At 41.5% G+C, this 144,179-nt stretch overlaps 1 protein-coding gene across 1 annotated transcript; it reads right to left on the bottom strand.

The window, feature by feature from the left end:
* Positions 1-64,956: 64,956 nt before the first annotated feature.
* On the bottom strand, positions 64,957-138,094 carry DOCK8 (dedicator of cytokinesis 8). The gene is made up of 47 exons (XM_080362900.1): positions 137,996-138,094; positions 133,589-133,764; positions 129,807-129,878; positions 126,405-126,528; positions 126,057-126,269; positions 125,453-125,538; positions 124,811-124,877; positions 124,417-124,566; positions 123,710-123,790; positions 122,732-122,891; positions 121,997-122,136; positions 121,652-121,745; positions 119,542-119,704; positions 109,750-109,867; positions 107,989-108,059; positions 107,142-107,280; positions 106,016-106,117; positions 105,232-105,327; positions 103,920-104,154; positions 102,817-102,981; positions 102,027-102,202; positions 100,359-100,454; positions 98,945-99,040; positions 98,004-98,150; positions 94,399-94,512; positions 93,208-93,363; positions 90,075-90,214; positions 89,316-89,485; positions 87,574-87,719; positions 86,676-86,858; positions 85,903-86,038; positions 85,236-85,323; positions 82,530-82,626; positions 82,034-82,168; positions 80,072-80,224; positions 78,879-79,037; positions 77,997-78,097; positions 77,355-77,547; positions 72,585-72,728; positions 71,133-71,264; positions 70,253-70,387; positions 69,647-69,736; positions 69,006-69,242; positions 68,248-68,391; positions 67,160-67,266; positions 65,836-66,003; positions 64,957-65,192 (listed from the first exon to the last, which is right to left on the bottom strand). Exons 2-47 carry the CDS (start codon positions 133,714-133,716, stop codon positions 65,102-65,104), a joined length of 6,138 nt encoding a protein of 2,045 aa, XP_080219026.1. The 5' UTR covers positions 133,717-133,764; positions 137,996-138,094; the 3' UTR covers positions 64,957-65,101.
* Between the last annotated feature and the right edge of the window lie 6,085 nt (positions 138,095-144,179).

Below are 144,179 nucleotides of genomic sequence, written 5' to 3'. Positions count from 1 at the left end.
CGCACCCCAGCTGGTCTCACCACTGGCTGATAAAAGGAGAAATGGTTCCAACCCCACCACCCTGCCCAGGCCTGCCTGTTCCCTGGGTGCCTCACTGTAAGCTCATGAGACACACAAACAGCTAGAAGATGTTGAGGGTTTTTTTCCTCCAGGGCTGGTTTTATGCCCATGTAGTCCCCCAGTCCAGCCCACGCACAGGCACACAGATGGGTCGGTGTGTTCATGCAGGGAGGTCACTGAGCTGCACTCCCTGGAGATGGTTTAATCCAACCAAATCCAAGAGGCACAAACAGGGTGCCCCTCTCTGATGGCCAGATCTCCCGCCCACTCTTCCTTGTGCCTGTTCTCAAGATGACCGTGAGGAACCAGCAGAAAAACAGTGTCCTTCCTCTCTCCACTGTCCCCCAAAAAGGTTGGTTTGTCCTGCTTGCAAAGCACAGTCAAGGCAAGTCAATGCTTCCAAGGCTTCTCCCCAGGCTCTCACAGATATCCAGGCTGTGAAGGGATCTGCAAGACGCAGAAAGCAAGCCTGTGGCTCTGCCATATTGCTGCAGCTTCAGGGGGCAGGAGACTATCACATAGAGCTGTTATTATTCCCCTCTCCCACAAATCTCCAGAGCAGCCCCTGTGGCAGTACCCATTGCATCGTGACAGGCAGACTCGGCAGTGCTTGCTTTGCATGGAGGACAGCATCTGAAAATCAGCCTAGCCATCCTGGCCAAAGCACATAACCATGCAAGTGGCAGTTATCACGTATCTGAATTGTAATCATTATTCTCCAGGATTAATTGCCCAAGGAACAGAAAGGGACAGATTAGTGAGTCTGCCTATTCAAAGGCATGAGTATCACCCGCTGCTTTGAACAGCACCACCTCATCTTTCTACCAGATTTTAATTTAAAGAGCAAACAAGAAAGCAGCTTCAATTTTGCAGTAGCCTTGCTCCACACTGGAAGGAATCATAACTCCCATTAGCGCTTTCGTCACGTTTTCAACCTCTTCTGAAAAGGATGTTTTTCATAATGAAACAGCATAATTACTTTCCAGTGTCTTGTAACAGACTGCAGCGCTGTCTCAATTTTTTAATCTCACTTGTAGAGCGTGCAACAGAGAACAGTTTATAAATAACAGAAGCAAGCAGAGATAGGGCAATATTTGCAGAGCTCTTCAGGATACCAAAGGCTGCCAGCTTCTGAGACTCTGAGTTTATGGCCTCTTGATTTGTTCTAACTGTGTGAGAGGACACAAAGACAGCTAATGTCCTTTAAAGTTAGCCTGCATATAGTTTAAAATATATGTACCATAAACGAGAGCCACCTAATGGACACTGACAGACGCATCCACCTCCAGCACAACTCCTACCCTCCAAATGATCATCTTCACACAGTAGACATAGGACAAAGCCCTGCTCCTGCAGAGCTGTCATCGGGTTCCGGACTCTGGGAACCGTGACCCCCAAATCACCTGAATTCCATAACAATTTACCACTTTGGAAAACAGACTCATGCAGACTCTATTGGCATTGGTTTATTTTGTTAAAGCAACAACAGCATACTAATAGTTTGCTGGTTAAAAGTTGTTTTTCATTCTAATCATGCTCATTTTTATACGTGCAGTGTTAAAGTCAAAAACAAAATAGCACCTGGCTTCCCAAGAGAGGATGGAAAGCAATCAGAATATCATAATAGCTATTAGTACCCCAGACAGAAATGCCCAAAAAAACTCTGCAGGGATTCTAACATTTTCTGATCACAGGAGGAAAGAAAGTCACACATGCCCATGAATAACAGTAGTCAGACGAAAACAGCTTTTATTGGTTACAACAAATGAACAAAAGAATGAACCCATGATCTTGGACATGCCTAAAAGTCTTCTCTCTTAGAGACTATGTTTACAGACTGAAGCATGAACAGCTACTGCCTCCTAAAATGAAACAGAATAATTTTACATTTCACTCTCCATTGCCTAAGAATTAAATTGGCTTTCGCAACCGCACACTGAAACCCAGCATGCAGCATTTCCCTGAATTCCTCACTGTGAAGAACAACACAGTGAATGTCAAAACAGAAAACAATTAAGATAAATTACCATTCCCGTGCAGTTCTGTCCGATTTCTTATGCAGGCTCGCACTCTGAGTCTTACTCAATTGATTCATTTCACTAACACAGTAGAAATCTTTATTTTGTCAGGTTAGTTTTCTGCTGGCTGGCACGTTGAATTAGCATTGCTTGCTTTCTGAACCATGCGTTCCTCCTCCCTTCCTTGTCTCTCCAGAGCGCAGCTGTCCAGCCTTGACCCAAACTGGGAAGCTTGGGTCCTTCAGCTGAAGGGGAGCCCTCTGCATGCAGAAATCACACACACCTGCTTTCTCCATTTTTCCTAAATAATGATTTTTTTTTTTCTAGTATTCCCCTCTTTCTGTGATCCCCCACCCCAATTTCTTCTTCCAAAACCACAGAGCAACGTGAACATGTGTTTCCTGCACCAAAATCCGTCACTCGGTAACAGCAATACCTACTCTGTCCAAAAACATGACTCTAAACATACGTTAAATATTTGCAGGGAAAGCAAGCCCCACTTTAGTTTTTAAAGCCAGTGCTAAAGAAAGGTGCGTGTTTTATAACCTCGGTAACTACAAGGTTGTCAGTAGGGTTGGATATACAGCTGTTAGGCCTCATTAATAAGTTCAAGAATGCGAAACAGCCTTGCAGGGATCATGAATCACTGGCCATCTGCTAAGGTACCATCACTCGAGGTCACCCAGCCCCTTCCCAGCGAGAAGCTCACAGCCAAGGCCGACCTCCGAAATCAGTCTCTGCAGTGTGCTCGGTAAACACCCTGACGGAGCCATGAGGAGACAATTCCACACAGGACCAACGCAGCAAAACTTTTGTTATAGGCTAATGCCAAGCAATTGCTTTCCTGCAGCTGTTTCATGATACCATGCACTAAGAGACATAGGGTACTAACACAATTTTCTGCATGACAACTACTTTAACTTGTTAATCCACTTTATGGCCACCCCTTCTCACTGCTCTACAGGGAACACTGGCAAAATATCGTGCTGTAGCAATGTTCTTGCTTTAAGAATTGAATCAGAAGGCCTTTCCAGAGCACTCAGTGGAGAAAACACAGAGAAAACATATTACAGAATACACAGAAAACAAACAAAAAACACAGAAGAAATATTTAAGGAACATAAATATTTTACTCTTTTTTTAACCTAAATTATCCCATCTGCGGCAAAATGACAAATAAAACCCACTGCAAAGTTCTGATGTTCTCAATGAAGCATTCTGTTTCTGCAAAGTGATTCATCCCTCCAGCCCAACCATTGTATTCATTGAGGTTTACAAATACAATACCAGCTGTAGGCTGCACAGATTAACTGAATATCAACACATTCCCTACTACAAACTATTTTCAACCACATCATTACTACAAAGAAACTATCATAACTTACACTTGGGATTTACAAACTAGTGACAAACTGAATAACTTTCATTATTTTGCACACTTTTTCCCCATTCCTCCCTTGCCTGATTAGGGACAGCCGTTCCCTGTCTGAGGAGGTATCTTCCCCACTACCAGTAACTCATGCGAAACATCATGTCACTCTGCTTCCTTGTTCCTTTTTATTTTTTTTCCCCTAAAACTTATGATGACCTGCATACCTAGCCAGTAAAAAATTAACCTGTTTCTCCCGCTTTGTCTGAGGACTGTTCTGTAGAGCAAAGGGCAGGGAAAAAAACCCCATTAAATAAACCTTTAACAGAAACATGGGGGGAAGTCACCCCCTATGCACAGAGTGATACTGCAACACTGGAAACTACTTTTGACCTTTTTTCCCCCAAAAAAATCACCAGAATGGGAGATTAATGGACTATGACCTGTTCCACGTTCATTCGGCTTAATATGCTACACGGACTTTTAATTTTTAGATCCTTAATCTCTTTCTTCTCAGCCTCTTTACAAGCTAGTTTCTGCTGAAATAGTCAGTATGTTCAAGCTTCTATTTCTGTAAAGAAAAATAGAAAACTACCCCCACACTTCCCACAAGGCTGGTTTTCCATGATGATCCATACACCATCATCAGCCTTGCACCGCATCAGAGAAGTCTTCACAAGTGGAACAGTACTGTGGCTCGCCATCTCCTATGAAGTCCTGTTATCCCCTGCATACCCTTCCTCCACACCTGTCCTCTCTTTTTACAGGCTCTGAAACTACCTTTTTATGTGGTCCTGCCTGTATATTCATTATTGCTATATGAAGGGCATATGCATTCGGAGATGAAGTTTCAAAGTCCAGAATTCTCTGGATAACAACTGCTATCATCAGCTCGTAACAGACGTAAATGAATTATCTGTACCATCGCTCCCAGAGAGCCTTTTCAGAAGTGCCCTACCCAGGCATAGAAGGTGTTGTAGTACTACATTAGGCAACCCTTAATTACCTACACAAGAGGGAGCATGAAAGTCACCCTCTGAAGTTTTTTATATCTGAAATAATGCGTATTATATTCCTTTCAAATCTGGGCCTTATAGCTTTTGTTGCTTAATACATTAGCAACCTGAAAATTTAAAAAACAAAATAAAGCAAACCACAAACAAACAGAAACAAAACAAAAAACAAAAAAAAAAGACAAAATAAAAAAAAAAATCAACCAACCAACCAAAAATACCCAATCACCCATCTCTAAAGTACATGCATAAATCTCTACATAATTAATATTTAAGTCACTTTATGTGTTCAAAAAACACCGAGGAGGCAGGTTAGCACCACAGCTAATGCTGGGCTAGCATGAGTTAAGCAGATACTGTTCTTATGAGGGGAAACCTGATACAGAGAAGATGTTCAAGGCTGTAGAGTGAACCAGCAGCAGAAAGCTGCTTTTTTATCTCTCAACTCCTTTAGACCACAGTTCATTGCCCATGCATGCCCCAAAGTTCTCCTGCATTTGTACGACTCCTTTGCCTTCAAAATTCCTTGAACTTCTGAACACTTTTTTCCTTAGGTATCTGAAGAGAAAACCTATTTCCAGCACAGTCCAATTACTCAGTGACCACTAATCATGAATTGTTTAAGATACTTAGCAAAGGACAAAACATCTCAGTAACACCCTCTTCTTTTTAACATGATTAAAAATTGCTTGTGCTCTCCAAAAGGAGATAAGTTTTAAGTAAATTACCAATACTTATTTCTATGCATTTTCAATTAAAAGCCAAGCCAAATTAACCAACCTCAGCCAAGCCACACTATTATGCATTTAAAACTATGCTTACCTGCTTAGCCTGATCTCAGCCACGACCAAAAGGAATTTTACAGGCACCTTAAAACGCACAGCCAAAAGTTAAATAAATATAGACACATAAAATAATGAGATGCATATTTCTGCTGCAAAGTTACACTAAACAAGCCAAACTCCTCCCTGAACAGAAATCACATCAATTACTGACTTTGAAAGGCAGTCTCCTCGCTTGCCTGTTTCTCTTTAAAACATGAAGAATCCTGGCACAAAGACATAATGTTTTTCCTTTTAAAGCAGAGGGATGTTGGTACTTAATTTTATACTGCAGAATTTGGAGCAAAACAAAGTGAGCAGCTAAATAGAAGTGGTGTGACCGAGAAACAAGTTTGGGATGCTAGCATTACTCACAAGTGAAGCACAACCTTGCAGAAAACATTTTACTACTTTCCTACAATTTTTAATTTGGCCAAAACAAGCAATAATCCATCCTTTGCTGAGGACAGATCCTGCCACTCTTTTGAATTTAACATAGGAACTATTTTACCCTTTGAGAATCGTGGACACATTCCAGCAACTCTGAAAATGGCTTTTCCACTGACTCTTTTAACGTTATGCTGAAGTTTAAAAATCAGTGCAGAAAATTTTTTAAAAAAAGAATAAAAATGCAACATTACCTTTTTACTTTCCAGACAATTAACTTTGAGGCTTTTGAGGAGTATTTCAAGCACGGTAGCTATTAGCCTTTCAGCAAAGTCAATGACAAATTTTCCTTTTACACCCTAAAGACTGACAGCTACATTCAGCCGTAACAACTCCTGTGCCTAAATCTGTCTTGCATGCTCGTGATTTCACTAGCAGCATCTGAACCTTCACACTGATCTTTGGGCATCAATAGCATGCATCTCTCCCTTGCATCCTTCTTTTTTCAGGGAAGGCAACTTATCTTTGCTGATGCATCTCCACAGAGGCAGCTGTTGTCCCCCATCAGATGCCGCTGTGTGGAAGCAAGGCAGCAAAAGATGTCAAAACACTTTAGGCCAAGGCAAAGAAAGCAGAGAAAGCTGGAACAAAACCTGCTAAAGTCACTTGTGATTTCACTCCAAAGCAAACAACAGGCTCCACGTTAAGGTGGTGACTGCCTGCAAGTTGTACTTACCTCTAAACTATCGCAGGAGGGGGTTTAAGACACATCAAACCCTATCATTCATGATGGCCCCTTAAAATGGAGTTCTCCAGCCTATTCTGTATTTTTTAACCTCACCTTCCAGCACTGCCTTTTCTATAGGCACACTGCAGAAAGCTTTCAGGAATATAACTTGTCTAGCATAAAATACACAAAACAATACAAACAAAACAATATAAACATTATAAACAAAATTCTGCATTTTTATAGCACAGTATTCCAGGTGCGCAATAATATCCTTCATTAAACGAGATAGAAGGGTGAGGAACCTTGAAAAACAGCTTAGGATCACGCTGGATCCAAACCTTATATACTCAATTTTCCATTTCAAAGCAAACTTCAGCACTAAAAACTAGATCATGTTTCAGATACTTAAAGCTTGCAGTGAGGCAACACATAACTGCCTGTCCGATTATTTTGTAATTAGTTGGAGGTGCAACCATTTTCCCAAGCAACATAGCTCAGTTTCTCCCTACCCAGCAATTCTTCTGACATTTCTAACAACATTCATTTATATTGCATACAGCTTAGCCATGTTTGCTTTGATGCATACTGGGAAAATCTGTGCACCCATCCCTGAGCATCATTAAGAGCAGCATGGAAGGGAGGAGGAGAACAGGAAAGCACCCTGAGGCTCTATGTGCTATAGATAGGAGATGGGTGATGCACCTTGGCACATCACATTTCATAGAAACTGCAAGAGAGTTGCCAGCGAAATGGTTGTTGGGAGAAGAGGGTTAAAGTGTTCTGCCTTTTGCAGAAAAGGACTTACCAACTGAATTATGGAAAGATAATCAATAGAAGCCTCTAGAAGGACAAGGCATGATTAGTTATCATGGTTACTGACACTGGGCAAGGACATAGCTCTACTTAAAGCAAGTTTTTCAGAAAATTCATTACTTTTGCAGGTCAAAGTTAGTTTGGGCTGGGTATCCAGTGAATCCATTAGATGGTGTCATTAAGAATCAGTTTCTGTCACTGCAGAACCCCTCAGAACAGGTAACAGCATTATTATCAAAGGTAATTTGCTAAAATCAGCACGTAATTCATTATTCTCTCCATCTCTTTCAAATTAGTGGAAGGCAATATTGTGTAACAACAAAAAGGAGAAGAAAAAAAAAAAATTGGCCATGATGATGATGTCTTTGTTTTGCACAGGACGAGCATGTCCTGCAGCCCAGCTGGCAGAACCGATGTTGGTACTGCAGCTGGGCTGAGCCACGTTCTGCAATAAGCACTAATCCCACCCAAGGCTTTGCCTAGCTATGTGGCAACGGGCTGCAGATTTCAAAGGTGAGGTAATCCAAGCAACAAGGCATCTGTGTTATAACCAAGACAGGTTTTGCAGCACCGATCAAAAAGTTTGTCCCACCCAAACAAGTTTTATACATCTTTTTGCACCAAGACAAGGGAGAATGGAAAGAGGAGTTTTCTTATAACAGGACATGCTGCAGCTTGTTCTAGACCAAGCACTTGGTGTTACACCTGGGTGGGGATGGATGCGACCACACACGTTTTACCCTCCTGCCCCATGCTTTCAAAATGAGAATATTTTAGGCAGTACCTTTCAAAAATAATTGAAGGGTGTCTCTCGCACACACACACACCCCTTAATTCCAATACTGGAAGAAAAACAAATTTAACATCACATATTTTGATGCAATTGAGAGGAACTGGAAAGTAATGGAAAGCTGTCAGATAACTTTTGTTCGCAAGCTAAGACCACTTGCCTCACTGTTCCCTACCACTCTGCATTTATACTGACTGCAAGGAACTGCCTCTGTGCTTTCCCTTGGTGAAACTTTCTTTTTAAAATCAATTACTTTCAAGTCCTTTTGCATTATGCCCTTCCTGCAACACCTGGGCCAGCTGTATGTATCAAACACTAATTTTGTACCATTTATTTTCCTCATATTTTTAAGAGTCATACTTACAGTGGATAGGAGGAAGATTTTGCTGCAGCTATCTCTGTATTTTGAACATGGCCTGCAGAGATCAGTCATGTGAAGCTGGTCTCTTACCATCTCATCCATCCCACTCTCAGGGCCTCCTCCACAATTGCTTTCCCAAGGGTAATGAATTTGGGATGGTAGCAAGCAATATTCAGGTCACTTGCATCGTAGATTTCTAGTCTAGATAACTTTCTGAAAGTCATTTGACCTTTCTGGACTAAGGCATATTTTGTTAGTTTGAGAAAATTAAGAAATGCCCAATTGTGTTTGTTGGACTACTTCTGATTGACTTCCAGGGGAGTAAATGAAGAGGTCAGAGTAACTTCATCCATGCACTGCCTGCAGAGTTCCCAGGTGCAGAGAGTCCATCCCCTTTTTATTTTGTGGTGTTTCCTTATCCTACAGTTTCTCATTACAGTAGCTGCTAACAATACCAGTGAAAGAGGCTCTTTTGGACAAAGAGCAAATTTTCAGAATTATATTTCATACTTGTTTCAGAAAAGAACCCCAACAAACTACACACACACTCTCACACTCCCAAACCATCTGAACAGAAGGCTGTAACAAAGCCAGAACTGTAGTAACGTGGCCGAACTCTGTCCTTCTGTACAAAACCACAAACAGCTGCACACTTGATCCAAAACCAGAATCAGTCATGTCAATGTCCATTTGTTTGTATCTTCTGTAAGATCAAATCAAAGGTATCCTCTTCAAACAGTGGAGAATTTTTAGCCACCTGTATTAGGTCAGAATTGCATAAATATTTGGACTAATGGAAAACCTGCCACTTGAGTCAATCCAGTGAATTATCACAGACTATCAGATGACCTATGGAAAACCTCCTGTTCCCCTTCCACCACAGCTTTTTATGCATCAAGCAAGCCACAAAATTCATGATCTTGAATATCACAATAGTCATCTTTGAGATGTTGAAGTTTTCATTTAAATCCTCACAGCCTCAAGACCCCTCTAAGATAAGTGATTTTATATTAGTAGTGAAGGAGTTAGAGATTTACAAAGTCAGTACGAATTAATAACTTTCACATTTTAATCATTCATAGCCATTGTATATGATTTACTCCACAATTTCCATCAGAAAATGAAAAAGTTTTCAAGAACGAGTTATTCTTCATGTAAATCTCCAGCAAGCCTCTGTCAATCATGTTAGTTCTTTCCTTATTCATTTTTTTCTGCCTCCTGACTGAAACTACACAACAAGTTTAATCACCTCACTTCGTAACTTAAAAGGCTATAAATATACGGGAAACTGAACTAATACACAGCAATTCTCCGTGGAATAGAGGAAACCATTATAAACATCAGTATGGCTCATGAAGATTAACTGTATTTATACTTTTCACTACCCTAACACTGTAGAGGTTTGCGTGACTTCTACCAAAGGACACACATAAAAGAGGGAAATAAACAATTCCATACTCAAATACAATACTTGCTTGCCACAAATTGTGTATTTCATCTGCTGTATTAGAATAACAACCTGTAGGAAGTTACCAGCCCAGAAATTATAGTTTTAAAATAAGCTTCAGTGTCGGACATTTGTTGGGAAGCCTAAGCCTTTGATAGTTCTGCTGGCAAGTTTTATTTTTTACTTATCTATTTATTAATTTCCAGTGTGTTGAGCAGCTCATTGTACCTTTGTTCAAATACAGGGAAAGAACTGTTTAGTTTACAGCACAGTTTTATATGTAAATTATATTCAGTAGACTCCCTACTCATCTATGTGTCAACAGGAAAAAAAAAAAGCATGACAAATTTAAGACTCTCGAGATTTTTCATAAACTTTGAGGGAACACTGAAATTACAAAGCACACCTAACTCACTGTAAAGCATTTTCTCTAAGCATGTGCCAAATCACGTATATTATGGGAATTTTTCCCTAAATCTACTATGACACTTTACGCTTCATATTCCATTTCTAAATATTTGTGATGATTTAAAAAGTTCTACCTTTTGCATACAGTTAAACTTACTGTTTGTTTAAGTGTCCCAGAAATGAAGCTTGTTTCTACTCTGTGGAAACATTTTCACTAGCTTTAGTAGCACTGGAGAAAAAGCAAGCTTTCACCCCCACACAAATCAAAATTCAGGAGGAAATTCAGAGTTCAAGATGAAGAGATATTTTACTGCCAATAGGGGAAAAAAATCTTAACAAATCAGCCAGCTGTTGCACTAACAACATCAAATAAAGAAATTGTGGAGCTTATTCTACCCTTTATCAATAATGCATGGCTGCGCACAGACAATTTATAGCTGTTTTCCATCACTGGGTATTGTGTAGTACTAAATTAAGTCTACAAAACTCAAGGACAGTCCACCCACACAGCTACTGTAAGCCAGCCAGGCCACTTTGAATAAACATTTTAAAGGCATAAAGTGAGTTTTATTAGCATGCTGAGCCACAGTTCCTAGTGGACAAAGCAGCTCCTTTGAAAAAGTAAAAGTACGTTTAGCAGAAGGAGAGATGAGTTATTATTTTGCCTTACATGTAGAGAAATGGCAAAAAGGATAAAAAATATATACATGCAACAACTCAAACTCCTGAATTTATTAAGATTAAAACATGAAGCAAGAAAATTTATTTTCTATACTAGAAACTGACTGTCGTTCTTTGAAAAACCTGAAAGGTGCTGAACGGGTCAGGTTCTGACAACAAAAGAGCTAAAACCCAAAGATTGTTTTGACAGGTTTTGTTTACATTTGAGTAGCTCCAAAGATTAATAGACTTATTTTTTAATCCTTCACAAGTCATACAAATCAGAAGAGCACAAGAAAGTCTTTCATGAAGATAAAGAACTAGTTATCGCACTGAAATCTCCTCAGCAACATTTATGGCACCAGTAAACAAGTGAGAGGTGGGGTCCCTTCCACAAGCCAAATTAACCACAAGATGGTATGGCACGAGTCAGTTGTTTTCAGACAGTCCCACCTCTTCCTACCACAACAGTCCCAGCACTTAAATGCCTGAAACATAGGAAAGCATCAAGAACTTGGAGCACAGAGCTGGTCAACAGCAGCAAAAAGGTGCAGACTCCAGGTCTGTGCATCCAGCAGTTCCAGGTGTGGAGTCAGGGGTAACCAGCCACAAGGTGGATGGCAGCACCACCAGGAGGTGGGTTGTGTCTTCTACGGTTGCACTGCTCAGCTTCCCTCTAAACAATATTCTGTGACAGCCTTTTACAACCAGAGCACCACTCCAGGCAGGACCTTCTGGGTCTCTCTGGTTATTGGCACGACACGATGACATCCCTGCCTGGAAAAATCTACCTAAGTACAATGTGGAGGATGTAACACAGCATGGCTGGGCAGCTTGATGGATTTGTGGAGGATTTAAGTACAACCACAACTAAAATAAAGAAGGACTTAAACAGGACTTAAACTTTAAACAGGACTTAAGCCACATCTGTCCTAATTTGGTCAAGTGGAAATATTCGGACAAATAAAAACGACTGCAGTGTGCAGATGTGGAAAGGAAAAATAAAAATCAACTCTGAGCAGTGGTATTTGGATTTGTACACACCTTTAATTTTCTAGTTAGGGTGTATGCTACTGTACAGCATAATTTAACTTCACCTGCAACATCTGCTTTCTCAAAAATCAGATCCCCTTTGCAGATGCAAGTAGCTCGTGAACCTCTGAAGCCAGCTAGTGTAATACTCTAATTTAAGTGCTTCAGTGAGTTCAGAAAATTAAGAAGGTGAAGAGTCAGACTTGGTTAAATCTTCTCACTACATTCCTGTCCCAGGGCAACCAAGCTCCAGCCTGTGGTGAAAATGCTTCACTGCTGTGAAAGCAGAATCTGCCCGCTCTGTCCTAAAGGCAGAAACAATTACAGATGAAGTTATACTGAGATATAGTAGTGTATTTTATAAAATATTTTTAAGATAAGCATACGGCTAAAAATCTACAGCTGAAGACTTAGCTAAGGAAAGCAACTCCTGGCTATTTGTATTTTAACCTGTCAGAAACACAAGGTTTCTTCAGAGGGCTGGCTGGAGTTTTTTTCCATTTATTAGGCTGAGTTCCTACTCTGAAAAGTGAAACTGCTGTTTTGAAGTCTGATGAGACTGCAGTAAAACCCTTGGCTAAATCAAGGCTACAGGACACACAGCCTTGAGAAACCCCAGACAATCCGCACTGAAGTAACCTCAGCTTTGTAAGTGGAAATTAATTTTCGTAAGTCGGTTGCTCATCTTACATTGTCAGTGATCCAATTAGAAGCGCACTGTGCTAATGACCTGCACAGGCATCACATTTGGTGAAGTTCAGAGACACACAAAATGCCCTCAGGCCCCCTCCATGGAGGGTGTTGATCCAGTGGGATGCTGGAGCAGGCAAAAAGCACTGCAGCGGTCACACTAGTATTTCAAAGTAGCAGTTATCTGCACCAATGCAGAACAACGTGTTATTGTGTTACACGCAATCATGGGCAGACAATCTTCAAACAGTGTATTTTAGGATGAGAAACTGAGCCCACTCCTCTGAACACTTGCTAGTAGCCATAGTGTACTGATGTTTAACTTGTAGTGCTTCTCTACAGTGATGGCTATTGCCATTAATGCCTGTACTATGGTCTCCTCTGTAACACCGAGTTACAGCCCAGCACTGCTCAAGTGTACTGCAGGACAGTGTGCTAATGCCACTTGGTGTAAGGATATGCAAAGAAGATGTGTATATAACACGAGGGATACTCAAATCCAGAACACCTGAGAAGCCCATCTCTTCACCCTGCTCCTCTCCATAGCTACAACCTTGTGAGGAGAGCTGACACGGGAGCTGCCTTTACTGTCCATTTCTTCACAACTGTACATGGTGCTCCCATGCTTTCTGAGGAGCCGCCAGGCAGTCAGCAATCACTGCTACTTTGGCTCTTTAACAGCAGATACAAGTCTGCTCTGGGTTTTGCGGCCTTTCTGCAACCATTCTCTTCCTCTCTGTCTGCATGTGTTTCCTTACAGCCTCGTCCCCTCTTCTCCCAGCCCGTACCTTGCATGGCCACCCACACGGCCTGCTGGCCACCCGGGCTGTCACTGTGCTAGTGCAGTGGCACCTGCTGCAGTGCACCAGGATGCCAAGGCTGGGGACCTGCAAGGGCAACCTCAGAGTATCTCTATGCACATATCCACATTCCCTTCACTTCGCAGACCATGCTTGTCTGAGGCTGCACACCTTCATAGCCAGGACATGGCTGTGGCACACAGCCATGCAGCCACTGGGACGAACCTGGTCACAGTGCTAATAAAGTTTCCTTATTTAGCCTTTTCTAAGCGTTTCTCCTCCCTGTCTGCTACAGCCTTGCCTGAGGGCCCAGGAACAGTCATGGCTGCTTCCCCCCACCTCCTGTGCAAAGCAGTTCTCTGCAATCAGAAAAGACAAAATTCACCTACAAATGCTTTTCCTGATGAAAAGAAGGAGCTCCAGAAGAGTGAAAGCCTTGGCACAGCCAAGCGAAGAACAGCATCCTGCAAGGAAGGACATGCACCACTCTACAAGCAAGAGCCCAGGGTTGACTGGAACCGTGCTGCTCACGGCAGCTTGCCACAGGTGCACGGCAGCACCCTCTGCCCCCTCTCTGAACTGAGTTTTACGCAAGAGAGACAGAGGGAGAGCCAGTGGAGTCTGGGTACACGCACGTACACACAGGCACGCAGCCCTTCTAAATGGCAAGTTCAGAAAGTAATGAAGAAAGGCAGGAGATCTATTCTTCCACACTGAGTTTCGCAGTTTGGGAAAAACAGCTGGCAGCCCTGCATCTTTGGGACCACTAGATTCAACAGCCCTTCACCTGTCCCAACAGCTCTCAGCAATTCAAGCCCACATCTCTAAGCACAAGATTTACTCCATATTCAAAAGCCAAACAAGTTGTCCCCCACTGCTTGGTTTCACTCTGATTAAAGCAGTGAAAGCAGCATGAGACAAGAATAAATCTGCAGTGAGCTATCCTAAATAATCAGAACAGCGAAGAGACCAAATCTTTGCTCTTTCAAGAGATGAGTTCCCTTTTTTGGTGTGTCTTATCTCTCATCTGAACCTGCAGCACATTGCCATGCACAAAACAAGGTGGGCAGTGGCAGTCAAATAGTAAATAAAAATAGGATTCTGCTGCCACTTCAAGCAGCAGCTGAGGGAATAGCAAAGAGAGCCCTTATACGGGTATTGCCCATTAGATTTCTTTTATTACAGTTTTAATTCAGGCCTTCCCTTTGCTTTTGCTCTTAACTCAATTTGTATCTTTGCACAGCAACATTTCTAGATATCCTTGTCCCACTGAGGTGCTTACACTCAGTCTCTGGTCACCAAAACGACTCTGCAAGAGGAGACCATGCTGAGCACTGGGCATTGCACAAACATATCCTTGGTCTTGTCTGTGGCTGGTTTACTGGGCTGCTGAGAAGCATAGAATCATAGAATAAGGACTGCAGAGCAGCAGACAATTCAGCTACGAATCCAAAATATAAGTACAAAATATGCGTAATTAATTAATGAAAACAATGGCAGCAGCAGCTCTAGTCAAAGCAGAATGGCCACTTCTCCAGCTACCCTCCTCAGTTCTTCTTAACCCATATTTTTCCTGGTGAAGAATTTGTCTCAGTCTGACATCTGTTAGGGACTGAAGACTAAGTTGTTTTACTACTAAGACATTATTAATACATAGATGAAGGATTAAGGCATTCTAATGGAAACATATATCAGTATTTAAAATTGGTGATTTAGGAAAAGAAACCACATTGTTTCTCTGCTGCATCAATTTTTACCTTACTGAAGTCAGTGAATTTAGTCATAACCAACAAATACTGATGGGTGGCTCCAGTCTAAGACTTCACATTGGTGTGGCTGATTACAGAGCAAGAGCTGGGGCTGGGACAGTCTGTGGTACCATGTCTATCCTACTCCCTGTGTTCCCAGCAAAAGAAGTCATATCTTACCTTAAAATGTTGTAACCAAGGTGCCAGTCCTCTACTTTCCTTTAGGCCTTTTTAAATGTCAGAAATAATTCAGAGGATTCAGTTAGCTCAATGCTTCATCATTTGACAACACATTAAGGAACCCAAGAGTCATCCTACAAGAAGAGAAATGAAAAGCACCAATTAGTCATTGTACATGTTGGGCAACAGATCATATGTTTAAAATTGCTTATGCCTAGGAAACCTATGCTGCTAAAGAATAATTAAATTAGCAACAATCACACATATGAAAGGCTAAGTAATTTTTTGCTTCCAAGGTGAAATGCACAAGCAATACTTTGGTAACAGCACCTTGGAAAGAAAGCACACATCTTGCAATACGTATGGCACCCTGCACTGCCTTCCCAACTTAAATCCTCTTTGTTCAAACAGTCCATGTGCATGCACAGAAACCAAGCTTCGGACATGTCAGGATACACCAGCCATGCCAGTTACAAAAACACAACAGCAAGTGCTTAAGGAAAGGTAACCTGGTTCTAGTTTGAGCTGGGAAATGCAGCAGAAGCCTGTGTGATCTAAGCAGTAGGATTATATAAACTGGGATGTTGGTATACATGAGAGACACATGGAAATATTTCATAGACTGCAGTTAAAAGAGAAATGTCTACAGACAGGTTTGTCTCATTTCCTTCAATAGGCTTTTTAAAAATTTATCATCTTGCAAGGACTTGCACATACTCTCAACCCTTACTGAATGAAGACACTCCAGCTGCAGTGAAGTTCCTGCCTAGACCACTATGGCACATGGAACAGCTCTTTTCCTCCACAGTGATTCAGCTGAAGATGTTCTGTCACCAAGGTTTAGCCACTTTTTTTTTTCAGTTCCAACTCACCTGGCATGTTTAACCCCTCAAATGAGCAAACCTCCCAAAACCACAGGTGCACACATACAGACACCTCCTTGCACCTCACCATCCCGCCTCACAGGCACTGACACATAACAGTCCGAGTCAGCCGCATCCTGAGGCTATTCTCATGGTGAAGAGTTATAAAGGATGCTGCTGGGACATCTGACGGCTATGGAGGGAGGGGATGGCAGAACAACTTATATCTAGCACGGTTACTCTCCAGAGAGTTTTGAAAATTATTTTCACGGAAAAGACACTTCTTGTCATTCAGGTTTTAATTAAGTACTTCCCTAAAGCTTTGGCATGAAAACACACAGTGATCGTTGTCTCAGTCTGTAAAACTACAGAGGTACGGACTTAATGGAGTAAAAGGAAATCATATCAGGTAAGAATTAAAGAGTTTTTATTATAAAATAAATAAACTGGCACTGAAAGCACATTGCAGATCAATATCCCTATGTATATATATTGTTCTAATCCTACACTGTTTACAAATCCCTAAACCAGCATCCTAATGGTTAATTGTGTTCATAAACTAAAACAAATAGCATTTGAAGGGAAACTACAAGTGTGTGTCTGTGGGAAGAGGGGAAAGGAGATTAAGTGGGAGACATTACACTCCAGAAAGAAAAACCATAAACGTAACATCTGTTACAAAACCAGAAATGCAAAAGCCCCAAACTGAGGTGGGCTTTAAAGTAGTATTTAGTGCTCTTAAATTACCCCAAGGAAATGGTAGTCAATTTCTTCCCCCTTTGTGTACAGAATGAACTCGTTTACACTTCCTGTTAGCTATTAACTCACAATACCCTAAAAATGCTTTTCTTACGTTTCAATGGGAGTGCATTCAGACATGATCACGAGTATATCAATTTACGTAATACAAACTGTAATGCATTAGGAAACTGGAGAGGACAGAACACAACTTATGTCCTTGGAGCTACATATTCACAGATAACAGAAGTGCCATGGTCATTATATTTCTGTGTACCTCCCCCTGTACTACACTTCTGCATAAAGCGTTACACAGTTTCCTGAAAATGTCCTGAATAATCCAAGACTTCAGCCCTTACCTTCCAGATATTCAGTCAATAATTACATATCTTGGACCACTGTTCCAGGACACAACAAAACTGACTCTCAAACACCTACTACCATGCCCAGCGTGCCACAGCCACATGACATGGTGTCAAGATCATTCAGCTATTTCTCATGGGTTAATTTTGCTCCATGAGATTTCACCTTTGCGTGTTGTCCCATGGCTAGCATGAACTCTATACCAAGTACTTGGAATTCACTGAAGGCAGTGTTTATGCTCACACCTGATCCAGATCAGTTTGGAAGCACAGTAGCTCTGCAACACCAAGGGCCAGGAGTAGGATGTGTCCTAAGCTCCAAGATAAACTATGACAGCTCTGTGGAAGTTGCTCCTCTTTCTCAAAGAGCACTGAACAAAAGTCAGTAATCCTCCAGGAGCCAAGATTTATCACATACCTTAACAGTTTCCACACCAGATTGAAAGAATACTTCAATTTTGCTTTTTACTCCAAACAAATCACAGCATACGTGCATACACAACCATCTGACAGCCATCTCCTACACATCCAAGCCCAACCAAAGCAAAAAACCATTACACCACACCCCTACTTCTTTAAGGAGAGAACAAACCATACCTAACAGGTATTAACAAAAACACCAAACATCAGAAAACATGGAAGTTTAAAAAAATATATCACAGAATCACAGAATGTCAGGGACTGGAAAGGACCTCAAAAGATCATCCAGTCCAATCCCCCTGCCGGAGCAGGAACACCCAGATGAGGTTACACAGGAAGGTGTCCAGGCGGGTTTGAATGTCTCCAGAGTAGGAGACTCCACAACCTCCCTGGGCAGCCTGTTTTGGTGCTCCATCACCTTCACTGAGAAGAAGTTTCTTCTCAAATTTAAATGAAACCTCCTGTGTTCGTTTATACTCATTGCCCCTTGATCTACCATTGTTTGTCACCGAGAAGAGCCTGGCTCCATCCTCGTGACACTCACCCGTTACATATTTATAAACATTAATGAGCTCACCCCTCAGTCTCCTCTTCTCCAAGCTAAAGAGACCCAGCTCCCTCAGCCTTTCCTCATAAGGGAGATGCTCCACTCCCTTCATCATCTTTGTTGCCCTACGCTGGACTCTCTCCAGCAGTTCCCTGTCCTTCTGGAACTGAGGGGCCCAATATGTAATACTGTAAGCAAAATTTGATTCTATATGAAACAGATATATGTATCTCGTATCAAAAAGTAATTGTCTAAACTGCCTCACAAATGGCAATCTAAATTCATTCCCAGGCAGAAAACTCAGTGATTAGCACAAAGGGCTACGCAGAAGCAAAGAAAAGCAGAAACAAAAATAAACATAGTAAGAGAGTTAAGCAGAGATATTACATATACAAAGGGAGCACATTTGCTGGTAAAGCTGTCGTTTTCACAGGAAGCTTTAACCTTGATAACATTTTATATTTAAGCAAAGCTGTGCAACAGATATTCCTTAAATTCCCAGATACATGGTTTCACCAACTTTTCATGTAAAATCTATGTACTTCACAGCATACTCTAGCTTGACAAGTTTTCCACAGGTGGGTAACACACATATTCCATCTTTTCCCATTTTCCATTTTAATATTGTTCAACACCTCCTCCCACACATTCCTCCAACACACGCACATCCCTCCAGCAGCCAGATTCACTTATCTAAAGAGGAATTTATTCTGGTCTGAAAAAACACCAGCTCCCTTGACTGCAAGGACATGCCTGGATAACTTATTGAGATATGCCTCAGATGTTGCTTCAAACACTTCAAAGTCAGTTAAAGGCGCACTGCATAGCACCAGAAGTGTAGTTACATTCTTGCTGGGAAGGGATATTTATTTTAAATATAAATTTGAAGGTAACATTTCTAATGGTAAAGACACTGTTTCCTGGTGAATACATTCCAAATCTTTGGACAGAAAGCCTTTAAGTCGTCAAAAGCAATATGCAATCTCAGTATATCTCACTGGCATAAGTTCTTATAATTGCTAAAGGAAATAAATATGGCTGTGTCTGCACGGCACAAAGCACCATGCTAATTAACCCTGCAGAGAGACTAATTAATCTGGGCAGGGCGCCACAGTAACATGACTACCCTGCTGCCTCGGGAATCTCCCCATGCCGATATATGGTGCCATTCGATAACTCGCACAGCCCCCCACGCGGTCTCTTTCACGTGAAAGACTCTTACAGCAAAGATGAAGACCCAATGGAGAGATGCTTCCTCTCAGAATCTGTCCTAGAGCTCTTTTTGCTGTGGCCTACAGCAGACAATACCAAGTTGGACATTGCACTAATTCTTAACAGTAAATAATTGACTGGTGTCACTGAGGATCCTAAGCTGCTCAGAGAAGGAACATGAGGGTGTACCTATGGACAGTCTCCTTGGCCCCAGCAGAGAAGGTCCGGAAGTGTAATGATAATGGTGATTGTCTGCCAATCACCTGCAGCAATTCACCTCAAAGCATTTTACTTTCTCAGCAAGTCTCAGAGCAAGGACAGACCCTGTAGTGTTAATGTAAATGTTCGCTAGTTAGTAGGTTCTAAATAGCAGATAATAGTGTGGTTGTTAGCGCGCACACACACACACAAAAATTAAATTGTTGCCAAAGTAACTTTCCTTTCAATATTCTGGTGATAAAACAAGTCTTGGGCTAAAGCCAGAACACCTTATCTGCTGTACCTGATGCTACCCCTTGGTACAGAGACCACTTCTTCACGTACGGCAAATGGACTTTGAGCTTCTTGTGACTTGTTAAAACACGTGCTATAAGGAATAATGCACTCAGCAGTAGCCTAAAGTGCATGTCCTAATGGGACCTGAGTTTTTAGCAGCCAGAGAGCAAGCAGGACAGGGAACATCTGACATAGAATACAATCTGCAAAAGAACACAGCCTCGTAGCCTGCCCAACAATGTCGGATGGAAGGGTCATTCACTGTGACTCAAACAAGCCAAAAATCAGGGAAAAGTGTTTTACCACCAAGCAGAACAGACAATTGCAGAGTCTGAACAGTCCCTTCCAGTCACCTCTTCCTCCTCCCCATCAATCCACAACTAAAAATGAGGTTATTTCCAAGACAATCCTATTCATATGACTTCTCTCAAGATATGCAGACCTTCTGCAAAGCACAGCCCCATGAATTTATGCATGAGTTACTCTAGTGAGGGGACTCACATTGCTGGTAAATGGGATACACCAGCTCAGCTAGAACCTGGCAAGCAAGGCTGGCTTCTCACATTTCAGTGAGTTTGCATAGGCAGAGGTCGCAGCACGAGAAAGGGCACTTCACCTTGGTCCAGGGTTTGCACGAAAGCGGTCAGAAACCAGTAACTGGTTTCAACACGTAAGCTGTTTATTGTGGAAAAAGCACAGGGACAACTGTTAGTCTAAGTACAATGTGTGCTGTGTTGAGACTGGGAGAAACCACATCAAATAAACAGCATTAAAGTCCTCCTTGAGCCTTTTGTCCTCTCACAGTGGACAAATACTCAAATAAGTCTGCCAGGTCCAGCATGGATTAATACAAATCCTACAGCACTGCAAAAACATAATCATTATTTTATTATAAATTAAATTGCATTTGATATGTAGATGTTAAAGTAGCAGTTCTCACACTTAGACCCAAAGTACATCATCTCATGAAAATGGAAAAGTGTCATAAAAGACATATCTGCCATCCAGTCACTTTCAAAACCAGAAATACTTTCTCACAGGCATCTGGTGCACATGCAAGTTTCAGACTAATAAAAGGCTGTCTCCTTCAAAACACTTGCTATTATTTTCTTGACCCAAAGGGCAAATGTGAATTGTACACACTAAAAGTGACAGTCTAAATAAACACTTCAGTCTCCAACCAACAAAAACTGCTCAAGATTGTGACAAAACAGTAAAACACAGCAAGCCACACACACAGGTGTTCTGAATCTTAACACCTTTAGCTGTTAAGTCAGGTGAGACTGGCTGACCCGTTCACTGCACCTTCAGAGGCCACATACATGTCCCACTCCCTCCTGTAGCACCTTTCTTACACAAACTGTGGAGATCGCCATGGGCTTTCTGAATGGAGATCTTTGCTTAGGAGGAAGAAGTCTCATGACACAACCACCACTGCAACGGCGATCTTCAATTGGCAGACAGCAATCTGACCTTTGAACAGAAACGGGCACTCTTCTGAAAAGAAATGGCACAAATATCCACTCTAAGAACTGAGGCTGCTGTCAAAGATGAAGCTTCACTGACAGTCCTTTCTTTTATCCCATCTGCAGGGAAATCACTGCTCAGGGCCTTCATCACCCATATATAGGTCCAGACAGTAAGGGCAGGTAAAGTCATTAGCACATCCAAGTTTTGTTTGTAGGGATTTTTTCCCTTCTTTTTCACATCTCATTCTGCAAGCAGATCTAATTTTGTTCTGTGTCTGCAAAACTAAGCTACCAGGACTCAGCCCAGTTTAAAACCTTGATGTATTTCCTAGGGCTCTAAAGCAGGAGGTGCTTTACAAGGACACTTGAGTTGATATATTTGATGTTAGGCAAGAAATGGAGGGAGAAGTGGGTGTCACAATCGAAGCACTGATGTGAAGTTACCTAAAAGTGGTTCAAGAAAGAAGGAAAACTAGGAAGACCCTTAGCTACAGATCATCATAATCGTTTAACCTTTCTCAGTACACTAGTCATATCCTGTCCTACATCCCTTATCCAGTTATATCCTTTGCTTGTTAACATTACCCTATCATGAAACACTTCTGACAAGCACCGCCACACATGATAAATCTGTGCTTGCTTCCCTAAAGAGAGCAGAGATTAGGAAAGGGCACACAGGTCATCCTTTTGTCTCACAATGAAAAGGAACTGGGAAGGTGGAGAATGAAACTGAAAGGGACCATAAAACACTATCTTGCTTGCCTGGCTCGCACTTCAGATGGCCTCTCACCTGCCCGTGGTACATGGGCACCAGGTCACAGGCTGCTCCTGATGAAAGCCACCTGCTTAGTCCTCCGGTCCCATCCAACCTGGGCAAGCAGAGGAAGGGAGGGAAAGGGGCCTGCCAGCCTTTAAAAGGCAGAAGACAAAAAAAATTAATTTAAAGTTACAGAGCTGATTGCCGTTATCTTCAGAAACAGCAGCTCAGAAACACTAGTAACCTTGATAGACCCCCAAAATCCTTAATTGCTAGATCTCAAATGACAAAAGCAAACCTCCATAAAAAACTCTTCTTGCTCTTCATGCTAGTTCCCCATCCTCATAAAAAACGAAAACACTCCCCAGCTGTCAAGCATCACTATGTATCTTCATGGGTGTAATACAGCTATAGCTTACAACAATGAATAGGCAGCTGATCTCATTTAGAACCACGCTAAGAACCTGCATCTTAGGGAATCCATATCCCTCACGTACCCACCCCTGTATCTAGGCCTGGACGCTGAACCTCCCCTTTCTTTGGGACAGGCCACATCCTGAGACTTCAAGTTGGCAGGAAAAAAGACATCAGGGCTCACGTTCTCCTCTGGCACCAAGCCAAACCTTGGACCAGGTCACTTGGCTTTGCAGATCAGTTTTTTCCATATGTGGGTTGCCCAGCTGCCTTTGCGATTTTCAGCACACCCCTAGTGATACCCCAGAGCTTATGTTCCTAGGGACACAATTTCTAGAAGACCTATAGTAGACCAGCCTCCAAAATCCAGCACTGTTTGGGAATGACTTTCAATGCCTACCACACACTCCTATAACAGCTCTGAAGAATTTCCAGTACTGAACTGAGATGGGAATAAGCCTCTGTCATATTTTCAGCCTAAAGCTTTGAAAATGCAATGAAGAGGTGAACCCCAAGATGCACTGAACTATTGGGTGTTATGCTCCTCACTACAGCTGACTATACAACAAGAGGGATGCTCAGAAGTGTAAACAGTCACATATCACTGAGGGGTACTGTCATGGCAACGCTGTTTCCCTTCTGCAAAAGGAAAATAAAAAGTACAACAGCCGTCTCATCAAAATATATAAATCAATTACTTGAACAATAAAATGTAAAAAAAAAAAAAAGTCATTCTGAATTTACCTCCTGTGAAGTAGACTAATCCAGAATAAGCACCATATGTCCTTATACCTTCAGAAGCACCATCTTAGAGACTTCGCGATCCATTTTGGACAAAGGAGTGGTACACAAAAAAATGAGCATTTCCAGCTATTCAGTGACCAGGAGAATTAAGTAAACAAGCATGTGGCCTCCAACAAAAAGGACAGATTATTCTGCAGCGTCCCAGCACTAGCTCTTAGGAGAACAGCCTTCCCCAATTGCATTTCAAGCCCTATCACTGTGTAAGACATTTCTCTGTGTCCCTTAGAAACAAAGCAGGAGAGTAGGTGGTCGTAGCATAAGTAAGAAAGGCTAGCAAAAGAAGGACAACCATGAGACATGTGGTGCCAGTCAGCATGTTCTTCTCTCTTGAAATTGTTATCACAGCTAATATATTCAGCAATGGCACAGATTAGAAACTCCACAAAAGAAGGCATATGCAAATGGCAGTATTCCTGTCCCTTCTGACAAAAAATAAGTGGCGAGACTGTCATTACAATAATAGTACTCTATATATATACACATCATACAGGAAAAGAAAAATACACCAAACATTGGATTTGAATAATACACCAAACACTGGATCTTTAGTCTCCAGCTCATTAAGGTTGTAACCTAACAACATAATCTCTCAAACTAGACTGGGGGAAAACACACATGTGAACTGTGGGATCTTCAACATATTGTTCCCTGCAAATAGCCAAAAGAATAATTTAAAATCACAAAAATCCCCTCTACCCACACAGTCCATAAAACATGAAGGTCACAGAGCAAAGTGACCTCAAACAATTCCGCCTGAGAAGCTGCAGACTCTCACATGCGAGCGCCGCCAGAAGACAGGGAAGGCAGAGGGCAGAGTCAAAGCAGACCAAAAATCGAGCGCAAGCTTTGCCACGCTGCCTCACCGCGCCAGTGCGAGGGCGCAGCGCGCTGGGGGGTAACCCGGGGTCACCAACCCGATCGCCATCCTGCCACGGCTTCTGCCGAGCGTACTCTGACTTCTGTGGGACTACCCGCGCTGTTGGAGCAGTTTGCAAACGGTTTGTCCAGCCGAAAGAGATACCGACAGAGGGGTTTCACACTCACACACATGCTCTGCTCTACTTCCTCCACATTAAGCACTACCATTCAAAAACAAATCACCACTTCCAGCCACAAGTACCGTCTCATTTAGATATATTTTAAACAGTCCATTAGACTGCAACACGGAAACCTACTCGGTGACGCAAACCAGATCAGTTTTCGCTATTTCATGAAAAAGAAAACAAAAACCAAAACTAAACTTACAGGTCTGTTAGTCCATCGTGCCTCGCTAGCACTCCGTACATCATTGAACTGCAATGCCTGAAAAAGTAACTTGACCTCTCTGGGAAGGTGGGCGGTATTATACAAGCTGAAACATTAGAAACATGCATAATTACTCTGGGTCTTTGCCACACATTCTTTCATCCGTGAACAAATATGAATGGAAAAGTCACACTGACACTCCAGGCTTAGATTATGTCCAAACCATCAATTAAGAAGATTTTTCAAGAGGCCCTGAGAGAGCAAAATTTTTTAAGGCAGGATAAATTTTCTTCAGACTTAAGCTGTGCATATGTTGCAAAGACAAAATGACAGCATGGCCAGCTCACAGCCCAGACAACAGTGGGCTACAATCAGGGATTTTCAGCTTTCATGGCCCGCCCCCCCCCCGAAACAACTTATCCAGTCAGTTTGTTCTCCTCCAGCCCCACACACCCATTATGCTCACTCATGCAGCCCAGCCAGGGCACCAGCCGCATCCCATCACTCATCATCCACCCCCTTCTGCACAGTGACACCTCTTACACACCTGTGCGGCGCTTGCCTCCTTCTCAGCACAACCATGTGCCTCTGTCAGACCAAGGGACCTTTAGCAGAAGCAGCTTGTCCATAGGGCTTGTTGGGATGAAAACACTATACTGAGACAACAAATGGTACAGATGAATGAAGAGAAGTCACCACGCTTGCTCCTACCTGCACCAGCAACAGCAGCTTACGCCTATGGCAACATCCCCCTCAGACCAAGTATGCAGACAACCCTCTGCATGTGGCCTTCTCTTCCCTTCAAGGAAAGCCACATTCACCTCTTGAGTTCTGCATGGCAGAACCAGAAGACAATGAAATATCACAAGCCAATATTCACAGCCAGAGCTTAACAAAATACACAACACTTTCAGACCTTTCAAGGCTGGAAGACAACACAAAATACATTTTTTTTCTTAATTGGGAGAAAATGTGGTTCCCAAAGACAGAAGAACTGTGCACAAATGTCCAACTACAGTCCCGTTCTGTTAGATTAAGTTCTTCTAGTTCTGAAACTCAAGACCTAGCCACACTCCTGGCCAAGTGAGATGCAGCAACATCTGTAGTTACTGTGATCCCAGTTGCCCCTCCATTTATTTGGATACCAACATCCACATGTTTCTGTTCTGAGCAACTGACTTGCCCATGCGCTTTACACAACAAAACACTTCCCATGTTCTTGATCAACCCATTTCATTCCTGGTGCTTGCCACAAATAGATACGGAATACACAGTGTTATATCAGCTAATTCCCCATACACTAGGGGCAATGCATGCATCTGGAACACTGTTAGAGCAGAAAGACATGAATTATTCTGGAATAATTATTCTGCTTTATACCTCAAGCAGCTCAGCTCCCTCTGTGTCTTCCCCTTCTTTACAAACTCCAAAAACCTTTGCAAATTGTAGCAGGACATATAGTAAAGTACTTCTCAATATATCCAAGTCAGACTTTGCAGTTTCCAAGATCTATGTTTCCCCTTCATGCAGGATAATCCTGTATGTCAGGGAACATGAGTTGCCACAATGACCATGTAGAAATACAGTAAAACCTTAAGAGTAAAGTTTTTCCACATTTATATGAAATTTCAGGATACAAAAATTGGTCAGTGTCAAGTTACAAGACAATATAAGCAGAACTTACTGGAGGGGTTTTTTTCTTAGCTAGAAACCTGCTTTTGCAAGTAGGGATTTATTCAGAGGTTAAATCCTCCATACTTTCTTACACACTTCTCAAAACGGCAGGCAGCTTTGTTTAAAGTTTCTTTCCCTCTTCCATGTAACTTAAAGATCAATTAAAAGACAGAGCAATCCTCTTAAACCTTCCCTAAAACATCTATTCAAAATGTCTGAGCTATGTGATGAAAATGCTTTAAGTCAAAAGTGGTTTGTGGACAAAAGAAAGGAAAACCTATGTGCATTTCAGCACAGAAACTGCTGCAGAGCAAGGATCTAAGTTTGCATAAAATCCTGGTTGGAATAATTTAATTGCCACTATGTAAGAGCAGGAATTTCTCAAGTATTTTTCAGTATTTGATTTTCCAGTAAATATGAGAAGGGGAAAGTCAACACTATAGTTTTAAAATTCCAATGTAGACGTGGTTTGATAACAGCCTTCCCCAAGTCATTTTCTTGGGAAAGTGTCGTTAGAGCACAGTGCTAATTAGGGCTTGTCAGTTAAGCTCCTTCTGCTTTGTTCAGAAAACCCAGACAAAATAGCTTATCCATGGATAGACCTGGGGGCCTCTCACAAATATTTCGTATTCCACTGCAAGCTTGGGCACATTACATAAGCACCTGGACTACCCACTAAAAATGTGAACGCCTCCCCCTCTGCCCTGCAGTGAGTGTCTTCATGACACTTTCATTAACAGTGACTGAAAGAAAACAATCTTATAGAGGGCTTCCATCCAAAAAATATGGTAATCTATAGCTTGTCTATACATAAATGGCGGTTTGGGGGGAAAGCGAGGAGAGGAAATTCAAGCACATAAACAAGTTTTCCAATCCTCCTCCTTCCTCCTCAGAAGTTAAGCACTGAAAAAGTGCCTTGTATCATTAATAATATTAGACTGTGTCCACAGACTAGGTTGTTCTGGGGAGGAAAGAGCAGTGAGAATCAAGTCTGTTCAGCTTTTCTCCGGAGGTACAGTCCAGTTCGGAAGTGCTTTGAGCATCCAGAACTGAAGACAAACATCAACTTATTCTCATGTGTTCTGACACCACCGCAGGCTGATAGCATATAGAAAACCACAGACACCGTACAAAGTGTGGGCATCTACAGAACCTCCCAGCTGTGTTGACAGTGACAGGGTCCATGGTTAATAAACCAGTTGCTCACAATACAGCAGATACTTTGGTACCACATTTCACAGCATAGCTGGGCTGGAGCCAAGTAGCTGCTTGCTGTGTAAGCCAAGCTGTAAAGAGGGAAAGGCTCACAGTCCTCTCTGGGACATTTCCCCCAGTGTCCTAAAACATCAACATCAGCACCTTCGGCTTAGGCTGCAGAGATGCCTGCGGAATTTAAGCTATCAAGCCCAACCACTGGGAAATTTTTTAGGTATTTATTTTTTGAACCTGTAAAGAAACTGTACATTTCAGCAACTGCATAATAGGTGTAGCTTAATCACCTCAAAACATTCCCTTCACAAAAACAGGGAAACAAAGTCTTCCTCCTCATTGCTGCTCCACAGGAGAGCACTGAAAGCTTCTGGTGAGACAAAGGCAGTAGCAGACAACCAGTGTGATAAACTATCATTCACCTTTTACTCCAATGAGTACTCATTAAGTAGTTTAAAAATACACAAAATCCATGCAAATGTTAAACATGAAAGAAACTGTCCTCAAGAGATAGATGCTCTGAGATCACATTTCAAAGCAATGCGGTATCATTCTCTTAATCTTTTGGGAAAACCAGCATGGATACTCTGCTTCAGAGTGATTAACGCAGGAATTCAAGCCTCTCCATGGCGACCTTCCACAGAAACCTCAGGGGTCAAGAGTAGCAGCTTGTATGTGTCATGCTACAATGCTAATATATCTGTTCTATCAACAAAAGCCTTCTGTAACAATAGGACCAACAAGTTTCAGGGGGAGAGGGGTAGAAGTGGGGAGTGTATATACACTCTAAGACTGCCACAGTACATCTTCTACAGAAGCATAAGTGAAAAGTTCTGCTTCCAAGGGTAGTTTTAGAAATTTCATCTTTTGCTATGCAGCTGGAAAAAAAGTTCACACATTTACTTCCATGTTTTATTCTCAACAAATACTCACAGCCTGTCAAAACAGTAACAAATAAAAGACAGCATTCTTAGATTAATGGTTAATGAACAAAATGAAGATGAGAGAAAGGCTACTTCTTGCTCTGACAGTGAAGTGCTAGGCAGGGAGGGAGAGCTTGGGGGAAAAGCGTTGGGCTTTTTTTAACTTTGCAGTCACATCACCACAAATCCTTGGTGAAGCCTGAGGAGCACAAGCAAACCTGCAGCGACAGTGGTGGTTCTTGCCCTCCATACCAAGGTGGCCGTGCCCTCCCACCCTAGCACCTCTCATCAGAGTGACGGACAGGGACTGCTCCAGGGGAAGGGAGCAAGGGGACAGGTTAGGAGGCAACTGCCCGGCCCTGCGAAGGCCCAGGGATCCATCAGAACAGCCGGTGAAAATTGGCACCTAATCCTACTCAGCATGCTTGGTATAAATAGCCTCAGGGTGGCTAGCATCAAGCTGAGAAAAGAGATCATCAGATGTGTTTTTTCTCCTCATTCTTACCCTTTGCAATCTGAGAAGAGTGAAAGAGGACACCAGCTCGAAAGAAGGCTGCTAATTAATTCCCCCATCACCCAGGCACTGCAAAGCTTCTGGCTGCAAAGTACCTGCTTATCTAGGAACAGGGACTTGATAGCAGTTGAAAAAAAGAGGCTTGATTTGTTCTGAAAATGCCATTAAGAGACACAATCATCTCATGAGATCAGTTTGTAACATCTTGCCTATCAACAGCAAGAAAACACGAAAGAAAAGCAGCATCATTCTCGCCTATGTTATTTAAAGCCTGCTTAAATTTTCAGAGGACCAACTTACACTGCACAGTGATTTTTATGGGAGGTCGGCATGCCACAGGCAAACATGCTTTCAAAGTGATGACTTTACATGGGGTAGAGTCCTTGCATCAACTCTGAGGTGAAGTTTCTCTGAAATAAATGATCTCTGAATAAGCTGCCACAGGGTAGAAATGTCTTCCTGTAAAGGCAGGACTAGAATGCCGATTGCAGGTGACACGCCATTTTAAGACAAGGGCAGGTAAACACTTTAAAGAAGCAGGACTCCGTTGTCTTAGATTCTCAGTTACCCTGGATAAAAGGCTATAAAAAGCTCATTGGAAACGCGACTAAGACAAGAGATGAGTTAGACAGAAGGAACAATGGAAAAACACTAATGGATCCCACACAATTAACACGATTAGCACAATTTAACACTGAAGATCTCAACTTTCTGTGACCAACAACAGTCTGCCTAGCAAGGCTGCTCTGTTAGTACTACCACAATACAAACAGGAGAAGACCTGACAGCAAGAATTAAAAGTCCTGGCTGTCAGTAGACAGATACTGCCATAATCAAGCATCATCTGAAACACCTGCAGCTCATCTGTAGCCTTTTGGAGTGCCAGAGGGACATCACAATCATTAAAACTTCGAAGAACAAACTCACCTGCAAGCACAGACTCAACAATCCAAGCAACTTTCATCCTTCTCACTCTATGACTTTGATATCCCTCATTTTAGCTAGGACACCAAGCATGGAGGTTTTGCTTTGTCTTTTTTGTTTGGTTTTGTTTTAGGTTTTTGTTGTGATTTTTTTTGTTGTTTTTGTTTGTTTGTTTTATGATGAGGCAGGACAACCTATAAACTTGTGCAACACCCAAAGCAGCTCTAATAACATCATCCTTTTCCACTTATGTTTAAATGCTCCCAGCACTATTTCTCTTCACTACTTGCTTGATCCAGGGCAAAGGGGGAGCACCAAGGCCACTTCTTCACACTGCCTGGGTCTAAGTGGGCAACAGGCCAACTGGGTAAGCACAGGCAATGAAAAGGACTTTTTTGCTGTTATCAGCTCCTGGGCACCCAGAGTGCATGTTGAATGCACAGCAGATGTGCAGCCTAGCCAGCTGTGTATTCTCACTTCAACTTTTTTGTCCCTTTGTCCCCACCCTGAAACTGCTTTTCTTTCTACTCACCCAGCAACCTCAGCTACATTTTTTCCCCTGAAAAAAAGGATTATAGTTTCTGGCCTTACCACAGCACACAAACTTAATTGAAATCCGAGAAGCAAGAATGTTTTACTTTGTTTGAAACTGAAGACACCTGCAGTTCAATCTCAGGTGTGCAATTCAGAGCCAACAGCAAAAGAACTGAAATGTCAAGGACCAGACACTTTCTTAAACATACCAGATTTTGCTCTGGGGAAACAAGGGGAGCACTGTTTTATTTTAAATTTTTAAAGCATAAATCCTGCATTATAGGACACACCACTGTAGGATAATCAGTTGCTGTGTACACTGCCCTCTCTGATGAACTGACTGGCTTTGAGTCCTTCTTTGGACAGGTAACCTGAAAGAGGCTGGCCAGAGAACCATGAAGATACAGACAGGCTTGATCAGGAATGCCAGTGGCCAGAACCCAGCCTGGGTAATCAGGAATTATGCAGCTATCCTCTGGGCGATTACTAAGCATTTCACACCAACACTATCAGATCTGAAGAACCTGACATAGAACAAAATGTGTAGGGACACATTTCCTACTAGACCTTGTTGCTCCTTCTCAAAAGCAATAAGAAGTCCTTTTTCTGAGTGTAAAAATGAGGGTGAGTCCTTCCCTACTTAGAATAAACACACTTGTGCACATTCCTTCTTTTTATACTGCGTACATCTCTACTTGGCATCACAAGCTGCTGTGGGATGACTCAGTTTGTTACTGATTAACAGCTCAGGTCAAGTCTTTTCTGTGTGCCTCAACTCAACTTTGCTCGTATCAGTCAGGCATCCTTACAACTTTGTGTCAGACAAATACTAACGCCATAGCTCAAGAGTTCCCCATGTACCAGCAAGCCTCCTCCCCACTCTCCAAAGCACAAACCCCACCTGCTTGGGACTAAGCAGTCCTGCAGCACATGCCTTTTCACATCCCTGCTGCAGGCACCATGGCTAGGCTGTGGTCTTGCTGCCATCCCAAATCTCCATGTGTGAAAAGACTAAGCTGTGAGTCAAATAGAGGTGTCCTGCCAAAGAAAGATTCTGTACCAGCAGCTGCATAGTAGATGGCTGGACCACCATGCAGTGTGTTCCCCAGTAGCTCCTGGAGGGCAGGGCCTGGCCCTCCTGCCCAAAAAAGAGGGAAGCGTGTGTACAGGGAAGGGAGTTACTGTAGCGTGACTGGCAAACATGGTGCTTCAAAGCAGAGACCAGGGGGAAAAAAAGGGTACTTGAGGTTTGGGCGTGTTTCACTTTAAAAGTGATTAACAAAAACATAACACTTTTCCTACATATTGAAGACAAGGTGTCAGTCCTTCATTAAGACTGGGACTGCTGTCTTGAATAGTCATGCAAAGTCATGTCCTCGATCAGACTAAAGGCAGCGGCCGCAGCGAGCTTTGCTGTAACAGTAGCTGAAAGGTGATGTTACCCAGCTGGCACCTCACTGCCTTCCAACCCTGACCTCCCACATCTTCCCTGCAGGCACCAACCAACCTGAGCCTCAAAGGCAGCTGAACCCCAGACCTCAGCCAGCCTTGTTTACTCCCAACACACGGTCTGTAACAGAGGAGCATCTCCATCTGTGCCTCCAGCTCACACTTCTCCCATGGCCCTGCTGCCCGCGCACACCTGCCCCTACAGCAATGCTCTGCCTGACACTGCAAAGAGGGAATCCCAAGCACAGGATCGCACTCTTCTCGCTCCTCTTCCACAGTGTGGTATTTCCAATAGAACAGTCACACACACAGAGGCTGCGCACACTGCGAAGTCCTGTCCCGTGGTCTGACCCTACTGCATGTTTGCATTGAGCAGTGCGTGCTCCCAGGCCCTGCCGCTGGCACAAGCCCCAAGGGCAGTGCGGGGCTGAAGTCACATCTCCGTAGCCTCGAAAGGCTGAGGCAGTGCCAAGTGACATGGAACAGTAGCAGAAGAGGAGGCAAAGACACAAGCCACTGCCAACACTGGAAGCTTCTTAGCTAGTTTAGGAGTTACATCAGGAGACAAGCTGAAACACCTCCTCCTGTCCATCTGCATGCAACTGCTGGCACATCTGGCCGTATTTCTAAACATGAGCTTTAACAGTCCATGCAGGCTGCTCTGTGAAGATAGTCATGACAACTCCACTATGATCTGAGTGAAAGACACAAATCACTCCAGTGTCAGGAGCACTGGTAGCCCGTACAAGTATCAGACAATATCTACGTCTGCATGGTTTGGCAAAAAAAGAAGTTAATTCACCCAGGAGTGCTTTGATCCTCTGACAAATCATTTCCTGATTCAAGTTGAAACAACACAAAGGACTTTGGACACCAACCAGCTGTCGCCCTTGTGAGCTGGCTCTAAATCCCCCACAGTCAGAGAGGAAAGATTTAGGTGGTGGGAGTGGAGCAAATGGTCCATTCACATTCACAGTGTGTGAAAAGTTTCTTCTGGAGAATCAATTCCTTCTCTTGCTACCTATCTGGTGCAAGCTGACAGAACAGGGATCCACCAAAACTCACAAACAGGAAAGGAGCTGTGGGAGACATCGCAGCGCTGTATACCTCAGCAAAACCTGCCAAATGCACTACAACTTGGGGCGGTGGGAGAGAGGTTTTTGCTTCGCTTTGCTCTCCACAGATGTCCATATGCAATGACCCCATTGCGACCTTTGGGCCTGAGCTGAGTGAGAGAAGCAAGAAACGAGCTTAAAGATCTGACACAGCAGCTGGGAAAAGTGAAGGCAGAGCTGAGGTTTAACAGCCATCTCCTTTTGTCCCATTTAACATGAAGCATTCACACATACTCACAATCTTAAAACAAAAATGAAACAAAAAACCGAACCAAACAAACAAACACCCAAACCAACCAAACAAACTAAAAACAAATGACAACACCAAAATGACACTAGCAGACTGCTTTCAACATCCTCCCTCAGATATACTCTCCGTACTGATCTATTCATATTTTCCTGTGCTTCTTATAGCAAATAGAGCACTTGGCAGTTAAAAAGAATTGCAGCTTGATGGGAAGTAGATTAGAAGCCTAGCTTGCAACACAGTTCTGGTATGACAAACTCTTAATTAAAAAAAGTTTTTAATTCAAGGTGTTGAAAGAAACAGCCCATAGAGCTAACTAGTTTCTTCCAGTCTCCATCCTCATTTTAACTGATATATTTTATCACCAGACTTTGAGAAATTGATTCTACAATCTTTTTGAACGGAACTGGCCATAATACACATGGCCAAAAAAAAAGTGACTCACTAACCCTTAGAGATGCTCTTGATGTTTATTAACTTATTTTTACTGCAGGTTGCATAAAACTAAACTGCCAAAACTCCTCCTGGTGACACAATTGTTAGTCTTCTCTTTTTTCTCCTTAAAACAAGTTTTGGTAGCTAGGCAACTCTCAGATGTGCCGCTTGACCTGCCACCTGCCTAGGTCCAACTGGATCAGCATCTTCAAACTTAGCAGCACAAAGGGATAAAGTCGATAAAATTCCTGCCTGGTGCTTTGAACTGCCTAATGCCAGATCCAGAGCTGTCATTACTCCAAGTCTCTCATGGGGCTCTGTTGTGATGCAAATAACGTACAATCCCCACATACAAAAAGGTCGTTAAACTGGAATTAGGAATTATAAATACACAGGCAACTTTGAAGGGAAAATCAGGGTTAAAATGAACACCCCAAAAAGATGTACACAGAAAAAAAAATAGGAAAAATCTGCTTACGATTCAGCAAACATATGGCAACACCGGTACAAGGACTGCAGGCTCTGTGGCTCACCCTGCTTTGCTTCACGGGTGCCAGGCGTGCACCCACATTACGCTTCTCCCCATAAGCCTGACGGACTTCGCCATCCAGCCCTGTCCGTGGGCTGAAAGCACCGACAGCATTTTAACTCCGCAGCCTCCTGCTCAGCCTGCCAGCGACATCAGCAGCCAGACAAGGCTCATAAACCATCAACGAGCCAGCTCTGCATGCAACTGGGAGCCAAGGCCAGCCCATCTCCAGCCAAGCTCCCAGCAGCTGACCAAACAGGGAATTGAGCAAACCAGGCAAGAGCAGAGGAAATGCTCACATGGTATTAGGTCAGGAGTTAAAATATCTCAATGACCTGCAACTTCCATCATGAACGGGACTGATGAAAGCCAGAGTCACACAGAAGAGAAACTCACCTGCAAAAAAAGTGTTCAGCCTCTGACACAATCTCGGTCACTCCAGCAAGGCAAAAGTAAGAAGTGTTTCCTCCCCTCAGGCAGAAATTAAGCTGTGACTTAAACTCAGGTTTTCAAGAAACAGTCGATGAAATGGATGGAGCTAGTGGAGATTTCCTAGATCAGAGAGAAGCTCAGCATCTCAGTCTAGCAAGATAAATATTATCTTTTTTTCATGAAAAGAAAAATAACTACACTACTACAGTATGCCTGTAACTCCATTTGCAGCTTCAACATCAGTGCTGAGAGTACCATGACCAGCATTCCCCTCACCTGACTTCAGTCTCAGTCAGGCCATCCAAGATAATTATAAGCCAGTCACAGAGCACAACTTCCTTTTTTCCACAGGAACAAAACATGATTCAGTCAGGAATGTACAACACAAATTGTGGCTATTCCTCACCCAGAATGTAAGCAGCCTTGTAACAACCAGCTCTCAATTAACAGGTTAACAGTGAAAGGAAATCAGAAGGTCACTTGAAAAAAACAATTCATAAATCAGGCTAGAAGAGCATTCACAGCTAAGAAAACACCAGATTCCTGCAGAAAGCAGGAAGAGCTTAACAGAGCAGCTGGCAGAGCAAGTACATGCTTTGTGCTGCATGCTCAGCTGGTCAGAGCCTGTGGCGAGAGGAAAGGACAGCGATGGGACCAGTCCGCAGCCCACACTACCCAGCCACAAACACCCAGGACCAGACAGCACTCACAAAAACACTCCTGGCACCTCAAAACATTTGCATGTTGTGACCCTTGGCCACCATGTGGTTTATCACAGGTTGGATTCTGCTCTATTTCTGAGAAGATGGGAAAAATGCAAGTTCTCAGACACACACACACAGACAAGACAAAATTTGGGTCAATGCTCCTTGCCAGGAAAAGTTTCCTCTCTGCAAACTGCCATGAAGTAGCATGTGCATCTCTTATTAGATACACAAAAATTTTCTTTGCAATGCTGAGGCTTGAACTTAGTACTTAGAATAGCCCAGTATATCTTCGTTTTCCATTTCCAGAGTAGAACATCTTGTAAGACTGCAGCAGCCTGAGAAGTCACGGTAGTTTCCCACTGCTGCTGTGTTACAGTGAGGCAGTGATGTTTTGGGGTTCTCTCCCCCGCCACTTGCAAAGAAGAGAAAATGAATTGCACAGCTGGCTCATCACTTCTTCTCCTGCAATAGCCCCTTGAGACAAAGTTCAAAATTAGTAAAGAACTTACGACAAGCTGAAAACATGAAGGAAAGGGCAGTTTCCCAAGACAAAAAGTTTTACTTGTCAGATTAGAGGAGCCTGAATTCTGCCAGGGACAGCTTTTTCACTTCTCCTTTTTATTTCTCCCATTTTCTTGTTACCTCCCTTTTCTGTCTTGTCTTAGAGACTTTGAATAAACAGAGTGAGCATTCAGAAGCAGGGCAAAAGAGGAGGAGAAGGCACAACTTGAAAGGCAGCAAACAAAGAGTGTGCTAGAAAGAAAAGTTACAGGAAATAAAAGAAGTCCAGAGAACCGAGACAGAGGAATAGCAAAAGCATGAGAACGGCCAAGATGTGAGATCCTTCACAGACACATCTGGGAAAACGTTCAAGGCCACAAGGTAAAACTACCAGAAGCCAGAAATTACATCGTGCTTCTTCAGACAGCAATAAAAACTATTCTGAACGTCTCCCAGGAGGGACGCACAGGCAAGGCCACAACTTCCATTCCAGGGACTTGTTCAGAGCTGGGAGAAACCAGCTGTGTTTCATCCAGGCTACCCCTAATCCCTCTTAATCAATAGGCAGCTGATAATCAACCTGGCTTAAGTGGTCAAGATGAGGCGATGGGCACAGATGGGATGATGAACTCACAAGCTTAGTCAGGAAGGTGGTCGGCCAGCATGCACCAGTTAGAGCTGAACCTTGAGCATGTTTAACCTCCAGCATCAAAACCAATATTTCCAGCAGTGATATTTTAAAGAAGCCTCAGATCTGCAGAGTACAGTCAGAAGCTTCCTGATAACTCTCCAGAATTATCCTCCTAATTCTCAGAACCAGCAGGAAGTCGATTTCAATTTTTCTCAGGACACTATGCTAACCCACAACTCCATGAGCTGTTCAGCCATTCTGCTGTGGGCAGATGCCTCTCCCTGCATGGCAGGCTAAGCAGCAAGGGGGGAAGCAGCATTTCAGCTATCTTACTTTAATTTAGCTCTGCATGTAAGTCAAAACCATCTCAGCTAAGGCCAATCTCTTTCTAGCAAAAGCTAGGATAATATGTCACAGTTGAATCCTCACCTGCAAGCGACCATTGCTTTAATTAGATTCAGGCAAATCCAGGTCTTTGCAGTCTAGACATGGTTTAGCAAGTGCTTTTATGTAATTCATGGTGAGAGAACACAATTCTTAAACGAATTAGAAAGATAACTCATCATGTGTGAAGTTTTATCTGCAGCTTACCTCAGTTTTGGCAAAGAAAACCTCACTGGATTTTGATGGGCAAAGACAACCTAACCTAAGTATTCAAGCAATAGTCCAAGTGAATATTTTACTTGGGGAAGCAAGGAAAAGAAAATCTTCCTCTTTGAGCCTAACACTCTTCCAAAGTTTAACAAGTCACAAATGGCTTTTGTTCAGAGCAACAGCATTAACATTACAATTTTGCAACACAGCACAGACACATAAATCTTGAGGTGGTACTGAATACAGACTTCCATCCTTTACTCTGGCCCCTTCTGTAGCCTTGGTATTACTCTGTGTTTTAGACAAACATACAAAGATTTATACAAATAAGAGAGAAAAGGCACATAAAGGATACCTACTGCTTCTAACTTACAGCACTGATACACTAGTCACATTTTCAAGGACCTATAGGTGTTTACACACCTATTTATAAAACCTTCAGGCAGTAATACAGGGCAGCTTTGTAGCTTTACAATTTCTGTGTTGAAATCAAGGTGATGAGATGCTCCAGCTCTGTGAAAGTCATTTTGATTAAGTTTTAATATATATACAAAGTAGCTACTGGATGACAGAAAATGCAAAGTGCCAGCACTATCGTGCTCCTAGCTGTGCATAAATACATTATTTTATTGCTATTTTTGATTTGCTCAAAGAATGTTGGACGGAGTGTTAGTAGCACAATGCGGAACATCAGCCCTGTGACTCTGAAGACTGGATGTGCTGGGAAAAAGGCTTTACATACCCAGCTAGTTCTTCTACAGGGCAACACCAGTATCGCAGGCCAGTCCACCTCCTTGTAATGGGACTCTCAGCGCTAATACAAGAATGGCTGTAACTGGATGTTGCAGTAATACAGAATTAACCGGTTCAATTAACAGCTGTACCTGAATGCACCAGTAAGCATAAAGCAACTCATAAATTACCTTATTTTTACTCAAACAGTTGAAAATACCTTATTTTCTGCAACTTACTAATAGAGACAACCTTGTCTCACTTCTGTGATGGAAATTAGAAAGTTGCTTGGAGAAGGAGGGGAAAAAAGGTCTTCTAACCGAAATTAAAATGAAACTTCCACCCCACACAATAGTCACAGAGACACCAGCACCCACTGAACCTCCTCCAGGACTCCATGGCTCTCCTTCAGATCCTGCACAGCCAAACCTCTGGCCCCCTGCTTGCACACTCTCCTTACTCAGCTGTAGTCACCAAAAAAGACCTGGAACCACCTGGAAATGGCACCAACAGTGTTAAACTGTGCTTAAATCTGGGGGATACAAATCACTGCTCTTCCATCAAGATATAGCTATGAGGAAACTCCTTCACCAAGCAGTAACAGGCTCCAAAGCAAAACATCCTCCCGAATGAAATGTGGCTGAGGAATGTGAGCTATGCCAGAAGGGGGGCTCTGATGGATATTGAGGGAGGACAGGAGCAGGCAGGCTGCTCGTGGAGCTGGCGGTGGTTTCGGAGCAGGGGCAGAGGACCAGCCAGGCAGAGGCACGCCGGCACACGCAGTGCTCAGGAATGTCAGCAATGCCGACCTGGGGCTGAGGGGTTCACTGCCCAGTAGGGAGGGATGGGAGAGGTTGCAAGGGTAACAATGCAAGACCAAGAGGCAGCTGGGGCTGCTGTAGAGCTGCAGGATTCCCCTTAACGGGGGGTCTGTGGCAGGGTCACAAGGCTCAACTGCAGGCTGCAAACCAGCAAAGGGTCCTGTCTTGTCCCACTCAGCCCATGCTTGTAGAAACAAAACTTTACATGCAACTTCGCAGTAAACTCGTCTGTCATTAATTTCTACCAGCTGAAACGAACTGCAGGTCCCCTTTTGGCTAGTTGCTGACATGAAAAATATACCAACATTAAGAGTAATGAACACATGCACTTAACACTTCCTGAGCTAGAGATCTGATTTTAAGCTGTACAACAACAAGCCTTTTCTCCCCCAGGCTAACAAAAGATGGAATTGCTACAGATAAAACAGACCTGAAACCCTCCCAACTCTACCTTAGCCAAAACCAACAATTCCTTACAGTGTGAAGAACATATTCAGTCACCTGCTATTTTTAAGGTTCTTGAACAACTCCATTTTATTTCTACCATATTTTCTTAGTCCACACGTCTCGGTCCAGCCAGAGGGTCAGTGAACCAGCACTGTCTGTCTGGCGCTGCAGAGGGAGTCACACTGGTGGCCAACGGGCACCTCCCAGCGCTGGGTCTCACTGGAGTAAACACCGACAGCATCTCCTTAGCACGCCTACCGCACAACTCGTGACAATCATGATGTGTGCATGGACACAAAGAAGGGTTTGTTTTCCTTAAATTTCTCCAGCTGAGAAGGCTCCCGGCAGCCACTAGTATTTTCGTTGATGTGACCGATCTCGCACATTGCTTAAAAAGATGATGTCACAAGCAGCGGCAGGGATGGGGTGAGAAACTACAAGAAAAACACAAAAGGTAGATAAAGACTGAGTGATAAATCACAGAAGGGATCAGGATTGAGACTAACGTGCCTCCCACTCCAGACACAGCCCTTATCTACTTGATAAAGAGTAAAACTGCCCGCAACATTGCAAGGGCAATGTAAAAAGCACGCACAAAGTTTGTCAGCCCGGTTAAATGATGCTGACAAGACGCATCAACTGCAGCTACTCATGCCTACATCATTTTCAGCACCTCCTGGGTTCAGGCAGATTCAATCCAGGGTCTTCCTGCAGGTGATTTTATCTCATCTGTCTAAGTTACCGACCTGCCATTCACAGAACAGAGCCCAAGCAGACTGCTAGTAAAGAACATGTGGAGAAAACAGTCAGCAATTGCCAGAATTAGACTAAGATTCATCTGAGGAAAGAAAACTCCTTAAGAGCTTAACATTAAAAAGAAAAAAGAAAAAGCAGTTTAAAAAGAAAGGCAATTTAAAAGTTTAAGAACAAGTTCAACACCACATGTCAGGAAGGAATGGAACTTAAACAAAAAATATTTCCTTGTATTGCTTTTCATAAGTCTTAAGATTAGCCTTAGGATAAAGACAGTTGTTTTAAAAGCAAAGCTGTTTACTGAAAAAATGTGAAGTGTGGTTTTAAAAAAATTCCACGAAGCAGCTTAATTCTAATCCCGCTCATGTAAATCCAAAAGGAGCACCTGAAAAGAGCCAGATGACCTTTATTGCCTTTAAAAAGGAAACCAAAAAAATAATTCCCCTGCTCAAGAACCATCACATTTTACAGTTAGTTTGTCAGTGTTTGTTTTTTTTTAATGCTGGAACTGGCTTTTCTGCAAAACTGTCCAAGGGCTAAAACTGTGAGAAATTACAGTAAAAATGGAAATTTCATGCTTTTCAGTTTGTTTGTGGAAAACTGGAGATTATGAATGGAGTTTAGATCAACTTTAAGGCTTACATTTCTATTAACATCTTAATTGAGAAGTGGTTTCAGAACTGACAACTGCTCTTCACTCAGCAAGCCCATTTTTGGTTGCCAGTCTCTACAAGACAAGGTGTTACTGCCAGATGGGCAGAAAGCTGGAGAACACAGAGCAGGTTTAAGAGAGCAAGAGAAGGGCTCTGAAAAGCACAGGACCTATAGAAATTCTACTTTGATATAGCTGTAAAGTCCCACCTTGGTATAGCTGCATGATATTCCATAATGTCCATATGCAGTTTTCACAACTGTCCTCCACTTCGTTAGGATTTCTTCAGCCATTCTGCACCCATCTTTTACTTCTGCTCTCCTGTGCGCTGCCACCACACCAAACAAAAAAGCTAAGCCTAGCGTGCCCAATTACTTCTGCTTCCTGTCCCCATCTGCCCCAGAAACCCAATTACAAAGTTAACTCATGCTAAAGGAGCCTGAAGGGATGTGCACTCATACTTAGCTACATGACAAGTCGCAATGAATGGACAGCCTGATTTTCACCCTGGTTTGGTATCTGAAATGCACAATGAAGTTGGTGAACAATGCACATTGGTAAACAATGAACACTGAAGTTATTTATCGCAGAATTGCAGGTACATTTTGGTCTATCAGTAGGTAATTGGAGTGAAAAGTCAAATTCCAAACCAAAACCAAACCACAGTAGGATTGACCCCAGCATCAGTTCCTACTCTGAAGAAAGATTTAGCTAAATTCAACATCTTCTCTCAGCAGATATTTTGCTGTGTCTATTGAGGTACATCCAGCCAGGAAAAAAAGCAAAGCTCAGCTCTAGTGCAGCCTTCCAAAAGCTGGATTGCAGTGGGAAGTGGATTGTATCTTAGTATTAATCTACTGACATTGCAAGGATACTAAAGAGAAGTTCAAACAGTACAACCTGTCTACTGGCAGTTGGGTTAATAACAAAACATTGGGGAGAAAAAACCCAAAGGCTTAAATTGCCTTTGCCAAGCTGCAAAACACACAACCCTTTTGTTCTAATTTCTCTTATGTCAGAAGTCTGGAAATCAGAGACAAACTCTGCAATATTGTTTCATTTTAAAATTATGCATGGGTCATGTCCCCATTCTTTTGTCTCATACTCAGCATCTTGACTGCCCTTTGTTACTTGTTATACTCAAATTTTAAAACACTGAAAAGCCACTTCTTGGCATATTCTCTTTGGAGAAATACTGAAAGGCCACATAAAACGCTCATGTATCTTTTTTCTGTCGAAACCAGATTAGTCCGGAGCAACTTTTAGAGATCCTCTGCATCACCATATGCTGAGACAGGGATGAAAAGAGCAACATTTGCAGAGCGTTCACTATTGTGTGAGGTCCTTGGGGGTTTTTTGACACAGCTGTTCCAAAATAGCTCAGGAATGAGGCCCATCCTTTTCTCATTTAACAGCTCATGAAGTGAATGAAAACACTGTGACAGAAGCCCCACCATGCACAGCCATGTTTATGCACCTAAACAAACACATTCAACCTCTGACATTGTCTCACTCCAGGGGAGACTCCCAGCCGCTAAACTGGGAAAACACTTGCAGTTAAAAACTAAAGGGAAGGGGGGGGGAAAAGTCAGAATAACTCAGGGGAAAACATTGTTTTAAACTATGCTCTTCCACCTTTGAGACGCACAAGCTGCAGGCCAGTGGTATGCATCAATATGAAGCGCCCGGCAAGGAGCTTTCCCAATCCCACCCACAGACCAGGATGCTTCTGATCACCATCTGCCAAGACGGTCATTAATGGACCAAAATTTAGAACAAGTCACTTTGGTTTCCAGCACTTTACGGGCTCGAGACGGAATCATAGTACCATGATTTCATGCCTATTAATTTCTGACACAAGCCTATGTTGCTGCTGAGAGGTCTTCCACCCTCTCCAGCTACGCTGGCACAGTGCGTGGGACGCTGTGCACACAAAGAATAGCCTGGGGGGGTGTATTTTAGCAGGTTCGTTTCCAGCCAGATCAGTGCTCCAATCTGTTTCGTCCCACAGCCACATAAATATTAGCACCATCACAAAGGAGCTGGCAGCAAAAGTACAAGAGGAGAGCTGGCTGCTTTCAGCTAGGCGCTGATTTACTGCCTACCTGCAGCCCCTGTACCACGGGCAGATTAATCAACGGAAAAGAGCCAGAAGGTGCAGGAGTTCGTATGGATGCCAAATAAAAGGGAAACAATTCTGATGCCACTTTAGGAATTTACAGTGCAAAATCATCTGGGTCTATCTGGGCACCACACACCTCCCCCCCGCCCCCGCAATGAACAACACTGCAGAACTGGGAAGGGATCAGAAATATGTAGAAATTATGAAAAAGGCTTTGAAAAAACACTTCTGTTTTTAACAAATCATGCAAACATTGTCTGAAAGGGACTGGAGAATTATGTAAAATAGGAAAAGGCACATAAAAGCTAAATCAGTGTTTCTTATTTCAAGAACGAGGAATGGTCAAGCTATGTAGTTGCGAGGCTGAAATGTGCACACACTCACACTACAGACATCATTATCACTGCACAGCAGCCATGAATCCTACCAGCTCAATGTGATCAAGAGAAAGGACTGGACACTTGTATGGGTAGGAGCCCTATCTGGTGCTACACTTAGGAATACTAATTAAAGGCTTCAGGAAGGAAAAAAAAAAATATTAAGTCCAGGGACTTAGGGCTTAAAAGTCAACGTCCACTAATTACCAACCCATACAAGACATAAGGTAAAGGACAGATTAGGCCTCATCAGTCTTAGGTGTATGGATACTGTACATTGCTCGAAGTCTCTGGTACAAAGCCCCTCAGTACAAAGCAGCCTTACCAGGGCTTGCGTTTCATCCAATAACCAACATTTTGACTGTCTTTGCCTCCTCAGAAAACACAGCACCAGCACAATCCACCCCTGCCACAGCACTACTGCTTCATGTAACTACACTGATCATCACACTTTACGCAGAGAAGACAGTAGATTCCCCAAGGTCCTTGGGAAAAGGCATGAGCATGTTTGTGCAGTGAAGGACTCGCCAATAACGCCTGCACTTGAGCTCTGCAAAAGCTGCTGCACTGAGACCATTTTGTATTTCTGCAGCATCCCCCACCAGCAGCTCATGGCACACACAGCCAGGAGGGGGATCCTTTACTTCAGAGCACTGGCACACAAGAAGTAGATGTGAAAGACCACCAAGCCAGAGCAGACCAGTGACCCACCCTGGAAGCATGGTGCTAGGAACATTTGCCCAAGAGACCCAAGGAGGTATGCCCACTGCCCACCTGGACATCAACCACCACCAAGCACCAAGAAGTCAGAGATGCCTATAGCTCACGGAATGAACAGCTGCAGAGAAGATGGAGAAACAGCCCATATTTCGCATGGAAGAGACTCTTCTGTCACTGTCACTCCTTCCTCCTGGGGTCTGCGTGCCATGCAGCAACACCGCAGTGCTTCAGGATGGCACAGACACTTCCCTCTGTGTGAGGAACAGGTGGGAAGCACCATTCCTGCACCCAGAAACAGGCTGGGACAGCCCCACCACCATCACCTTCACAAGGCCGTTTTCTGGAGACACCTCATTTCAGGGAAATGCAGTTACAACCTTCAACCCAGAGCAGATATCGGGTCTATTTCTGGCTCCTGTTGCAATAGAGCCTGTACATCCTACAAGTACATGAACAGCAGTTTGGTTTTTAAAAAAGCCAGACTCAATTTCACAGATTTGCTTACCCACAATTAAGCTCCAACCATTCTTGTCCAACTCCTCTGTCTCCAGTCAACTCACATCTCCAAAGAATTAAAGGGACATTCAAAACACGCATTCATGACTCATGTTTAATTGTCAGCTGTCCTTCCCCAGTACAGCTCTAATTAGAAATCAGAAACATTTTTGAGCACAGAAAGAGACAAAAAATTGGTATGAACTGCAAGAGAAGCCTGTGGCATCCTAACAGGATGCCTTTTTCTAAGTTGTGCTTTAGCCAAACTAGTCATTGGGCTTAATACAGGGGTAAGAACCCAGGGCCTGCGACAGCCTGGAAGTGAGATCAAATGCTCTTGCCATTCATTCTGTATGACAGAAGCATTTTCATTACTAGCAAACCTCAGAAAGCTTTTTCACCATTCACAACAGCGCCGTTTTCCTCATCACAGACAAGTAAATCTTTAACAGTGAGGAAGTGACTCCCATCATATACACCTTTCTGCTATTTTGCAGAGTTTGCCAGGGAACCTTTGGCAGAGTAAAAATATAAATATGCCCCAAAGTAGTATTCAGATTTAACTACAAGTCTCAACACTGCTGCTACGACTGCAGACACAGTTTCCCAAAGTCAAATACGCAGGCAGCATTCATAGTTAGAGAATGAGCTAGATGTTGGAGTATGATTCACAGTATAACACTGCTAGGAGTAATCTGCATAAAATGTATAAACTGCTAAAAAATAATCGATTATGCTGTTTTTTCCTTCTTGATGTGTATTATTACTCCCCTTCGGATCCCAGTCTTCTGACAGCTGGTAACAGCCATATAATTTGCATGCTATTTCCCCTCAATATGCAGTACCTATAATGGCAGCAAGAACTAACTGTAGAGTGTCAGAGTTGACAAGCCTAAGTGGTTTCCCAGATTTCTCCATGAGATGCCTAAATGCCTTTTTACAGCACCACCAATTATTCAACCACACAAACAGGTGCTATTAAGATACTTCGAAATGAATCATTTCCCACTAGAACGGAAGATTTTATAAGTTTGACCATAAAACTGGATCTCCAGTCAAGACAAACTTATTTTAGAGCTTACATAAGATTTATAAAAAGATATTGTGTCTTTTTATGTTTTTATATAGCTCAAACAAAAAAACTTTTCAAGTAAATCCCGTAAAAAAAATAGAGCTGGCATGTCAAGCCATCTGTAAACCACATTTACTGCATCTTTAAGAAGTTAAGTGGAATCAAAACTTTTGGCAAGTTGTTCATCGCTACTTCATGTTGTAATTCCATATGAATTTCTCCTCATCATTATGACACAATAACCTACTGATCAGCTTAACATTTGTCATCTTGCCACAACTGACGAAAAGTTAGGTAAAATTCATACCCATGCATGCGTATACACACAAGCTCTCAAGCCACTTAGCAAGTTCTGTTTCTTACCTTTCCAAAGCACATAGCCAAATGGAGATGGATCGGACAATCCAAGCAGCGATGCCTGAAACTTTCACTTTGGTCCATTAGTCAATTCCATTAGCTAAATTACTAGGAAAAAAACCCTCCTTCTCTGTGACCTGCCACTACAATAGGTGCTGACACCACAAGAAAATTTGCAACTGTCCTCAATTAACAACTAATGCTTTAGTAAGTAAAAGCAGGATCAGCTGCCTGTTTCTGACAGCTCTTCGTGGTGGCTCTGCATCATTTGCAAAAGAGATTCTTCATTTAGACATTTCCATTTCACTTACAGCATCTATTATTTAGACATACAGGGCACTGCAGAAACTGAGACGGCAAGCTGTACCAGAGGCTTACAAACCAAGAGAACTGCCACTGTGGGAAAAGACAAACAGATACTGAGGGAGAGCAACTAAACAGACTCAACTCATACAAAAGTAATTTGTGGTATGAGAAATGCATGTATTGCCAGTTCTCCCAAGGAGGCAGGATTTGTTTAGATACCCACTAAACCACCCTAGTGGTGGTTTAGATACCCACTAAACCACCCAATCCACACTAGTTTTCAACCTAAGGACCCACTTTTATTCTCATTTTCTCCAGTGCAATTTTAAAGTAAAGCCCAAATCTCCAAAGAAAGCAGGTATGTACAAATTTAAAAACTAATACATATAGTTTGGAGTATTGCAGAAGGCGTCACCAAATTACCCAGAGTGGTCATCAGTAATTTATTTAATGGCAGGATCATGTTTGTCACTAGAGAACCATCCACGCCAGTTCATGAATTTCCATCTAGTTAGTGTTCTGGCAATAAAAATGGAAAAATCTCACTGTGACGTCAGCCAAAGGGAACAAAGAGAGTTTAGCATAACATTAAATCCCACCAAGTACATGGTCGGCAAAGCCAAAGATTCTGGGGCATACAAGAGCCTATAACCACCTACGCTTCTGCCCAGGCCACTCTGTGGCAGCTGGAGTTGTATTTGTGCTGCTGGGGGGTGCTGCCCCCAGCAGTGGTGTGACCACGTTTCTCCACACCCAGCACTGCATGGGACCTCCCACACCCAAGCCCTCCTGTGCCTCATAGACCAGAGAGAGCTGAAACCTCTTCTGCTCAAAACAGAAGAAGGACCTGGGTCTCCCTGCCCCAGGACACCTCCTCTTCTCTCCAACAGGCAGTTTTGAGGGAAGATCCCACTTTACGTAGTCACTAATACAAGGCAGGTGTTCCCAGCCAGAAAATAGACAGGATTTCAGAGATGCCACTTGCAACATAGATGAGGGGCAGCCCCACTCCTGCCATTCAGCCCCACTGTGCCACACTGGCACTTGCTCCCTTTGGAAATCTAACTCCAGACCTGAAGACCCAAGCAGCACTCCCTAGGGTTTGAAACCCCAACTAAACAAAAACTGCAAAAATTTGCACACTTTGGGCACTTATTAAATTAACTCAGCCTTTTCAAAACTCGCACTAACCTGATTAGCCTCCTCCCACTTATCTCATCTTTTCCTTCAAAACATGCACCCACACAACCTTTAATCAGATCCAGTTGCCCTGCCAGAAGGGGTGAAATAAAAGATTAAGATATATCCAATATTTTTAATCAGCAAATTGTCATGGTCACCCCTCTTGGCTAGCAGAGATACAAGGTTGACAACTAAGGCAGGGAACTAACAGATGGGCTCTGCTGCTAATGAAATGTTTGAGAGCTTTGATTTAACAATAAGCCCACTACACCTGAACTTAACATTATTACAAGAAAGTTAAACTAAGACTGGTCTTATGAGAAGCCCAGGGCCAAAGAAGTCACAAAAAAGTTGCTGTCATTACTGAGGCATGTAATTATGCTTGAAAGTGTTCTTACACAAAACTGTGTACCAAGCTACAAGGCCTCACAATGTTGTTTCAGAAAGAATAAGACAGTTTTCAAACACTTCAGGATGTCTTTAAGAGATTTTTGAGATCCATTAAGAGCAGCCAAAGTTAAAGCATATTCATAAACTGATCAAAGCCAGAAACCTCCCCCCTATTCCCACCTCCCCCCCCCCCCCCCCAATAAAATTCTCTACTGTCTATTTATAAGTGCCGGCTCCCACGTTAGACTCTATCCAAGACAGCCCATGTAAAGGAATCACCGATGCACAGAGCTCCTGCTGTGGGTGTGACCCGTTCCACACACGCTGGTACCCGGTCCCGCTCCTCTCCCCTGAACAGGCGCTCCCCGCCCGCACCTCCATCCCCGGGCGCGCAGGAGGCGGCAGCCGGCGCTCAGGGCCGGGGCAGCCGCCGATGCCCGCGCTGGGCGCTCCGCGGCTGCTCCGAGGCGCTCACCGGTCAGACGAGCACCCTGAGAAGGGCTGGGATGCACCTCGGCTGCTCCGAAGTAGGGACGAGATGCAGCGATGCACAAAAGGCGCCCGTCCGTGCTTTCCTAGGCAAAACCACGCATTTTCACTCAAACCGGGCAGCGCCTACCGGTACCAACAACTCTCCGCGACGCGCTCGCACACCGGTGCAGCGGGACTGCCGCCCCCCTGCCAGCGGGACACGGCCGCGACAAAGCTGCCCGCTCCCCTCGCCGGAGGGACCCGTGGCTGCCCCCGGGGCGGGCCGCTCCGTTCAGGCAGAGGGGCAGCGGCAGCACCGCCCCCCCGAACGCCCCCCGCCCACCCCATCTCCCGCCGCTCACCTCCGGGCTCCGCCGCGGCCGCCGGCGGGGGGGTGGGAGGGGGTGGTGGTGGTGATGGGGCGCTCGGGAGCCCCGCAAAACTCCAGCCCCCCCGCCAGCCCGCACCGCCGGGAGCCCGCAAACTCCTCTCGCAGCCGCTTTGTACCCGCCGGCGGTCCGCACTGCGGCTGCGCGCTGCCCAAAATCAACAAGGCGCGCTTCCAGCCCCCCGCCGGCACCCCCGGCCCTCCCGTCCTCTCACCCCTAGCAGGGCCGTCCCTCTGGCCAGGGCCAAACCTCCACACCCCCACCCCCAGCAGTGCAGTCCTCATCCCCCCCTCCAAATCCTCCACCCCACTCCGACAGTGAGAACTCCGCAGACCCCTGACCATGGCCCCTCGGACAGTGCAAACCCTCCCGCACCCCGAGCAGTGCAACCCCCAACAATACAGCCCCTCCCCACCTCAGTGCGTTCCCCGGTGCAACCCCTCTGCCGCACTACGGAGCGGTGATGGTTTTGGGCTGGGCTGGGGGCGCGGCGCGTCTTCCCCACGCAGCTCCCGGGTGCACAAGGGAGTTTTTTTGCCTCCATCTAACAGCGCGGGTTAGCGAGTCCCTGGGATGCGGGAGTTCCTGCCAGGGAGAGCAAGGCCGCCATCGGGACTCCGAATAAAATACAGCATCCTTGTGAAAACCTGGCTGGGGCTAGCCTAGTTGAAGTAGTTGAAGTCTCTTCCCTGTGTTTGGGCTGGAGAGGCCGTTTTGAAACCCAGGAAAGGAGCACTGGCCTGGGCAGGGCTTGGGTCAGATCCCATACTTGGCCAGGGCTGGTGCTTCTGGGCGCTGAGGGACTGGGGGTGTCGTGTGAAATACTTTTTTGGGTTTCAGAGCCTCAGCAGAATGTGCCCACCCACTGCCAGCTACTCTGTCGCATGGGGCTGGACGGGGTCCTCGGCCAAGGCTTTCAAAGGAGAGCAAAATGTGCATCAGCTCCCACCACATTGCTTTGTGAATCTCAGTTTAGTAGCAGTGTTTATAAACTTGTGCCTTGATCTTTACTGGCTAGAACAGGCTGTCTCTAAAGCCTTTGCAGCTGTGAAAGTATACAGCAGTCCCTGTTCTGTGAGCCCGGAGCTTTCTGCTTAACAGTTTGAATATTCACTATGGATCCAGGCATGGTTTCTTTCACTCTTCCCGTTCTTATCTCAGGTGTTATCTTCGCTGCTCCAGGGCTCCCACATCTTTAGAGGCTTTGTGGTGATGCCATGAAGGGTTTCGCAGGTTGGAGTTGGACAGTCCCTACCAAACACACAGAGACCAGCAGGTGAATCCACAGGCCAGGAGCAAGTAACATCAGGAGTGTGACAACGCTTGGTCTTCTCAGATTGGGATGTGGGACCCTACAAGGTGACTATTGTGAGTTACTTCACAGCATAAAAGGATATATCGGTGGCGCATCTCTCCTTGATTTTTTTTGGTTTTCTATGTAGTGTGCTGTCAAATGCTGGCACCTGCTGACCCTCCCTCCTCATTTCCTTCTTTCTGCATCATTCCTCTGGTTTTCTTCTGCCTTCATCTAGGTAATACTCCCGAAACTCTGCTTATTTCCAGATATCTTTTTCTTTTTTTTTGCAGACACAATACCTGAAGCTCGCGAATGGAGAACAGCAGATATTGTCTCAATTAATATTGATCCCAGAATAGACCAAGGAGGATATTAAGGAAATTTGAAAATCTCTGTTTTTCCCAGCAGACCACACTCAAGTAATGGTAGACAACAAATGGCAGGGTTTTCTTGTTCTATAAAAAGCTAAAAGGCTTCATGATACTTCCATCTAAATAATTACCGGTACTTCTTCTGAAATCTTGCTAGCCATTAAAACATTTTAGAGATTAAATCACATCAAGTACTTCTGTAAGTAAAGCTGCTATGAGATTGGCATAAAACATCTCTCAGATCATGAAGATTTTTTTAAAGATGCTTTTATACATTTTAATTTAAGAGCATGGTTTTTTTAGAAATATTTACAGTCCAAATCTGTGACCAGACCCTGCAGCTCTTTAAGATGCTAATTATTATTAATCCTGAGTGTGCTAACTTTCCATTCAGAGGCTATTTTTTTATGGCTGAGTTACCAACCCTAACGAAAATGAAGGCCTGATGAAAGAAATAGTTGAGACAACAGTGAGCACCACTTACCATTGTTTATATTAACAACCAAAAAGAAAGTATACTCAGGCCAGCAAACAACTCCTTAGCATCAGATTATTCATCTGAATAGTTGGGTCAGGACCATGTTGTACCAGAAACTGTACAAACACGGAAAGAAAGCACTCCAGACTACAGCAATGAACAGAGCAAGCAGATAGGGCTCCTTCCACTTCTCTCACTTAATCCTTTCTTTCAGGGGCTGCCAGCTCTTGACAGTTTAAACAAGTGAAATTAAATAAAGGAGTCAATTGTTGCGTTACCTGCGTAAGAGTGACAGGAAAGAACCTCCAGCACAGTCATACAGTAGATGTTTTTTTTTCCTTTGATGGTGCAATTAAAGCCACCAGGTCCTGGTTCACCCTTCAGCTCCTTGGGGCTTGTCTGTTACTGCAGAGAGCTTGGAAATAACACTAACCGGGAGCCTGAGCGTCTGCCAAATGGGGCAGAGGGAGGATATAAGGAAGCAGAAAGTGAGGAGGGCCAGTAAAGCATCTGCGACACTGCTCTGTCTGCCCAGGCTTCCCCAGCACATGCATACAATGGGACGTTGGGAGACGGGACGGAGACCCTCCATAGAGTCCCTGTAAAGCACCAAAGGGATAAACTGGCTTCAGGCTAAACTAACCTGGGCACAGCCTGGAGGAGAGATGGGGATGAGGCCGTCAGTGTGTTCCTACCCCTCTGCAGGTGGGCGCAGTGGTGAATGGGGTGCTGCTCGCCAGCTGGGCACCGCCACTGTCTGTGTGCCCCTCAGAGAAAACCACGCAGCCCCCACCGTCTAGGCAGGGCTGTGGTTAGACCAAGCACCAGCGAGAGGTGCAGAGCAGGGAATAGGTGCTTTTGCAGGGCTTTTCCAGCTCCCTGGGGTGTTTTGCACTTGGGACTTGCTCTGGCAGGTAGGAAGGCTGGATACACCCTTAACATCTAGCAAAAAAATACCCCGCCTCCCCCCAAAAATACGAACCCACCTATTTCCTTCAAAAAGCCAGGTGCCCCATGTCTGTGAGTACAACAGTACGTAATTGTAAGTGGCATGTCCAGAAGTGAAGATAATACTTGAAGAGAGAGAACATGTTGTATTTTTGCATGCTTTGGTAGATAAATATTGTGTAAGGTTTGGCAGATTTTGGGTTGCGCACAACATAGATAAAGCCTATGTGTATATTGAGAATGAGAAGGACTTAGGATAAATCATCTTGCTCAATGTAATTTTTCATGCATTGAGCAGGGGCTTAGGCAGAATGAGTTCCTGTGGACTCCCATTGCTCCATCCCTCTGGGTTTTAACTTTCACCATGGCCGAAACCTGTTTTGTGTTTAACATCCCGCACAGCTTACAGCACAAGGGTCATGTCAGCAGTCTCAGGGGCTGGAAGGGCACCTGAGTGCAGGTGGTCTGGTGGCTACATATAGAGGCAGGTTGCACCAACCCTGCTCTCAACTGTGGCCCATACCCTGTTTGGAAGTGAGGAAAGGAAGGGGATCAGACGTTCACTCTACTGGTTTATTTGGCAGCAATTCTTCACTTAGCTGCAGCCATAAAGGAGCAGAAGAGACCATGGAATGCTTAGACAGGTTGCTTTAGGTCTTCCTCTTACTGGGATGGGCATCTATGGCTCCACAGTAAGCAGCCCCTCAGCAGGAGAGTGGATGGAAAAGGCTGAGGCTAACTCACTTTTTGCACAATGCCCCCACTCTCCTGCCTTCTCCCAGCGCCCCCAAAATCTGAAATGCTTTCAGTCCCACAAAGCTCATGGCACCAGGGAAGCCCCTGAGGCCAAAGCAAACTTCACCTGATTTGTTGGGTCAGTGCAAACAGCCCTGCCTTGTAAATAAAACAATCCTCTTAAAATTTTATAAACAGAATAATTCTGGTTTTACCAAAATGAAAAATTCAAAATGTTCTCTCCATAGGAAATTTCAATGCTTTCCTGTGCCTTATTTCATCAGCTCTAGAAATATAACTTACCTGAAAAAACCCCCACCCTTTTTACCAAAAAGAACCTTTTGCTTGTAGGAAATGGTGTTCACAGCACCTGCCCAAGCCTGACCAGAGCACTGTGACCCTCCAGACCCCCCAGCTCCCCCCTGCCTTTGTGGGGTCCCACACAGAGGACTGGCAGTGGCAGGGCTGTGCTGCTGGGACCATCTCCCGCCAGGGGCCTGGGCTGAACTTCAGTGTGTGAAGGACACTTGAAGTGCTGATCACTGCAGAGCAGCTGCTGTTGCCAAAGCTGAGTGGCAGCCTAAGGAATTAGGTGAAACCCAGTTTTAAAAGCACTGGACCCTTGCTGCCCTGAATATTCTGCAAACCCTTGTGAAAAGTAAGGGTAACACGTTGTGCTGCTGTGAATGACCCCACACAGTGGGCATGGCAGCTGAGAGCCAGATTAGCCCTCTCTGCTAGCAAGCCTTTGAAAGCCCAGCTTCTTCCTTCTGTGCTTCTCCTGCTCTGAGCGGCTTTTTGGGAGGCGGTGGTTTCAGTGGGTGTACAGACTGTCATTCTCTCCTCAGCAAAGCACACGGCTAGCAAATGACACCGCATGGCTTGTTTCTGAGCACTGTCTGCAAAGGAGGGATGCCACACAAACACAAAAGAAGGCAAGAGCTTTTTTTCCTGCCCTGGTTCAGGACTCACATCAGTGGCACCCTGGAAATAGTACTGCGTGCTTGCCTGTCCGTCCAAAGTAAAGTGAAATGGTGCAGCATGCGACTGAGTTTCTGTCATTTGAGTTTTCGGTGCCGGAGGGCACGTGTTGCTGTTTGCCACACACCATCTTGGGTCTCACCATTAAGCCTATCGATATATGAGGCACTCAAGTGTTCTTGATTTGTGCATGAATGCACAGGAATGCAACTCCAGAAATCATTTACTAGATGAAACATAGCACTTGCCTTTCCCCTTATCGTTAATGGAGCAGTCTCTAAATACTATACTCCCCAAGGTCTGACCAAGAAACACTTGCCATAACTTTTTCTTCTAGATTTTATCTACCTTTTGTCACTGAAATATTTCGAAGAATGCTTGATTTTCCAGAGCTCCCATGCCTTTCTTTCATCTCTGGGCTAGGTGAGGAGTCCACTGCAGTTTAAGTTGAATCAACAGCATCATGCGGTTGTATTATCAAACTTTGTCTCCACAGAAAGCCTTACTTGGACCTGATGTCTCTGTTGAGTTGTCTGAGAGATTAATATAATAATTTTCTTAATAGGTATGTGCATACAGCAACTGGGGCATGGAACTACATTGTGGAATCATGCTAAATCCTAAAATTATCAGTGGAGGTCTATTCAGACACCTGTGGTGGAGGAGATGAGCACAAGTCCACAGGCCAGCTCACAAACAGGAGAGTTGGCTTGGATGAGTTCACAGGATACCTGCCTCACATGTTGGGGCAGGCAGAAAACATTTCACAGCACCCCAATAGCAACCTTGAGAGTCATGGTGAAAGACAACAGTAAAAATTATCGGAAGAATGCAAGAGAGAAAAAGCTTCAGCAATTGCTGCTGGAGCAAGGAATTTGTTAAAGAAACTCCCAAAGTTAGACCCAGTGCAGTCCTGAATTTGTGCATGTTCGCTCCAGGAAATGGCAGAATCTGGAAATTAATGATCCCAGTATTGGTTTCCCTAATGGCACCTTTCTGGAGGAGTTCCTCCCTTCCTTGGAGTGAAGGCTGATACCCATCGTGGATTTTGACTCCGCAACAGGAGGTAGATAGGACCGGAGGGACACTTGGAAGGTCCCCTGCATTTTACATATGACACATATGGCATTTTCTTTCTTTGTACACTGCAAATTCTCACATTAAAACATACTCTGTGCCAGATTTGGTCTAGCATGGACCACTCCTATGCACAGACAGATTTATTCACTGTGTTTAAATGATTATTTGTTTTCTGTGATGATGATTTGATTTCATGAAATTCATCAGTCAGTTGTCCTCTTAGAAGAGCATTTCTCAACCTTCATCCTAGTTTCAAATTCACAAAGGGATTTTAACTTAGAGGCATGGTACCTATTTAAAAAAAAAAACGTGATTAGGATATGGAAGGCCTTGACTGTAAAGTGCAAGCAAAAAATCTTAATGTTCTTTGTCATTTTGCTGAGAAAGTGGTCAAGATATCTTGTTTTTCTCACTTGCTAACTGACAAGAAATAAGGGCCCATCTAATGGTTATTAGTGACAAATCTGAATGCTGAAGGTCTCACCTTCACTAGTGATCAAGCTGAAAAACAGAACAGGTTCTTCATTCCTGATTCGCAGACATCAGTGTGAAGCTGTTTGGCAGAGACTAGGGAAAGTTTTAGCTGTTCCTGAAACACATGCCTTACTGATTAATCTGTGATTTATAGCACTGGAGGCGGGTGTGGATCCTTTTTCATAACTTACAGAGATTCTTCATCTTGAAGCATCTGATACTGGCTGCTGCATGAGTAGAAAACTGGACAAGCTGAGCTTCATGCCAGGTCTAATAACACTATATTTATGTTTCAACAAACTCATGACTACCGGTGGAAGTCTTCAGCCTTCAAATGTACCTCCTGACAACACAAACTGGCACAGACAGTGAGTACAGATTCCTCCATAAAATAAGCTGACCTATTGCTTTATTTTTGCCAGCCAAAGGCTTCATCTGGGATCTAGCAGTTATTGTACAGACACAGGTACACTCTCACTGTTTCAGACCAGCCTGGACCATATGAAGCGTCTCTGTTTCTAGTGCACGGTGTGCAGTTCCCCTCTCTGGATGCAGTCAGTGCACTTCGCTGTTTTTACTGATGCAGAGCAATGCTGAGGATTCAAAAAAAAGTGCATTAATCCCCAAAGCATTTATTGGGTTTGGGCAGTTTTCCATCCTCCCTCCGGGAGTGGCATTGAGCAGCCTCATGGGTGGCACGTGCTGGCATGTCCCAGCTCTTGTGCATGGTCCCCGCACTGCTGTCCTGCAGCTATGCCCGCAGTGCTGTGCCGCAGCCGTGCCCGCAGTGCTGTCCTGCAGCCGTGCCTGCAGTGCTGTGCTGCAGCCGTGCCCGCAGTGCTGTGCCGCAGCTGTGCCCGCAGTGCTGTGCTGCAGCCGTGTCTGCACTGCTGTCCTGCAGCCGTGCCCGCAGTGCTGTGCTGCAGCCGTGCCCGCAGTGCTGTGCCGCAGCCGTGCCCGCAGTGCTGTCCTGCAGCTGTGCCCGCAGTGCTGTCCTGCAGCTATGCCTGCAGTGCTGTCCTGCAGCCGTGCCCGCAGTGCTGTGCTGCAGCCGTGCCCGCAGTGCTGTGCTGCAGTGCTGTGCTGCAGCTGTGCCCACAGTGCTGTCCTGCAGCTATGCCTGCAGTGCTGTGCTGCAGCCATGTCTGCACTGCTGTCCTGCAGCGATGCCTGCAGTGCTGTGCTGCAGCCATGTCTGCACTGCTGTCCTGCAGCTATGCCCGCAGTGCTGTCCTGCAGCCGTGCCCGCAGTGCTTTCCTGCAGCCGTGCCTGCAGTGCTGTCCTGCAGCCGTGCCTGCAGTACTGTCCTGCAGCTGTGCCCGCAGTGCTGTGCCGCAGCCGTGCCCGCAGAGCTGTCCTGCAGCTGTGCCCGCAGTGCTGTCCTGCAGCCGTGCCTGCAGTGCTGTCCTGCAGCCGTGCCTGCAGTGCTGTCCTGCAGCTGTGCCCGCAGTGCTGTGCCGCAGCCGTGCCCGCAGAGCTGTCCTGCAGCCGTGCCCGCAGAGCTGTCCTGCAGCCGTGCCCGCAGTGCTGTGCCGCAGCCGTGCCCGCAGTGCTGTCCTGCAGCCGTGCCCGCAGTGCTGTGCCACAGCCGTGCCCGCAGTGCTGTGCCGCAGCCGTGCCCGCAGTGCTGTCCTGCAGCTATGCCTGCAGTGCTGTCCTGCAGCCGTGCCCGCAGTGCTGTCCTGCAGCCGCGCCCGCAGTGCTGTGCTGCAGTGCTGTCCTGCAGCTGTGCCCACAGTGCTGTCCTGCAGCCGTGCCTGCAGTGCTGTGCTGCAGCCGGGTCCGCAGTGCTGTCCTGCAGCCGTGCCTGCACTGCTTTCCTGCAGCCGTGCCCGCAGTGCTGTCCTGCAGCCGTGTCCGCAGTGCTGTCCTGCAGCCGTGCCCGCAGTGCTGTCCTGCAGCCGTGCCCGCAGTGCTGTGCTGCAGCCATGCCCGCAGTGCTGTGCTGCAGCCGTGCCCGCAGTGCTGTCCTGCAGCCGTGCCCGCAGTGCTGTCCTGCAGCCGTGTCCGCAGTGCTGTCCTGCAGCCGTGCCCGCAGTGCTGTGCTGCAGCCGTGCCCGCAGAGCTGTGAGCCACAACAACACCCTCACAGCTGCTCCTTCCCACGCCGAACTGTCCTGCTCAGCCCACGTGCAGGTTCACAGCGGCTGAGGGCAGGGGTCTGGGGCAGGGGTGTGTTACAGCAGTGTTGTGCATAGCAGAGATGGGAACTGTTTAAAAGCAAGCTGTTGAAGTTAAACAGAGGATTAAACAAGCACTAGTTTACAACCAGAAATGCCATGTGTTAAATACTTTTCCTTACCAGGCTATGGGAATGGTCAGAAGTGAAGGAAGGCTTAACTGGCCTTTCTAGGAAGATTGCCTTCGCCAGTGGAGCACTCTGAGCCACATCTGGAATATTGTGTCCAGTTCTGGGCCCCTCAGTTCCAGAAGGACAGGGAACTGCAGGAGAGAGCCCAGCGCAGAGCCATGAAGATGATGAAGGGAGTGGAGCATCTCCTGTATGAGGAAAGGCTGAGGGAGCTGGGGCTCTTTAGCTTGGAGGAGACTGAAGGCTGACCTCATTAATGTTTATAAATATGTAACGGGTGAGTGTCACGAGGATGGAGCCAGGCTCTTCTCGGTGACAACCAATGATAGGACAAGGGACAATGGGTACAAACTGCAACACAGGAGGTTCCACTTAAATATGAGAAGAAACATCTTCTCAGTGAGGGTGACAGACACTGGAACAGGCTGCCCAGGGAGGTTGTAGAGTCTCCTTCTTTGGAGACATTCAAACCCGCCTGGACACATTCCTGTGTAACCTCATCTGGGTGTTCCTGCTCCAGCAGGGGGATTGGACTGGATGAGCTTTTGAGGTCCCTTCCAATCCCTGGTATTCTGTGATTCTGTGACAGCAGCTGGGGCCTCAGGGTCAATGCCCTGTTGATGGTCCCTGGCTTGTGAGCAGGTTCCCAGTAACTGTGAAACCACTGGTGGGTGCATTTGGGTGCATCCTCCATTGGTTAGTAATAGAGAAGATTAGCAGTGAACCAAAACTAGCAGAAATATCAGGACATTTTGCCTTTCCCTTTTGTTTTCTCAAACTATGCCTATTTACGACTCTGTTTCCAAGCAGAGTAATTTCTGTCCGCAGCATCCCTTTCAGCACAGACCATGGAAACTGCGGTCACTCCTGGTACCCGTTACCACAGCAGGTGTGTGAGGCTGTGCTGCTGCTCCCGCCAGCCTGGGTCCCGCACTGGGAGCAACAACCTGACACTTGGTCTGACTCCTCCAGTGGGGCGATGGGAAAGCACAGTGGGCCTATTGTTTGTTGCTTTGCAGCTCACCATTCTTGACAGAAACTAGCAAAATACAGGTAGCCAGCATTAAAAAACAACAGAAACACTCTACTCCAAAAATACACAAAATCCCCCCCCAAACCTATGAGTATTTTTATTAGCAAAATAGATTTTCCCCTATTTTATTATTGTTAGCATTTGATCTTTTTTAGTACTTCGTGAGTACTTTTTGCCTGACGGCTTCCATTAAAGCACAGCAGCCCTCAGTGCTGAGTGCCCCACATGATCTAGAAAGTGAGAAGCATTCAGCACTTTAACCTGCCCTTAGTTCCATTTCATGGCACTACTCCTGTTTTCACCACAGTTGTGCTGGGTTTTCAGTCTTCGGTCTCTGATTTGTTCTTTATTTCTTTACGGGTGGATTTCTTTCACTCAGCTGCAGCCTTTGTCCTAGGTTGCAGCAGGCCTTGGGGCAACTGAGCTGAGCAATCCTTTCTACGCAGGCACGGGAAACTGTTTTTATTCTCTTTAAACTGCCACAGATTACAAGAGGTTTATTCTCCCTGATTTAATCAATGGTTGAAGTCAGTTACATAAGCCAGCCTCTCTGAAATCTTGGCAGACCTTTCCCTTTCCCTTTCCCTTTCCCTTTCCCTTTCCCTTTCCCTTTCCCTTTCCCTTTCCCTTTCCCTTCCCCTTCCCCTTTCCCTTTCCCTTTCCCTTTCCTTTTCCCTCTCCTTCTCCCTCTCCTTCTCCCTTTCCCTTTCCCTTTCTCTTTCCCTTTCCCTTTCCCTTTCCCTTTCCCTTTCCCTTTCCCTTTCCCTCTCCCTCTCCCACTCCCTTTCCTTTTCCCTTTCCCTTCTTTCCCTTCTTTCCCTTCTTTCCCTTCTTTCCCTTCTTTCCCTTCTTTCCCTTCTTTCCCTTTCCATTCTCTTTCCCTGTGGTGACTGGAAACAACGCACACCAGGACGCAGGCAGAGACGCACAGGCACAGAGCTCTTGTTAGCAGTGAGAGCAGAGCCAGGCAGAGCTGAGCTCCCTTTTATTAACAGTTCTCAGTTTATATGTTTACAGATACAGGGCTGGGCCAAGAGGTTAGACCGTTTTTCCAAAAAATGTTGTTCCAAACAAACCACACTCATGTTGTGACTTTTCAGTCATGTTCCCATGCATGTCTTGTGGGTGGCGTTCCGACCTGCTCATTCACACGCCCAGGCCCAACATTCACACATCATACATACGGGGGTGTTTTTTTGACCAGAGATACCATTCTCACTGGCCTGGGCTATCACTCCTTACACTCATAAAAAACATACTTCTGTATAACCTGTCCAAGGCCCCTTAGCTGGAACCGCTGTTCCCACACTTCCCTTTCCCCGTTGCTTTGCCCTTTCCCTTGCCCACTGGGAAAAATTCCACCTCCAGGGCTTAGGTCTGAGCCCAGGATTTTGCACCTTCACTGAAGAGGAACAGTCCTTTGGGAACACTTCCAACCTGTCTTTGATACCTGAGAAGGGATTGTTCATTTCTCTTGAAGTTGACCTGCAAACAAAGGAAAGGATATGGGCTTGTGCCTATTTCCTTTCTTCACTGCTTATTAAGTCCAGAACACTCGTTTGCTTGAGGTTTTAAGATAGCTTTCTGGCACATTCAAGTTCTAGATGTATCAGCCATGCTAAGCTTGCTTTTTCTGTTGTGTGTGGCGGTTTATTTTGGTTGTTGTTTTTGTGTTTGTTTTTTGTTGTAGTTGTGATTTGTTTGTTTGTTTGTTTTTTTGGAGCCCCACAGAGCTCTCCTTGAGGAACAAAATTTATACAAGTGTTCACATTTGGGAAGGTCAGAAATGTGCGGTAGGAAATCTTCCCTTCTAGTCGTTTTACAGGTGTTTGTTAAACAGTGCAAAACAGTTCTCCTGCCATCTAGCTCAAATTGCCCGTCCCTTTGGTTATTAGAGCTTAACTTTTTCTGTAATTTGGATTTCCCCAGTCCTTGCAGGCATACAATACATGTTTTGAAATATTCCACTAACAGAGGCAGACAGGGAAAACCTTATTCCTGTAAAAATAAGTAGTTCTAAAAGAAGTATTAGGTCCACAGATAGACAGAAATACAAAATCAATTTTATAGCATGGAGAAAAAAGTGTGCAATAATTTAGAGCATTTACATTTGCATTTGGGTATCTTTGATTTCTGTACTGTGGCATTTCAGCAAGTCCATATCATTTTTTTCCTCTCACAACTATTTCCATTGAGAAGGTATATAGCTTATAAAATTGCATCTGTGTAGTTATCAGGACTAAACACGTGCCTAACTCTCGACACGACAGCATGTGTTGTGTAAATTAATTAATGGAAATAATTAGAACAGAGAAGCAGAAAAAAAAAATCTTACAACTTCCAAGGCTTTCTAAACGAATCCTAGAAAAATTGCTATTGAAAAATTGCTATTGAGAGTCTTCGGATTTTTTGTTTGTTTTGATCAGCTAAACATTGAGTTTGATATTTTCAGGATTTACTGAGTGACTATGTTGTTTGCAAAAAGCTTCATCAAGGTTAGCCTGGAAAACAGGTTTTGGATTAAAATGCTTCATTTAAACAAATCCCTCTCTGACAATATAAGGAGTCACAGAAACATATTCAATTAACTACGTCAAGCACTCAGTCAGTGCCAGATTTTACTGTTATCTTCCTGAACACTGATTGAGCTCTACTGTGAATGTACTTTGCCTTTATTCATGTACTCAAAAAGGACATTTTCCACAGGGGCCCCTGTTCCTTTCAGTGCAGTGATTAGACCAGAGTATTACACAACCTGAGATGACTTATCAAGACCTGCTGATTATTTTTTTTTAATCCCTCCATTTAGCTGGTTTAAAAGATGGTTAAACCACAGTCAGCTGAGCTACTCCCCAAATTGCCCCACTTTCAAATTCATCACTAATGGCAACACCCTATGAATGCACCTTGTACGTGTTCTTGTCTACCAGAAGGCAGCAACACTGTAGTGCAGCAAAAGACAGTAAACCACTGTTATCATGTGCTTCACTTTCATAACGAGCATTGCTTTGAGAGATTATAACACCTTAAAGAGTCCTAGCTGTCTTGTGTCAGGTTGCTTGTTAAGCTTTAGTTCCCCTTTCTGAAATATTTGAGATGATGGTACTTCAAACAGAGAAAAAGGAAAAACGAAACAAAAAAGGAATTAAAATGTTTGATTTCAGTTTTCCAAGTCCCTTACATTGGTGGGAAACCTCACGACGAAGCTTTCAGCTTCCAGAGAAAGGTCGTGTAACCCAGAACTGCCAGCTGTACGTGACAACACTGCATTTCTCCTCACCTGGCACAAATGCTGCTGCAGCTACTCACAGTCACCTTCAATCCACCTGCTGAAGCAATGACTGTGTGGTATTTTCCGTGCAGTATGAAGGACATGCTCCTTCACGGCCGCTGTTCTGCAAACCAGGAAATCGAGCCTTAGGGCTGCCCATGTAGGATCAGTAGTGCTGACCAAAAGCACCCATCTAAACTGTTTAAATGTATTCAAAACATGCTGACAGGTTAATTTGTACTTCTGGGCATTATTGTTGGTCTTCTTACAGCCTGAATGGATTCCTTATGCATGTGTGATCATAGAACCGCAGAATGGTTTGGGTTTGAAGGGACTTTCAAGGTCATCTAGTCCAACACCCCCTGCAATCAGCAGGAATGTCTTCAACCAGATCGGGTTGATCAGAGCCCCAACCAGCCTGGCCTTGATTGTCTCCAGGGATGGGGCATCTACCACCTATCTGGGCAACCTGGGCCACCCTCACTATAAAAAATTTATTTTTAATATCTAGCCTGAATCTCCCCTCTTTTAGTTTAAAACCACTACCCCTTGTCCTGTTGCTGCAGATCCTGCTAAAAAGCCTGTTGCATCTTTCTTATAGGCCCCTTTTTTTAAGCGCTGTCTGCTTGCTGGCAGATGTGCGAGTGTATGGCTCACACCTGGTTTGGATCAGACATCTCCTGCTGTGCAATGGAGCTTTGTACAGACCTGACACTCCTGGTGGCAGCTTGAGGCTGAGTGGTGCAGCAGGACGGGGCACAGCTGCGTGCTGAACAGAGATGTGCCTGCTGAGCTGAAGGATTCCAGACACAGAAGAAGAAACTTCTCAGCGAGGGTGAGAGACACTGAACAGGCTGCCCAGGGGAGTTGTGGAGTCTCCTTCTCTGCAGACATTCAAAACCCACCTGGACACTTTCCTGTGTAACCTCATCTGGGTGTTTTTGCTCCAGCAGGGGGATTGGACTGGATGAGCTTTTGAGGTCCCTTCCAATCCCTGACATTCTGTGATTCTGTGAAAACCAGCATGAGCTCAGCAGTGAGTGAGTGATGTTGAGCTCCCAGCCGAGACACCCATGGGAATCTGGAGCAGGATAAGTGTAGTTCTGTGCCCCACTTGCTGGTTTCCCTGTGAAAGCCTCAGTAGTTCAGCCCTGGACCTGACTAGTGTGGACATATGCAACTCTCTCTAGTCGTGAGTCACCCAGACGGTGTGTCATTCAAGAATCAGGCATGTTTCTGCTCTACACCTGCACACCGGAGGGAGAAAGGAGGGCACTAGTGTCACTGAGCTTTGAACTACCATTTTTCACGGACAGTGAAAGAAAAAAGAAGCTGCAAGTTGTTGCCTGTTATGCCTGCAGCAGATACAATTTATCGTAAAGACAGGCTGACATCTCCCATGCCCAAATTTTTGGCTTTTCTGCTGAACAATGCTTCTACAAGGAAAGTTTGTTCCTACTGAAATTTTCTTTACAGATGTATTCTATTGAGCTATAAAGTGCAAGACAGAGGCACTTCTGAGCATCCTGTGAAACAGTCACTTTATTGTAAAATGAATGTCATAAGGTAGAAAATTTACATTTCACATAGTTCAACTCTTGAAAGAAATGTACAAACCATGTTTCATTTGTAGAAGGGACAACAGGAACTACAAACGGAGGGCAAGACTGGCCACCTGGTTGAGGGTTGCTCAGCTTGTAAAGTATGTGAAGAGTCCTTTAATAATGTTTCAGTTAAAGGACCACACAACATGAAACACTTTTGCTGAGTATATCGTACACCTGCAGGGGTTTTTGGTTTACCTGAGGTTTCTGCTATTTAGGCTGTAAAGGATAAGCATCTTGTAAACAATGAGGGTGGATTACAGGGTTGGTATAATAGATGACAGTATTCTGACCTTCCTCCCAAACAGGCTGTTCAAAATAAGAGATAAGGGTCTAGGTGCTGATAGGCAGCGACCTCATAGCTTCAAAGCTTTGGGAAATTAATCATCTTTTAACCTTAGAACTGTTTTAAAGTATCTGGAATACAGACAAGCTACTCCATGTAGGCATCTCTTGCTTTGAGCTTTTCATACCATTTGCTCATGTACTTTGGATGCATTCATTTCAAAATCACAGAGTACTTATTCCTGATGATAGCATTTAACAGTACTATGAATGAGGAGGGAAATGCTTTCATACATTCCAAGGTCTGTGTAAGTACAGGGTTTATTTCACCTGTTTCCACATGTCATCATGTTTGATCATCCCCATGAATCTCCTACACAGCACATTCAAAATCTGACTCACGTGGATGTCAACGAAGTGCTGGGAAAATTCCTGTCATCAAATGGAAAGGCTGCAAATGACCATAAAAAGTCAAAATGTTTACACTAAAAGCAGCAGTTTCAATTTCCCTTATACTTTTGGATCAAAGAAGTTTCGCATTTAGAATCACAAGTCATCAGCTCTGAGAAAGTTCACTGTAATTTTCTATTAATAAAATGAAGTACAAAGGAAAAGATTGATTTCACCATTTCATTTAACTTTAACATTAAATTCTGTGTTTCAGCAAATGGCATTTTTTACTTTAATCAGCATTAACTTGTAATTTCCAAAGCCCTGAGAAGGTGGAGGGAAGGAGGTAAAACAGAGGGATGCTTTCATGGATCTTTGTATCAAAATAGAAATATTACATGGTAAGCATAGTCCAAATACAAATTGTGGCTCTGTCAATGCCTCACTAATGGGTCCCTAAGTCCATACCTCTCCCTCTCTCTCTATCAAAATCCTCATCTGCAAAATGGTAATAATGTTTCCTTGCTTCAGAGAAGTGCTGTAAAGATTATTTAGTAAAATATTTGCTTAAGGTCCAGAAAATACTAAGCATTACATATGATAAATTACGTGCTAATTTCTCTTAAGATGCAGTAAAGCCTGAATGAAGTGCTTTGTACGAAATCCCCACTGTGCACTCCTGTAGTTAATTTTGGATATCCACATTCTAGCATTGTACAGTAAAAGAATAACTCATAGCTTGGCACCTTCTTTTTAAACTATTCCTTGTTAGCTCTGCTAAACATGACACTGATTATTCAGAAATTCAACTGCATGCCAAGTAGTAGTCCCTATACTTACAAAAAGAATTAGATCTATAAGAACTACTTACTGCTACTTATTGCTTTCCAAGATTTGATTGAGAAAATGTGTGCAGAACTCTGCCTGCAGTTAAGGACCATGATAGAAACTGGTAACAGAAAATGATTGAGGAAATTATTCTTCCTACAGCTCCAGCTCAGCAAACACTGAGCAGGGGACCATGTCCGTCATCATTAAGACAGCATTTAAGTACGTGACTAACTTGCAGAATGTGCTCCATTGTAAAAAGCACATGGATAAGTGCTGTCTTGGAAAAGGACCATAAATAAACATAATTCATCAGCATCCCTTAGACACGTTATTTGGATTCATGTAACACCTCAATCAAACTGCACAGATTTCTGTGTCCATTAGCTAGTGGTGACTGACCTCATGCCAGTGGCCACTCTACGGTCCATGTGATTTTTTTTACAATATATGCAAAAATATCTAAAAAAAGCACCCCCTTCCTCCCCAAGCCCTCCTGAGATGCGGTTGATTAGCAGTCATCTCCTGGTTTTCATTCAGTGATCTTGTGTCAATGCTTTTCTGCATGCTGTCCAGAAAGTGCATATGCTGTCTTGTGAGAGACTTCTGATGTCATGGATGTTGAATACTCCATCACTTCTGGCTTGCAGCATGAAGCTATTCCTTGGCCAAAGCAGCTAGTCCTGAGGTGCTTTGTGAAGAGGTCTGGGCATCATATTTCCTAAAACTGTGGTTACGAAAAGATTCCCTGCAACAAAATGCATCCATAAATAAAGCTGGCAAATGGAAAAGGATTGAAGAAACACCTGCCTTGTGAAAAGGAGCAGCTGACAAATCATCAGCTAAACATGTTATGTGTTGACAGATCAGAGCCATATTCTTTCTTCTGCTCCCACCCCACACTGGACACAGTGGCCTTGTGAAGAAGCATATATTCATAAGTTAAGAACATAAATTAAGACTCTTCTGTCGCAGTCATGAGATTAAACTGGATTATGTTATCTGGGAGTGCAAGGATCACTCTTACTTCCTGTTGGACAGCACCACATGGTGCCATATAGTCTAAACAAACCTGTTCTATCTTCTTCCTGATTCAAATGTTGAAGAAATGACAAGCTGTTTCTAATATATTTTCATTATGGCAAGCAGAAAGTCTTTTCTAATGATGCATTGGAATGACATAAATGCTACACCCCAGGTATGAGCAGCTTGAGAAACACAATTGATAATACATTCAGCTCCAGTGGAAGTCAGTGGACTTCTTTAATAAGGTATAAAGTTGGCAGTGTATGTTATGGCCTGGTTTTAGCTGCCAGTAAAACTGCCTTTCTTCCTTGCAAAAATGGCACCTTTTTGTATACCTACAACAGCCAGCCCTGCCCTAACTGTACCTTGTGCTATGGACTTTCACCACAGGTTTGTACAGCTCTGGGATCTTCCTCTCAATCATGGGCCTAAGGTTCTCCTTCAGCTTCCCGTAGTTCTTTCTGAGCTCTTGCTGATATTCCCGCTGGTCAGCTGTAATGAGGCGCTTGTTTTTCTCCACTGCCTCACCACACCTAGGCAAATGGAAAGAAAAAAAAAGTATGAGATGTATCACCTACTTCTGTTAAACTCATTAACTTTGTGTTGTAATCTGGATGTGCCAAGTCTAGGCTAGGCATTCCTCTGATAACTTGCCAAGTCCAAAATGATACTGAACTAACAAGAAACCTCTGTCTTTTCCAAGTACACAAATTGTGGTGATAGTTTTAAGACATTAGAAATGCATGAGGGAGTTAATAAAAAAACCAGATTTTATGACTGCAGAATACTCAGCTACCTGCCTACTTACTGTAAACAGATGCAGTGACAATAACAGAGAGTAGAGGCTGTAACTCTGCATAAGGTTAATTTTTGTTTAACTCAAATTTATCCTTCAGCAATTATGCTTCATTTGGACTAAGGAGATGAATATCTTGCTATGTGAGTATGCTTGTTAAGATTTACAAGCCTATCTGAAGAAGAGGCTGTATGTGTTTACCACTACCAATGTGTCTACTTGACACAGGGTGAAATGTTTCCTTATGAACAGCTTCCTACATAAATATGTCATTTTATTAATAATAAAATCAAGGCATTAGTCTGAAATACTTGATTTCGGTAAAATATCAAAAATATAAAACAAGTGAATGATCTTAATTTCTACATAACTAGTTTGAAGTATTAAAATTTGGTCCCAATTTCCAGCCTACCAAAGCACTGACCATGAAGCACAGATAACAAGTCTGGACTAAGTGTCTAAACTGTGAGATCACAGTATCACAGTATGTTCTGGATTGGAAGGGACCTCAAAAGATCATCTAGTCCAATCCCCCTGCTGGAGCAGGAACGCCTAAGTGAGGTTGCACAGGAACTTGTCCAGGTGGGTCTTGAATGTCTCCAGAGAAGGAGACTCCACAACCCCCCTGGGCAGCCTGTTCCAGTGCTCTGTCACCCTTACTGAGAAGAAGTTTTTTCTCAAATTTAAGTGGAACCTCTTGTGTTCCAGCTTGATCCCATTGCCCCTTGTCCTATCATTGTTTGCCAACGAGAAGAGCCTGGCTCCATCCTCATGGCACTCACCCTTTCACGATGCTAACTTGCATAATTAATTACACAGTCATATCATCATTGCATTATTGCTATTATTTGCTTTATTGATTCAATTCAGCATTTCAGTTTTGTTTTACTGACCTCATTATAAACTCTTTGAAGCACAACCTCAGCTTGTTGTGATGTCGGTAAAGTTTGGGGTCTGCTGGAATTTCAGACAGGAACACTTGCGCTACCTCTAGTGGTCCCTTATAGGAATAACACAGAAAAATGTCAAAACCACCTGCTTACACTGAAAACAGATCACAAATTTGGTTAAGCTGCTCATCATTTTATGAGTGGAATTATAAGAGAAAACTACACACAGTCACCATAACAGGATGTTTTTTTCCTCCTTCCTCTCACCCCCGATTTTTCCTTCAGCAAGCAGAGTTTTTGCATGCGCACATCATATTTTACCCTCTCCTGCTTTTATTTCTCCTCCAGCCCCACAAAAAAAGGAACAGATTAATTCTACTCAGCAGAAAAGAGCTGGGATAGTACCACTGCCAAACTTGATTACATGAGAGCAACTCAGCTCCTATGTGTGGCAATACAACACCCCAAGGGAGTTAAATAAGCTCAGAAGAGCTCTTTCCAAACCTTACAACAGTGTGTTACTTCAGACTAGAGGCTTTGGTTGATGAAGAATCTGGAGAAAATGGGAGTATTTAGGCTTTCAGCAAAGGAACCAAGCTCTGGATATCTGTGGATAATACCAAGTTTTCTTTCAGTTATGTCTTTTTTTTTTTCTCAGTAGGCACATGTAATTATTGCATCTCAGCTTTCTTTTGAGGCACTCAGGTCTTGTATTTTCTGTGAAACTGTGAGCTTGTAGTTGTCTCACAGCAGAATTGTGATTCTTCCCATTCCCAAAGATACCCCTGGAATGAACAAAATGGCTGAGAAGTCCAGTGTGCTAGAAATGGAAAATCCTTGGATGCATTCACAAAGCTTTTGTGACTTTCTGTACCTACAACCAAGACAGCACTTCCACGAGCACTTTCACCAAAAGCATACCAAATGAATACTACACAGTAACTAAACACCAAGGGATGAAGTTTAAATGCACATTGTGACTAAATCTGTCTGACCAGATGCACTCCCAGTGCAAGCGATGAGAACAAAAAAGAAAGCACAATGAGGAAAGTATGCAGAAACCCTTCATCTGGCTTATTTGCATCCCTTACCTGATTTACAGTGGCTCCAACTGAGCCCTGCAAAACCATCTGCAGCATTTTGGCATCTGGTGGTTCTTGGTTGATGGCTGCAGTTAGTTCCTGTGTCTTTTTTTGCATATCTTCAATAGCAACTTCAATTGGGGTTAAAATAAACTAATGAAAGTGAAAGAAAAGACGCTTTGTTACCTGAATCATGCAAGCAGTTCACCTGTTCTGAACGTGTCAATACCACTTCATTCTTGTGTGCCAAAAGCAGTAGTTGTAAAACACAGGAAGACTGTTCAGTCTTGGTAGATGTCACATTTGATCTAAAGCTCTTTGACATCTTATAATTTGTAAGAACAGGATGTCAATCTGACTCCTTGTTTCCACAAATTCTTTATTACTCTAATGAATGTCTGAAATGGTTTTGTGCTTTCTACATTTATAAAGCTTCCCTGTCTCTAAACCAGCTGTGAGCCCAGTTTAGTTGTTTGACTGTACTTCATCAGCTAGAAGTACTGCCATAAATGGAGCTCCATGCTCTACAGCATTATAACCAGGAGGTCAAAAGGGGAATATACAGTCACTATCCCCTCTTCTTCAAATGCTCATCTTGGATTTGTCCACCCATTCTCTGCCATTCCCATTTGTGAGAGTAACACATCTGAGAAATTCAGCCTTCTTTTTTTTTTTTTTTTCCTGCCAAGCATAGAATTCGAAAATCTTCCCACCCAAAGACACCTTCAGCCCCTAAGAAATCAACATTTGTCCTCAAAACCAATTACCTCTTCTTTTTGGATGACATTGATTCTAGTTTTGATGTAGGGGAAAGCATGCATTGTGGTCAGGATGGTGTTTCTCTTGTATTGCTCACTAAGGTCTCCTCTGGGGCGCCCATCCATGGTGAAAGGAGTAGTGTACATGAACCGACAGAGGTTGAAGTTCTTCTCAAAATAGGTTACCCTGTCTTTCATCTCATACTCATCAAAATACGGCTCCACAAAAGTAATTTGTATGTATGCCTGAAGAAAGAGGCAAGTACCATTACAGTATTTTACAACCGAAGAAGTGTAAAAGGAATGGCATATGTTAAATATCCCATAATTCACACTGGCTAAGCATGGTCTGGAAGAGCACAGAGCTGCAAATCGTTCAGGGTTTCTTCTCTTCTTCAGAGCTGACAAAACTTGTCTGTGGGAAGGGCACAGCTTAACCCTGGGGATCAGAGCCAGAGACTGGACCAGAGATCAGAATTTCAAATTTCCACAGTGTCAAGCCAGAGGCTTTAAGGACATCCCTGGACACAGAGATACATCTAAGTTGATGATTTATGGTGCCTTAATGTTTGAACATGAAAGTTGCAAGGGGATCCCACTCCCTTCCTTTCTCTTCTGTGACACCCAACACTCAGTAGTACTTTCCCTACCTTGTTGGGATCCAACTTTCTTTTGTCTACAGGAGCGGAGTCCTTAATCACTTCCACAGCATCCTCTCCAAAACACTGGCCATAAAATCCCTGGAAAGGAAACAGAATTATCCTTGAGCGTCCTTAATCCTTAATACAATGCTAATGATTTGTATGCCTCTAGAAGAAAGGAGGAACCATGGCAATTTCTGGGCTCTGTACAGTCAATATACTGTTTCATGAACCACAGCTGGCCAGGGTAAGGTACCTTCCTGACAAAGATCACTGTGAGTTGCTCATAAAAAAAGCAGAACTCAAGGTGAAGTTATCAGAAGAGAACATTGCAGTTCCATGAAAAAGCTGAAAATATACTGAAGCAAATATCTGGCATGCTCAAATCAAATAATTCAATATATTACAGTCCTGCCTCAAGAGAAGGGATCACTTTCATCATCATGCTGCAAAAAGGGCCACAATGGAAAGAATATATACAAAGGAAATAACCTACAGTAGAAATCAGTTTGTTACTGATTTTTTATAGCAATAATACTGTTAGAACTCTGTGGGTTCACTATAAAGTATAACATAACAGTGGATACGATATTAACACAATGTTTTTTTATTTACCTCTAATCTGTGAGAAATCTCAGGAAGTTTGGTAATTGCAGGCTCCTTATAAACAAATTCCTGTTCATCCAAGTCCCCAAATTTCGATCCATAGAAACCAACACGGAAGTAAGTTCCAAACATTCGCTTTTGACCCTAATTGATAAAAAGAAAGTGGAAATGTACAGTTATTTACAACTGATGTACAAGATAATGCACTAATCCTAAGTTTCCCCGTATTTCAGAGACAGTTCTATGTATCATCAGTGGTGATGGCTTAGAAGCATGTATTCGTGAAGGAAAACAAGCAAATTAATGTGACATTTGATTGAAATCTGACTTAAAATTTAGGCTAATAATGAAACAACTTTTGCAAAACAAAATAACATTATTTTTTAATTCCACTGTATACGTGTTAACTCTAAAATTTTGCAACAAAAATTGACAAGAATTTTACTAGGATCAGCAATAAGATTCTTCTGGAGAAAGTGCATGTTCAGGAGCAGTGTGAGTGCTGAGAATTTAGCCAGGTTTTTGAATTTCTTCTGGTTTATAACTGAAAACAGTACTTAATTGACAATAAAGTTATTTTTATTAAATATTTTTATTAAACAGATATGGCCAGGTGGAATCATGCATGTTCTTATTCTAAGTTTGTCCTGTTCAGCTATTTTTCTGTACGTCTAAACCAGTTTTATATTCATCTTCACTTTTTCCTACAGAGAGGATAGAACCTCTTTTCACTGTAGACTACCTTTTGATAGGCAGGCTAAAGCAGATGGAAGCTTTTGGTAGAAAAAGGAAATGGATCTATTTCATGTGAACAGTTTTATTATCACCAGTCTTAAACAACTGCAACGTAGCAATGTGTTTTGCTAGCAGTGCTTTTCCTCACCGGTACCTTATTAATAACGCTGTCAAAGGCCTTCTGTAGCTTGCTGTGTGTCAAGGTAAGCTTCCTGAAATCTCGATGTGCTTCCAGTATGGGGATGACAATTTTGTAGACCTCGTTCACAGTTTCATACAATCCCCCCTTGGGAAAAAAAAAAAAAAGAGAAAAAAAGAGAAAAAAAAGAGAAAAAAAGGGAAAAAAGAGAAAACGGAAGAAAAAGAAAAATAAGAGGGAGAGGAAAAGGAAAAGGAAAAGGAAAAGGAAAAGGAAAAGGAAAAGGAAAGGAAAGGAAAGGAAAGGAAAGGAAAGGAAAGGAAAGGAAAGGAAAGGAGAGGAAAGGAAAGGAAAGGAAAGGAAAGGAAAGGAGAGGAAAGGAGAGGAAAGGAGAGGAAAGGAGAGGAAGAGAAAAAAGAAAAGAAAAGAGAAAAGAAAAATAAAGAGAAAAAGAAAAAGAAAAAGAAAAAGAAAAAAGAAAAGGAAAAAGGAAAAGAAAAAGAAAAAGAAAAAGAAAAAGGAAAAAGGAAAAGAAAAAGAAAAAGAAGTTAGTTCTCATGCACTCTGAAAAGAAACTAGATCACCATTAACAGCCTGACTGAAAATGGGATTTATGGGACTCATCTTTTAATCTGCTATGTTGCTTCTTTTAGCTTTCTAAAAACTAGCAATAGTAAATGCGTAGTTCTAAACTGCAAATGACAACCTGGATCAAATTTGGATTTCTGATCTGTTGGGCTCTGAAGCCCAAATTCCTATGTAAAGCACATGGTTTCTGCTTAGGGGCTACAAAAGTTAGAAATGCAGCTGAGCAGAAGGGAAATGGATTTGTTTAGCATGTACAGTTCATGGCAATCAGAGCTGCATCTGGTCAAAAGGAACCCAAATTATGTCTCCAGAGATGCTAGACCAGCACTACAGCAATAGGATGAGCTCCTTGAGTATTAATGTGACTCCTTACACGGTAAATGTAGATTATGAGGCTGGTGGTTGAAGGCTGCAAAAAGCATAGCAGTAACTCTTACATGCTTTCTATAATGAAATCTGTAGTTTAAGTAAGATTTTTTTCTTAATGCTTGGGTTACTGCTCAGAGTAACCCACGAGAGTTCGAGTCTCTCTCCAGCACCTTCCTAATAACCTTTTTCAACTACCACACGAAAATACCAAACAAAAGTCTTTGGTCATGCCTGGAACAATCACTTTCTGCTGATGCTGCCTGTAGTCTTCACAGCAGAGGGGGATATAACTGAGCTAGGCTACCTGAAAAGCCTGGGTTAGCCACCTAGCTGAGACAGGACCAGGTCAGCAATCAGATGTGTCTCTGCCTCTTGTTTTTTCGCAGTGGGGCAGATCTGTGGAGCCTGGTTTGGCAGTAAGAATTTGTTTCCTCATAAACAGGAAAATAAGCTGTAGATATGGCCCAGATAGCCCCACTCCATGCCCCAGTGATTTCGACCCTCACTCACTGTGCTGAAGAGCTCTGCTGCTTGTTCCAGCAGCCCTACCAGGCCGCTTTCTGAGAAATACCTCCCAGAACATATACCGTCTTCATCTGGAGACAAAACATCATCTGAAACAGCAGATTCTTCTAGCACATTGGACGAAATGTTCTAAAACAGAGCAGAGCAGATAAATGAGAAGCTTAGGTAAATAGTCTATCATAAAGATTGAGGCAGAAACAATTTCAACTTATTAACATGATGGGAAGAAGAATGAGATTATACAAACGCAGCCAGGAGACACAGTTAAATTCCATACAGACACGAATGTAACACCATAAATTTCAGCAGATGGCAGATCAGGCATCTTGCTGCAAGAATCCTATACTTTCTTTCTTGCCTCAGGTTTCAAAGGTAGACTCTTACAGTCCATAAGCTGGCCTCCCTCTGGTAGCTGGATTTCAATGATGCTGCAATGAGCTTTATATGCTGTGCCACAGGGGTCACCGCCAATGTGCTCTTCTACTGCTGGCGCCTGGGGGTGGGAAATTCCCAGCTGCACCCTGGACCTCCTGCCACCTGCTTGAAGAAGCTGCAGTTTCCAGCTGTTGATCTGACTTTTGCAAACAGAGGAGAAGTAGGATATAGACAATATTGTTGTAAAAATGGTGAAAATTGGATGCTGCTTTCTCATTTCTCTGACATATTACATCTTGATCCTGCAGAATCTACTTGGTTTCTTGTTGAAGTTAGTGATCTTATTGTGTGTTTAAATAAAACTAGACAAATTACACCATGTCAGTCATTCTTTGAGATTCTAGACCATGAAATAAGATGTCTACAGTTCTTCAGCATGCCTTTGAATAGATGGCACTGAGTAGAGTCAACATTAAATATTTGGTAATACATAGAAATACATGTAAATGATCAGTAAAATAAGTGTACATACAATGTGGAAGTAGCATATGTAACTTTCAACAGCAGCAGAAAAGCTAAGCTTTGATTTGCTAGTAATTAAAAGGAGTTAAATTAGTGTCATAGTGTCTCACTTCAGCAGAAACTGGCAACGGCAATCTGTCTGAGTGCAGGACAGATGCCAGCTGGCTAGCTAGTTGGGTCCTTAAAGAAATCTTTATAAAATGGCAGAGACACTGCGGGATGTTACTATTGATCAGATTTCAGATGAAGAATTGGCACCACACATCACTAGCAACATGGACTTTCCTCCTTGGGTTTTGTCGATGTATTTACTTTCCCACAGGTGAAATTTACTCCAGCCATGCTGCCACCACAGTGCCTGCTCTGCACATCATGTCAGCTCCGCTGGAAGGGTGAGCACAAAGCTCAGGACAACACTCGTGGGAGTTAAGAACAGGACTGAACTGCAGGAGGGAAGACTGCAGCAGGTTTTTGCACACCCATGCTATTTTTTACCTACCAGTCTCACTGAAGATAGTGACTTGAACCAGAGTTAGCCTCCCTGATACATACCTAGGGCAAGTCATACAACCCATGCATAGCCATGAGGACTGTTTTCACAGAATGGCATGATGGCATGTGGTCCTTGGTGGCTTTTTTTTTTTGGCTAGCAAGAGGAAAGGAGCCCAGTGGAGTGATTTCTTTGTGAAAGTAACCAAGAAAGTCACAGACACTATTTGTCTGATTATCTCTTCTTTGCCTTTAACCCTGTGATAACTAATGTCAGGAATGTATTTCTATGTTTTACAGTCCACAAAGTCTAGCAGGAAAGAGTATTTATTATGTATTCCTGGTGCTTGCATGATCTTTTGCAAAGTGAACATGCCTCACCCGCCTTTCAACTTGATCTACCTTTCACATTGAGGAATTTTATATGTCCCCTATATAATAAAGGCAATACACAAGTTACCAAGTATATGATCAGCAATTATTTTAGACCTCACAAGCCTAGTTTTCTTTAAGGAAAAGAAACACTGGTGTAAACTCACGGGGCTTTCTGTGATCCCCAGCCTTTATCACTGTGTTAGATACAGCTAGGGTAGCCTGCAACCTATATCCCCAAAACAAAGTCCTTGTCTGTGGTAAAATATAAAGTGGCTTTAAAGTCAGTCCATATGCCATTCATACTCTAAGTCCAACTTATCACCTGCAAAGGGATTTAGTGTAAACATTAATTAAGCTGAAAGGGAATTTCACAGAAAATGATCCCATTATGCTTTCAAGAGATGATTTTGATTGCACAGAGAAGAGTATATACAGTTTTGTCTGGCACAGTTTAAGTGTTACTCTATAGACAGCTGGTTTTCTGGATGCTGACAGAGTCACTGCAGAAGACTTAGGTCAACTGATTTAATTCTTTTCTGCCTCATTTCAATAATCTGTAAAAAGGAGAGAACACTTCTGCTCATCCAGATTATTTTTAATACATAATGTTATAATGGTCAATTCTGCAACTAAATGTGTATCACTAATATTAGTTAATTTAATATCTGAGTTAAATGAAGAAATGGACACAGGAAGAGTCAATGAGTGTTTCTCTGTTTTGAGAATGTCATCGGAATAAGACCTTCACAGGCGCTACAAAACACAAACCTGTTTCTGTTTGTAAAGAAAGGGAACTCTTCTCGTGAAAGGCTTTGTAAAAATGCAAAGTGTTATTATAGTTAATTATTGTTATTGAGCAAACTGAAATTGAAAATTATGCTGTCAGATAAAAACTTGTGTAATTGGATTTCTGGTCATTAAAGTATTTCATTACCTTTCTCCTATGGAGCAACTGTTCCTCTGGCAAACATATCTACGCAAGCCTTTTGATGAGAGAGACTGATTTGTTGCTTGTAAACTTCAAAGTTTTTGCTTGCCCAGTGCCTTGTAAAATAGACTTCAGTTCTCTAACTGGAAACATACCCATTCATGTCAATGGGCATAACGTGGGAGCAATGGAAGGAGGAACAGCATTACGGTCAAGTGTGCAAGATTACAGGCATTCAAGGCAGCCTGGGAACAGGATGACATTGGGAAGGGAATGCAGATTTCACCCATACCTAAATGATGATAGTATGTAACAAGGGAGAAAATAAAAAACCAGAAGTAATGAATGGAAGTTAGAAGTTAGGAACCACACAAACCTGGTAAGGGGTGAAAAATGGCGAATTTATAAATGCATGGCCAAAAGTTCAGCCAGTAAAAAGAGTATATACAGCTATCTGTCTTACAAGTAAAGGAATTTAAGAATAATGCCAGTCCATCACCTGATTGCTAAGGTGGAATTGCAAGTACTAATGCCCAGCAAACTACATTCAATGCAAAATGTCAAGTGGTTCAATGATGTTCACATTTACTACCCTGAAGGGAAAAATCCCCAGGTAGTATGGTTATTCACATTTCTGAAGGGAAAATGAAACAAGTGGTATGGTTATTTTCATTTCTGAAGGGGAAAAAAATGCAGGTCGCATGTTTATATCAAGGGATGATGAATGTACCAACTACTAGTGTTAGCCACTTCAAAATTGTCTGGACCATAAAATGTGCTCCTCAACAGTTTAGAAAAGTTAAGCAAAAGAGTATTCAGGTAGTGAATACTGAGTTGGCATATGTTTTAGAAAACTAGGGAAGTTTCAGAGGAGCAAATATGCTTTGGGGACCACATTTTTTAAGAAGTAAACAAGACGAGCAGATAGTGGTAGGTTTATCAGTCTGCATCTAGGACAAAGTGGTGGAAATAATAATACAAAATTTTACTAAAGAAAAAATTAAAGATATTGAGATTAATCTAAATCAAAACCAGACTATAGAAACCTGATGCTTTTGAAGATATTACCATCTTACAAAGGCAATAATGCCCAAACAGGAGATGTCTATACAACATCTGAGTTGATTCTGCAAAACATTTCTACTAATTAGTCGGAATGATTCATAATAATTGAAGCAAACGCTCTGTAAATGAACAATGGTCTTCACTGGTTTTAGAGAGTAATGATGAAGGAGGAATCATCAATACATGGCAATATATTAAGGGTTCAGCCATTTCTATTTTTAATAATGTGTGAAAAAAAAAATCAAATCACTGAATTTGCACATGAAGTCCATTCAGGTAAGGGTAACTAAAACTACATAATCTGATAAACTATGTATAAATATCTGTATTTCAAAATGTCTAACAAGAGAGAGTTATGCTTTCACCTATTTGATGTAGAAAAGAAAAGCAAAAAACAAAACCCAAGAAAACTCTCTGGAAAAGATCAGTTTATCACCAAGTAAAGAGCTCAACAATGCCAAAAGAACCAGTGGAGTACTCGGAGAGATAAACTGAGAGATACTTCCAAGGCTTAAAGAACCTATGGGACATTTTTACTTGACTTTGATGTGACTGCATATATACTATGGTGATTGTGTCATTCGTCAATCAAAAAGGTGTTGGTTGGTAACTGGAGACAGTCAAAGGGTTGGAGAACATACCTAAAAGAACTGAGTAGCTCCAGTTACCTAGAGTATGAGAAAGAAGTTTGAAAGATGCATCACAGTTGGTAAGTAACAGCTGTAGGAAAATTCATGTGATAATAGAGGGGGTCTGCTTAGCAAACAAGAGATTATAGTATGCACCTGCTAGAAATAGAAGCTAGAGACAGCCAGATACTACAGTACCAGTTTTCATCAGTATACACAAATCTTCAGAACAACCTACCAAGAGTGGTGATGGATACTCTGCCATTGTAAAATTTCCTCCTCATATACGCACTTCTACTTTGCTTAACACAAGAAGGAATACACACACCAGAACAGGCCTCATGCTGTCAGATCTTGGGAGCCTTTTCTTACCTGAAAACTGACACTGCCCACTGGGAGATAGTTTCTATCTTCAAGCATGCTAAGGTACTCTGCCACCAGCGCTGCAGCGTGGACCAGACACATGGCTGCTTCCGTGTAGCACTTCCTCTTGGTGTGCTTCTCTGCCATGTTCTGCAGCCAAGTCAGCCTCAAGTCAGGCGATGTCTGGTATCCTTTGGCAATTCTAACAACATACGGCAGAAAGTAGGTGTGAACAATCACTTCTTCTCAGATAACAGAAAGGACCTTTATAATTCTCCACCTTGGTTGAATGGAAGGAGACATTTGTGTCTTTATTCTCTATGATTCACTGACCACAGGGCAAAATAAATAGTTAGGCAGGGGTAGGCAGGGGCTATGAGGAGAGTAAAACTGCTGAACCCCAGACTCTTCAGTGTTCATCAGTCCCTGACTCCCATGCTCGCCCAAGTCGATGTCCACCTCCCAGCAGCTCCACTGCAACACACTCAGTCCCACAGCCTGGGCCCCCTGTGACAGATCAGCTGTGCTAAAGCACAAATGTACAAAAACAGAACAGCTAGAAGGTTTGTCCACAGCTTGTCCATAAAACGCACAGTTCTTGTGCTCACCTCATTGCAGAATTTCCTCAGTAGTAATTCTAAACACAGTCACCTGTACATGAGATCCATGAGCATCTCTGGATCTTCCTGAAATTCCCTCATTTTCACCGTATCTGACAGGATGCTGTTCAGATTACACAGCAGCTCCTCTACCTGCAGTAATACAAAAACCAACATGCATTTCTCAGATGTTTGTTTTCCCCTTCTGGAAAAACAACAGCATCTACACCAGATGATGTTACTGTTCCCCCTTACCCAAGGAAATGTCAGGATGTTGAACTGCTACAAGAAACATTTTTCCAACTCTACTCAACACAGCAAAGACTGCTGACATAGAAGATCTTATACACACATTTAAATTACTCAAAATAAGCTGGAATCCTTCGATCTGTTTATTTCTGAATTAAAAAAAAATGAAACCTATGTGCTAATGGAGTTCAGCTTTAGTAGATCTATGATCCGATAGCAAAGCAGATGTTTTTGTAAGTATTCAGCACAAGCTGAGTTACTGTAAGATTTTTAGGAAAGCATCTGACTGTTATCTGAAATGTTTTTCATTATTGCTGCTGCCACTTTATGAATTGAAAAAGGGAGAGAAGTTTTCATGATGCTACTTGTTTGAAAACATTATAAATTAAATTCTGTCTTCAGAAACTCTTACAGGGTACAGTTCCTACTGGAAGAAAGTTGTACACAATGCTAAGGGAAGATTCTCTTGTAATGTGATTTCAGTGGAACTTCTTAAGTGTTTATTCTAGGGAATTATGTCCTCTACTTCCTTATCACTTATTGTTGTGTTAGAAATAAACTAATGGAATAAGCCCTGCATCCTTATTTTTCACTGCTTTAGAAGATCAGGATCTAGGACTTGCTCCAAGCACATTCCTATGTGAAAGCTCCCAATAAAAGCCACAGATATCATAAAAGATTTGACCTGAATGGGAAATGGAGTTGCCTGCATATCTGCATCTTCCTCTGCATAGGCTAGGATGGTTCGTAAGGATCGTCGAAGGAATTCTTCATTAAACTCGGGTGATTTGCCAACCAGAGAGGCTAGTGACATCGTCACCTGCATCTTCACTCTTGCAAAATTCTTTCAGAAGAAAAAACAAAAACATGAGAGAATGACGGCTGCACTGCACCATGCATATTGGTTCACATACCTTTGTCTACTCCGTAAGCCAAACCCACTTTCTCCTGCCCACAATGTGTTAAACTCACTGCTCACACAACTGGTCTCTGGTGAATCAAAACCAGTCTTGTTTTTCCTGATTAAGCAAAAGTTTCCTAATTCTGACAAGTCTGTACTCTGGGGGAGGAATGTACCTTGTAGTACATATGCTTGTTTGAGACAAGGGGAGGTCAGAAGCACCTCTTTCTTTCTCTGCATAGGCCAGGGGGTGTGTAGATCAGGACACTCACAGAGGAGAAAAAGAGGAAACAGGACTGGAAAACATTCTGGAAACAAGTATGGGAAGCAAAAAGCCTCTGAGCGCCTCATGTGATGATACACTATGCTGATCATGGTGTCTCAGAGGCACATTTTTCTCCTGCAAAGCCAACACTTCTTACATGTCCAAGTCTTTTAAAGTAACAACTAGGGAAGAAAATGTTGTGCAAGATAAGATGACATCCAAAATGCTAATGCATGTATTTTTCCTGCTAAGACACTGTTAACCTACGTGCACAACATGTGTACTTTGCTCCATATGTGTGGTAAGAATCAGAGCATAGGCCCGAGACCAAGGGGCAGTAGTTCTACTGAGGTTGTAATGGCATTAGAGTAGAACTAGTCTAAGTTTAAGTAGTTCTGACATGCGGCTGAAAAACCCAAACGTGATAAAATGTAAAATATTGCTTATGCATTGTATAATCCTTGCTGTCAGGGCCTATTTGAAGATGCATTTACCTATGTTGCAGAAAAAGTCATGCTTTCCTAAACAAAATAATGAACAATACTTAAAACTACTTTCCCTCCTACACCTCTAGCACTAATTCTGGCTCAAATGCGTGAAACAGCATGACATATGAGTATATATCTGCATTTTCTATCACGACTTCAGTTTCAGTTTCAATTGATCCCAGAAAAAGGTGGCACAAAACATACTACTTTTCTCAAAATCTTACACTGGTAGAGCTGAAGCTGTATCTCATGAGGAAATAAAGAGTGGCACAGGCTTGAGTCCGTGTAGTATCTATGCTGCTGCTACAGTGATGGAGAACTCTTTGGCACAGGTCAGCACATTGCTCAACCTCCTCTTCAAACAGGAAATCTCCAAACTACGGGAGATAGAGAAGAAAACACCCATTACTGTAATTTCTGGCTATTAAAACACCATTGGCTTAGTGCACAAAAATAATAGGATTCAAACAACTAATTAAGTTTCCAAAAACTATATTTTATACTTTTTTTTTTTTTTTAAATTGTACTTCTGATTCATGTGAAGCTATAGGTTCCATTTTCAAGATTTTGTTATAGAGAAGAAAGGTTTGAAAATCATATTTGTATTTTGAAAAAGGGCAGCAGAAAGATAATACAAAAATTTCTCAGAGTCCCATGGCTTTTGAAAGCATCAAATATTGCAAAATTCTAAGCATGAAGAGTTGCTATTTTCAGAATATATAATGGTTAATGAAACATGCAAATACATCCTTAAGCATAAGGAGCAATTACTAGCTTTTTGCACCAACGCCCTACCCTTCCCCAGCCCTCCAACATGTTCTTCCTCTTACGGTGTGCCACAAAACTTCCATTACCCAGTTTTCATGTCAGACCCTCCTTTATGGAGTCTCCACAACACACCTAGCAGACAATAAACCCAGGGGGCAGGATGTCTGTCCTAAGAAACTCTCACTGTAGGCAGCACAGATGCTCCAGTGCTGTTTGTACATACATAAGACTGATAAAGGTGTGTGAACAAATATTATTTCGCATTTGCAAGCCTATTTCTCAGGTCTCAACTTTTCTTCACTTCATTATCTCAGTGTTTCATGTCTGATTTACATTGCAAGCCTGCTGGCACAGAGTTCTATCATTTTTATTTGTAAAATAACATCTATATACCTACAGAGTAATAGAAATAATTGGAATGGTTGCCTCATAAAATACAGAACTGAGTCAGCTTCACTAGAAGATCTATTTCAATGAGAATAAAAATTGCTTCACAAAATTCATTATTATAACTGGAAGTTAGCTTTCAAAGATAAAGTACAATGAAAACATAATTATGCATTTCATAACTATCCAGATATCTACCCTGTAATTAGGCTTTGTCAGCTAATCTGCATTTAAGAGCAGACAGGCATTAATTGGACAGGAGTAACCTGTTCATTATTTGCATTTTAGAGTAGTTTAGGGGAAAAAACAAAACAAAACAAAACATTTCATGGCTTTTTTCTTTTTGAAATTGCTTTTCTTTGCAGGAGAATGAATCTTAAACAGATGACCCATATTATAAAAATGCTGGGTCAAATTCTGTCCTTGTATACTTTTTTTTTTTTTAATTGGTGATACAGAAATGAAAGACAGATTAGGATTTGGTTTAGTTCTCAGGCAGAATAAAGACGAAATTTGTCAACATCTTAGAATCTACTTAAAATTTTGGAGCCTATCTTAGAAGTAGAAATGTAGAATTGCCCCCCTGATCTCTGATGAGTTAGCTTCGATTTCACTGATGCCCAACTGGTTAGAAACTAGTTCTGATGATATAATAATTTAAATTTTGCTCTATGGAATCTGTACATCCCTTGGTATTAGGATTCCTAATTAAAATCAGAATGTATTTGAAATAAAATGGGTGGAATTGTTTACCTTTTTATTAGTAAACCTATATTAAAGACTAGACTGCTAAACCCACAGGATTATTCAGATTCAGTTATTCCGTATTGTATGGTCAACAAAACAACCTTACAAGAGCTGTAGAAGTCCCTTAACATCCCTACAGATAGGCATTTGTATTTACATATGCAAAGACATTTAATGAATGCCAGAGTAAAAATGGTAAGTAAACATACACAGCTCTGCTCTAGAAATGTTGCTGTAATAACTTGGTTGGAAACATGAAAACAGAAGTATTGTCAAGAGCATACCTTAGCAATGAGAGCTCTGAGTGTAGCAAAGCAATGAGTCAGGTAAGTGGTGCTCTGATCGCAGCCAAGAGAATTTACCAGGACCTTCAAAACTCCTCCCAAAAGATTGTCTCTGCACTCTGCCGCAAAGCTTGCCTACACATGGAGGAAGAAAACAACAATAACTGCATGAGGATCATAGTAAGACTGTGGAAATGGCTTTCAACAACATCTACTAAAGACAAGGTGGTAGATTTCCCTTTAATTCACAGTAGTGTGATGCCCTACAGTAGGAGAGGCTTGTGGCAACATTGTAAGGTAGGCAGCAATTTCGTTTTTGGATTCATTCTTCCTGATCTTTTTTTTTTTTTTTCCATTCAAGACTATACATGTTTACAGAAGATATTTAATTAAAACATTTTGCACTGCCTAAGAAACAAAAGGAGAAATTAATCTTGCTTCCACTGGCTTCTGAGGAAGCATTGGTTGGTATCAAACCAGCTCTGCCATTTCCCACCTGGATTATGTTTTCTTGCATATCGAGAATGATAAGGTTAGCTTCAGTTGCCAGGTTTCCACTGACCAGAGCTTCTTGATCTAGCTCAGCTTTTGACCTGCAAAAAGGAGTTATAATTAAAGCATACAGAGAGTATCCCAAGAGTTACATGGCCTGCTGTTTAAACAAAACCTAAATACAAATGATTCCACTCTGAATGATCCTGCAAGAACAAACAATGAAAATAGCGTCCAGAGGTGTTTCTTAAGAACTACAAAGTCAAATGAGGAGCGCTGATATTGTAGAACAGAAGTCCCAAAGGGAACACCTGAAAACTAGGTGTCTGGGTAGTTCGAAGAGATGCTTCTACTTCTTTAATAGCAATCTATGGAATGGCTACTCTGCCCTCAGGATCACGTTCAATAAGCTATGCAGCAATTTCTGAATTCATTGCCTGTAGCAGGACACCAAACCCCAAAATTAGGCGACTGATCTAACACTTTCAGAAAAAAAGTAAAAACAGCAGAGCTGGGCAAAGGGGAAATTGCTTTGATGCCATAGCAGCAGTGTTTAATGTAGGCAATTTAAAATGTTGATTCTTGAGACTGTGGAGGACATAAGACAGCAGGCTCCACAGCTGCAGAGTCAATACATCACTGCCCCACGCCCTTAACAGTGGACAGATACGTTTATAAAAGACAGAAGCCTGTGGTAAAGCAACGCATGATACCGTCTTAGTTGATACTTAGAGATGAAGTGTGGAACACAGCTCCTCTGCTGCTGAATGCTCTAAGTATAGGTGCAGCTCCTAACAAAAGTGTACTTTCAGAGATCCCTTCTATGCCAGAAACACAAAGAGGAGACTTTGTTCTTTTTCCTAAACTGCTCAAAAAATGGCTGTTGCACGGCTAGAAGCTGCTCTCTACAGCCTGGGATTAGAGCTGCTCTGACTTGGGCTGAAGTTCCTAAGGTGCTTTTCTGTGGCTGGAGAAACAACCTTACAACCACACTTCTGAGTGACTTCAAAATCTGTGGCTTTTCTGCTACATTCCCTTACCTTTTCTGCCCAGTGAAGTCTTACCCAAAAAGAAAACCAGAAAAGTAAAGAGTCATACTTTTGGGCACAACCAGATAATTCTGGGGAGGGCTAGGAAAGGAATTCATGGCAACCTTATGGCTATTAATTACAATGATTCAAAGTAATGAAGAACAGAAGGGCCTGCCAAAAGGCTGGTGCTATTATCAAGCCAGGGATCACTAAATATGAGTAAGAGCTGAACAAATTAAGCAAACACCATAGCTGTTTGAACCGTTTCCAGCAACCATGCAGCCTTGCACATTAACCATGCTGACGGAATGCTCTCTGCCACACACTTAGCTGATAACTGCAACTACAACCCAAAGCATGCAGGATTCAGGGAGAAGCAGGTTGAGTGGTGACCCATGAAAACCTGCTCTGCCATGGACTACCTATGAACACCTAACATATGGGTCAGTAAAAGTATCCCAAAAGTGATGGGAGCAAAGAGCTCGCATACCAAAGTGATGAACACCAGGTAAACCAGAAAGGCCAGGACAGCATGCAGAGTTTTATTTATGTAACCATAAGTTTTATTTTAAGTGATATAACTGAACTACTGTGAAGAGGTATTGTAGAGAAGCTGCTGGAAGACTGTCTTATTCTGATTTCAATGAAACTGGCTGGGAGAAAGCAAGCTGCTTTACGGGCAAAACATGAATATCCACACAGGATCTGCACCTCTCCCAATCTAGCACAGAAGGTGGAAGGACTATTTTTTTTAAAGTTTGAATAAATTACAAATTAACAATCTTGTGTTCAAAAATGTTTGCAATAATCATAGATGAGTGCTAGGCTACAACAAGGTAGCTGCTGTATAGCACAAACCGGTATTCTCAGTTCAAATTCATACATGTTGAACGATATCACAGGAGCTTGCTGCCATTGTACTGGTGAGAGATCACTGTCTCTGACACACAGTGGCACATTTAAATAGTTAAAATTTAAGCAAGTATCTATGGACAAATGACATGTCTACGTTAGGGAAAAGCAACAAGTTCCATGCTTGCAGAAACTTGGCACACACCATATGAAAATGCTGTTAGCTAAACAAATAATTCCTGAAAATAGTATTCCATAAACCTAGACACTGACTTGTCTACTAAAATAAGAGTGCTGATAAGGTGAAATGTACTGAGGCATCATAACTTAAAACCTGCGAAAAGAAAAATATTCACTACAGAATAATCTTTTCCTACTCTTACTAGTAACTCATGTTTAACATAGCTTGGCAAACCCAGCTCAACTGATTAATGTGGTGAACCTTACACCATGCCACTGTATGCAGTGAGGAGCCATAGCAACACCAGAACAAATGTTGTAGCAAGCCTCTGTGGAGTATTTGACACAACTTGTTTCAATAACTAGTATTTATCACACTGCTAATCAGAAGGAAAAATGTGTAGATAACTATTTAAACTTTTCATTAGAGTATTTGTGATCTCTTTGTTGTGTCATAGCAACAGCTGGATACTTCTGCTACATAAATATTTTATATTTCTTTCTCTTTGACAGAAGAGGAAAAGGACTGAAACTGCTGATTTTGTAATAAAACATCCTAGGAGATAGCACAAAACATAAAAACAAACCAAACCAAAACAAACAGCTTGGTTCTAATAAAAGCAATAGATATCTATTAAATGACTTACTTATCTTGTCTCTCATTTGCCTGCCGCCAGTGAGTCTGCTCCTTTCTCCAGCGCAGGTTTTCATTTAGTCCCACTGATCTGTCATTCCCTAAAAGTGCAACATATATCAGCGAGATTAAAGCAAAAGGGGACACCTGAAGTCTGATAGCTCACTGAAAGATGGAAGTACATGTCTGTAGCAGTTTGTCAGAACTAAAAACATTCAACTTTACAGTCTCAGGGTTCTATTAAAAGGACAGGAGCTTATACATTTTTAATCTAGGATTTTTAGAACATTAGCTTCCTTAATGTCTTCAAAGACCAAAACACGAATTATTCCATTTATTAAATGAAACAGCCCTTTTTGCTAGGAAAAACTTGTTCTTACTAATAGTTTTGACACAATTTATTTCCTCTTGATTAGACAGTAACACAATTTCTCAGAATGTCTTAAAACTTACTTGTTGGCCTCATATTCTTCACCTGAGAAGAGCTCAGTCTTAGCTACACCTTGGATAGTTGAAAGCTAATGATAATTTTTATCCACAGCAAAACCAAGAAAGGTCTGCAAGGGTGAAAAATCTAAGGATGAAAATGTGGATTGTGCATGAAGCCCAACAAACTCATTTATGCCTACAACCTCTTGAGATCCTCTCAAAAGATGTGGAGGGACAGGGGTATGAAGTACCAGCTGGTATTCTGCAGCGCTTCATCATTTCTCCTCTGGCTCCTTCACCTCTCAGTAATGCCTCTTCTAATCGGGCCTTCACGTCTCGTGACTTCTGGAGTGCTTGGGTGCTAACTTTATCTGAGCTTTGTTTGCCCTGAAAGTAAAGTCAAAGTAATCAACATGCCTGCATCTTTGGACATCAGCCCAAATTATATCTCCAGAATCAGACACAACAGGAGAGACCTATAGAGGGGGCAGCAAGCAATGAATATGATTGACTAATACATACAGGCTAATTAAATGTTGCAGATCAGGAAAGAGATGGTATATCTACAGCTAATAAGAACAAACATATAGCTCCATGTCATAGGGAGAGAAATTGAAGTTCATAGGGAAGATTATTTGATCTGTTGCAGACAGACCCTGTCAGAGATGGAGTCCTGATGTCCAGTCCCAGCTCTTAATTAAAGGGTCACCTCTAGTGTCCTGTCCATTATTTACGTAAGTGTCAATATATTCCCCACCAAAAATAGCCGTCAAATCCCCATGAAAAGGAAAATAATAAAACAATTTACATCAACTTCATAAGACTTCTTTTCAAGTTTTGCCTGCACTGAGCTCAAAGAGTACTATCAGTTATATTATCTGTATTAATTTGTCCATTTGTATCATAGATTAGACAGGAGCTAATTTAACAATTGTCAGTAACAAACTTGCCCTGGACAGCAGGAAGGTAAGGAAAAAAAATTAAACAGAAACAGGACAACAAAATCAGGCCATGTTTCACCTACCTTGTACTCAAAGCATGAGACACAAATGAAGAGGAGGTCTAAAATCCTGTTTAACTGCATGGATGGAAGGTCTGCAATCCACTTCTGTATTAGATTCTGATCAGCATTTTTCATAATCCAGAGGAAACAGATCAAAAGGTTGCGAGTAGTATCAGGACCTAATGTGGCACTCTGTCTGTAGGGCTAGGAGCAGATAAAGTAAATGTCAGTTGAAATACGAAAAGGAAGATGGACGTCATTCAGGTGAAGTAATGTTATTTAAATTTCAGTGAAATAAAATCTTAGGACTGGACTTCAGTAAGTTTAACCGCTTCTAGGTTATACTGGTAGTATTTTTTGAATGTATGCATGTGAGATTAATGACAGGACCAGTAGTATGCATGTTAAAGACAGAAGAAAGCACAAGAGCATCGTTTGCCAGATGTTTTTATTTTTATTTCCTTAGAATAATGTAGAAAATGATTCTATGACTCTTTAGGCCCCTCTTGCCATGAAGTTGTCAGCCAAATTGTATAAAAGACGAAAATAACCTTGAAGAAAGAGACAGAGAGAGAAAAAGAAAGATCTTTAGTCCTAGATCCATGGATTGTAGTGGGACTGGGGACCAGTGAGGGAGTCAGTGGCATTTGCTGATCTGGAAATGAGATTAGGTTGGGTGTGGAATGGAAATAGGCATGTGGGAAAAAAAAAGTGGAACTACTTATGGCAAAGGGCTAATTAAAAGACTAGAAGTGAAGAGGAAAAGATGACAGAAGGAATATAAGGCATTCTTTGGGGCTGAAGGAAGTAAGAACACAGTTCTTCATGGCTGTAGTTATTAGTCACAAGAACGGATACAGGGAGAAAACAAAGAGAAAAACAGGTAAAAGAAAGAAGATGGACAGAGCACTGGATATACCATGGACACCAGAGATATTCCAGAACTCCTGAGGTTGAACTGATTCCCCGCAATGGCAAGGGCCACATTTTGATTGATTGCTCCTGGAGACTCCTGTTCTTCTTCTGGGTTTCCTGTGCGTCCCTTTCCGCTGCGGGCATCTGCAACTAGATTTGAAATATACTATTGGAACTTCAGGAGAAATCCAGTTGTTGCCACTCATGTGTCACGGTCTTATGCTGGACTGTAACCTAACAAAACAATTGGCACCTCCATCCCTGAGACTGTTGGTCTGGCTGATGTACCAAGCAGTGAAAGAGATGCAGCACTAGCAAGACATTGCAGCAATCTGCAAAGGCTGCAAAATTTTCAAATAAACATAGGGAAAGGATATGTGTCCAATAAGCTCCAGATGTTCAGAGAAGCTAAAGAAAAAGCAAAGGTAGTGGCAAACATGGGGCTGTCTCTGAAGTGCTTCATAATGCTTAGAACCATCCAGTTGTAGTCCATTTCAGGAAAGAGGATCAACCCAAAAGCCATACATGGGTTTGGTGATATTCAACAAGACGTGTAAGTCTGCTAACTGCTGTTAGAGCCAGTGTTGCTTCCTGGCTAAAGAACAAGTTTAATTTCAAGTATCTATCTGCTTCTATTTCCTGCTAGTTCTTGACATCACCTTCAGAAAATGAAGTTATATACACTTAAGTTTTGTAAGAATGTCTTCTGACTCTGAGTGTCCATTTTCTGCTTTGTAAGTCCTGTTTCTCAGAGAAGCTCAGTGACCAGCCAGTCCCAGTATGTTCAGAATAAGGTCAACAGCCTCTCGTGACAGATACTCAAAAAGAAAGACACTCTAAAAACCCAGCTATACTGGTTCACCTGGGATTCCTCATAATGTCTCCTTTTCATCTGTGCTATAAGGACAACACTTAGATTGGAAGAAGGGGGTGAGAACTGATTAGCCAATGTATAATAAACACTTTTATCTTATTACACTGAAAGTGCTACATAATACTTTCACAGTATTAAGTTTTTTTGTCCAGACACCTACACATTAAGTATTATCAGAATCAGTGACAAAAGTATATTCTTCAACAATTATACCTCTTTTCTTTATAGCCTTTATTTTATTTATGGAATTCAAACGTAGTTTTCCAAGTAGCACAGATCTACTATCTAACAAAAAACTGTGAAATAGGTACTTTCAGCAATATCATACAAACACATGTGGCAAAATGAAGGAAACATCAAGCCTTTAAAAAAAATCATCATCTAAGCTAATATAGAGCAAGGTTTATAGTTATAACAGGTGATAAAATTGTATTTCCTGTGTGATGATCACATTTGCCCAAGATTAATTTTTATATCATGTTAATAACACTAATGAGCAACAGAAAAATAAATAATACAATCCAATTACTTTAATTGTGATGTAACACAATGTCAGTGTTACTTTTGTTTTCTTCCCTACTGTCTGTTAAAACTGTCTTTTTCTCCATATTTCTGGCAGATCTTGGAGGATCATAGTATTTACACTAAGACAGGCAGGACTAGCTACAGATATATCTCTGGTCTATCATTTGCTCATGACACTGAAATTTTTCCTGTCTTTAAAAATCTCATTCACTTCTAAGTAAAGAAATATCCAGCCTTATTAGACTATGGGTAATTTCTGCACTTGGTGTGATCTCTTTTATGTTTGATAAATTGTTTAGACAAGTGACTCTAAAAAGCTGGACAATACAAAGGGAAAAAGATCTTACTTGTAAAATCATGGAGTTGTGGCAATGAATCCAAAATAATACCAACCAAAGGGAGGTAGAGAGCTGCAATTTTAATCTTCACCTCTTTTTTTGAGCAACGTGGGTCTAGGTCATGGGAACTCAGCAGGCTGAGGATAGCACTGACAGCTTTTCTTTGCACCTTGCTAATCCTGTTGACACAAAAACCATCCATGAGCTTCACTAATGGGTCATGCACAAATTATTTATAAATCAAATGTTTAAGAAACAGAGTAGAGGTAAAAGAAACAAATTAATACACCAGTATTAATTAGATAATCTCTTCCATTCCAAGTAGAGAGTCATGTTCCCTGCAAAAGATAGATATTTTACATCTACAAGCCACTTCACCACAATCAAAGAGTACCCAAGTCTTTCAAACCTCCCGTAAAAATTCAATATGGTGAAGAGAAGTGCTTACAGAAAAGCATCAGAATCTGGCCAAAGTTTAGCTAAACTCTTAAGCTCAAAGGCAGAGGTGTTTTAGAGAGAAAAGTAACTGAAATTTTAAGCTATGTTCTCCATTTATGTGTTTAGCCAACACTATCACAACAAACAGTATATTTTTATTCACTTGGAACAACATACTGTAGATAAAACAATGACTGAGTTATTGCTATGTTACAGTGACCCACTGACAGAGTGGAGGAAACAGGACTGCCCTCGAATCAAACTATGACCTTGGCAAGAGTAATAATGTGACTCAATCCCATTCTACAATTTGCAAATAGGGATACTCACCCCTCCCCATCTGCGTCCAGTGCTGCTGCCAGTTCAGTGAAAAGTAAGCCAGTCAGAAAGTGCTGCTGACGGTATTCGGCTGAGAGGTCAAACATACCAGCGATTTTCTGGTCCTGGAAACTAGAGCAGGAGCTAGAGTTCTGCAGAAGTATATCAGAAGAGTTAAAGAAGGATCACTGAAATGAAAGCTTCTTAAAGAGGTTGTAGTCACAATCCACGTAGATAACACAGAATCTCTACTAGAGGAGAAGCACAGACTTTGAAAGAAGGTTGGACATTTTAGAGGAGAACATCTGAGCATGAAACAAAAAGCATCTAGTTTCAAATTAGTTGTTTGCTAGGATGCATTCTGTAAGAGTAACTCATCTGACATTTTCTGAGATGTAAAATTCCTACCCGGTTTTCATTAGTTGGGACAGGACACAAAGTCAGAATTTTCTCCATATTTACAACTCTTTACATTGCTCTTCCTCTTACATTGTACAGCAAGAGACTGGCCCACATTAAGAGAGATCTTGGTGTCAGAAGCTCTGCATTGTGTTTTCTTCAGCATCCATTATGTCTAACATGGAAGTAAGGTCAAGGGAGACAAATGAACAGTGTTTCCTTTAACCCTGGAAATCCTCGGCTGAGCTTGCTGGCAGCTGGTATAATTTAAAGCAGCCTTCAGACCACTGTAACTTACGGCTATGAGTGATATACAGCCAGCCCATGAATGGAAAGTTGCTGCTATGTAAGTGTTGTGAACTTAGCTTCTCCAATCATAGGACTGTGCCACAGGTCACCTGGAATCTTTTTGTCCCCTGATCAGGTGAGCGTAAGTTTTAGAATCTACTCCACAGTACAGCTATGGGGGGTTATGAGTCTGAATTTTGGTTTTTATTTATATTCTTCAATATTCTCTCCCAATATTTCTGCCAGTCACCTGGGAATAGTCCCAGAAAGCAAACACATGAAGTAGCAGGATACCACACTGTGGCAGCTGTCTTCCAGCATATTGCGTCAAATGAAATTAATGTCTCTGAGCAGCCCCATATTTTGGATCCACGTACTTAAGACCACTACCATTTTAACCTCAAGCAGACAGGCCTAGGCTATATTATGTTTGTGTGGAACAACGTTCAAGTGTAGCGTGGCCAGTTAAGCGAATTTGGTCTCTCTCCAAGAATTCCAGAAGATTTATTCACAAGACCACATTTCTTACTGAAAAGCTAACTCTAGCTGGGCAGCACTTCTGCAGACAGATCAAAATTACTGCAAGGGTAGTCAGCTACTGCATTAAATCATCCAAGGGCCACAAAAACCTTATTGATTTGTGCAGGTTGCACTGCATAGGTTACTCCTAAGAGAGAAAAAGAGATGATGATGTTGTTTGAAGGAAAATATGATTAAACTAGTATCTGTCCAGCTCTGACTTGCTAGAACAAGTTGTAAGAGCTATGCTGACTTCTTTTTTTTTTTTTTTCCCTTAAGTGGAAGAGCCCATTTCTAGTTCTTTGGCATCCAGGATTAGCATTAAGCACAACTATTGGAAAATCCTGACTATAAGAGCTTCATACTTTGCTTTTAAGATCAGGAAAAAGTTCAAGAAAAGATTATTTACTATTATTGACCTGTCAGAACCCTTAAGGTAGGAGATGTAGCACATCTTAGCATCCCACCAATTCTTTAGCAATAACACTTGAAAAGAAACCATGAATTTGAACTGCTCCACTACTCAGAGTATTTTTGTACCTTCCACCATTCTTAGCTTCAGTTCCATTCCCCGGCATCCAAGGGCCATGGCAATTATGGGACACTGCACTGAAATGCTTCATTTCAATCCTGACCTCTGCAAGACCACTGAGGTAGAAAACAAGCAGGCTCGCACCCTTTTTTAGGGAGTTTGCCCCAGGGTAAAAGTAAGATACTAAGTAGAATGTAGAGGAGAAGAACACACTGGCAAAATAGTGTGTGGTATGCCAGACAACAATTTCTTTGTTGAATGCGTTTGTGAGCTCCATGATAGATGGGAGGTTTTGATATTCAGGAAGTCTAGAGCTGTGTCAGTATCAGGGCAAGTCTAGAAAATGTAGATGTACTGGGAATGACATTGTGGGAGAAATGAGAAGGGATGAGGAGGGGCATTCACAAAAATTGTATGGATAGGTGTACTCAGGATACCTGAGTGTTTCCACACAGAAAAATCAAAAAGTTCAAATAAAAGAGAAAAAAAACTATCCAGAAAACACAAGAGTAACCATTGGCAAAGTCGTAGCATCCTCTGTACCACTGGGGTGGGGAGGAACCCAGAACAAAGAATACTGCTATTTGGAAAGGGAAGCATGAAAATCTTGCTCTGAACAAAACTAAGGCTCAACAGAAATCCATGATTTCAGGATACTGAAAATTGCAGTGTTGTAATCACAAACCTACATAGCAATAGCATCTGCATCCAGTTGGAGAACAAGAAGTTCAGCTAGAAGGCATAGAAAGTTTGCTGTGCACAGCTGCATGCTGTAATTCTTCAAAACAGATACTGAAATCTGTCATTTTGGTTGTGTATGTATGGGATAGAGATGCACCACGTTCCTTTTAGACCTTGTATGCCTACCTTAACAGTAATTTTCTGTTTTCACGTTTCTAGAGTGGCACATACCTGTGTCATATTAAGTTTTAGAATCATAGAATCATTCTGGTTGGAAGAGACCCTCAGGATCATCGAGTCCAACCATAACCTAACTCTAGCACTAAACCATGTCCCTAAGGACGTCATCTATACGTTTTTTAAATACCTCCAGGGACGGTGACTCAACCACTTCCCAGGGCCTGTTCCAGTGCTTCACAACACTTTCTGTAAAGACATTTTTCTTAATATCCAATCTGAACCTTCCCTGGTACAACTTGACTCCATTTCCTCTCGTCCTATCACTTGGTACTTGGGGGTAGCAACTCCCATTAACTTGTGTAGATGAGGTTTTGCAGTAGTATTACCTTAGTCTTTATTCTTCTTCCCATTTTCTTTCAGGAGGGAAGTCTTTCTCCTTGATCCAGCAATGGCTAATTCTAACACAAGTATCTGAATACAGAGCAACATAACTCTTGCTCTACATGTGTGCTTCTTGTGACGTTCACGCAATATCATCTTGCCTACCTGGGAGGATAAGGAGGGGGAGGGGGATGCTGGAGCAGATGCGGAGGTCATGAAAAAGAGGTTCAGATTGAGGTAATGCTCATGGCTGCAGAGAATTCTCAGGAATTCCAGTCTCATGGAAATCAGGGTGGAGAGTGAATTCAACTTGTTTGAGAGCTAGAAAAGCAAACCAAAAAAGTGTCATGTGATGGGTGTGCACTGTTTAAATTACTGTGTAGTGAAATATCCTGCTTCCCTATACAGATATAGACAAATAGCCCAGCATGCATTAAAATGTTCACTGGTTCCCTGTACCTAGATAATTTCCATACAAAAGCTGCTGTTTGTTTGGCACTGGTGGTGCCTCTCTCCCTGCTGACCTACCAACTTCCCAAGAGACAATCAATTGTGGGGTTTTTTTCCCTCCCAAAGGAAAAACATACAACATTTTTTCTCTTTTGCATACCACAAAGATTAAAACCAAACAGACTCTGCTGAGTCTGTGTCAAACTCATTAAAAAATCATGCTAAGCAACACAGAACATCAATGGTCTTGTCATTTTCCTTCGTATCAACAATGACAACAGGGAAGTACTGCACACAGTACAGGAAAACAAGGTGGTAGCCAACACGTGTTCTACCTACCATCAACTGTCAGAGGGCCTACCTTTGGCAGAAAAAACACAGCAGGTATATCAGGTCACAAAACACAAGGAAAACTTTCCTCTTAAAATATAACAAATAATTTCACAACAACATCCTGCATCGTAATTTATTTTTAATTTTGGAAGGCTTGTAAAGCAAGAAGACAGAGATGGATCATTTTGATTGAAACCCCCCAAATCTAAATACTGTCCATCACAGGAGTGCACTGGAATAGTCGGACACTAAAAGCTGCTCTTTATGGTCTGCAGACCCAGCTGCTAAGGGATGTAAAAAGAGCAAGGGAATAAAAGTGGTTCCATGGATGGTCTGCAGCAGTGCAAGGTAAGACATTTCTGAAAGCCTTAACCTCCATTCAATTTTTTTTTTTTTTTTTGCAGACTACAAATCAAAAGAGGTTTAAAGTCTCTGCATATGCAGTAGGAAATAGAAAATTTACCTGCCCCTTTAGCAGAACTCAAATGATCTTGATGGATAAATGAATCAAACAGAACAGAACACGAGACTGGCCATAAGTCAAATGCAATCCCAATCACGCATGGTGCCTACCTGATTACAGTAATGTTTGATGAGATTAAACACAAATCCTCGGTCCATTAAAGAAAGAAGATCATATAAGAAAAATGCCAGGCTGATATTAATTTTTTCTGCTTGCTCACTTTCCTTTAAAAAAAAAGGGGAAAAATGAGTTGCAGTTAGATGTATAAAACATTATGGAGACAGAAGACTTTTTTGGAATCTTTAAAGAACCATTTCATGGAACATATTGGATAAGATTGTTTCAGTTCTCCAATTTATGTGATCTTGTTAAAATTACATGGATTCACTCCAGCAAATTATTTCAATTGTTGTAGGTTTCACAGGGGAAGATCATGGGCAGATGAAGAAGATGGGAAGATGAATGGACAAGTTTATGCAAATCTTTGGGCTGACAACAATTAAAAGCAATTTGAGACCAGTTCTGAATTCCCTGTGGGCTGCAATCCTGCATATGCTATTTTAAAAATATTGAATGTTTAATATTAGAGAACACTGGTTTAGGCACTTGAAAAACAAAATATATTTTAAAAATCTGCACTGACTCTGCTGATGGAATGCCAAGTATTTTGTTTAGAAATTTTAAGAGTAAAACTGATAGTAAAAAATTACTGGTAAGATAAATCTGTGGGTTTTACCACAGCAGATAAGCTCTTGCATGCTTAGAACTGGCCTGGTTACCAGTGATAGAATCATTGAATAGTTTGGGTTGGAAGGGACCTCCAAAGGTCATCTAGTCCAACTCCCTTACAATCAGCATGGACATCTTCAACTAGATCAGGTTGCTTAGAGCCCCATCCAGCCTGGCCTGGGAGGTCTCCAGGGATGGAGCCTGTACCGCCTCTCTAGGCAACTTGGGCCAGTATTTTACCACCCTCGTTGTAAAAAATCTTTTCCTCATGTCTGGCCTGAATCTTCCCTCTTTTAGTTTAAAATCATTACTCCTTGTCCTATCATAACAAGCACTGCTAAAAAGTCTGTCCCTCTCTTAATTATAGGCCCCTTTTACGTACTGAAAGGCCACAATAAGGTCTCCCTGGATCCTTCTCTTCTCCAGGCTGAACAAGCCCAGCTCTCTCAGCCTGTCCTCACAGCAGAGCTGTTCCAGCCCTCAGATCATTTCTGTGGCCTCCTCTGGCCCCTCTCCAACAGGTCCATGTCTTTCCTGTACTGAGGACTCCAGAGCTGGACACAGGACTCCAGGTGGGGTCTCATCGGGGCTGAGTAGAGGGGCAGAATCACCTCCCTCCACCTGCTGGCTGGGCTCCTTTTGATGCAGCCCAGGATACAATTTGCTTTCTGGGAAGTGAGTGCACTTTGCTGGCTCATGTCCAGTCTTTCCCACAAGGCTGCTCTCAAACCCTTCATCCTCCAGCCTGTATGGATGCCAGAAGTTGCCCCAAGCCATGTGCAGGACCTTGCACTTGGCCGTGTTGAACCTCATGAGGTTCACTTGGGCCTACTTTTCAGGCTTATCCAGGTTCCTCTGGATGGCATCCTGTCCCTCAGGTGTGTCAACTGCACCACTCAGCTCAGTGTCATCTTCAAATCTGATGAGGGTGCACTCAATCCCACTATCTATGTCATTGATAAAGATATTTAATAGTACTGGTCCCAATACAGCCTGCTGAGGGACATCACTTGTCACTGGTGTCCATCCAGACATTGAGCCATTGACCACTACCCTCTGGATGTGACCATCCAGCCAATTCCTCACCCACCAAACATTTCACCCATCAAATCCATATACACAGTTCCCAGGTAAAAACCACAAAGAACTTCATGTGCCCTCTAAAATAAGGCTACAGATACTTCAAACATACCAATTCAAATAATAAAATCTTAGCAGCCTATGTAATTCACCAAAATGAATTTGTGGAGTTGCCTGAGGGATCTGCATTTAATGCTCAGAGTCCTCAGGTGGGTTCACTCAATACTGACAAGATGACTGAGAAAAACGTTGCTCCTACTCATGTCTCTGACTAGTGAGAACAGGTGTGCAGTGCCTCAGGGTGGTTACAATTTCAATTTTCATTTTTCAACCTTTTTTTGTAATTGTTCGGGAATATATACATATATATTTCCTATGATCTGAAATTAGCACAGTAAAACATTTTTCTACTGTGAAGAAAAAATTACTTTTCTACTACCTTTCTGGGTAGGCTAAAATATGCCAGACATATCGCAGTAGAATCTCAGCACAATCTGACATGCTCAACCATGTATTAAAGCATACATTATTACTGCCTGGATTTAAAAATCAGACACACATTACCTACTGCTGCTCTGTACAACTAACCAATGGCCCTAATTCTGCAAACATTGGAGTGGGATTTTCACACATAATCAGCTTCTATACACTTACTCAATCAAAATTGAATTGAATTAACAGCCCATAAAAACCTGTGTATTTCTCTTGAGGAAGCCATAAAATACTAATCTCTTGGCAAAACCTACAGTTCTGTTAAAACATTTTTAACATAACAAATTTTTATTACAGAATGCATTTTAAAAAAAGTCTCTGACATATTAAATAAACATTTATGTAGAAAAAATTTCTCTGTACATGGCTATCACAGAAGAACACCAAAGGATTGAGCAAAGAGTAAATCTTCAGGAACAACTTCTTTATAGACAGTGGCAATCACTCTACCAGTCTCTGCTCTCAGTTGTTTGATCTTGTGCCTTTCCCAGTTTCTGCTCCTCAACAGCAGAGCTGGGCACACATGGAAAAGTGGATCAGGAAACCAAGCTGGTTGAAAAGTGATCTGGCAGGCCAGCTCTCCGGGCTGGTCTGCCCCGTAGCAGAGGACACTGCTGGGCTAGCAGACTGTATTTGGCAGCTCTGGGGCATAAAATCAAGTTGGTTGCAACAACAGAACAAATAACAATCACCCAGTGCCTTAATTTTGTCTATTGGTAAGTGCAGAGTGACAGCAGTGATGTAAGCTGACAATACAGATGTTAGAACACAAATTACATTTTGTGATACTTTAAACTTTATAATCTGTTATATTTAATCTGTTTATAATCTGTTATATAATCAGTGCAACTTGCTAAAATATATCAGGAGAAAGAATTTTGTGGGATTTAGGGATACTTGCCTTTAACTTTCATGTGGCCAGTCCCTCTTTAAAGAGATCTGGGATTAAATCACTTGTGGCTGGATTTTGCAACCCTTGGGAGGAATATTGCCTTCATATTGCATAGCCAACTGCTGTCAGAGAATTCAAAACACTATGCAGTAGAAATGGGGGTAACAGGAAAGGGGGATAAAAGGAATAAGCCCTGCCTGTGCTGCAGCTTGATGCCCTGGCTAACCTGGCAGCACTATCACTGAAAATGGGTGTTCAACCTTTCCTATAGATGGAAAAGGGGATTCCCTCCCTGCGCCCTGCAGCCACAATGAGAAGCAGGCTGGGGAGCTGAGCTGAATAAAAACTGTCTGCCAGGAGAGCACAACGGTGCCCCTTGGCCAGCGACATCTCTTGCTTTAGGTCCATGTGAGAATACTGCCTCAGTTTTGGCCACTGATGAAGGTGAAATGGGATTAGATGCAGCTGAGTGTAACACAGGGTGAATAGCAAGGATCCACACTGATTATTTAATGAATTTACCTTCTGTTTGACTAAAAGTGCAGCAATCTCTGAAGTAACCACACTAACTATAGTGGTAATATCATCTTTGAAACGATCAGAGAACCGACTTCTTCGTGGGTTGTCTTGCTTCTCTATATTGTGAACATACTGAGCCATACTCTTTATCTGCAAAGCATAAAAAAAATATTAAAAAAATGTTCAAACTGGAGGCAAAACTACTGCTTTAAGTTAGTGCATGTGAGTAAGATTCCCTACAGTTTTTTCCTGGAATGTAATCACTCTCATCTTTTCAGAGTTGCTGTCTGTAACAAATCCTAAATGTACTGGCCATGACAACAAAGAGCCAAAGACTCAAACACAGACACTGATTCCTACTCATGTTCACACAGTTGGCTACTCTCAGCATCTCAAACCAGAATCAGCCTCCCCAGTCCCTTGCATCTGCAGCTCTGAAATGCTGCTGTTTGCAACTTTTGCCCTTCATGATGACAGACAGGGAGTCACACTTCTGGAATTAATTCTTATTTCTTGACCTGCTGTTGGGTTGCATATATGCTGCCAGTGGAAATCAGTACATTTTTTTCCACCAACATGCATCACTGCAAGGCTCTGTGAAACTGTGAGGCTGGCGAGTCTTGTCAGTGATCCCATGCTGTTAACAAAGTGGAAAAGAGAGTAACAGGTATTCACAGAAAACGAAAGGATTCAGTGTGTATTTCAGCATTCTGTGATCTGTGGACCACTGTGCAATGTAGTTCATGCAGGACTTTGCCATCACAGGCTGTCAGTGGGGAATGGGGTTGAATATGGAGAATTCTTTAGTTGTACTTCCACTATTTTGGACCTCTCCTTTTCTCACTGAAATAACTGAAGAAATCACCACCTAGCTAAATCTGTTTCTGGAGTACCTGCTACATTTCATCATTAACTTCTTATAAAACTCCACTGTCAAATCTTACCAGGAGCTCAAAGAAGAACCAGGCGTACTTGAAGACAGCTTCTCTCACCATACCCGTGCTGACCACCATCTGCAGCGCCAGCTCCTCATGGAAATGCTAGATAATAAACAGAGAGTGTTGGGAAATGGCTTTTCAATAAACTCATCTTTCATTTTCAACATCCCCCATCTTCCATATGGGAAACTCTCCCATAATTGAGAATCAGCAGCTGAGTGGGGATGTATGGACATCCCTGCAGGATGAAAAGGCAGATTTGACCAAAAAAGACATACAAAGAATGTTGGTGGGAAACAGACATTGGGACCCATTTTTCTGTGGATCCAGAACCCGGGATAACTAAACTGGGAAACGCGTTTGTTCCATCGCCAGGCCACTGGCTATATGCATGATAGGGAGCAGTCACATTCCCTGCTCCCTCTTATGCATTTCCATTTAGCACATCCATGTTTTTTCAAAGAAGGCAGAAGAGTGTCTCTGTGGTGGGGGAGAAGGACAGTAACAGCCACAGAAGTTTGTACAGAGGTTTGTAATTTGAGACCATACTCTTCGCCACAAGATCTGACCATAAGACACCCAAGCCCAATGATCTAAACTTTTAGGAACCTCAAATCTGGACTAAAAATTTATTGCAATGTCTATTTTCTATTCCTGATACAAACAATAAAGCTAATGAGATTCCTACACATATTTACATTGAATAGGACACATTAATCCATCCAATATTATAAACTCTATGCTTTCTGGCAGAAATCAAACCTATAAACAGGAGTAACAAAGGAGAGTTTCTTGACTGTAACTCAGACTCTGAACTGGTCATTGCAGAGCTTTTCCCCAGCTTTTTTATCCAAAACCACTGCTGCTGATCAATGCCAAACAGAAGATACAGCTCTGGAAGAAGTATTTATGTGATGTATCTTCTGTCTTGTTCAAAAGCTATTTGGGAATACATACTCAATATAGGAAGAAATTCCTTGGTTCTAAAAGCTATCAAACTGGGAGAAGAAAAATATTCTTTACAGACGAATGAGATGGCAAACATTTCTGAATGCAGTTTACTGTAACATGTAAAGGCAGGTATTCAAGACCAGACAGTAGTGGAAAAAGAGAGAAGCCTTAACACCTTGAAAAATAGAGCAAAGGGAGGATCCAGGCAGGCTGTTACTTGTCTAAATATGTCCTGGAAAAATAATCTGAGGACTCTGTAGAAAAAGCAGAAAAGTTTGGGTAATATTTACCCACTAATTCAAAATTCCATCACAAACTGGTCATTCAATAAAACCTCCCCTCTCCCTCTCCTGGCCTCTCCCTACCTCTCCCTCTCCTCTCTCCTCATTTAGAAGCACTAATTACCAGCACTGCCTCAGGAGGCTCCGGGCTCTGTTAACATGTGCCCTCAAGCTTATCGGTAGGCTACCTTTTTATTAGAAGGTCTTGAGTTTGCACAAACGCTTGGCATGTCATTTGTTCCTTCAACGTAGAAAGACATCCGACTGGAGCTGTGATCCATAGGCTGGAGGGTGTAGACAGAAGAATGAAATAAAATAATAAAAAATAAAAGTAGGTTAATACATAACTAGAGATGATTAACAAAGTAGAAATCAGCAGTGGTGGGGGTTTTTTTTGTGGGTTTTTTTTTTGTGTTTTTTTTGGAAGGTATTCACAGATGTTCATCTGAACAGCTCTTCTCTTTCCTTCTCCGCATCCCCCTTCCCAACGGAGGTGAATGACCACTTGAACAAAGTCAGGTAGAGCAGCTGCACCAGCGCGCAAATGACAACACTGCCATCATACGCCAAATTTCAGCACTGCAGCTATATTTCGGAAGCGCTACATTTCACCGTTACAAGGGTAACCGTCCTTTTAAGTTTATCTGCCGGCCCTACATCTGAAATTAACTGGCATCTGGGAGTCCGACTTCCATTAAAAGTAATGACAATTTAAAGGGTAGGGAAATTGCAGTAGTTGTAATACCAAATATTTTAATTTTGTAATAATTTGGGGATAAAAAGCCTTGAGCTCTGTTTTTTAAGGACACAGTACATTAGAGTAAAATTAATAAAGCTATTAAGTTCAAATCTACATTATTAAAAACTGGTATGGATGAACACATATGCCTATATAAACAAATCAAACAGATTGGCAAAGCCTGTCGGTTTTACTAGTTCCCATGCAATTTGGTGAAAATAAGCACCCGTTGACTTTAACGGGAGAGGTACATGGTTATCCAATGCAGAAAAGGCTTAAAAATGTTTCTGAAAATCACCTGCTTGAGAAGCAGTATTTTACATACACAAGTCTCAAAGAAAAGGGAAGCAGGATATAGTTCAGAGCTCAGCAGAGATGCTGCTGCAGGGCTCAGGCAGGGCTGCAGGAGCAGGCTCCTTGCACAGGGGAAAAGTCCTACTTTTGTCAGAGGCCCAGCTTCCTGCTGGATGGAGAACTCTAGATTTTGGGTTCCCCAGAGAGCTAAGCACAGCCATCCTTATAAAGCTCATCGTCCTTTCTACCCTGCAAGTTAGTGGCATATGTAGTTGTGGATGAGAAAGACAGAGGAAGTTTAGTGTTTTACTCTGTGGTTGAATTAACTATTTGGAAAGACCCAGTTCCAAAATATGCAATGGCATCTGTACTGTAGCTTGTACAAAATCAAGGGGCTACTGTCAGGACTTTCTCACCCTTTTCAAAAAGTGAAACTTTTCCCAGCGTAATCAATAGCAGTCTTTCCAACAGTGACTCTGTGCAACGTGGACCAGCCCATGTAACCACATGTGAACAGAATGCAAACATCACGAAGAAGAGGAGAGTGAGTCACCTCAAAAAAGCAATTCCCCTGTGGAATGTCTAAGTCTCAGACAAGAGACAAAGTTCTTACTTCTTGCTCTCTTCACTGACAAGAGACATCAGAATTAAGCAATGGGATTTAACGTACCTCTGCCAAACCAGATAAGCAGCAAATGCTTCTGGTGACACTTTACAAGAAGCAAAGTGCATTTACAAGAAGCAAATCCAACCCTCAAAGAATATCTGTATTATTAGGTTTTGAGCCATACAATTCTCCAGATACTTGACTTTGTTCTCCTACCTTGGATGACATGATGTTTTTGACCTCCTCATCAGTAGCAGTTTGTGTAACAGTGATGTCAGGATTGCTGCAGCTTATCACTCGGCTCTGCAGGAGTTTACTCCCAACAGACACTGCAGAAGTGCGTCCAAATGTGTAATAACGAGACTCTGTCGAAATGGCACTGCTGGCTGCACCTGCCCATAGAGAGATATTTGAATGAAGACTAACGGATATATATATATATTAGACAAACATGAGAGTCAAGCCAGCTTTGCTCAGTGCTGTTATAGCATCAGCATTTTGAATAGCATAAAGCTCCTGAAAATCTCACCACCAACTGCTTCATTAACAAATTACATGGGCGTTGGACGACAAGGTGCAGATGTTTTCCAAGTCAACAGCTCACAAGGTGATTGCACAAGCAGTAACAAAAGATTAACAGGGCTACCTGAGCAGCTGCACTATTACAATAGCTCTTTCTTCTTTCCATCAGCTCTTTTTAATTAGCTTTAGATTAAGACAAGATTCACAGGCCTAAACACAAAATATAATACCACCTTCAACACATAACCTTTACCTTCACTTTCAAAGTATGCAAGGAAGGAGGGAGAACAGCCAGCAGAAATTTCACTAAATGACTACCTAGTTTTCAGCTTCCCCATGGACAGAGAAGTTGTGTTTATCATTTCATAGGCCTGTTCCCTAAGTCCTCCTCCTAGAGGCACCATGTTGAATAACATGTATCCAGAAAAAACAACAGCAACAACAACAACCTTTTGAAACCCTTACTTTGAAACACTGACTTTACCTGGTTTGACTACTTCTCTTTGGGGGTCTGGCAGACGAAATACATAGTAGACATAAGATGCCAGAAGGCAGTTCCTCCCATGCAGGTCTTTGCTCAGGTCTTTGCTGTTGTGGAGACTATTCACTATTGCAACCACAGATTCAAAGGCAAACTGTGAGAAGTTGGCTGTGAAACAAAGGCAAGAATTAGTCTCAGCACTGAAAGGTGTAGTATAATTAGGTGAGGACACTCTTTGTACCAACAACAACTAATCCTACACGCTTTAATTCAGTCCTTAACAAATTCAGAGCTCTAGACAGCAATTGCTATACCTGGCCAGACCTACACAGGCCAAGGTCTACATAGGCCAATAACCACCCTTCAGTAGACCCAGTGACTCTCAACCCAGTTACTGCTACTCCATCACTTGGTGCTACATAAAAGCAGACCATAACTGTTAAATACCATTTCTAGCAGCTTTTTTTGCATTTCCTATAAACTAGATACTTGAGGAACACTAAAACTCATTATCCTCCAGCTGACAGACAAATACAAGCCAACAGACTTTTCTATCAATATTATAGTGGATGACAATACTGATTACCAAAATGAAATAGGAAATAAACTACACTGTCTCCAAGTATGCCTTCCCTCCAGAGTTAACATATGTGATGGGCAACTGGCAGCCTCAGTAACAGGAAAATCTGTGTGCATTACTATGCCTCCTCTGGTTTTGTGCTCACCCAATCCTTTCTAAAGATATTTGGGTAGAGGATCTGATGCAGGCAGCAATGATTTTGTTGGTGTTTTCCTGGCAAAACCACTGAATTCCAAAGTTAAAAGCCCACTTCCTGAACTATATTTCCAGGTATGTAAACTACTATAATTTAATGTACTTACTAACTGGAGTTTGAGAGTCTTATACATAGGGGCAAAAGGAGAGAAGGCAGGAACTTGGTTAAACCTGATTAAATTGTGCAGTGAAACTATGTCTTGAGAAGTACAACTCTTTTTGAAGTAGACTACCCCAAATACTAAATCTGAGCCTGGATATTTGGCAATTGTTTCCTCCAGATCTTTAGCTCGCTTGCAGTGCACCGCCAAGGACCTGCACCAGTAAATACCTGTCTGGCCAGCTATGACCATGGGCTGTACAGCCAGCTGGAAAAGTTTATCTAGTACCAAATGTAAAAACAAGACAAGAGGTTCAAGGCGTGAAGAATTCAAACAGATAATGCTGAGTTTCAATTCATGTTCCAATGCAGCTTCTGTAATCTTCTGGTCCATTAGGCGAATAGGGAATGTCACCTGACTTTCCAGACAATGGCACAGAGTGAAGAACTTCTCTAGGTGATTGTCCTGCAAATACAGTGCACTCACAGTTAACAAAGTTGACATAGTTCAGGCTGCTGCTAGCTAAGCAAAGCCTGATTGTCCCACTTGTTGGGATGAGAGAAAATATTTTCACCCTTCTGGCTTGCAGTGGTGGCAAGCGCTACAGATTGATTTGTAAAGCTGCTATCACAGCCTCTTATTTGCTCCTTTTCATCTGACTCAAATTCAGACTCTAGTTAGATCAGATTAAAATCAGGAAAGGTAAAGACCTCACTAAAGTGATTGCTTAATTTCATGAAAACACTGTTACCTGTCTTGAATTCTGTCCCATCATAGGTCTATAATCCCACTGATACCCCCACCTAAATTCCATACAACTTATGACTTATGAGCATGCCCTACTTGTATTTAAAAAGCATGCTGCAAAGCATGGTTCAGACACAGGGCTTCTAGTTGTTAGGACATAGCTACTAGTGTTAACTAGAATGGGATGGTAAGTATGAGACACGGTAAAGCACTAGAAACAAAATAAAGCTGCTTTGCCTCAAAGCAGATTCCCGGTAAGATGGGCAAAGCTCCAATTTCCTAACACATTTAAACAACCAGAATAGTAGATTTCTCATCCAGCACTAGGTTTGTGTCCCCACACATGACACTGATGGCTGAGCTGCCTAAAGCATTTTGGCAGTATAACCTGTCCCTGCAGGCGAGGGGGTGCTATGTCTCTTCAGATATGGACATGTTGTCTGAACTAGCCTTGTAGAATAGTAGATGCAGCCTGCATAAACTGGCACTGCACCCTGTCAGTGTCCCTCAAACACAACCTAAGCAGACCCTTGCTGAGCTGAGAAGACACCAAGCTCCCTATTGCTTGATATGACTTGATGCTGAGAGTGCTTATTTGCTCGATTGTACCAACGGATTTCATTTCACCGAAGGATTTCATTCACTGAGTTTATTAAGTTATTTCCGTAGCTGTTACTTGCTTCTAAACCCGTGTGGGCTTGGGCATCTCCATTTCATAAACCTCCTAAGTTGGACTGGACATCTGAATTCTCTTTGAAATGAAACTACAGCTGTGTTTTGCTTCTGATGCATTACCTGAGTGTGCACAGATGAAACAGCTTGCACTTCAACATTAAAAACACCCTTGTGTCCTTCAACCCACTTAACAGGTGGTGTCTGAGATGGAACTTTCTGTGGTGAAAAAGAAATATAGGAATCATCATCTTCATTTTAATGATCAAACAGAAAGTCTGTTTACACAGAGGTCTGTAGGGTATTCATGCTATTCACTTCATTTTAGATATCTGATTTCAGTGCCATACAGATGACTACAGCCAGGCATCTTCTTGTTCTCATAGACTAGATTCAGAGAAGTGGATGCATTGAACAGGGAGATGTGGAGCACGTCAGCTAGATGCCTAGCACAAACAGTGCAAATACACATCTTCCGATGGGACATTCTAAAGGCTAGAAGTTCCCAGTTAAAGCACTGCTAAAGGCACTCCATGGTGATGTGGTGCAGTTTTAACCCTTTGGACAGTTTCCTACTTGCCATATTTACCCAGAGGGCACAGTTTTCTGCTCCAGCAGCAGCACTTGATTTCTCCTCCCCTCCCACACAGCCACAAAAAAAATAGCAAATCATCCTATGGAAGAAAGTAAATTATTGACTTGATACTCTTTAAACAAACGTTATCACTGGTTAGACAATTTACAAGGATTTGCTTGGATAACTAACTTTATAAAACACAATATAACAATATGAAATAATAACACCAGTGACAATAATAAGAGCCTTCACCTTTTAAAGTACAAAAAGGACGCACTGCCTACAAGCTACATTAGGAACATGTTATATTTCCATAATTTTCTTTGTTACCTCAGGAGAGTGAATTGAATAGTGGAAAGGCAGCTTATCCAATGCAACGGGAAGGCAATAATGTCCAGTTTGAAGACGATCATTTAATAGAATCGGCAGCCACTGAAATAAATGAAGAGAAAACACAGCAATATTCATGACTACATATGAGTAGGGCTATTTATCTTATTTGTTACATACAGCCAACAAAATAACAAATGAGATTTTGAGCCAAGCACCTCTGCTCCAACCAATTCAACAGTAATTTCTTAGCATTTTAAATTCACTGATAGCTACTGTAGAAAAATGTACAAGACTGCTTTACAAACCACCCTTTCTGAAGAAAACAAACACAGAGCTTTCAATGCATGACATATGGTTTTCTTATGAATCCTACCAGAAGCATTAGTAGAGTCCATATTTTTGCTTAAAAAAGCACGTATCTTGCGTATCTGATCCTCAGCTTTGAAGCAGATCAACAGAGTTACAGTTTTGCTAAGGACAAGTCGAACATCTTGGTTGTAGTCACCATGAAGATTAAGGCCAGAATGACTCATCATAACTCTGTATTGATATTTAGAACACATTTTTTCTGCTATTGAAATCTGAAAGAGGCTGTGTATTTGAGTATCACAGGGCAGAATCATTTTGCATTTAGGTGAAAAGAAGACTGAAAATTAAGTCCTCATCTATGTCAGGTCTTGGGAACATAAAAGATATTCCATATAGAACCTAACTGAAAATATTACATGACTTGTTACCTCATGTAAGAACATTTTAGATAACAGTAAATAATTGTAATTGCATGTGTCTCAGGTTATTTTTGCAATAGATAGAATCTAACAGAATTAGGTGATATGCTATAAAGCATTCATCTCGCAAATATTTAGGTTCACACTTAGTGTCAGTTGCTTCAGGTGAATTAATTAACTTCAAAGACACTTAACAATGTAAAATTATAGGACAAGGATGTAACATAGCACAAGTTGCATCTGGTTTCTGTGCATTAAGACCTTCTACTGTTTTTGGTGTATTACCATAACCAGAAAGAGAACATAAGGCAAAATTCTTTACAAGAGTCTACTTGCATGGGATGTAGATGCACATATATACACATAGACATACTTATATATCAAATGGAACTTACTGTATACCCAAGGAGGGTTTCCACAGATGCTCCTTGCTTTGGCTGGCAGCTGATGTGATAGAATGTGAACAACAGATGGTGTTTCTCTGTGAGTTTTGCTGGCAGCTTGATTTTCACTTCTTCATAAAAGTCAGGGGACCTGTTATAAAAAAATGCCAAGCACATTTCCAGTGTAAGTATGAGACTGAGCAGAAAGCAAATTTGTTGGTGGGCTCTTAGATGCTATGGTTATAAGAACTGTATAAATCCTCAGAGCAAAGTTAAATGAAATAAATATATATACAGCTATATTTATTTCATTTATTTATTTATTATATTTTAAATTTTTATTTATATTTATTTATATATATTTAAACTATCTACAGCTTTGAATCAGGAAGGACATAGATGGTATCAGCTGGGATCTTTCAGCTTTCACCCATCTCTATACTTTCAAAACCGTTCAATCTCAATTTCACGTTTCAGCATATTTATTGTGGAAATCCTAAATTCCAAGTTCACATTCATGAGAATGAGAATGTCTCTTCAGCTCTTTTGGATCTGTTAATTCATAGAAGCGAGTGATGTTACAAAATTGTGCTGCTGCTTCCTGTTCCTGCTACTTAATCTTCAGATTAGGAATATTCTCAACTAACCTCTGCAAAGCCCCAAACTAGAAAAACACTTACAATGGTTATTTATGCAGATGCAGGTAGCAGTGCAGATTAGATATGATAAAATCACATAAAATGTAAATGTTTAAAATGGATAATTACCAGCATTCCTTGAAGAACTATGCAGGCTAAGAACTATGTAAAGAGGTCATGATTAATACTTCTTAAGTCATACAAATAGTAACAATACTCACTTATTATGATATGTGATAGCTGTGTATATTTCTTGCACAAATTCTGGACCTGAAGATTTCCCAAAAATTACCTATAATAAGAGGAAAAGAAAGTAACAGCAGTCAGGTCTAAAGCACTTAATTGTCATAATCTTGTATAAATTCTAAGACAGTATGTGAAAGGCTGAAAACAGCTCTTCAATTTTATTTGAGCATGTTGACACAAATGACTTATTACCAGACATATTCCCCACACATCATTCAGGGAAAATCACCAGGAAAAAGGAGCAGAGGTCATTTCCAGAACCACTGACTACCTCACATCACATTCTCCAGTCATGTACTAAAAAGTTAGGAATTGGAGGAATGAAGTTATGATAAGCCTCTTACACATTGTCATGTTGCCTTTAATTAAATGCAAAAATGTTAATATCTTTTTAGAAGCTTGTTTTTTCAGTTGTAGCTTGCACATTTAGGGTGAGATCCATCTCATTTTTACGTTAGAGGTCCAAAGTTCCTTTACAATGAATAGAGAGAAATAGGCATTTCTCGTGCTTGATTTGCTTCCCTCATTTCAGACAGCTTCATAAGGTCCCGGCATCCAGTAACTTTAAAGAGAGCCCTGGAAGATGAGCTTAGACAAGGATATCTGCACAGCACAAGTCCATATGCATTGAGACGAAGCTCTCTCACAGTGGAGAGAGATGCCAGATGAGCTGTTTCTGTCCTAAGCATTTGTCAAAACCTAACTGTAATATGGGCAGAGTTTAAGGAAACCAACAACGCAGTATTGAGTAAAAGACAGTGTTGCATGTGCATGGTACAGCTCCAGCTCTGGAAAAAACGTGGCCTGGGAAAACACTGTGCTGATACTCTGATTTCAATTTCAAAGCTCATGTGGAATATGCCCACAAAGTTTGCACTGTGCAGTGTCAGCATACTGATGAAGGCTGGTCAGGTGCCAGTCCTTGCTCCAACATTTTGTTGGATTAAAGTTCCTCAAATTAATATTTCTTCTCTTTTTTTGCCCCTCTAGCACACAAAATTACAAAAAAAAAAAAAAAATTGCAATATAATTCTAAAATAGCTAATTAACACTGTCTGAAAACTTGCCAAAAAATCAGGCTGAAGCAGGTGTCTGGGAAAGAACATTTAAAACTAAACATCTGAAGCCTGGTAAAACTGGAGACAGGATCTTGCAATGAAGAAAGTTTAATAACTTTCTGAGATGCCTGCTCTGCTAGTAGTGCACACACGTGCCCTAATACGCTGTTTTAAACATGGGAAACTCTACCTCCATTGGATGATTGTGCACCATGTTTGGATTCAGCCAATGAAGACCCCAACTTCTAACTTCCAGTATCACCTGAGTAAATACCTGACTATTTGTGTTCACACAGTGAATGTGGAGGAGTTACACTGGAAGATACACTACATCATTCTTAAAAGGCCTCTGAAGTTCTGTGAATATTATCATTAGTTTCCAACGCAGCATTGATTTAATGCAATGTTCCTCTTCTGAAAATAAGGTAGGAAGACTTAGATAAGAGGGAGTAATACGCCTCTGTTCCACTTGAGTGACAAGTCTTCCCTGCTTTGGGTAAGGACTAGAGCCCTGCTTTCTGATGAGAATGACAAGCTTCACAAGCTCTCTGAAGTCAGACTTCCAAAGGCCTCACCAGTAACTGTGGTGATGGGAAGTAAACCATGAGTTATTTCTTCAGAGGTTCTGCAGAAATACATATAAGCAAAAGCCTCCTAAGAAACCTCAGCACTTATTACCGGCATTGCACAGGATGGGTCTTCACCACACATAAACTGGATCTTGATGGTAATGTTTCTTGCAGAACCTGGTCGGTTAGCAAAATTCAGCCTCTGAGGGTAAACATAGAGGAGATTTCTGGAAGAGAGAAAAGGAAGAATAAAATGGGTAAATGTCAAGCATTTTAATTTCAAAATTAAGTACACAAAACAGCATTTTGCTGACTCCTCTCCCTGTCCTTCAATTCCACCTAGATAATCAAAGTTTGGCCAGAACTCCATTTGAAAAATTGACAAGGAAAAGGTAAAAGTTCTTGCTGTGACATATAGAACATCCTGTGTTTAAGGCTTCTCATACAGTAGGCTATGTCTTTGAAAAGGCGATATTATTTTTTTTTAATATGTAATTCCCAGTCACAAATTAATGAACATCTTTGCTTGATGTAATGAAAAGCAAGAATTTCTCAAGAAAGCAACTCCCTTCTCAGCTGTGAAGAATCAGATTTTGGAAGAAGTAAGGAATCATGCATAGGTGATAAAAAAGTAAACCAGCAAATAAAACCAGCAGCTGAAGTTCAAACATTCTTAGATTATAGCAACAAAATGACATATATTTCTAGATAATGCAAATCAAAAAGCGGTATGAATGAAACCGAGCAAATAAAAACAAGAAATTTTGAACTTTAATTCTAGAAACTGATATTTTCATAATTAATATAGCATACTTTGCTGTTTACTAGCTTCTGTACATGGACAGATCACTAAACTTAAAATGCACTTTTAATTTCTGTGGTGAATTTGGCAGCACAGATGGTCTTCCAAGTTCAAAACCTAACAATTCTGGTAGAAGAGTCAAGACAGTAATAGAAAGCTTTTTCTCCAGCGAAGTCTATGGCAAGTCTGAGATTTTAGCTAGACCTGGATTATATGCATCATGATTGTCTACTTAATATCTCATTTCCCAATCTGGTATAGGATTCTCACTCTTTTGTGAGTGTAAGGAATAAGACTGATGTTGGTGGAAGTATGCCGTCTTCCAATGAGAAACAATGAGAACTACTAATGGGCTTTCACTCTCTCTTTTTGTCAGAAGGTACACACAAAATCACCCTATTCTTACCACATATAACTCCTTAGTACCATTGTCAGCTGAAAATGTAGGGCAGCTTTGGAGCATGTTGCCATTAAGTCATTAAATCTTCCATTTGTTGCATTCCAAGGCCTGGAAAACTGCGGCTGATTCTCCTTGTTGCCACGTGTCACAACGTGACAATACTCTTCAATTACATAGTCCAAGCTACTTTGCTAACCAACACACACTACCTGGGACGTGGCATGCCCTGGCGAGGAAACTAGCTTGTAACTTGCCTTTCTCTTTGTTCAGAGTTGTACGCCTGCCTACCACACTAATGCACTTTCTTCCTTGCCTGAAATGCAATTTCTGCTCTGCCAAATTCTCTCCAAGATGATATTAGGAAAAGCTAAGTGAAAGAGAGAAATATATTGGTAACCTCCACTGAATTATGCTTGGGGGACTGACATATTAAATGAAGGATATTATCAATATTACATCTGCCAGAGGTGAAGAAATACATGTAGGGGAGCCTGCATAATCCAGTCATTGCTTCATTAATCTGCAGCCCAGCAGAAGATGTCACAAATCCATATAATGTCCCTGAGCACTAGATTTTACATTTAGATGTGACTTGAGATGAAAGATATGTAAAATCACAAACAGAGAGCTCTCTGCTGACTGCACAACCAAAGGAAGCATTATTCTATCAAGTTCAGTACTGAAGAGCTAAGGCTTGTGCCATTTATGCTCAAGTAGTTTTGGGGATCTTGCTTACATGTGTATTAAACCCATCAGCACTGAGGAAGAACAGAGGCAAATACTGATTCTGGATATCCTGCAGAGACAGAAGTGATGACTGATTTTTTAAAGCAGGAAGGTGGAGGAATGGTCAAAAGAGGTTCTTTCACACAGGCATGCATTGTAGACCCATTGCTGACCACTGTGGAAGTGCTACTGTCTGCTAGCATCTGCACCCTTCAAAAGCTTGAGAGGACGGAATGACAATGAGCTTTTACACATGGCAGTTAGCGGAAGTATCAGGGCAGGACACCCTGTCTTCTTTTAAATAATAAGACAGCTGGCATGCCAAAAAGGACGTGGTGAGCTCCAGGAGGCTCCACTGAGCAGAAATATTCAAACAACATTCCACAGAAATTACTTTCTGTCAATGCAACGAAGTTTCTCCTCTCACTCCCCCTACAGAAAGTGCAGGGATCTACCTCCAGATAGAGTCAGAAGTACTTAAAAAAAGCAAAAGAGCTATTCAGGAGTCAGTATGGGTCTACAAAAACCATGGCAGAGCACTCAGCTTCACTGAGACTTGAGTGCCACGGGACAGCAGGGTCCTGGGCAAGGCGTGGATCCAGAGACTGACTTAGCAGAGGGGCAGTAAGATAAGAGGCTATTTCAATTACTTGCTGGGAAAGCTGAGGGTCCACCTAGCCTGACACAGGACACCGTGCAGCAATTCTCATTCAAATCTGCTGACTTTCCTTCAGCTTCATGGGACTTGGTAGTGGTAATTTGACCACTTGCCATGGCCAAAGCAATTCAAACCTGTTTCTGCCAAAATAAAATCTATGCAGAGCTTCAAGTCTGTGACCTTTCTCATTGAATACTCCCATTTGTAACTATTGGTTGTGCATACATGAGACATCATAAAATCATTCTTCTTGTTAAATTACTAAATGTGTGAGGTGTCAGCAATTGCATCTCAAATTCTAATGAGTATTAAGCATGTTCATTGATGACTACAGCAAGAACACCATATACAGTAAATGCCAATACATCTGCAAACAGTCACTACTGATACAAACCATAAATGTTGTATACATGAACAGTGATGATGGGTTAACATTGCCATTTAATACTTATGGTACCGGAAACAAAAACTGACCCACCCATTAGTTATAATTTTCAATCTTTGTTGATACCTCTATACTTTTCGTTGAGGTTGGCAGGGAATCTTCAGAAAACATGGTTGAAAACTATAATGCAAATCACAAAGACTTTACCAAAGATGGAAACCTGTTCTAGTCAGCCACTGACTAGAACAAATGGCACAATGCAGAACTTCAACATGTCATGTTCAAGAGGATGTATATGTGTTATATATTCTATATCTCAGTATGGATAATTTGGATGGTAGTTTGAATTACTTTTCTTGTGTTGCTAAAATTAGGAATAATCTACAGAGTCAGTGGTCAGATTCTCCTTAAATTTAGGCTAAGAGTGATTGTCACATTATTCTATGCATTAGCATTGATGTGAAAACCTTAATACATTTTCTATTAAAGATTTAGTCAACAACAACAAAAATGTTTCCAGAGGAAAAGAGTGGAATGTTGACTCAAAACATCAGATTTCTGCATATTCAAATCACAAAATTATTACAAGAAAAATGATATTTCTAAATTTAAATGTAATGTAGAGCTTGGAGTCAACTCAGACTAGAATTTTACTAGCCTTCTCTCTAGGACTCATAGTTATTCATTATATATCATCAAACTGACCTACCATTACTTCAAATGTCAAATATTGCAAACAAGTAATCAATGGCATGATGTGTTTGAAAACCAAGACCAAAGGAAAATAACTGAGATTTTGTGAATCACAAAAATCACCAATAAACTAATTTCTTACCTATCACACTGATTTTCTGATGTGCAAATATAAGGAACTTTTGACTTACAATTTCCTACTTTACATCACATTTTTTTTTCAGAAGTTACTCTGAAAATGGTTTTAAACTTTTCAAATATGAAAATGAAAGGGATTATACCACCTTCTGATGTCTCTGTCCTCAATGCCTTGCAGTCCTCTACCAAACTAAACCCACTGTTCCACTGATAATACCCTCACTTCCCCTGCTCATTCCAGGATTATTAAATCCTGAGTGGCAGTGTTATTCAAGTGGATAAAATGAGTAGATATCCACCAGGTATCAACTATTGCAACATAAAGACACCGTAATAACAAGATGGTAGCTCAGACATAAGGTGTTGCCCAGTGGCCTGAATGAAGTGTGAAAAGCTGAAAAAGGAAGATAGTAACTATACAATAGAGCTGTATTTTATACATTCGTTCACCATTCCAGGACCTGTGATTCCTCCAGCTGTGTAAACAGAAGTAACGCTTTATCCCCAAATTCTCATTGAACCTCAATAATCAAAGAATTAAATTTATGACATATCAGATTTTTACCCATAATAGTGAACCTATTTGAAATATGGTGATACCGCTGAGAATTGCAGTGAGGCAATTTTTTCCTGATATATTTAATTAATGACACAGTGAAGGTGCGTTAGTAATTACAACAGCATACAGTATCTTCCAAGATACAGCTAACATGAAGTTTCATGTGTTAAATAATGTGAGGCTACTTGTCCTATTTACCAACATATTCTTGTTGCGATGGACACTATGCACTTCAAAAATTTCAGTTGAAAATGCTTAAATCCTTAGTGAATGACACAAAATTCAGCAGCATGCAAGACCTATGCAGCTGGAAGGCAAGAGGTGGAACTTGGATTTGTTTTAATTGTCTCATTGATGCATTTACACAGTCGACCATCCTGACCTGGGAGGGTGGAAGCTATACTGACAAACTCCACTGTTCTATAGTGATGCCTCTTCTCCAACTGTACACCTCAAAGTAACTATTTATCAAGCAAGAGGAAAAAAAAATCCATTTAGAAAACAGAAGTCCTCTCTCTCTAAGTACCCTGCAGGTCACACCTAAAGAAGTCACATGTTTTACCAAAAGGGAAGTAATTGGAGCATTTTCGTTCCAGTGAAAAGAGGACAAATGGTTTGAAGGATAAAGAACAGTGCCCTGAGGTTAGCAAAAAGATCTGCAAGCTTGGAAACAAATGTTTTGATTCCAAAAGTCCTGGTTGGGAGCTCTTTAGAAAAGAATCCTGCTGCCTAACAAGGGACAGTGTCAGTGATCAGAGTAGCTTCATTTTTCTTCAGACATTAATGTAAGACCAAGGCATAAGCTGAGGTGGAGCTGTAGCAAAACCAGATGAGTGAAGAAGATGCTTTCATTCAAAACCATTTGGAAAGGTGTGCCCTTCACACTACTAATGTCTTTTGTGTTTTCAGTTATAGCTTCTTTCTGGAGAGGAAGGTGAGCATTCCGCATTGCACTGATTAGTAATGATAATGATTAATGAACAGTCCAGTTTTCCTGGGAAGCTATTGTGCTAGATAATGAAGTGCTTTTATGTCTACATCCTGGAGCAGAAGCAATAGTGATACCCTTTACTAGACAGGGAAAAAAAAGATTAAAAAATGGCCTCAAGTTTGGGAACTGAACCACAAAAAATACCCAGCATTCACTAAACACAGTGTATAAATACTAGTCTAAACTTTCTAATATTCCTGCATGGTATCTGGCTGTGGATGTGAATGTGCAGTTGGAGAACATGAGATACAATCAATAAGCTATGGCTTTGCAGAAAGTCAGTGGCAGAACTGGAATTGGATTTAAGAACTGCCCACATTCCTTATACTTTAGGAAGTTGCTTGAACTGAGATTATCCACATGTTAAATCTGATAGTTAATTTCTATAGGTCTTTGGAACACTTAATTTAGCTTCTTGTGAAATAAAAGATCACTAGCTTACTTGGTATACATAAATGATTTGCATTTGCTTTCTGTTGTTTCAAAAGCTTTCCTTAACAAGATTTTATTTTAGTGTTCTTTCGTTTCCACACATTAGTAGACTGAAGAACAAACTAACACTGAAGCTGAAGAACAATGGCATCAAAAATACATCAGATTTTCTTGGAAGGCAAACTACAATATTTATCCGTATATGATAGATTTAAAATAGTATAAAAGCACTCAGCAGAATGTGAAAGCAAATATCATACTAATGTTTTTCATAAAGAGAGCTAGCAGCTATTCAAGACACCAAATTTTCAAGATTTTTTTAAAATGCTGTAGCATTTTGAATTACAGTTGCTTTAAAGTCTGCTGAAAACAGAGTTTTCACGAATCTAACTTATGATGTCAAATTACAATTAACCAAAATGTTTTGAAGAACCAAGAAAAGGCCTCTAATTAACCCACCTTTTTTAAAGGAACGCATCTCTTTAAAGGATTTGCTTTCATCTGGAAGTTTAGACAAATCCATATTTCATTCAGAGTCTCTACTCAGTGAGTACACAGAGATCACCATGCCTGTTTTATATAATCAATAAAGTTTGTTATGGGGAGTTAGGTGTGATATGTTATCTGAAAGCTCTGTGACAAACAGGCTGCCTATGGGAGAGGGGTATGCACTCCCAGAATCCTGTTTGTGAAGCCTTTGTTTTCATCCTTTCTGCTCTGTTATGCAGTATTTGACAAAGTCATTTTTTATCTGAGTAAGAAGCAAAGAAAACTTTCCATGAAAACTCTTACTGCTGTCTGAAACTGTAGTAGCTGTCTTAAGCTATTTCCTTCACCTGTGCACAACACTGCAATAATGATCTCCAATTTATTTAATCTGAAAAAGAAGTTAGAAGTGCTAGCACCCCCAACTAGCACAAAACTAGAGCAATGGCCCCATAGAAGACGCACGGGGCTACTGTGCTCCCTCCAGACCCCATGGAAGAGAGGCAGAAACGAGCAGGTAATGCTCTGTTGGCAGTAATGGGAATAACAGACCATTGTACACCAATAGCCCTTCCTTGGTCAATACTAATCAAGGATGGGGTAAAATGATTGCCACCAAAGCAGCAAGCCTCCAGCTCACACTGCAGACTACAGCGAGTCTTAGCACGGTGCCAAATGGTTTGCAATGAAATGAAACAAAACAGCAAAATAAAGGGTTTTCCTGCCACCCCCTCCAAAAATCCCCCAAGCGTTAGGTACTTCCCCCATCAAAGACAGGACTTCTTGTGCCTCGTTAAGCTGAGTTACTGCTGAAGTGATGGGACAAATCCCTCCCCCTCAACACCAACATTTCATAGTGGCATAAGCAGCATCATTTTAATTTATATTTCATGAGAAAATAAAATTATAAACAAACTTTAAATTATATGATTTTTCCTATTAAGAATAGAAGGGTATTGAAAGAAATAAATCTTTGAATGTTTTGACATCTTAAGGGAACTGCTTTTTAAAATAAATGTAGGTACACAACAAAAAGAAGTGCTCAGTTTCACAGTGCACAAAGAAAGTGGGTTGGCTGATCTCTCTGGCATAAATCAGAAATAGCATCATTTAAAATAATGACATTATACCAGTAAGAAAACTAGCAAGAACTAAGTTCAAAGACTGTAATAGAAGACTGTGCTTCTCCTATCAAAAAAGAAGAAGCTATTATTTTTTAAAAAAGAAGACCTTTTTTTCCCTGAAATATCTTACATTGGAAAAAAAAAACAAAACAAACCACAAACAACAAAACAAGACAAACAAAAAAATCCCAACCAAACCAAAATCACCACGTAAACAGAATCCTTGCACTTCTTTTAAACATGCAGGAGAAAAACTGAAGCTAGATGTTTCATCAGTATTTATCTCGACATTTGTAGAGGTAATATTATGCCAATAAGAGCTTACCAGCTTGTATTTTTGTAAGTTTTCATTAATTTGTTATTCACAAGTACATTTCTGTATGTAACCATCTCCTACATTCATGGTAGCATTAACAGAAAACAGGTAATTATTTTATCAATTTTTCATTCTTTTAATACCTAAATCCATAGCACTGGTAAAAGAAAACAAAGGTTTGCATAAATAATTAAGGTAAAGACAAATGAAGGTGAATTTTCTTTATTGATATTCTCTTCATCATTACAAGTTATGCTGGACAGATCCTACTTTGCTTTGTCACCACTTTTATTTTAGGTGAAAATCAAAACAGATCCCCAAAAGCCTGAAGAGATTAAACATGCTGGGTGTAAACTCTTGCACAAAGAGGGTAACTATAGAGCTATAGCAAGCATTTATTCTAATGTGGGTGTATGTATTCAATGCAGACACTCTATCAACTATAGGATCGTGTGGAGACACCCAGATTTGCTTCAGGAGATGTGCAAATTAATTTTCAGCATTGTGGCTTTGATATTCATGATGTCTGGCTGCAGAATTTTATCTTGGTGAGAACTGAAGAGGAAATATTCTGTACAGACTCAACTCCATTTCTGGCTTGGGAACACAGCTGTTGCTTTTCATTTTCAAAACTAGACCTTTAGACACTACCAAGCTGCAAACTGAAGTTGACACATGCTACTCTTTATTGGGGCCAGAAAATTAACCGGAAAGTTAAAATTCTGTCTTGATTGCTCTTTTTAATTAAAAAAAAAAAAAAGGCATCACTACTCAAGTTCATTTACACTTTCAATTGTATAAAAACCACTCCCCCCATAGAAATGTCTGCATAAACCCCCTAAAAACTAGAGGGGAAAAAACCCAGGAACAATATTATCTTCTATCTTTGATACAAGTACCATAACAAACTGCACTGTGCCAAGAGCACAAAGAAACTGCCCTCAGGAGTTTGAATACCACTAATTCATGGCACAGCCCAGGAATAACTGCTCCAAAACTTCTAATGAGACTCTGTCCAAATTGGCTTACTTATTTCTCACCTGACACCACGTTGCAAATTGTTATTGTAAGATAAGATGCCACTTCCTTACGAGCTGAGACCCAAACCCAGCTGTGACCCACAGCCCCACTGGATCTCCAGTTTCCCTTGAAGGTGTGGAGCATCCTGCCAGGATAAACTGGTCTGCAGCCTTGCAGTTCTGAGTTGTGATCAACCACAAGTCTTGCCTTTTCCCTTCTCCCCTCCTGGGTGGCATCAGGTGAGTGGGTGGGAGAGCTGGCTCTTTGCTAAGCTCTGCTGCAAGAAGTGAATAAGCTTTACATCCCTTTGTTCAGCTTCTTCATTTTGTGATTCCTTACTAATAGTCATACTTTTGCTACTAAAGCAACTGAGTACCTAGCTTCTGTTTTGGGGATCAGAAAAGTCCCTTAGAATAGCATTAACTATTGTTGTAAGAAGCATTCTACTTTACTTCCATCCCTTCACTAGCTCAATTGTCATGGGAAAGCTAGTATTTCTGTATCTATAATACTATGGCACACCCATTTTGAATTATTGTTAGCTAGCTATTACCAATGTCACTGCCCACTGGCACTACTGTGCTGCACAAACATGTTGAAGCACATTCTTTTTACAGTCACTTCTTGGAGACTCAGATGTGCCAGACCACTAAGAAATTACAGGAATTGCTCAGTTGAGTGCTACTGAACACTCTCATCTCCTTCAAACAACCAGAACAGCCCAGATTTAAGAAAATAAATGACATAGATGAGAGTCCTTGTTCATGGTAAAAAAGTACACAGAGCCACACATTACTTCCCCAGATGCTCAGATGACTCAACAGTAGAAACCACCCAGCACAAACATTTACCAAAACAGTTAAAAGATTATAATAAGAACTACTGGGAGAAAAACAACAGAACAGGGAAGAGATATATATGTATGTGAAAAGTCAGTGAGAGCTATTCAGGATTTTTCTTGATATTTTAGAAAGATTTTCAAATGGCAACATAATTAGATTAGTAAATACATTATAGAACGTCCTGCACATGTTTTATCTTGTAATGAGTAGCAAGACTAAATCATCAGCCTAATGCATAATCTTTAGCATTAAAAAAAAAAAAAAAGGTTTTGCTTCTATTTCTGAAAAAAAAATTATCTTAAGAATTTAAAAAATATGTTATTTCTTACCTATAAATGGTATGGGGAACATACACTTCTCTAATTGGGAATTCCAAAATCTCTTTGTGAGGACGATTACGGTTTTCTGGAAACGGCTTCACTGGCAGTAATTCTGGTGTCAGGCAATAACCAAGGCTTTCTGGAGCTGCAGAAATCTCCAGTTTAAGTGTTCCTTCAAAAAATCACAGAATCTCAGCAAAGCTATAAAAAATAATCAATGTATAATAAAACAAAAATTAAAACTATACGTGAAGTTACATAGCAACAGCGCAGAAATAAGAATCTTTGGCTTGAAGGCTGCATGAAAATGAAAGCATAAGTGCAGAAGGATACTCAGTAACTAACTTATATGCATCTTTATACGTCAAGCAAATAAATAGCTCTTTATGTTTACCCTGTGCAATTCCACACACAAATGATATAAAATTTTTTTGGTAGACAAATAAAGGATAAAAGGGCTACTGCCTAATATGGTTTGCTGATGACACCAAGCTGTGTAGTATGGTTGACACATTTGAGGGAAGTGATGCCATTAGAGTGACCTTGACAGGCTTGAGAGGTGGGCCCATGTGAATCTTGTGAACTTAAACAAGGCCAAATGCAAGGTCCTGCACAAGGGTTGGGGCAATCTCAAGCCCAAATACAGGCTGGACAGAGAATGGATTGAGAGCAGCCCTGGGGAGAAGGACTTGGGGGTACTGGTGGATGAAAAACTGGATGTGACCTGGTAATATGCACTTGCAGCTAAGAAGGCCATCTGTATCCTGGGCTGCATCAAAAAAAGAGTGGCCAGCAGGTCGAGGAAGATGATTCTGCCCCTTTACTCTGCTCTGATGAGACCCCTCCTGGAGTACTCCATTCAGCTCTGGGGTCCCCAACACAAGAATGACATAGACCTGCTGAAGCAAGTCCAGAGGAGGGCTACCAAGATGATCAGAGGGCTGGAGCACATCTCCCACGAACACAGGCTGAGAGAATTGGGGTTGCTCAGCCTGGAGAAGAGAAGGCTCTGAGGAGATCTTATTCTGGCCTTTCAGTACTTAAGAGGGGCCTGTAAGAAAGACAGGGACAGATTTTTTAGCAGGGCCTGAAAGAGGGTAGGTTTAGATCAAACAGAAGGGAGAAATTCTTCACCACGAGGGTGATGGGGCACTGGAACAGGCTGCCCAGAGAAGATGTGGATGCCCCGTTCCTGGAAGTGTTCAAGGCCAGCTTGAATGGGGCTTTGAGCAACGTGGTCTCGTAGAAAGTGTCCCTGCCCATGACAGGGTGCTGAAACTAGATGATCTTTAAGGCCCCTTCCAACCCCAACCCCCAACCCCAACCCCATTCTGTGATTCTCTCTCCCCCTACTCAGATCCCACTCTGATTAATTTCTGCCGAAGTAGACATCACCCACCAGGAAAGCCAGGCTTGCTGCGGTGAGCAGTCGAACAGTTAATACTGATAACATTTACCCAAGCATAACTAGACTTTCAATTTAAATTCTTTGTTGTGATAAGTGAAAACAGTTTGGGGAAATCAGAGTTGTCATTTCTGGCAATCAGCTAAAAAGGCAAAACAGCTTTGTACTCACTTAATATTTTTTAATGTGCCTCTACAACCCAGGAAAGCATGAGCTGCAGTTTATGTAAAAAGAAAAACATAAGGTGGCCATGTTTTTGACAGTAGCCAAACACTATCTTTGCTTCTCTACTTTGTTAAATAACACTGACCCAAATGAGATGAAACATGCACACATTTTAATCTCTCTCTGTAAAATATGACCCACCCAAAAACATTGAAGGGCAATAGCAAGGATCTCAGGAATTTGCTTTAAAGCACTGCCTTGAAACAGTTTGAGAAATAAGAAAAGACATCCAGTAGATATACTGTAAATTAGGAAGGAAAGCAAATTATTTTAGAATATCAAGCTAAATATAAATCTTCATACTAACTCATACAGAAAAAAATTAAAAACCACCTGTGCTTAGGTGGACAGTGGGAACTCAGGAAGTTCCACAATAGCACATACTACAGACTTAAAACCCAAGTAATGATAATTTGAGGTTGCAATTTACAGAACAACTTAGAGGAGGAAAGTACATGTATCCCTTTCCATCCAAAATGAATAATGTACCTGGTAAAGTCTTAATTCTTCTCTGCAAGGAAGATGATCTTTTGAAATCAGCTAAAAATTTGAACAGATCTTCATCACTGAGCCTGTCTCCTTCCTAGCAAGAGAAAGACACAAATCAGTATGTTTATAACAATAACAGTATGTTTATAACAATACTCCATAACACCGATAGAAGCTTCTGTGTGAACCATGCCCTTCAGGCACACAAAGCTAGTAGGTTACGGCTACTTGACAGCATTTATGCTCTTTCCCCACATAAACATCATTGTCAACTTTTCCCAACACAGTTCACATTACATAGTTGAAAAACATCTTAGGCAATCAGAAATAAAGAGCATCCAGTACCTGTTTAAAGAAGGTGTTGAGGGTTAGAGAGGTTGTTTTGAAGTTGGATACTGGATAGCTGTCCTCTGAGCTGAGGCTTCGCTCAGAAAACCTTCTCGTCTGTAGCAGTGTTGCCCTCTTGTCACTAGTAGATCCTTTCCCTTCCAAGGGAAATTAAATGGAACATCAACTTGCTTTATGTTCTTCAGTATAAAGGCTATCAGAATACACTAGAAATCCACAACTTCCCAGCAACATCAGAGGACAGAGTGAGTACTTAAAGCACTCCACTACTGTTACGTTAGATTATGTGAAATAGTGGAAAACCAGGACACAGTGGAGTGACATTACTTCTGCTGCAGAACACAAGCTTATTCAAATTTGTAGTTCATGGGTTACAAAGCATATTGGCCAATGTTGCTGACCAGTGGCCCCATGTACTCTGAAACAAAGATCAGAAGTCTTTTAATTGCCCTGTATGGCAAATGAACTCCATGTAGCAAATGGAGTTTTACTTCTACAAAGCCAGTGTTCAACCAAAACTGGGCCTAAAACATGGAAGAATATTCAGCATACATAAAAATAAGTATGCAGAGATGAAACAGTGAGCATATTAAGCTGTTTTTGCAGCACTGAAAAGGAAGGCTGACAAGATGTGACTTTGAATCTGTTGTTCACTCTTGATGTCAGAGTGAATGACATTGTTTCCTAGGCCAAAGAGTCACTTGGCATTAGTTAGAAAATTTAGACAACTACCATTTAAACCTTCGGCCTCAGGTATTTCTCGTTCAAGTGTTGACAGGTTGAAGAAATTGGTTAGGGCCACAGGAATCCAGGCAAATGGCATTCTGTATTTCCCCAGGCGCTGACAAAAGGATTCAGCTTGGGCTTTCAGTTTTTCAATCTTTTCTTTTGTCTAAGAGAAAGAAAATAATGACTGTTTAAAAAGTAATCAGTTAATTTAATGCTATTATAGATAAAAAATAGAACTGACATATTTATAGTTTTGTAAGTAATTTACACTCATCTCTTGTGTTTCCTTGCTACAGCACTGTCAGGATCATAACTAGTTTGATCTGTACATTCACTTCTCATTTATTTTCAATGAGTTTATTTTCATTACAGAAAAGGAGAAAGCAAATCTTATTTCAGTGACTCTCAAGCCCAGCATGAACAAGCACCATGAAACATCAGTGGGTTCTTCTTTCTTTGCCAGATACAGAAACATTATTCTGCTGAAAGCAATACTCTGAAGGTGAGAAACACGTGGAAGTCCAGCAAACATTGTTATTCTGTTCCAGGGAGGTAAATGACTATGAATTCCTTGAAGAGAGCTCATGTTATCTGTGGAGGACAGCACTGAACTGGCCACATACACAATACAACAAGTTGGTTGTCCATCCAAATCAATAATATGTCTCTGAGGTACAAATATTTTTGATAGCTCCACATTGCACTGTCATCTTCTTCACTCACCCCTATCTGTTTCATCACTCAAGACTTTGTCAGGATTGATTTCCAAGGGTGTCAATAATGAAAACGCACCTTGCCTTCTCATGACTTCCTCCTGTTGACACTGTAGCGCTTGCACCACGGATGCAGCAACTGGCTTTCTCCTCAATGTTCTTTGGATTCTACCCTATTACAAAGGATCTGCTCTTTCTCTGTTTTTTGTTTGGTTTTCCTTGTGTATGTATTTTTTGATTTAGGCACTCTTTACAGCTGTTTTCTTACCTTGCCAGTCTCACTTTCTTTAAGAACCATGTAGGGTTCTGCACAGTCTCCAATTTCTCCTTGCTGAAGCACTTTTTCTATCTACATAAAGCAGTAAAATAAGACAGAAAGAAAAAATATTACCCAAATAGCAACATGTTGCTTCTCTAGCAGTACAAATGAACCTGCCTAGATTCACAATATAGAATTCTTAAATCTGTCTTTATGGAGTAACCAATACTAAAACTTCTCCTAGTTTTCCATCTGGCTTGTTAAAAAGCAGAAAATACATGTGTGACAACATCGACAATCAGGTACTACTGCATTTTCACTGAAATAAGGAAAATTAACATATTCAAAAGCAAGTGGTTCATGCTAAATCAGTTTCAGAATTAAATAAGCAAAATGATGCAAAATGCACTAAACTAAAGCCAAAAAAACCTCCACAGAATGTAATTAAAATTTTCTAAAATGGCTTATTCCACTTTAAATTTCACTTAGGCAAATATAAGAAATATTAAATACTTAGCAGAACTAGAACACAGGCTATGGACATAAATTCGTAGCTTGGGAGTGAGATACATCAGCGGGTTCCTGTACATGTACTATTAAAAACTATCAGAATTCGTCTCAGCTACAGGAAGTTCATGTTTGTCAGCTCCATGAACTCAGATAACAGGTACAGCCAGGAACAGGAAGAATGGTGTTGAAGTAGCACCGTAACATACCTTTAGTACTAGGTATATATCTGATGAGGGATAAGTGACAGAAAATACTGCTGATCTTGCCTGAGTAGACAAGTCAATGGAGGGTGTATGAGAACGCAGGAATCCTCTTAATGAATCAGGGTTGAGGTCACAATGAAAATTTTCTGAGATCTTGAAAAAAAAAAAAAAAAGTATTGCAAAGGAAAAATGCATCAAATTTTATTTTAAAAGAAATGAAATGTAGTAACTAGGAATATAAAATAAACAACTGCAAGCATGTGACTTTGAATAAAAAGAATTGTGGATCAGACTCAAAGTGTGAAGGAGTTGCATGTTTTTTGTAAGTTTTCCTAAGTTACTGCTCCAGAAATAAAAATCCAAGCCAACTGAACAAAAATACTGTATGCACACTTACCTTTTTTCTTTCTTTTATATCATAGAGAGCTATGCATGCAAACAAAGGTTCAATCTCTATATCAAACCTGTTAAGGAAAAACACATAGGACACTGATTAATACTGCATTCTCATGACTCTGTATAATAAAAAAAATGAAAGGGCTATAGTTTGACTGGCACTTCCATTAGAAAATAAGGATAAATATGTAGTTCCAGACCTCAGCTTTCTCAATGTCCAGAGGATTTTTTTATTAGTGAATTTTATTAGATGATTTCAAGAGGAAAAAAAGGGAAGTAAACTTCACGCAGTGATTTTCTAAATTTGTCAGAAAGGTGGTCGTAGATATCACAGAGATAGATTGTAAAAACAATCACACCTTTCTTGATTTTTTTTTCTGTTTATCAAGCCCAGTAGCATGTAGAGAGACCAATCTATTCGTTGGAAATATACAATTTGGGATCTTTTCCAACTCCTTTCCACCCTGACAGGTTAAAGGCTTCTGTAATGGTGGATAGGAATAGACCTCTGCTACACTAAGAAAGAACAAGCAAGCATGTAAAAACCTGCCGAACAGGACACCTGCAGTGGCGTAGCAGAGTTGGCAGGAGTACACCGGCATGAACTGAGAATTGGTGCGTGAAACCTGTGGAGGATACTTACTTCAGAGTCTGCAGCTTCACCAAAATCCGGTTGCCCAGATGTTCCTTTGGGCGATCTGGTACCGGCCGTATCTCCACTGCATCTTCCTATCATTAAATAGTTATGCTAGTCACACTCTATTAAAACAACTGTAAATTTACATACTTACATAAAACCTTTTTGCGATGTTAACTGGGCCGCTACTACAGACTAGCACCTTCCCCTACTCATCAGGAATTTCACCTCTTCAGAGATGAAAGAAAACTGATTTACATTCCTGAATATTTACACTTCTGACCCCTGTCTGGCATTTACACTGAATATTTACACTTCTGGCCCCCAAGCAAGCATTCAGCCAAGGGTAACACCTTGACACAGCTGTATCACCTTATCGTGGCCCCGACCTGAACTGAAGGGATGTGACAAAACCTCGTGAAGCCCTGAATGCACGTTCAGGATACCTGACAGGAGCCCACAGTGATGTGCCTTCCCCATGGCACTACCCAAGGCAGACATGCATCCAGGCTACAAACCCTGGTTTTTGACCTCAGTGCAGCTTTAGCCTTGAACATGCCGGGACGGCCAGCTGGGGAAGGCTTGCGGGCCAGTCGGTGTCCCAGCTCACCTCATCCACGGCGGGGTAGAGAGCGAGGAGCTCGGCGTGCCTGTTGGTGCGTCGTGCCTCCTCATTCTGCCTCTCGAACTCCTCGGGGCTGAGGTGCCGCAGCAGGTTTTCCAGACGGGGGTCCGGCTGCAGGCTGCGAAGGTCAAAGTCGGAAGAAGTGAGGGTCGTCCTCGAAGCCTCCTCGGGGAGAGCTGGGATGTGTCGGGGTCCCGCCTGTCGGAAAATGACAAAATGGCAAGCTGTGGTTTGCGCAGCTCTCTGCTTGACACCGTTACAGAGATCCTAGGGTGCTTCCTTTGAGGGAAGCTTTTATATTTAATCGTTTTCCCCAAAATGAATAAAATGTACCTGAAAGTTTGCATCGCCAGAATCCAATGTTTCCGATTCAAATGTTTGTTTTTGAAGCGTCTTGTGAAAATCTTTCCGGGATCCTTTGTTTTTCAGACTGCAAGTATCTGAATTCCCTTGGTTCCTTTCACAGAGAAGCCCAAGCAAGTCAGGACAGCACAGGGAGGAGTTAAGGGAAAATAAAACAATAAAACCCAAAAAAATCCAACCGACCAACCAAACAATAAATTAAACAACTGGAAACACAAAAGTGCAAAAGAGCAGTGTAGCACAGCTTTCATGCCAAAATTTGTGATTTCACAATATTTAATTGTTTTATCACACCACTGCAAGTCATTTATGTATATTAAGAATGGTATTAAAAGGAAGAAAATTCATTCATACAACTTTCATGTAGACTGTGAGCCTGAGACAGCAGCAAATCCTGCCCTAGGTACAAATTCAGCTCTGAGCTCCTGATCAGATACAGTGATTAATTCAGTGACCTCAAGAACATGGATCGAGACTGCTTATCTCTTGGCTGGCTCTTTGGTCCTGCAATTATACATCAAGGAGCTTACTGCTCTTGTCCTGGACTTGGCTGATCTCCCAAGTTAATCATATACAACAATCCACACCTCTCAAATAGTGCCTGTTTATGAAGAAGGCTATTGCCATGGCACAATGTAACCCTCTCTGCTGGCAGCTTCCCAAAATTTTGCAGCAAGGTACAAATTTCAAGCTACATTTTTGTAGCAGATGGAAAAAAACAGCAGGTGCCCTGAAAAAAGATACCAGACACATCCAGAACTCTATTTCTTCCACTTTAGTATGCAATTTGCTAAATCCCATGATGGCCTTTTTGCAATCAGCCTCCGTAGTTACAGTATCCTGCTGCGTTCATTTTCCTTTCCATAACACTTCCAAAGCAATGTGTAAACATCTGGGTGCTTTCATAAAGATGCCACGATAAGCAATTATTGATCAGGGAGACACCTTTTTATCACATTTAGGAGTAACTGAATTATATGCTCTGATGTGTTTTAATTTTAATTGTTCACATTTTAATCATTTGCCAGTTCACTGCAAGTGAAAACTGAAATCATAAAAGAGATGATCCTAGCTATCCTTGGATGTGACCTTGTTTTGGAACTGCCTTAATCATACAGAGTGAAAGACATAAATTCTGCAGGAGTTGAGTTTAAGACATTTCAGCATCCAAAAGAGGTTTTGTTGATTATTTTTTCACTACTGCTGGTGGCGAACAAAAGATTAATGGAGAGGTTTATGTACCTGAGATCACACTTTCCATGTGGTGTACAAGCTACAATAGAGATGCTTTCCCTTTAAAGTATTCCAGGAAAAAAATGTTTATCTTATTTATTGAAAAGCATGGTAGCAATTGAAACTCACCAGAGGCAAACACTGCTTTCAGTGCACATGTCAATTTAATGGTCACTCACTGAGGAAAAGCAAGAAAGGACAACTGAAAGGAGAAACTGACAGGCACAGGAACCAGCCTTCCATTCAGCCTGAGGTGACAACATATGGACCGCTCAGCTCTCTCCATGCCCTCTGTCACCTATTTCTCTACCCTGGGGCATGAGGACCGCTTCAGCTCATGCTACCCACTGAAGACTCTTCAGTCTCCTATTCTGAATGTCCACATCCAGAAATGGATGGATGTCACTAACACACTCATCCATAGCTCACCAGACCACATGTTCAGCAATCTGTCATATGTATCTTTGTTTCTCAAGTACGCAACTACAGTTTTTTCAGTCTTTCTACAACTACTTTTTCTCACTTCTCTCTTGGTGTTTTTGCTTCTTCTCATATCTGTTTCGAGAATACTGTCCAAACAACATGAGACCCCCCAGTAACAATCTAGCACTGGTTTATGTGACACTGCAGCATCTTTCAGACGGTCTAGCCCATTGCAATTTTTAATAACATGCTTGCTTTGTTAGCCACAGCCATCAAAGCTCGGGCCTCTAGCAGGGCCATTCACCATGTTAACCACGCAATTGCTCAATAAAGTTTTCGAATGCAAATTTGCCTTACCTGAACGAATGAAATAGTGAAACACATGACAAACCTTTTCACACATGTATTTCTACTGCTCCATTCACGTTTCTACAAGCACATGTAAGTGCAAAAATAGCTACATTCTGTTTTTCACCTCACCTACTTTACTGCTCACTCCCTACTCGTTTGCACAGACAAAGCTGCTCACTGTCTCTTTGCAGCACAGTCAGAACAACAGTGTGTAAACAGTCAGCGTCCGTGCTCTGAGCAGTGCAGCTGGAGAGCCTGCAAAACCCGCCAGCTTATTTTTAGTGACTCACTGCGAAACAGTTCTGAGAACTCAATCAACTTCATCTGCACACCCAGAGGAAGTGTCTTAATAACCCTCAGTGGCTGCACTGTCCCCGCACAAGCTGCACCGTTAAACAATAAAATTCTCTTACAATCAGCAGGAGTCAACCTGTAACTCACTGACTGCTGATGTACATCAGGTCAGAGAAACAGAGCAGTAAGGGCAGGTGAGGGGGCACAATAAAATGGCAGCAAATGCACCAGCGCTCTACCACTGATGATACTGCTGCTTCTCAAGAACAGGGCATGAGTGCAGGAGGGGATGCACAGGAAGCGGCACAGAAAAACAGCTCCAAAAACCTTTCTGAAGAACAGGAGAGAGTGAAGGGGAAGGAGGTGAGGACTCCCTTAGAGTCTGGGAACAGACAACCCTGCACAGAAAGCACTGACTGAGAGTTCCTGTCACATTTAAGAAATGAAAGCAAATAAAAAAATAAAATAAAATTGGAAATTAAGTCACTTGTAATGACTAGAGGTCCAATTCAATGTGTTGAGCCACACTGACCCTCAAATGCAGAAAATGCTTACTGATGTAAAATGGTAAAGTTGGATGTTACACTAATAATCTCATCAATATAATCAATCACTGCTGGGAAAGCCCATAATTATATTTTTTTCACTAGTAGCACTCTGTTCCATTTTCAGACACCATTAGAAATTAGATCATGTTGAATTTTCAGGGTATGAAGGGGAAAATGAAATGCATACAAATGTAATCTTTATCCCTGTTATCCTTCCTTTTAGTGGGATCAAATAGAAGCAGTATTCCTGATTTCAATAAATCATCATTGCAGCTGATGTGGCTTCTTCTCAATTAATTCCTAGAGTGCCTGATAATTAAGAAGCAGAGGCAACAATATTTAACTATACCCCACGACCTCAAACAAAACAAGAAAGTTATATATACTACTGAAAAGTCAGTTCTTGTCTTCAGCCAGTGATTCAAATAATTATTCTTTAGAATTACTTATAACAGCGTGCATCTCCTCTCTGGCAAATAAGATGCAAGTTGTTTTCTATTTTATTTACTTGTATGTAGCTTACTTTCGGTTCACAATCAGCCACTCCCGGACATACGTCTGAACACAATCTCTGACATGTGAGTCCAGTTCAGCCCTGGGGAAAAAGCAACATATTGTAAATATTTTAGCACCTCGGTCATACCTTTAGGACAAAGAAATTTATCCAAACATGCTAAAGGCCTCTGTATTAGTCCTCTCCTGTTTTTTACTGCTAAATTATTATTTGACGTTTAAAGAATTCTGTGCACTGCATGAATTCCCTGATGCAGGTTTTTGATACAGAGTTTATAAATTGATAAACATACATTTCACAGAGGTAACCACTTGCTACACTGTGCATTTCACGAATATAAGACTGATGTTACTATAAAAGACAGCAAAATAAAAGAAATTATAGCAGGCACCCATCTTTGTGATTTTCAAGATGTGATAACAAGTCTCAACATACAGAGATATTTTTCCAGAGCCCTCAGTTCCTGGAGTCTTGCAAATACATAATCTCTTGTATGCTTTTGGTGCAATTTTCTCTCTCTCATAGAAGTGAAGAAAATTCTAAAATGGGACCCTACGGTTTTAATCAGATAGCCTAATAAAACTTTAACATCTAAGAATATGTTATGACTCAATTTTACTATATTCTGATAAGTCTCACTTAATACAGGGAGTTGTCAGGGCTGTTTGATAGACCAGATACTGATTGGAACAGAAATATTATTAGCTAAATACAGTGTCTGTGAATTTGCTGTCATGATGTTGTAGCATAATTTCCCTACCCCTATTCTGAAAAATTTTAGTGCTCTGTGCCAAAATCACTTCTTATGTTCTCTGAGTGAGTAAGAGAGCAGGATAGCCACGCAATGCAGGAATGAGTGAAAGGCATAATACTTTTCAGCGTTTTCCACCTAGAACTCTTTAACAGATTTGCAACCAATTGCCAAGAGCGAGTAATAACTAATTTGGAGCCTTGTGCCCCTGCCACCCGGGGACTGACACACCACTTGGTCACCATCTGCATCTGGTTCACGTGGGACGTGTGTTTGCGAGCAGGCAGCACGTTAACCCAGTTTGGTCGGTGGTATCTGTTTCCTGCTCCTGGTGCAGGAAGACACCACAGACCGCATCACCTGCAGGCAAATCTTTGGTGTGCGCCCCTTCTGTGCTCTCAGGTCCCCTAACACACCCTGGCATCCTTGACCAGGACTTTCTGTGAAAGCACTAATATTGATTACAGTGGCATGAATGGCTAAACGGGAAGCTGCTGTGTAATAAAGTCCGATGAAAGTGTATTTTTTTGGTATTGACTACTTGAGTTTTGCCACAGACTCCTTACAGAACCCTTAATGTCACTGTGGTGGAAATCAGCCCTAAAACTGTCTGTACAGGATGAATCTACACATTGTCCTAGTAGGGAAAAAATAAACAAACAAACAAACAAAACCAAAACCAACAAATAGGTAACTGTTTTTTTAAGCAGCAGGCATCCTGGGAGGTAATCTCAGAAACAGGGGAGAAATGGTCATTTTATCTTTTAAGTCTCATTTCAAAGTTGCCTATTTTTTTACTATTTTTCTCCATTATTTAAATAAATGGGAACTTCAAGCACTAAAATATTCACTGTCTCCCACAGTCCATAAGAAAACAAGAATTCGTGATAAAGATTGGAACTTTTTCTACACATAACTTGAACTGAAAATCACCTTTTGTACAAATGTTACAAAATCCCCCAGGAGCTACATGATTCCAAGATTCAGCTAGTCTGCAACTGGCAAAATGCATATGAACTGTGGTTCCTGCTTAGCCTGATTGCATTTGGTACATTGGGCAGAAAACACTGCACAAATACCGTTGTTGTATAGGGTTCTAATTTATACAGCTGGCTGGTATAGATTAGAGCAGGCTGTAAGAACTTCTGCAGGAGCAGAGGGGGGTGCCAGTCTGCCCTGTGAGCCAGGACACCAGCCTCTTTGTTCCTTCAGTGTTTTGGCCAAGCACAGCAGAGAATATGGACTCTACTGTTCCCTTCCCAATTATACTAGAAGGAGCCAGCCCCCCCAACCAAAATACACTGCATGGTTAGCTGCCTTTGCAGATATGGCAGTTTGGGGCTAAACCGGGGCCGACTTCATGTTCATCTGACTGTTACTGCTTGCAAAACTGAATGGGCCTTTGTGGTTCCCTTGGAAGGTAACATTTACAGTAAAGCAGTCCTTGAAGAGTATTTTGTATACAACGCATAGGAATCTCCTAAACCACATCAGAAAACTCTCAAATGTACCCCTTTTTCACATTCTGAAAAATTCTGTTGCCCATAGTTTCCCTGTCTATCAAATCAGCTCAAATGCTTCCAAGATGGCTGACCCCAAGTATCAACACTTGCTACCTATTTTAATTTAAAAGCTGTTGAAAACAGTGGAAAGCTTCCTAATTTTTTCATTAATGTCAGCCTGAAAACAGAAGTGACTCCTACACTAGAAATGAATGCTTTTTCCCCCCAAACTGTGTGCAGTAGGAACTACTTTAAGAACCATTAAAGCCAGAAAGAGATGCTTAATGATGTGATCAATGCCACATAACAGGGAAAGGGAAAGGGAAAGGGAAAGGGAAAGGGAAAGGGAAAGGGAAAGGGAAAGGGAAAGGGAAAGGGAAAGGGAAGGGGAAGGGGAAAGGGAAAGGGAAAGGGAAAGGAAGGAAAGGGAAGGGAAGGGAAGGGAAGGGAAGGGAAGGGAAGGGAAGGGAAGGGAAGGGAAGGGAAGGGAAGGGAAGGGAAGGGAAGAAGCAAAAAAGCTCAGACCTGTGTTTACTACATGATCAGAATCAACTTTGATCTCTGTGATCACATCTACAAACTTATTTTCCATATGGCCTGGTTTTGTTAAAAACCAAGTTTCTCTTCTAGTGAATTTGCCTGTCAGCTAAAGCCTTCATATTAGCTGCATTTTCCTGGGGAACCAGATACATGTTTTAGTAAACCTAGCAATGGAATGCGAAGTTATTGATAAGCATGGATGGACATCTCACCAGAGGGGCAACAAGAAACAGGTGACCAAGAAACTGACCAACTGTGTATAACATTCCATTCATGTGAATACTTTATATAAAAGTGGGAGATCACAAGGATCTCATCCCTTCTTTTTTCCCTTGTGCTTATGGCCGACATTAGGAGAGGACCTTGCTAGTCGTCCCTGCGAACTGAGGCCTAGTGAGAGACTGAATCCAGCTTCAGTTGGCTGCAGAGTCCAATCCAGGACTTCAGGTGCCGGCTCTGCAGTTGCTGAGACTTTCAAGATTGGTTTTGTATTTTTGTATATTTTCTCTATGCTTATTAGTAGCATTAGTAAAACATTTTTAATTTTTCCATTTCTCTTCTCTCTGTCCTTCTTTTCCTCCCGATCGCCTGTCCTGAGTGGGAAGCGGGGAGAGGGAGGGGCAAAAAGGGGAAGCGAGGCGGGGAGAGGAGGTTAACAATACATCTGCCAGGGTTTTATTGTCACCCCGCAATCTAAACCCTTGACACCATGCTACCATCCTGCCCTTCTTTACTCTTCTTCCTGGTCTGTGTCTACCTCACTTCTGCTGCTACCACCCAGCTCAAGAAGTCGTATAAACACTGCATGATTTTAAGTGTGCAAACAGGCCCAACAGAATCAATGGCAAAGTTTGAATGTTTAAAGTTCAGCAATTGCACGATGGCTGGATAGATGGCAGAGGTGTCTAGATCAACATCTTCAAAACTATATTTAAGCCAGCAACCAGGCTCACGCTATTTTTAAATCAGGATTTCAGAGGGAGAGAAAGTCTTCTTACCCATCTTCTGGCACAGAGGGTTGCAAAGTCCTGCACTCTTTGGGTGTAAAGACAACGTCCAAGTCATCTTCAGGAAAATCACCAAGTTCTTGTGCTAGTTCCGAGTCCAAGTTATTCATCCGTGTCATGAGGAAGCCTTCAAAATCTACTGGGTCTACTGCGTCATAAAAGGAAGGCTAATGGAAGAAATCAAGAGGTGTTTATTTTAGCAACAGAAGGTTTTTATTAATAGTGTAATTTAGGCTTATTTATTTAATTCATGTCACTGTTCCATTACTTATTAAATATTGCAAACCAAGTTCTAATGTTGCATACAGTGCCACTGCATTTAATACTGGGAGATGTTGCTTACAAAACATTCAGTTGAAAAAATAAAGGAAACAATAAGAGGAAAGTTTTAATTCACAAAGAAGTAAGGAAGATCCTACACTTAAACCAAAATTTGCACCTATTTTCTCTGTTGGGCTTTCCTAAATGCTGGTAGGAGGGCTGAGGTACATCCTGGATGCCCTCAGACACGTACTGCTGGATTCTCACGAAGTGCACTCAGTCCCCCTAGTTCAATTCATGGTATTAATCAAAGTAATCAAAAAGGCAGCAGTGAGTAGGAAAAACACAGGACAAGGGCAGGTGACCAAAATGACAGTGTCAGGCAGCTGCCAATGGACTCTACAGTACATGTGACAAAAGGCACTAGAAATAATGAGGCCAAGACAGTAAGTCTTGGAAGTTGTCCTGAGCTACAGACCAAATATAAGCACCATGGCTGCCATAATGAAGATGGCATTCATTTGAGGTGTTGTGCCTGAAAGATACTGACTGTTAGAAATGCTCTGTACTTTCATCTCCAAAGTTAAACACAAGAGCTACCCAAAATCAGAATAAATTATTATATTCCACCTCTGAATGCTACTGGTTTGCATTTTGAGTTCTAATTTTACTGGATTTTTCTAGGGTTTATACAGTAACTATGCAGAAGGTTACGTGGAACTACTGAAATTATTGCAAGCCTTGGAAATCTGTAATTTCTACAGCACGTGGCATTGCACTTTGATAGGAGCAGGTATATCTGATTACATTTAATCAGCCATTCATTCACAGAACACCTGATCAGAAAAACCTTAAACAAGTGCAAACTCTGCCACTCGTACACACTATGAAGTTGTCTGGATCTTTTTTATCTGCTTAGTCTCAAAAATAGAGGCAGAAAATCTTGTTTGATATGTTATCTAGAAATGTTCCACATACACATTAACATGACTCCATATGTTAAAAGCATATGTTATTTTATGTATAGATAAAACAGAAAATATTACTTGCTATAAGGTCAACAAAAATAGCCTGTATATGCTTAGAAAATAAAACATCTGTCCATTTGCATACAGAAACCAGCATCTCATGTTGTTAACTTCCTCGACAAGTAAAAAATAGATCTAAAAGCTATAGCTTTACAAAACTTATAGTTTATGTTCTGTGAGCTCCAGAAAGGCTGAGGACAGCTCAGCACAATAAGAGCACAGAAAAATAGTTAGACCATTAGAAAAGCAGCTCTAGAATAATTTATTTACTAGGAGGAAGTCTTCTAGCAAAAAGTAGCTATCAAATCATGCTTGTCTGTAAAGAGCTAGGATTGCATTGCACTGATTAACCCAAATACCTTTTACAAGGCTGCCTTCTGAAGCTGTCAGCAACATGTCTAAACATAGATCAGATAACCTACATCTATGGTGCTGTTGATGGGGTGTGCGGAAAATAAAGCACCCAATGTCCCTGATACCATCACTTCTTTATATTCAATGTTACTGTGGCTACTGCCTCATCCAACATGCGTTCTGAGATATCCTCCTCATACGCTAGTGTCCTTCTCCACAAATAAAATCTGAGGGCCAAAATCATTAAGTCTTTACTCATTATTACTGAGTCTTACTTGTGCAAGGCTCTCATGGATGTTGACAGGATTTTGTCCTGAACATGAAGTTACCCCTGCACATAATGGTGTTACATCCACAACATCAGGAATTGTAACTCAATGAGGAATTTCACCATTTATGAAACATGCAAAGGTGCCCAATAGTGGCAAAGCTCTGAGTAACTCTGAACTAAAGTGGCTCACACATAATATGCCACATTAGTCACTCTAAATAGGAATATGAGTTAAAACTTATCAGTGGTAAATACAAGTTTTGGAGCCTTTCTAGCATTCTGGAAATAAATGTGAAGAAGTTATTCAGCTAATAAAAATCCAGAAACATCTTGCAGAAAGTGAAGCATATTTAACAGAAGTGTGCTAAAGAATATAAGAGAAGCAAATAAATTTAAACTTTTGAATAAAATAGATGCGGTAAACACTCCTGTAAATGATGTAGTAGAGACCTTTGCATGCAGTCAACCACCACCCTCTGCCCCACGTTCCCCTTTTATAGGAAAACTGTATAGGTTTCTGCCTTAATAAAGTCTCTGAGTTCACCTCTCTGCCTGTACATTTAAGAGATCGACTGAATTATCTGAAAACACCTGTGGGAAAATCTCTCTCTTTGCTCTTTTTATCCAAAGGAAAAATTTGAAACTGACAATAAGTCCACCAAATCATGAGGCAGCCAGCTGAAGAAATACACTGTGCTGTTAATAAATTCTTAGGTTAAGCACTATTTCTGGTTTGTACCTAGTGTAGTGCTGAGCATAATGCATCAACCGTCAGGAGTAAACAGTGATCTTTATCAGCTATTGATTTTTTACTAATTGCCAGCATAATATCTTTGAAGTTCACTTACTGTATTGCAAGTGGGTAAAACATTACGTTAGTCTGTCTGTCTGTCTATCTATCTATCTATCTATTTACCTACCTACCTACCTATCTATATCTATGTATGAAGATCATCTAAAAAAAAAAAAATCACAAAATATTAAAGTAAAACACAGCTAAGAGTATACAAAAGCATACTACGTCTTGTCAGTTGCTGAAGAGGTAACGTTTTGCATGCAAAATACAATCTAATTTTTTATTAAGCATTGCACTTCCTTTCAGAAATCACACTTTTCCCATTCTGACAATTCAAATCAATCACATTTCACTAAGCCTTCTGACTTTTTCTAGTTGAAGTGTTAATATAATAATAATCGTTAATTGCCACAAATGTGTGATTTGACTATTGTAAATCAGATACAAATTTTAAAAGATGGTGAAAAAGGTAAAGGCAGATGGAGGTTAAAGATCTCCCTCAAAATAGGTACAAATTATCAAAGGAAACATCTACAGTTTCAACTGAGAAGCCAGGACTCCTTTTCACACATCATAAAAGTGTGCAAAACAATTATTTTACAGAAAACGCCACAAATCATTAGTGCTAACATACCTTTTTAAGGATGATGGGCTAGAGGCATGTAGATTGTGACAGCACACAAAATGGCAGCTACAGCGTAACGCTCGGTAACTGAAATGTTATCAGGTTTCTCAAGAGCAAAAAGCAGTCGTCTGCATGTAAGAGAAGGGGCCTAGCCTCCTCGGGCTGAATAACCGCAAAGAACAAGTTAAAACACCACAGCGTTTCAGATTAAGGAAGTGAGTGTGGCGGGAGGCCCTGACACACAGGAAGTAGCTGCTTCATCTAGTGTTTTACATTTTTCACAGTCACTGGTGCACAAAGACTTTTTCCTGCTTCGACTTACTACGTCTCACAAAAATAAGAAAAATTAAAAGGGTAGGAAGATGGAGAGTATAAAGATCTTAGTCAGTTTTATTTATGGCCTAGTATGTTCACAAAATACCGATCCTCCTGAAAGGCAATTTGGAAGATCTGGCGTTTTTTCCCTTTGTCATGGGGGCAGTGTCATACGGTTTGACTTCTTTAGAGGGGGATTACACGTGGAAGGCTGAAGATGATTCGGAGACACATAACTGTTGACTCAATTATACCTATGCCAAACAGGGCATACTTCGGAATTTCTCGCTGCATGTGCTTACCCTACAGCACTGAAAAACATGTCACCGTGCTGTCTCTGCTGCTAGATCTGAACATTGTTTACTAAGCCAAACTAGCTGAGCCTCTACCTTTCTTCTTTTTTCTCTTTATTCACTGACCTCCTTTTGCAAATCATCTGTGATCACTACACAATGCATTTACTTGATGTAGTTGAATGTTTAGAGCAAGGAAAGGATATAATATACTCCAACACCTACTAATTAACTTTGATTTATAGTAATATGCAGGAAGACCGTCTACTTCAGGCTCAAAGCACCATTCTCAGCTTTTACAAATGGGTAATTTGTTCAGCTTCCCAGCAAGTACTTTTTAACAGCTTCAGGCAGAAGCCAGTGGAAAGCAAGACAACAAGATCACTGCATTTGCCCTAAAACACTAAGCAATGTAGATGCCAAACCTGTGTAAAGAAAATAAACCCAGAACTTACCAGATGAAGAGTAGAAAAGCCAGGGGTACTTAAGCTTCGTTGACAGAATTGTGCAAAGCCTGGTTGGAGAGTAAATTGCTTTCGTATTTCTGCAGAGGAGTGCCTTTAATTAAGCAGAGAAAATTTTCTTGTAATTACAATTATCCCCACACAAATTCCAAATGCCAAACTTAGCCAATTTACTCTCTTGCCCCAGTGTTCAGAAGTGTATTTTGATGGTGTTCTAGACTCCTTGTTTTGTAGTTGGTGCAAGCCTCAAAAGCTTTTGCAGTCCCATGTGACTAAGTTCTGACACTCTTCCAACAGATTTCTAACGTTATATTGCAATCCTTACAGCTGGGAAAGGCAATGTAAGAAAGAATAACCTTATCCTTAAGTAAAGTGTGATTGCAACCTGTACAGCAATATTCACAGATTCATTTCTGCAAAGCAAAGATACAACATAATAGAACAGAGAAAGGAAAATGTACGTAATGGAGGCAAATACTCTAATGAACTAGTAACTGACTAAGGGATAAAAACAAGATATGATCACTCATTGAACAGCGTAAGCCCAGAATTATACCAATAATGCAGTCTGCTGTAAAAAGCAGAAGACAAACTAAAAGCAAGAATTTAAAAATCAACGTATACTTTATCAGCCAAACATTTGAGGAAAAGACTTCCTAAATACTAATTAATTGATTTCAATGGGAGCAGAAAGAGGTCAGTACTGAATTCTTCAGAAATCCCAAAGTGATAGTACGGTTGCATGTACCCAGTCTGGAAATTCAGTAATCAGAGTAGCTTGATCATTTTTCATCGAAAATAATTAATATTTAATGTGATTTAAGAATAATCAGGCATGGTAACAAAAAGGTAATGGTATCAGAAATGGTAACAAAACATCTACAATATATTTTGCTGTGAACATTCATGACAAGATTTTTAAAATAACAAGATGAATTTATGCAGATTTCAAGTTAAGAAAAAAACAAACCTGCAGCCCACCAGGGCAGCTAACTGGGAGACAGGAAAACACAGACGTAAGAAGACTTTCTCTTCTGTGTGAGACTCTCTTCCAATTCCAGCAAGCATTAAGAGGCACCTTAGAATTATCAGATGGCACAGGACAGTTTGCCTGTTTGGTCGGCACCTTCTCTCCTCTGTGGCCTTTTGATTTCTATGACTACTATACCTATTCTATGACCCTTAATCCCTTATTACTGCTCTACTTAGCAAACATGACAAAAACCTAAACTCTTCTTCATACTTGTGTTAAGAGACAGGTATCTCACAGAAGGTGTTAAAGGTTATTTGAGATATTAGATCTGATTTCTAAAATAAAATATGCATAAGTAAGTGTAGTTGCTCACAGGTCAAAAGCCACCCAGGTGTGAATGGGACATGGCTCCAATCTGAAGGCAGTAGCAATTGCAGATATAGCAAAGTCAGAGTTACAGAGAAGAAAAGAGGTCCATTTGGAAGAGAAATTTCTACTCATCAGTGGTATTCCAAAAATCAGACAGGATGAAATGGGATTTTTTTAAAGCCTATTCAATGATTATATAAGCAAGAAGCCATGTACGGAGGGTGAGGAAGTCTTTGTTTGCTCTGTTTTAAAAATAAAAGATTCTTGTGTATCAGGATTATTGTTGTTCATCTTTCCACTGCAAATACTCTCTTATCATGAATGTATGCAGCAAGCATAACAAAAAAGCCAAATTATTCAAAATATTCCTTCAAACTGAGTCAGTTTCTACCTTGTGCAGAAGTATCTGTTACTGATATAAATAATAGATGTAGCAGCAGATGTTGGCTTAGTATATGTAAAAAACTGTGTTACAGTGTATTGCAGAAGTTGCTGCAGTAAACAATGATATAATACACATTACACCAGATATGGATCATCAGACCTTTTGAAGGGGAAATGGTATGAATTTTTCATCTACAAAAGCAGAAGCTTGCATGTGGATGAACGGCCGAATTTGCTGTCTGGTAAAAGGCTGTGCAAGTCCAGCTAACTGAGAGGAAATACATTTCTCAAGAGCATCGACATTAGTTCTAGAGTCTCCACGATATTCAAAGAAAGAATCCACAAAAGAAATCAGTCCAATGGAAGGAGATTCTTGTAATATATAAAGGTGAATTTTAAAAAGTTTAAGAGTAGTTCAGTTGACTGATTTCATGTTTTTGATATCCCTGAAGGAAAAAAGGTAGAAGAAATACAGTAGGAATAACAGAATACAGTAAAGCTGGTTTAAACCAACTCAGAAATGCTTGGCAGGATCTACTAGGAATAGGTAAAGACAGAGCTGCTAAAAGATGCTAAATCAAAAGCACATTAGCTATCCCAGCATGGAGGAAAGGTGGATGTTACAGTCAGAAATCAGCACGGAAAGTTTTGAAAACCTGAGAACCCAAGGGGAAACAGAGGTCCTTCTAGATGGCTCTTCAATAACGCCAGAATGGCTGTGGTTTGTGAGGTGCCTGTTTTCTGATCAAAGAGCTACCTCAGACAGTGTCAGGTACCCGGCAGGAAAATGGTGGTCCACGTTAACCTAGTGCATGTGGTGTCCCAGCTTTTATGGAGGCTGCAGTCCATCGATGCCATGGCCGTAGTTTTACCATCCCTGTCCTGATTCTAAGGAGAGCTTTACAGTCATCCTCAGCAGCAAGGATAGACTACCTATGTGCTAAAAAACAATAAGGAAAGAAGGCAAGAGATGAAGGATGAACACAAAGCAGTCACTGAAAAATCTGAGTGAAAAAGGAAATTATATCTTTAGAAAGAAGGACTCAAATAACCATGCACCAGTCAGCTGGTCTCTGACATTCAAGATGGTAGTAGAGCAACTTAGTGGAGAATCAACATAGAAGTAGCTGGAACATCAGGTCCCAAACAAGGGGACCATGAAATAATACTTAACATTAAAAGGTACATCACCTTAGTAATGCCTGTTTATTAATAGTTTGATGATGAAGTGTATGGTGGGCAACTAGAAACTGTGGACTGTGGTAAGTTATGGTCCAAAATGTTTGGCAATTGTCGGTATATTACTGGCAATTATTACGTAATGATGAATAACCAATATGGATTTATCAAAGGGCAGTCACGTAAAACCTATCTAATACTTCTCTGTGATAGTTTAATTGGCTTCAGTAAGGCTCCTGATAGTGTCCCTCATGACATTCCTATAAGCAAAGTAAAGTGATAGTAGCTAGGTGGAATCATCACAGCTGGTTCCAAAAATGGTTAAAAAACCATATTCAAGGTGCAGTCATCAATAGTTCAAAAGAAGATTGTAAAGAGATTTCAAACAATGTACTATGGTAAGTGAGAAGCAAATTATTTTTTTCTCAGTCTGGTTCCAGTTCATTTTATTTTAGAACACTGATGATGGTATAGGTAACATAGTAATATATTTTGTGGATCGCATCAGACTGGAAGGAGTTGTAAGCACTTGGAAAGGCAGGACTAGCACTCAAAATGATCTTATATTTTAGAAACAATCTGAAATCCACACATATCCCTAAACCTATGAAGAAAAAAAAAAATCAAATGCAGAAATACAAGAAGGGAAATGAACAGTCTAAAGAAATAGTTATGCCACAGGAGAGGCTCTGAGAGAGTGTACTGGGGCACTCACTAAGTACCATAAGGAAGGTAAAGGAGAAGTTATTTCTGTATATTTAAGCCAGAGACAGTGCTTAGGCTGATGTACACACTTAGAACACCACACAGTAAGACGCAATCAAATTCAAAAGGCTTCAAAAGAGTAGCCAGAGTACAAAAAAAGAATGACCCACGAGGAAAGATGGAAAAAAATGGATGTGTTACAAAAGAGATGACTGAGGGGAGACAGCAGTTGTCCTCAACTATGTGAAAGGTAGCAATCTGTAAAGAAAATGGAGAGCAATTCATGTCCATGAAAAGAAGAAGAAGAAGTAATCTGCAAGAAAGATTTAGTAAGCTATTAGGAAAAACATTCTGACTGCACAGCAGCAGGACCCTGGAAGTGGCCATCAGGTGATGCCACAGTGACAAGAGCACATGGGCAATGTAGACCTTGTCTCTGAGCGAACCGGAGAACAGCATCTGGGCAACTGCAGGCCTTTCAGAGACCAGCAATGGGACTCAGCAGTGTTAATATCTCTATAGACCTCTCATGTTGGTACATGTCCCTTTCTTTAGGGTAAATAAGAAACACTGGCTGAAAATAAAAAGATGCAGATTTAGGGGCGTTTTTTTCCCACAAAAGTCACTGCTGAATTCACAGTTAGTCAGTGTTCACATGGCATGTTGCAAGATAGTGTAAACCTGTGGAAAGATGGGAGATGATCCAGCCTCAGGCTGTTCTGGACTTATTAGATCCTTGGCTGCTCCATGATGTTGGACCAAAATAACGTCAATCGCTCCACTCTTTGTTGCCTTGGCTCTACCTGAATGATGATGTTGTACTCCTCTGGTGTAAATCTGGAAAAAGCTGGAACTCACCAGACTTCTTGGTCCACCAAGAAGTGACTGGAAGGTAGCAAAAAAACAAACCAACCCCAAAACTGATGATGCTTAATCAGGATTTCAACAGTGTCTGTAGCACTGGTATATGTGATCCTCCAGCAGTTTTTGCTTAAAAAAAGTTGAGACATAGTCTGTATTTCACAAATACTCTGCAATGCAAAATCTACAGTTTGCATAATACATTAAAACAGCAGTGTAACTGAAGTAACAGACTACACCTGGAGGCTCTTATATTTAGCTTGTAGAACAAGAGATACTTCTCAGGGCAGAACTCATTGCAGGATTGGGAACTTGGAGATTTGGGTTATTGGTTGGACCTAGATGAGTCTTCAGGAAAGGAAGATAAAATAAACATTTATTTTCTCTCTCTAGCACATGCTAGATCTGTGGCTGAAGATTGTTGGGTTCTGCAATTAAAATTACACAAGTGCTCATTACACATAAAGCTGGTTCTGTGGTGTCACTGTAAATTCTGCTCAACAATACAGTTCTTTGAAATATGTAGTTTAAAAGCAGGCACAATGAGTTACTGTTAGCATGTAGATAATATGAAAACTTCAGCACAGAATAGCAATTTAAAAATAAAACAAAAATAGAACAGCTTTAAAGATCATCGATTAACTGGAAAGCTGACATTTCATGAGAAAAAAACACGATTTAACAAGTATGTTTCACATGCCTACTGAATCAAGCTATCCAAAATTACCCATTATTAGGAGTTACCTACTGGAGGGAGGCAAGAAGATAAAATCCTCAACACCCTTACAATCCCTTCCAGCAGACTCTGAGGAGCAGTGAGCTGTCTTCTGTAAGAGCTGCATACACAGTCAGGAAAGATGGAAAAATGAAATAAAAAGAGACTATAAGAACTATCCCCATGAATGGAGAAACATTCATGTTTAAATGTATACAGATGGCAGAATCATAAAGTAATACAGTGAAAACTTTTGCTTAACAGGTAAATATTCAGTCTTGGCTACCCTGGTGAGTAATCCCTTTCATATGACACTGACATAGAAAATTCTCAACTAGCTTTTGTTCTTTTTCTGAATCTAATACGAAACTTCTCTAGTTACAACTGAAAACAAGCAACACAACACTCTGGAAGAGAAAAGCTAACAATTACCTGCCCCGCCCCCCCCCCCCCCCCCGCCTCCACTCCCGCATACAAACACACACCAGGTTTTGGGCAACAATCCAGATCTTTGACTAGCAAATATGGGAATCTTGCTTAGAAGCTCTTTTCTTACCGTCGTCAGTGGAACTGCCTGTTTTTCTTCTAAGTTTCTAATTAGTCCTTAAGGCAGCAGAACTCCGCTTTGTTAGTCAGCGTTTACAGCAGTGGCCTATCTGAACTAGCTGCTATTTCCCTGATGGCTCAGGCAGGCTATACATCCCTTGGCACATCCCTACTTTGGGGTCTACCACATTAAGACTCTGTATCAGCTAAGGCAATAAAGATTCTATTAAACAGGGTTGTAATTTAACCACAATATTCTCGCAGGAGATGGTGCAGGAAAAAAGAAAGAAATCAACAAGAAGAAATTGTCGATTTCCTTATGCTGGCAGCTTATTATAAAGTAAAATAGGCAAGAAGTTAATTTTTATGTTTGTCCCAGGTTATGTGTGCCATTTGTTCAGTGAAGATTTTTCACTGCCACTCCTTTTTATTGTTTCTCCCTC

Source organism: Nesoenas mayeri, assembly GCF_963082525.1.
Source record: "Nesoenas mayeri genome assembly, chromosome: Z".
Lineage (NCBI taxonomy): Eukaryota > Metazoa > Chordata > Aves > Columbiformes > Columbidae > Nesoenas > Nesoenas mayeri.
The sequence above is the reverse complement of the archived record's forward strand: the minus strand, read 5'-3'. Positions and strand labels throughout refer to the sequence as shown.

Bases quoted from the DNA above. Each gene is read 5' to 3' on its own strand.
- DOCK8 (XM_080362900.1), bottom strand. From the start codon at position 133,716: ATGACACGGATGAATAACTTGGACTCGGAACTAGCACAAGAACTTGGT. The intron at 126,270-126,404 runs GTACATTTTATT...ATTTTCCGACAG, and splicing joins CTGGCGATGCAAACTTTCAG to GCGGGACCCCGACACATCCC. The intron at 86,039-86,675 runs GTAGGTGAAACA...CTTTACTTTCAG, and splicing joins TCTCATGCTTTGAGTACAAG to GGCAAACAAAGCTCAGATAA.